At 45.8% G+C, this 127,740-nt stretch overlaps 1 protein-coding gene and 1 pseudogene across 6 annotated transcripts; one reads left to right on the forward strand and one right to left on the reverse strand.

Moving 5' to 3' along the window:
• Positions 1-36,385: 36,385 nt before the first annotated feature.
• Positions 36,386-110,610, forward strand: ZBTB40 (zinc finger and BTB domain containing 40). 6 transcript variants are annotated; one of them, XM_027609070.2, is made up of 20 exons: positions 36,386-36,519; positions 74,661-75,418; positions 76,249-76,382; positions 76,859-76,951; positions 84,068-84,260; positions 84,881-85,023; positions 88,617-88,809; positions 90,783-90,919; positions 91,322-91,523; positions 91,859-91,992; positions 93,640-93,808; positions 94,122-94,589; positions 95,372-95,578; positions 98,477-98,641; positions 101,171-101,385; positions 102,579-102,741; positions 103,453-103,539; positions 104,711-104,937; positions 106,654-106,844; positions 106,993-110,610. In XM_027609070.2, the coding sequence occupies exons 2-20, from the start codon at positions 74,737-74,739 to the stop codon at positions 107,081-107,083; spliced, it is 3,894 nt and encodes a 1,297-aa protein (XP_027464871.1). In that variant the 5' UTR covers positions 36,386-36,519; positions 74,661-74,736; the 3' UTR covers positions 107,084-110,610. The 6 variants fall into 6 exon arrangements, with proteins under 6 accessions (XP_027464871.1, XP_027464887.1, XP_027464896.1 ...); XM_027609086.2 differs by having other exon boundaries at positions 104,711-104,892; XM_027609076.2 differs by lacking the exon at positions 36,386-36,519 and adding an exon at positions 73,602-74,570.
• On the reverse strand, positions 60,599-61,881 carry LOC113931290 (annotated as a pseudogene).
• Positions 110,611-127,740: the final 17,130 nt, after the last annotated feature.

Raw genomic sequence — 127,740 nt, forward strand, 5'->3', positions numbered from 1 at the left:
CTGGGTCCTTAGCTGTGAGAAGTGCAGGTACCAGAGGCGCCAGTGACTTGAATGTGTCCCATGGGGGATTGTGGCGGTCTTTGCATTTTTGTGGCATGAGGTGGAAATTTGAAACAATAAAGAAAGGGGAGGGAAGAGACAGAAAGGAGAAAGAAAGAAAAAGCAAGGAAACAATAAAATGTTACCATCTTGCAGGCGCCAGCCCTGGCGATGAAACCGCTAATGAGCCGAAGGTTCTGCAGAGCCCAGCATCTAATTCAAACCAGACAGATAACAGCCCCAGACGCCCCTGTCCAAGTGCTGAGAATGTGCCCTCGAAGCAAGGCTTGGGTGGGTGTCCCCGCCCCTGACCATGCTGCCCATCCATCCCACGGCCCAGCTGGGGCTAGTCAAGGTAGAGGAGAGGGGACGAGAGGTAGCTGGAAACAAGGTGAGTATACACCCACCTGCCAGGAGCTGTCCTTTTGTCTCCTTGCCAGGGAACATTCTGGAGCATCACCTGAGGCCAGCTTACCCACAGCACTACCCGCTCCCCATTTCAAACAACGTTTCATGTTGGGGGATGCACATCTTGCTAAACTTTTAGGGAGATTTCCCCCCTGATAGTCTACCTTTGAACATTTTAAGGATTTTTATTTTATCTCACTTTTTCTTCTTCTTTTTTTAAGAGGGGGGGGCAGAGGGAGAGAAAGAATCTTTTTTTTTTTTAAAGATTTATTTATTTCAGAGAGCGAGAATGAGAGAGAGAGAGTACATGAGAGGGGGGAGGGTCAGAGGGAGAAGCAGGCTCCTTGCCGAGCAGGGAGCCCGATGCGGGACTCGATCCTGGGACTCCAGGATCATGACCTGAGCCGAAGGCAGTCGCTTAACCAACTGAGCCACCCAGGTGCCCGGGAGAGAAAGAACCTTAAGCAGGCTCCACGCTAGGCTTGGAGCCCGCCCGACACAGGGCTTGATCTCACGACCCTGAGATCATGACCAAAGCGGAAATCAAAAGTCAGACGATTAACCGACTGAGCCACCCAGGAGCCCCTAGGTCACTTTTTCTAAAAGCACTTGCTCATTTGAATAAGCAACTATACTTGTTTCTTGATTGCTATAATGTAAGTTTACTCTTCCAAGTCTTGTGACTACCTTTTAGGTATCTTCGAAGCACAATAGTGCAAGGACCCTGGAGTAGAGCTTCCTGGGTTTGAGTCCCAGTGTCACCAGTACTAGCTGTGTGATCTTGGGCAAAGAATTAACCTCTCTGTGCCTCAGTTTCCCATCTTTAAAATGGAGATAGGGAGAGTCTCTACCTCCCAAGGTGGTTGTCCAAACCTTAAATGAGAGCATTAAATGAAATGGTATACATGTAAAACATTTGTCACTGAGTAAACATTGAATGAACTTAGCTGTTTTGTCTACTTTGACACATTTTATTTATTTAAGACTCAGTATTGACTGAGCATTTCCTGGAGCCAGGTGCTGGTCTGGAAACTAGGGAGACAATAGTGAACATGACAAACAGGCCCCTGCCTTCACGGTGCTCCCTGTGCAGTAGGAAAAATAGACCAGCAAAGAGATGATTACAACGAAGTGTACTGGGGGGATGGGGCAGAGGTCTATGGCAGAACACAACAGAGGCATCCAGCTGGTCATAAGTAATCAGAGAGGGCTTTCTGGGGGAGGTGATATTCCAGTTAAGACTTAAAGGATAAGAAGGCATCAGGCAGCATAGAGGGACTGGGCATGCCAGGTGGTGGGAACAGGGTTTGCAAAAGCTCAGAAGCATACCACACCAGGATGCTCTCGGAGAACAGCGACAAGGCAGCTGAACAGGTCATGGACAAAGCAGGGGCCAGGCCCCAAGGGGCCTCCTAAGCTTCAAATGCTGGACTGAGGAGCTTAAACACTATTCTGAGGTTGATTTGAATTGAGCTCCTTCTTCCTTGTCTATAAAACTGGGGTGTATCGCAAGCATTTGGATGACATGACACAAGCACTATGCCCTACATGGGCCCACCATGTAGCCCCAGCTCCACACGTGCAGGCTGGAGTGAACACTACCATCCTAGTCTAGCAGAATTATCAGGAGACCAAGTGAGATAATGTAGGCAAAGTTCTCAGCACAGCATCAGAGAGCATGGTGGTGAAGAGTCCGAGTTCTGCAGCCAGGCTTCTTGGGCTCCCGTCCTAGACCCTCCACCTAAGAGGGGGCGAGTCACCTCACCTTTCTGAGCCTCGCCTGCCTGGTCCATTACATAGGGGCATTTACCCCCTCGTGATGTGAGGATGAAGAATGCGGCAAAAGCCTGAAATGTTCCTGGCAGATGACAAGGGCTCGACGAAATTAAACACTTGGCAATTATGAGCACTTACTCATCACCACCAGTATCTCTGCATCTTCTCCCAGTTACACACAACCTCTTCGACTTCCGATTACACATGAGACCCTTTGAATGAATAGTTTATTAGCCGCCAGGTATTTTGTTTTGTTTTAAGATGGTAGGCATAAATCCAACTCAAACTCCACTGCTTTTCCAATTTGGTGAGGATCATAAACCCCTTAAAGCTACTGCAGAGTTCACAGGTAACTAACTACTGGTAATTAGTAGGTAACTACAGGTTCCCTGCTAAATGCTGAGTCCTGGACTTTCGACATAAATGGTCCGCGTTAACAACGAGCACCTGCCTGGCACCATACTTTTAACAAAGGGCTTTCCTATCCGGCACACTTTGAGGCACGGCAGCATCCCCTCTTTGCATTAAGGAGATGGAGAGTCAGAGAGATCCCTTGGCAACCAGCACTTGGACCCCAAGCCTGTGCCCTGAGTCAGGCTGCGATCTCTCCTTGGATAGGAGTGGGCGGGGTCTTAACCTCCTTTACCACTGTCCATTATGAAGCTTATTCGAGGCTCAGAAGGGAGAAGACCTGTCCAAATCACACCAGGAGAAAATGGCTGTCCAGAAGTGTAGCCAGAACCTCCTGGCTCTGGAGGAGAAGGGCAGAGAACAGATGGGGGTGGAGGGTAAGGCGAGTTCTCAAACCTGGGAGGCCACGGGAAGAGGGAAGCTAGGAGAAGAAGGGATCTCTCCCCTCTGCCCAAGGCAACGCTCCTGCTCACAGATGTGTCCCCAGCACCTAGAAGGCCGGGCATATGGAAGGTATTTAATAAATACTTGTTTCAGACCCTGAGGCAAAGGAAAGCCATCTGTTGACCTTTCTGCCCTTGAGCGGAGCAGACCACTGGCTGGCCTTGGGGCTTAGGCGAGCTGGGGCTGAGTTTAGAGCTGGGAGCAGATTCAGGCCTGGTTAGTGTTGAGTTTTTGGACTGGACGGTAGCTGCAGTGCATCCAGGTTAGGCCTGGAGTTGGCTGAACTTGAGCTGAGCTTGAGATAGAGTTGATGTCACGTTGAACTATGGACAGGGCTGGGGTGAGGACAGTTACAGAGGTGCTTAGCGCTGGGGCCCTGATGAGGACCGAACAGGGATTTGAGGTGGGTGCTGATGTCCAGTCTGAATTCAAGACGGTCCGGGAATGGCCCTGAGATTTGGGCTAAGGCCGGTTCTGGAGCTGATGGAAGAATAGGGCCTAGGGCCCCCTTCCCTCCACTGCCCTGGCCCCATGCCTCTCTCCACCAAGCCTGCCCCACGGGTCCTTCCTGGAGTCCTACCTGCAGGCCACTAAGGCCCAAGCAAACACCTCATCTTGACCTATGGCCCGTGACGCAGACACATAGAAGGGCCCTGGGGGTACTAGGCTGGGCCCTAGCTTCCCGAGGACAGAGCGTCCTTACAGCTCTGCCGGACTGGTCAGAAGCAATGGGGCCTGGACATTTACAGCCTTTTCACAAATAAAATATACCAAGTGAACCTTTTTTAAGGCAACAGTAAGTATGTACCACTGTGTGGCTACCTCAGCCCCTGATTTATGGGGGACCTGGGCTGTGGGGCAGGGTTCCTAGCAGGGGCTGCCCCAACCCTGAAGCTCATGTGTTAATGGCTTGAGTCCAGTTTCTACACCTCCCTGGGCAGGGAGGTGCTGATGGGGCCAAGAGCAGCTCAGAACTCTGCCAACTGGGAAGAGGGAGACCCGCCATCTGAGTCTTAGCTCCCACCTCTGCGTATTAGCACAGGCTTTGCAGTCAAGCAAACCTCAGTTTTAATCTCAGCTCTGGGACTTATAAATCAGCTACCTCATCTCCCTGAGCCTCAGTTTTCATATCTCTAAAATAGGGATAATCTTCCTCTCATCAAGCTTTTGAAAGGATATATCCAGCTCAGTGTCTGGCTTACAAAAAAGGTTTGCTGTCCCTTCGTTCTTATAGAGGTTGAGAGATTAGGCTCGAGACTCAGACAGACCTGGGTTTAAATCTTGGCTTTGCCATTCATTATCCGGGGGACCCCGAGCAAGTCACTTCACTTTTCTGAACCTCAGTTTCCTCATCTGTAAGATGGCCAAGATAATAGTATCTATTTCATAGGGATACATTGGTCAAAGCAAATGATTGCAAGCAACAGAACCTGACTCTGTCTCTCACGAGTGCACAAGTGAATTTACTGAAAGCATATTAAGAGCCCACAGACCTCTGGCTGACAAACACCACACACAGAAAGTGAATAGAAAGCAAGGAACGATGAAGGGCAGGGCAACAGAGACCAGAGCAAGTGGGAGCAGCCCAGATGCAGGCCACAGTAGCTATATGAGAATGGCCAGGACTCCAGTGGTCCCTGGGCCGTCACATCACTTGCTCAATATTCATAACCTAACCTGTGTTTTACATCAATGCCCCATTTCTTTGGTTTCCACAGAGGACAGCGTGACCTCCTAGCAATTCCCCAGGAATTATCTGGGTGCTCATGAGAGGGGCATTTGGAGGTAACCACAAATGTTCATAACAGGGGTCTTTGACAATGAAATAAACACATATGGTCCCCCCCGTGCCCGGCACCAAGTAATGCTAAATACCACCAGTAAATGGCGGCCATCAGCTGTTGCCGCAGCCTTTTCCAGCATGGCCCCTGCCTGCAGAGACTCCTGTATTAAAGCGGCAAGTGTGGACAGAGCGGGGAGTTTGGTTCATGAGGCAACTGTCTACTCCGTCAGGCAGCATGATGTGAAGGAAAGAGCGTTTGACCAGGAGTCCCGCTCTGCTTCTCGTCATCCCTCTGCTACTAATCAGCAATGCAGTCTTGACAGGCCCTTCGGCCCTCCCTGAGCTCCCAGTTTCTCAGCTGAAAAACAGCATCCCTGCAACCTGCCCTGGCGGCTCCAGCACCAGAAGTCAGGAGGAGCATATGTGATAGCATGGGGGAATTTTGTTTTATGTTTTCTAAGAACATTTACATATTTTTAAGTTAATAAATTAACTCATATACCATAAAACTCCCCCCTGTTAAGGTATATGCTCCTTGGCATATTATTATATTCACAAGGTTGACCATCACTACTAATTCCAGAAAATTTCATCACCCCCAAAAGAAACTTTATACTCTAACAGTGCCTGGCAACGGCTAATCCACTTTCTATCTCTATGGATTGGCCTCTTCTGGAGGGTTCACGTAAATGGAATCATGTAATATGTGGTCTGTTGCATCTGGCTTCTTTCACTCAGGATGTGTTCAAGGTTCAGCTGTGTAGTATCATGTGTCAATACTTTGTTCCTTTTCATGGTGGAATACTATTCCATTTAACGGATATACCACCTTCTGTTTACCCATTCATATAGGGTTATTCTCTTTTTTTAAGATTTTATTTATTTATTTGACAGAGAGAGACACAGTGAGAGAGGGAACACAAGCAGGGGGAGTGGGAGAGGGAGAAGCAGGCTTCCCGCAGAGTAGGGAGCCCGATGTGGGGCTCGATCCCAGGACTCTGGGATCATGACCTGAGCCGAAGGCAGACGCTTAATGACTGAGCCACCCAGGCACCCGATGTAGGATTATTCTTATTCACACTGCCCCAGCGCTGGGGACTTAGGTGTTCTCAGAGGGAGGGAGGTCAGCACAGAATGAGGAAAAGGGGCTACATCCACACGGGGAGGGGTGTGCAGCCTGAGGAGCTCAGTCTCTGGCCTTATCTGTTCTCAAAATGCCTAAAGACATTACAGAAACTCCCTGGATTCCAAGCATGGAGAATTATTGCTACCTAGAATCTGGGCTTTCTATCACCTTTGCCTCAAACCCCAGGTTGCCGTGAGCACCAGCAAGGATTTCCTGGGGGAGGGGAGATAGCTGACACAGGTCCAAACAAAGCACATGGTAAGTGCTCAACAAATACGTGGATGGATAAAGGGATTGATAAAGGTATATGGATGGGTGGATGGATGGACGGACGAACAGATGGATGGATGATGGATGGGAAGATGCATGGATGGATGGATGGTTAGATGGATGATGGATCGATTGGTGGATGGAGCTGGTTCTACATCTTGCTAACACCTATTTTATGCAGAGAAGAGAGATAAACTTTCTACTTAGAAATCCTAGCCCAAGGCATTCTTGAACCAAAGGACCTATCATTTATATAGTAACTCCTATTCAGGAGTAGGAAGGATTGAATCTCAAATCTTTGGAATTTCAAATTAAAGTTATTTAGGGGATCCTGAGTGGCTCAGTCAGTTGAGCATCTGACTTTTAATCTCAGTTCAGGTCTTGATCTCAGGGTCATGGGTTCATGACCGAGGGAAAAAAAAAGATCTAACTGTGCTTGGTACACAGTAGGTGCTTCATACATTGTGAGTGAATGAATGACTTAAACAATGGAAGAAAGCTATTTCCCACCCATTTTATGAATTAGGAAGTGACACTCATTTATAAATGAGGAAAGGGGCATCTAAGGTCACCCGGAGACCAAGGGCAGAGTGTGGTGTGGAATCTAGACCAACTGGAAGCCCACCATTCTTTCCCCCAAACCAGGCAGTTTTCTGGTTCCTGTTCTCAGCTGGGGACATGTCAAAACAAAGGGGTCATTTCCAGACCTTGGATTTTGTGTTCTCCTACCTGCAACAAGGAGCTCACTGAGCTAACCACATGTCTGTTTGATGTTTGAGAGTAGAGTGTGTGTGTGTGTGTGTGCGCGCACACACAAGTGTTTGTGTGTGTGTGCATGTGCATGCGCACACTCAAAGAACAGAAACGCAAATATGTCTTGTCAGCAGCTTCCACCTTTCCATTGCCCAGCTGTGGCATGTCAGGTGTACGGGACACTTGAGATAAGCTGGTTTTGACACACTGCAGATGCCTGCCTACCTCCCAGGGAGATTGTGACAGCTGCATGTGACTGGTACAATGACATTCAACATCTGGGTAGCAGCTTATATGAGTTAATGACTGCCTGGCACGTGGTAAGTGCTCAATGGATGGTGGCTGCTTTCATTAAATAATCACAATCCCTCCGGCCCACGCATTCTTATCAGGCTGCATGCTTCTCAGTGCCACTGGACTGGGAATCAGGAGGGCTGGTTCTAATCCCAGCTCTGCCATGCACTCCCTGTGGGACCATGGATGTCTAACCTTACCAGACTCCAGTCTTCTCATCTGCAGAATGGTGGTAACCATATCCTCCTCACAGGGCTGGGGAGACAACAAGAGAGACGGGCTATGAGGGTTCTTTGCGTGCTGCCGGCTAAGCAAGGGGCAGCAGACTACCATGGGCCAAATCTGGCCCACTACTTGTTTTTGTAAATAAAGTTTTATTGGAACACAGTCATGAACATTCATGTCTAGATTGGTTGTGGCTTCTTTTACACTACAACCACAGAGTTGAATAGTTGCGACGGAGACTGTAAGACCTGCAAGGTCTTAAATATTTACTATCTATTCATTGACAGAAAAAGTTGGCGGACTCCTGTTATTGATCAATTATTCCCAGGTCTTAGCAGCATAGACCTCCTCTCCTCCCTGGGAGCTTGTTGAAAGTATCACTCCCAGGCCCACCCTAAGGTTCTAATTCAGTAGATCTGGGGTGAGGCTTGGGTATCTCCTTTTTGACAAGGGTTCCTGATGATTCTGATAAAGAGAGGTCTCTAACCCAGATCTTGAAACACATTATGGTAGACAGCCTGGGATCAAATCCCTGCTCCCCCACTCATCTCTCATCTCTCTGAGTCTTGGTATCCTCATCTACAAAATGAGGACAACAATGTCTGTCCCTTAGGCATTGCTGGGGAGATTAAGTGAGAATCCCTATAAAGTGCTCAGTAAGCCCCGGGGACTCAGTACTTGACAGCCCTCTTTTCTTCCTACATCCCGGGACATGCATTCTCCCATAAGCCCTGGGCTGGCCCCGTCTCCATCTCCCAGTTTTCTCCCAACCCTCCCAGCGGCGCACCCCCCCCACCCCCCGCCCCACCGCAGCCGGCAGGTCCTGCTGCCCCAGCACGTGGTTAGAGGCAGTGTCAGGGGCCTGGTCTGTTAGAACCTGGAGTCCTCAGCCTGTTTCTGACACCGAAACTGCCGCTAGCTCCATGTTGACACATTTACTCTCATAATATTTGCTTTCCATGGCCATTATTTGCCTGGGAGCTGACGTCAGATGAAGACAATCAACTCCCCACTAGAGCTTTCAAAGAGCAAGGTCAGCACCTCCCTGTCCCTGTGCACTGTCCCATCCTCTCTCCTTGTCTGCGTTTTCTAAATTGACCACATTCTGGCCGGCAAGTGACTTGGCAAAACGTGTTGGTGTGAGACCAGGAGAATAGGTAGATTCTGGTTCCAACCTGTCACTGACCTTGGGGCTACCTTGGGCAGGTCTGGACCTCTCCCAGGGCCTCAGCTCCCTCAGCTCAGCCCGAGAGCTCTGGCTTGTCAGCACCACGATTCCATGACTCTGGGGCTCCAAGAACTCCCCGCCTTGGAAGATTCCAGAGTTCACCTTGCTGTCACTCCCCATCCTCACCCCTCCACCCTTCTCAAGTGTGGGAAAAGTAAGGAGACAGAGAACAGAAATTGTGAAAAACTAAGCCAGACTTCCATTTATGTACAACCATGCAAATAGCACAATCTTTCTCTCATTAAGATAGAAAATAAGAGCCGAGAGAACTACAAGCCCTTCAATCGGATCATCTCCTGGAGGTGTGTTCTTCTACCACCCCAAATACCGTGCAAGCTGGGGAAGCTCGCAGGGGGAAGCTCCTCTGCAGCCTAGGGAGGACGAAGAATCAGGCCCGAGTCCCGGGGAAGAGAAGATGGCTATCTGAATTCAGAATCCCCTACCCTGTTGAAAGGTGCTACCATATCACGGACAATTGGTTTGTGAGAAGGACATTGGGGAGGGCACCCACACCTCCAAAGGACTAAATAAAGGGCATTCATCTGAAACCTCGGCCTGAGAGACTTTGGGGAGTTGTACCAAATTCCCTCCCGCCCCGGCACCAGTTGGTGTGGGGTCATGTTGTGGTTGAATGGGAAGTCTGTGGCGCTAGACCGACTAAGGCTACTGGGTGGCTGGGTGACTCTGGGCAAGCCAGGTCACGTCTCTGGGCCCCAGTGTTGCCAACTGTGAAATGGACAAGTCCTTGCAAGCACTCCCATGTGATCTGTCCTCAATAGCATTTCTTGCCCATAGACATCACTGTCCCTATTTTATAGCTGCTGAAACAGGCTCAAAGAGGTGAAGCAATTTACCCAAAGCTCACCATGCCTGAGTTAGCGGCAGACCAAAGCCCAGGGCTTCATCCCCTGGTCAACGCTCTTTGCACTTCCTTCCGCAGGGTCACATCCTACTGGCCCCCTATAGCCTGAGTGCACCCAGATGTGTCCAGAGGCCTCCCAGGTACCCGCCCCAGGCCTCCCAAATTCTCTCCTGGCTCAAGTGGACGGTCAGGGCCCGTGGAAGGAAGCTCACCCAGAACTGTGGGGACACAGCGCCCTCCAGTGGCTGCTTGCTGCAATGAGGGACACTGAAGTCAGGGGAAGCCTCCATTTCCCAAGGGCCGCAACCCAAAACAGAGAGGCACAGACCAGGTGTACACTCCAGCTCCTACCCTCACCAGTCTACTAGGGTCACTGGTGCCAGGGTCACTGGTTCCTTTACACCCCAAATAACCCCTCTGTCCAAGGCTCTTCGAATCATATCATTTTAATCTGGAAAGAAACTGCAACACCTCTTAAGCAAACACTCTCTTTGCGCAGAGATTATGGAACCCAGGGTGGAGACAGCATGTCCAAGGTCACACAGGGAGTCGGGCAGAGTAGAGACCAGAACCCGGATCTCCTGCTTCCCACTTCAGGTCCAGCAGGGAGGCCAGGGAGGCTGGATCCAATAATGCTGCTGCATCTGCCCCTGACCCTCCCCCATCTTCCCCTCTGCCCCCTCCCCCATCTTCCCCTCTGCCATCCCCATCTCCGCCCCCCCCCCCCCCCCCCGCCGCCACTGACTGCCAGACACACCAGGTAGAGTGGGACAGGCTAAGGAGTAAGAGTGACACTCAAACTGTTGATGTCTGTGTGACCTTGCACAGGTTACATAACCTCTCTGTGCCCCAATTTCCTCCTCTTTGAAATGAGAAAAATAATAGTACCTATGTCACAGGATTGCTGTGAGGACCAAATATGCTGCAAACTAAGAAAGGTCGGTAACTAGTAACCAGCCCCCAAACATGGTAACCCTTGCTACAGTGATTACTATTTGTGTGGTGTCTTTAATTCACTGGTTCACAAGCTCGCTCAAGCACAGCTCCCCTCCCCTTCTCTCACACCATTTCCTCTCACCAAACCCCAAAGTGGCAAATGGATCCCCAGCACCTGTATCCCGTGTCTCTCCTTTGAAGGAAGTGGCCTGTTCAGGGCCTGGAGGGTCGGCACCACAGGCACAGCCACCTGGTGGTTCAGCAGGGCCACTCTGGCCCAGGGTGAGCTTGGCCAAGTTTGAGTCTTGGAGAAGGGCTGAAACCCTAGAGGGTTTCTCTGGGGCCAAGAGAAGGACAGCCTCAAAGATGCTGTCAATACCTTCCTGGGCTTCTGGAATGATCCTGAGGGTCCAGCTTTAAAAGTTAGACACCACCAGGCTCAGGTTTCACGAGGGAAGCCCCTTGAAAGTCCCTCCTCGGTTTTTCCTTTCCCACCAGGTTTGGAGCCAGGCAGATGTGGGTTTAAATCCCGGCCCTGCCACTCATGAGCTATGTGATCAGATGTCTCTGAACTGTAGTTTCCTTGTCTGTGAAGTGGGGATGATGATGGGATTGTACAGAGCTGTTTTTTGGGTTTGGAATAAAGTACACAGAGCAGTTCCTGGAATGTGGCATTTTGAGCTGCTTATTCATCAGCAGCTCAAAATAAATTCACCCTCCTCCCCAAATTCTGCTCTTCCTCCTGGATTCCCTGGCCCAGTAGGTGGCAGCATCCACCATCCATGGAGGAGCAGCCCCTGTTCTCTGACCTGTGTCAGCTCAGGAAGTGAGGAGGTCAATCCTGTCACACCTAGCCCTTGCCCACCTGCTCCTCCCCACCCTCCTCCGCCCCCACTCTCATTCCAGGACTGGGTTACGGCAAATTTATGGCAGTTTCCTCCTTCCACCATCCACACGTCTGCTGTGGTGGTTACACCACACTCTCAACATTCATGCACCTCACTCTGAAACCACTCACTCCCCTACAGTGTGAAGTCCAAACTGCTCAGCGGAACCAGGATGGCAGAGGCCCTCCGGGCTCTGAGCCCCTACTCCACCTACCTCCCCAGCATCATCTACTCCCACCCCTGCCTTCTGGCTCTGACCTGTCCCTGTGCTCTGGTCCCCCAACAGCACCCTGCTACCTCATGCCTCCAAGCTTCTGCCCATGGCCACAGGCATCCAGAGCATCTCCCTCTAAGACCACATCTGTGAGCCCACTGACTGTGCTCCCTCATGGAGCTGAGCACCCCTCCTCCGCCCACCCATCCCCCACCCGCACCCCCCACTCCCCGGTCTCTCTCAGACCTCCGTGGTGGCCCCCTTCACCTGCACTTGGCACACTTACCTGACCAGTCAGTCCCGGAAGGCCTGAGAGAGCACTAGTTGAGATTAAGGCCTCTGGGGTCGTGTCCCTGGCTTGGGCTTAAGTCCTGGGTCTTCGTGCTAATTTACTAAGAGGACGTGTATAAAACCCTCGAACTGTGCCTGCAGCATAGTAGGTGCAAAATAAATGGAAACCATTCTTTTTATTACGATTCCCCCACAAGACTATAAATTCCTGGAGGGCAAGAGTCAGACCTTATTTATTTCTGCATACCCAGCAACTAGCATGCGATCTGACCCATAGCAGAAATTTAATAGATAGATGAAGGGATGTGACTCAGAGGAGGAAGAAAAATGTAAAAGCTGCCATTTGTCTGGTAATTAGGCAGTGACAGAAACACGCAGAGCACTTTACAAAGCGGTGTCACTTAATCTTCACCCCATCATGGAGATAGAATCTATTTCTGTCCCCATTTCAAGGCGGAGAAACTGGCTCAGGGAGGTGAAGACATCTGCCAGAGCCCCAGAGCGATGATGTTGGTGACAGAGCTGATAGTCAAAGTCACTTCTCTCTGGCTACAAACCGCATGCAACTTCTGTGTTTCTGCACTGCTTCCTTAAAGGGGCGGGGGGGAGTTGGCGTAATAGCCAGCATCTGAAGGAAACAATCATCAGCATTTATTGAGAGTTTGCTAAAATTGCTGGGCGTTTCATACTTATCTCATTTAATCCTCACAAGAAGGCAGGCTGCGCTCATCCCCACTATACAGATGAGAAAACTGAGGCACAGGGAGTGGGTAACTCACGGACAGACACAGGGCTCTTTGCTACTGCGTGAGCCCTTCTGCCTCCCTGATGCTGGTGGTGCCTAATGCAGCTCGGAGGGGTGAAGCTGGTGGGGCGCATCCTGGGTCAGAAAGTCAGAGACAGAGGTGAAGAGGCAGAGGTGTCTGCAGATGTTCAGGGCTTGGTATCAGGGTGCCCAGGAAATGTGGCTGTCATTACTGTTACTAATAACGTACTCTATTATTATAGATGCTAAATAAGTATAATTATTAAGTCGCTTACATTGTCAAGGCACTTTACAATTTTCAGAGCACTTTTGCATGCATCACTAATTCTTCCTCACCAAGGTCCTTTGAGATATGCAAGGCAGGAATTTTTTTTTAAGATTTTATTTATTTATTTGACAGAGGGAGACACAGCGAGAGAGGAAACACAAGCAGGGGGAGTGGGAGAGGGAGAAGCAGGCTTCCTGTGGAGCAGGGAGCCCAATGTGGGGCTCGATCCCAGGACCCCGGGATCATGACCTGAGCCGAAGGCTGACACTTAATGACTGAGCCACCCAGGCTCTCCTAAGGCAGGGAATTTTTTACCACAAACTTACAAAGCAAATGGCTTCAGAGGAGTTATGTGAATCCTCCCAAGGTCCTAAAGTTGGCAGGTGGCTCTCCCTGGGTCCAGATCTGGGCTTTTCGGATTCCTGATCTGAGCTGTTTCTCAGGCACCTGCAGCCTCTCCAAGAACCTCGACGGTACAGTACAGGCACAGTCAGCAGGTTGACGTGAGTGTTGATGGAGAGAGAGAGAGAAACAGCGGAGATGGATGAGAAGAAAGGAAGCGGGCTCATTAGGAACTAAGAAGGGAGACTCTGCTAGGACAGGGAACAAGAGGAGACAATCCAGGCCTCTCTGGGCTTCTCCCTGGGACCCAGCCTCTGCTCAGAGCCACGTGGCAGGCTGGCCACCCAGATGTGGCACAAGATGGCGCCCTTGGCTAGAGAACCAGCGGCAGTGAGCCTGCGGAGGCGCAGACTGTCAGGGCTGCTGGGGAGGCGGCTGTGGTTTCCACCCTGCCTCTGGTGACCAGGGGCATCTCAGCACATCAGCTTGTTTCAGAAGGACCCTTTCAGGCCTCCTCTACTGAAATCCTACGTCTGTACGCAAATCCACAGACAGCTGAGCCACGTGGTTAATCAAGGGTTCACAGTTTTTACCAGTCAGGTGCACCTGAACATGGGTGAATGCAGATTTTAACCACAGTCCAGACCTCCTGTGTATGTCCCTGGGAAATGCAAAGTGAGGGGTTTAGGCAGAGATCTTTCTAAAGTTTATTGAGCCCTTCTGATGGGACGGGCACCCTGCTAAGTGCTTCCTCTGCATGTAAGGTTGTCAGATAAAACACAGGACACCCAGTTAACTTTGAATTCCAGATACACAGGGAATAATATCTTAGCATAAGTATGTCCCAAATATCGCATGGGACATACCTATACTACAAAAATTATTCCTTGCTCATCTGGAATTCAAAGTTACCTGAGCGTGCTGTTTTTCTACTTGCTAAATCTGGCAATCCTACCTGTATTGTATCATCCTTAGAGTCACCGAGGAAGATTTTGAAATTCATCTCCACTTTAGCAGGCATCATAAGCGAGGCTCCAAGAGGTGAAGGAACTTGCTGGTGTTCGCAGCAGGTGAGCGGCGGGGGCTGCCCTCCTCCTGAATCCATACCCTCAACCAGCCTCCTCCCTAACCAGCACGAGGGACTAAGAAAAGAGGCTGACTACCTCTGTTCTCTCATGGAAGGACCAATTAAAACTGGACCCTGAAGGCAGCGAATGTAAATATCCTCAACATGAGAGTAATAGAGGTCCCACTCTAAAACACGAATGGGTCTTACCAGTCATCCAGCTGGGAGGCAGCTCAGCTTTGGGGTTAAGAGGTGGGCTCTGGAAACAGGTCGTTGGATAAAAGCTCCAGCTCCATTTGTTACTAGCTGTGAGACTTTGGGCAGATTATGTAACCTTTTTGTGCCTCAGTTTCCCCATTGAGAATATGAGGAAAATACTACCCATGTTTCAGGGTTGTTGTAAAGATTAAATGAGGTAATACATGCGCAGCACTCAGAACAGTGCCTGCCCCAAGTTATATATATTAGCGTCGTGTATGCAGTCCAACCACCTTACTTCACGAAGGCAACACCGAAGCCCAGAGCGGGGAACTGCCTTGCTCAAGGCCACACAGCACATGAGTGGCTGAGCAGAGTCTCACTCCCAGGTCTCTGAAGTGAAGTTTGTGATGTCAGCCTTAAAAGAAAAAGAGAAAAGAATCACCATCAGTGGCAGGCCAAAGCCCCATTCCTGATCTTCCAATCCTGACTTCTTCCACGTCAGTTGGTACAAAGGAATCTTACTGCGTTTGAGGCCATTTATAGAATTTAAATCTTCTGGTTCCTTTTCGCCAGTACAATACTGTAAATGTATTTCTTCTTTCCTTCCACAAACATTTACTGGGGGCCTGGCTCCTGCCGGGCACCGTATTCGGCACACAGGATGAAAAAACAAGTAGCTACCAAGAGACAGTGGTGTGATTGACACCAGCAGCAGAGAGCCCAGGGCCCGTGGAAGCCAGAAGAGGGACACCTGGCAAGGTGGTGGGAGTGACAGAGAGGCAAGTGATAGTTGACCTAAGCTCTTTGGGACAAGGATGGTCAGCCAGGTACAGAAGGGGCAGAAAAGTTCTTCCAGGCTGAAGGAAAAGCGTGTGCCAAACCCGAGAGGCCAAACAAGAAAATATGCCATCTACCACAGGGCCCACGACAAGGAAACCAGAGTTATACCTGGGTGAACCAAATGCTCCCCCCAATACCCCTGACCTGTGCAGAGTAGACAGCCCCCTCCAGTGGGATGGTCAAGAAGCAGCCAAGAAGCAGCCAAGCCAGAGAGGTGCTCATGTCGTAAAGAAACCACTGCTCAAGAAAACTGCCAAGCAGCACCCCCATTGATGGCATTTACGCAGAGACTGTCTTGGGCTTGGCTTTGTGCTACCGTGAACATGAATTCATCCACCACTGGGTAACTGAACCTGGAATGGAGGCCAGGTGTCGCTGCACCCCGAGAGTCCCCAGTGTAAAGGCTGACGTGCTGGCTGAAGGCAGATCTTTAGCAAATCTCCATCTGTTTCATCTTGGCGCCCTCAAGGCAGAAGACGAATTCTAATTGCTACCAGGCCAGTGAGGCGGTCAGCCATGCACTCTGGAGTCAGGTTGGCTCCAGCCCTGGATTGGAGAGTGTCCTCCAACTGGCTTTGTGCTCACTTGGATCTTCCTCTGAAGGTCATTAGCACCAAGGTCATTGGCAGCATTGCATCTCTGGGAGGCCAGAGGTATTTGCTGGTTATTGGATGATATTTCTTCCAGCGTCCTAAGGGAGCCCGAGTTGTGGGAACGCTGGGAAGTCTGAAATGCCTGCATTGCCGAAACTGTTGACATCGTCTATGCCCAGCAGCTCCCTCCACTGCAGGTGCTCTCCCCTCTTCTACTAGGAGTTATTCCCCACCCCCACCCCCACCCCCACTCCCTAGAAGAAGATGGAGGCGGATTTAAAGGGGGCATGAGTGTTGAGTCAGTGTCTTCTGGAATCATTCTCATGGGCTTGAGGTCTCGCTTCTGGCTGTAGGCAGGTTACAGCCACAAGGTATAAATGGCACCACAACCAGCCAGTGGGTGAAGTCCAAGCTACGGAGACCCTCTTTGCCTCCTGTCTGTCCTGCTGGTCCCCTGGGCTTAAAGTCCTGGAGCTTTTGCCTTCCCAAGCCTCTCCGTCCACTTTCTCCACCACCCCTCCCTCCCACCCTGGTCAAAGCCATGTCATCTCAAGCCTAGGCACTGTGTTAGCCCACCTAGCAGCCTGTCCAACAGCCTACAATCTTAGCCCATGTGCTCTGTTTGCAATTCTACAACCTAGAGCCATCATTCTAAAGTTAGAATATGATCTTCCTGCCCTAAACCCTCCTATTCATTCATTCTTCATTCATTCATTCATTCATTTAGTCAGTGAGTCATTCACTTTATGCCATTAGGAATACCTCAAAACAAAGCCCCTGCCCTCATAGCATTTACCTTCTAGGGCATGTTCATCAAGAAATACACAACTCAGGAGTGCCTGGCTGGCTCAGTTGGTTGAGCATCCGACTCTTGATTTTGGCTTAGGTCATAATCTTGGGGTCCCAGGATCGAGCCCCGCATTGGGCTCCAAGCTCGGCTTGGAGTCTGCTTGTCCGTCTCTCTCTGCTCCCACTCACTTTCTCTCTCTCTCTCTCTCTCTCTCTCTCAAATAAATAAATAAATAAATAGATAGATAAATAAATAAATAATCTTTTTAAAAAAATCATTAAGAAAAAGAATTCTACACCTCAACATGTGATAGGAACAACAATAAAGTGGAAGAGATAGAGAATGATGGAAAGGTTGGCCATTCTCTAAGAGTGGTAGGGGAAGGGCTCTTAGAGGATCATGTGAGTGGATACCTGAATGAAGTAGGGGCCCAGCCAGGCAAAGCTGTGGAATCTTGGAGAACGTGTGAAAACACTTGCTCTATGGTACATCAAAAGTTGTTATAAAACGCTAGAAACGGAGGGAGTGAAGTGCGGGCACAAAGACAGACGAAGAGAAATCTAGGCTAGAACAAGGAAGAATAAGGAAGCCAGAAACATGCCCTCACCTGTCTGGAGAGTAGATTTATGACAAAGGGGTGGATGATGGTCTTTTTGATAAATGGCTTGGGGGAAATTGAACATCTATATAGAAAAATATTTATCTCCTATGATTCCCCCTGTTCCCCCCAAAAATCCAAGTGGGTTATAGATATTAATGTGACAGACAAAATAATAAAACTTCCAGAAGATAGTATAGGAATATTTATTCTCATGACTTAATGGTAGGGAAAGATCAAATTGCACCCCCTCTGCTTAGGGACATTCCATCACCTCTCTGAGCCTTGGTTTCCTCCTCTTTAAAATGGGGGCAATATTACCCACCTCTGGTTCTTGTGAAGCTTAAAAACATAGCAAATACTGTGCTTAAGACAAAGCTTGAGGCAGAGCTGGAGAACATTACCTGCTTCTCTTCCTGTTACACCTACTCTACCTTTCATAGCCACACCCTCTCTACAAAAGGCTTCCTTGAGGAGGGAAGTCAGGTGGTGGGATTTCATGACCAGAACGTTCCAACCTCCATATACCTTCTTTTGTTAAAAAATGCACACATGCACTAGAGATCCTGGTTCAGATCAGAGGCAATCTGTAGCTTTCCAGGTGACTCCAAGGTAAGGTTTCCAGACCAAATTTTGAAAAGCATCATCCTGGAGCTGGAGGGAGAATGAACACTCAGGCAGAGATCAAGCTGGATAGCCCAGGAGAAACAAGAGCTCTGTAGGATGTGTTCTAAGCAAAGCCTAGGTAAAAAGCGCAACAATTTGAGTGCAAAATATCATACTTAGTGAAAAACAATATCCCATAGGAGACAGTAGAAAGTTTTCTAAGTATATAAAACTTAGCAAAAGAGAGTAGGCTGATCATCCCTACAAAAAGCTAGGTATTTAGAAAAACATATATTAGCTGCACAACCTTGAGCGACTGACTTAACCACTCTGTTCCTCTGTTCTCTCATCTGTAAAATGGACATTCTACCATTAGTACCTATTCATCAGGTCCTTGTAAGGACAAAATGAGTTATAGCATATAAAGTGCTCTAGCATGGTTCCTGGTACAAGTCAACTATGATTGGGATCACCACCAGCACCTTTTAATGGGGATCATGGACCCCTTTGGACTGATGAAAAATGTGCACATGTACACACACAACTCAGCACACAATTTTGGAGGTTCGTAGATTCCCTGATGCCCATCCCCAGTGGCAGGGGAGGGGCACGTGGACGGAGCTCAGAAGCCTCCAGCTCCAGATTCAACTAGAGAAGCTCTGTGTTCACCTGTTTTACGTAGCTGCACATTGTATTTCCATGTGTGATTTCATTTGAAGAAGGGCTATTTTTAAAAATATGAAAAATGCTCATCTTTCCCTCCCTTCTCACTTCGTAGATGAGGCAACTGAAGGTCAGAAAGGGGAAGATACACGGCCCAAGGTCACACAATAAATTAGACAGTCAGGACTAGGGTCCAAATCTCTTGCCTCCCGGGTTCACCACCCTGCCCTCAGAGACAAATATAAAAAGGAAACTGGTAGAGGCCTCAATGGGTGCACGTGGTCCCATTGGAGTGGGCACAGCTCAGTGGATGAGAACATGGGTCTGGGAGACAGGCCTGGGTATAAATCTTGAATCAGCCACTTACTCAAGTTTCTTAACCTCTCTGACCATCAATTTCCTTGTCTCTAAAATGATGTAAAAAATACTAAGGTGTATCAAAAGTCCTTCCTTGTAAAGGGGCAGTGTTGAGTGCCGAACGGAAAAGGCGACTGTATATAAACGGTTTGGCATCACTTTCAAATATGTCTTAAAACCCTCGTGACCCTGCATGTCTGTGTTCCTTCTGGATAAAAGCCTTGCGTGATAAGACAGTTGCTAAACAAGTCTGTGAAGTTGAAGGCAAAGGTGTGCTTGATGGGAAAAGAGCATCAGGAGCCCCTGGGGAACAGGTGGGAGGGAGAGCGGGGAAGCTCTGTAGGGGCTCTGCACCTGTTCCACGTAGTTGTGCCCTGGATGCTGCTCTCTGCAAGCCTCCATCTGGCTTTGACAAGATAATTCTGTTGGTTTATTTATTGCTCATAAACTGCATGCTTCCGGGAAAGAAATTTTGAAACACTCTAATAATATCAACTTCGTTGGATTGTTGTGGATGTAAGGAGATTCATTCCGTGCTTAGCATGGAGTAAACTTTTAATATGTGCCTACCAATTTCAGAAGGGTGAGGTCACTGTCAATTGTGAAAGCAGGAAGAAGAATTTTGAGGCATGGTCTGTGTCATTTGTCTCCGAACCCCCAGCACTGAGCACAGGACCTGGCACACCCTAGGAGCTCAATAAACCTCAGGTGAATAAAGACAGAGCTGAAAGATTAACAGCAAAAGGGAGAAATGTTTTTTGGGTTAATTATGAGAAATACACTGAACCAAACAGGAGTATAACGGAGAAGTTTTTACAAAACTTCAGAAAATTCCTCATTCATGCCATCAATGCACACTGAGCTCTTTCTCTGTTCCAGGCACTTTTCCCAGTGTGGGGGCAGAGCAATCGAAGGAAGGAGACAAGGTCTCTGTTCTCCTGGAGCTTACGTTCTTAGGGGTGGGGTGAGGACAGATAATAAATGAATAAACAAATAATATGATAGAATAAGTACCACGAAGAAAAATAAAGCAGAGTAAAAAACTAGGGAGTAAGGGAGATGCTGTTATAAACAGCGAAAACCTCTCAGAAAAAATAACATTTAAGCAGACCTTTGAGTGAAGCCAGGCGAGTAGCTGAGGGAAGAGATTGCCACACTTGGAAACAAGTTGAAAAGAGAGCAAATGCATTTCATCCAGCAGCTAGGCCTCATTTTCAAATCGACGGAAACAAAATAAAGACTCTTTGTAGTGCCTCGCCTGAAAGTTGAACAAGAAACATACTCAGCATGAAAGGCAAACCTTTAGTTAATCTGTTTTTGTTGTTATTGAAATCTTAAGTACCTCCTTTATGGCAGATGGCTCGAAACCTGCAGGGAAAGAGATACTTTCGAAACACAATTCCAAATGAAAAACAAAAAAACCCAGCAATGATAATGGCCTCACAAGAAATAACTTGAAATTGTGAGTGCGCTGCTTGATGAGATTAAACAGTTGGAGGCAAATGATGCAAGCCCCAAAGAGGAAAATATTCATATGAATCATTACACAAATCCCATGTTGTAGCACATCAGACTCAGCGATTTTATGCTTGGGGAATAGTCAGACATTCATTCAAGAAACATTGTGGAACACCCGATTATTTTTAAAACTGGGTGTTTTGCGACTTAAAAGATGAATTGAGCCCAGATCTACGCTTAAGGAGTTTTCATCTTGCTCCACATTGGCACATACTTATTATTTATTTTTATTTATTGTTTTGTTTTTCAATTTAAGTTTTTCTGTTCATCTTCCACTTCTAGTCCATTCCCCTATCCCCATAGGCACTGTTCTCAGGTTCTCTGTCCATTTTGTTTACACTTATAAATGCGTTTATGTTTTAAATGCATATATGTCTATTTATACAACATATAGTATTGTTATGTATGCATATTTCATGTACATAAGTGATGTATTGCCATATATCTCATTCTGCTTCTTTGAGATCTATTCATGATGATTAATGTATATCTAGTCTACTTCTTTTGACTGTCGCATTATATTCCATCATCTACAGGTATTATATTTCATTAGTAATCCCTTACTGAAGAACATTTAAGCTATTTCCAACTCTGTTATTATAAACTAACGCTGCAACAAAAATCCTTGAACATATCCCTTTGTGTATTTAAGCAAGAATCTCTCTGAGATTTATATATGAGACAGGATTTGCAGTATAAATTGTTGTGCATTTTGTCATTATCACTAAATACCTCCAAAATGCAAAATGCACCAATTTTCAGTCCCCCCAGCAGTACATAAAAGTTGCATTTTCCCCACATCTTTGGCAGTTTGATATTATCACATGTTTTATCTTTGGATGCAAAGAAATATCTATTTCTCACTCTATTTTGCATTTCTGTGACTATTAATAAGGTTAAACATCTCTTTATCTGTTTGTTAGCCATTTAGATTTCTGAGTTCCTCTTCTGTGAATTGCTTGCTTTTCTTTCCACATTTGTATATAGAAATCTCCTCTTTTTTTTTTTTTCCTGCTTTGCTGGTTTCAGATACTAATGACAGTCATATATATTGTGAGTCAATTCTCCCACCACCACTTATTAAATAATTCATTCTTTCCTCACTGAGTTGTGATGCCATCTCTATCATATACCAGTTCCCAGTACTCCATTGGACAGTAGTGGTATTAGAAGTATGCTTTTCTGGTTTCCATATTAACTAGAAGTCCACTTTTTTTTTCATTAAATATGATGTGTGTTGTAAGTTTTTAATAGAGAATTTTATCAGGTTAAGAATGCTACTTTAATCATAAATAGATCTTTTTCTTAGATCTATTGAAATATTGTATTTGTTTGTTTAATCTGAAACACCTTGATAGATTTATCTGATGCTAAATCATCCTTACATTTCTAAACTAAATCCCACTTGGGGTTGTTTAAATTAGGAATTTTGCATCTATAATTATAAGTAAAACCAGGTTAAAATGATCTTTCCTCATATCTGCTATAATACCAAGGTTTAACTAGATTTATAAATTGGTTGGGTGACTTTCCCTTCCCTCGTCTCTGGGAAAACTTGAATAGTACAGGAACTTGCTGTCCTCTAAAAGCTTGGTAGAACTGACCTGCAAAACGATCTTGGTCTGGTGACTTTTTTTACTGGCAGGGTGAGGGAGGTAGGGAGGGGAGGTATGGGAGAGTCAGGAGGGGTGAGAGAGGGGGAGTGGTGGTGCTTATTAATCACGTTTTTCAAGAGTGCCTAGCACTTAATAAGTACTCAATAATTATTTATTGAATGAATGGGTGAATGGATATTTTATACAAATATTTTTCTTCTTGTGCCAGTTTGGGCATCTCATATTTTTCCAAGCACTTACATATTTTGCTTAGGTTTTCCAAATTTTTTGGCATCAAGCTTTTCATAATAATAGCAGACATGTTGACAGCAGTCATCTGCCTATACCTCCATTTTTCTCCACTTGGTCACATACTTCAGGGGAGTGTAGCCCCCTGCAGCCTCAGCCATTTGGACGGTGACCCAGATCTGGCCGATGCCAAACACAGTGGTTCTCTGTTCCTTGTCAGCAATTAGCTTAGCTGTGAGTACATGATGCAGTGAGGCCGAACAGTACAGTTGACCCTTGACCAACACAGGTCTGAACTGCACGGGTCCACTGACCGGAGGATTTTTCACAATACGGTACTCTCAATGTATTTTCTCTTCCTTAGAATTTTCCTAATATTTTCTTTTTTGTAGCTTACTTTATTGTATAATACATATAACGCACAAAATATGTGTTGATCGACTATTTATGTTATCAGTAAGGCTTCCCATCAACAGTAGTGATTAATAGTTACATTTTGGGGGGAGTCAAAGTAATACACAGATTTCTGGGGGGTTCAGTCGGTTAGGTGGCCAACTCTTGATTTGGGCTCAGGTCATGATCTCAGGTGGAACCCTGCATCGAGCTCTGCCCTCAGCAGGGAGTCTGCTTGAGATTCTCTCTCTCCCTCTGCCTGTCTCCCTCACCTCACATGTTCTCTCTCTCTCTCTCTCTCTCTCTCAAATAAATAAATAAATAAATCTTTTAAAAAAGTATACACAGATATCTGACTGCACAGGGCTGGTGTCCCTAATGTCCACATTGTTCAACGGTCAACTGTATATGGTAGAGAATGAGGGGCTTGGGGGAAAGATTTTTTTTCTCTGACAAAATGGGAAGCCTAGAGCCACTAAGCTATCTTGTGTCTAGGAGGGGAGCTGCTCTGTGGCTGAGTCTGCTGCCAGGATGGAAAAGTAGAAGGATGAAAAGAAACTTGACTTTGATGTCTCGATGAAGGTACAGCTAACCAGTCCCTGAATAATCCTACCTGTGCACTTCCTGTTCTATAAGATAATTAATTTCTTATTGGGAAAATCAGGTTAGTTCGATTTCTTTTTTATTATTTGCAGCCCAAAGCATCCTGATACAGCAAAACTCTTTGATAGTTTTTCTGTATTTTTTGTTTTATTTTAATAGCATTAAAATTAAATGAAAATTTCCATTTCTGCTGTAGCTACACTTGTTTATTCATTTTTATTATGCATTTTATTTATTTGTTCCGTCTTTGCCAAGAGTGTGTCTATCTTAGTTTTAGGGTTTTTTTTTCCTCAAAAAGCAAATTTTGGTTTTGTTAATTGTCTCACCCCCCCCCCCCCATTTCATTGATACTTACCCTTATATTATCTACTACTCCCTTTCTTCTTTGGGGAGATTTATTCTGTTATTTATTTTTTATTTTTTAGCTTCTTTAAGATTAACTTCATTTTACTTGCACTTTCTTTTTTTTCTAAGAAATGCATTCAAAGCTATAATTTTCCCTGCAAGAAATGCTTTAGGAACATCTCACTGATTTTTACATACTTTTGTCTTTAATAGTATTTCTTAATCTCCCTTATTATATTATCTTTACCCCATGCATTATGTAGAAGTATAATTTGAAATTTTCAGACATATGGAGTTTTTTCGGCTCTCCTGTTTGTTAATGATTTCCACTTCTATTGGATTAAATCAGACAACTGACCAGGATGGTGCTGATTCTTAGGAATTTATTAATAATTCTTCTTGTAGCTTAGCACGTGATCCATGTTTGCCTGTTTCATGTGATTTTGAGAATAATTTGTTTTGGGGTTTGAGGATGCATTCATCTATATTAGCTTATACTTTCATTGTTCAAATATTCTATATCCTTGCTTTTTTTCCTACTTTATCAATTTCTGAGAGGGGTGTGCTAACATCTCCAACCACCACTATAAATTCAGCTAGTAGGCCTTATAAGTCTATCCATAGTTTAACATATTTATAAGTTGTATTATTAGATGCTTATATGTTTGTAATTGTTATGTCTCCTCAGTATATTGTACTTTTTATTGATATATGTGGTCTTTTTTGGTCTATATGGGGGTGTTGGTATCCTAGTTTCCTTCTGATTTGTATCTGCTTGGTATATATTTTTCATCTTTTTGTCTTTTTTTTAAAGATTTTGTTTATTTATTTGACAGAGAGAGAAACAGTGAGAGAGGAAACACAAGCAGGGCGAGTGGGAGAGGGAGAAGCAGGCCTCCCGCCGAGCAGGGAGCCCAATGTGGGGCTCGATCCCAGGACTCTGACGCCCAACAACTGAGCCACCCAGGCGCCCCATCTTTTGATCTTTTTAAAAAAAGATTTTATTTATTTATTTGAAGAAAGAGAACACACAAGTAGGGGGAGGAGCTGAGAGCGAGGCAGGGGGACAAGCAGACTCTGTGCTGAGCGCAGAGCCTGATGCAGGGCTCAATCCCAGGGCCCCAAGATCATGACTTGGCTGAAACCAAGAGGTGGATGGTTAACTAGCTGAGCCACGCAGGCGCCCCTCAGCTTCTTGTCTTGAATTTGTTGAGTAAATAATATGTTTATATGATTCAAACTCAGAATAATATTTAAAGGTACACAGTGCAAAGTTCTGGTCCTACCCAGTTTCCATCCACCCCGTGCCAGTTCTCATTTATTTGCCTCTACGCCTTAGATTCGTTCTACTTTTTGTTGCTTTGTGATACTGGAACTAGAGCCTGTAAACATTTGTCCATTGGCAGATGGCATAGTGCTGCCTTATCAGCAGAGGGTGCAGAAGGAAACTGCAAGAGCAAGAGGCTTGTTTTCCAGTTCTGGTGCTTTGCTTTCCGGCTTCTATAGTGTGGCCGCTTCCGTGTTAGCAGGTGCTTTGGTATGCAGGAAACCCAGTGGTACACACACACACCAGTATCCCATGGGCTACAGCTACACCTTCTCCGACGCGGTGCACATCTCACTTTGGGGGGCTGAGGGGCTCTTCCAAGTTTGTTCCTCCTTGACTACACTCTCTCAGCCTTTGAGCTGGCAGCTTATGCCCCATACCTCTGCCCCTGTGGTAGCCACTAGCCAAATGGGGCTGCTTGAATTTAAATATAAATTAAAGTAAAATCAAACTTAAAAATCCAGTTCCTCAGTCACAGTAGCTACATTTCAAGTGTTTAATAGCCAATGTGGCTCATGACTACTACACTGGGCAGTGAAGACACAGGACACGTCCAATGTTGCAACATTCTATTGGAATCACTGCTTCAGAGGTCTCTCTATTGCTCTTGGGAGCTTATCTCCTTTGTCAGCTAATAATTCTTTACATTCTACTAGTTAATATTATACTAGTTATATTACTAACTAATAATTCTTTTCTTTTTAAAGTAGGTTCCACGTCCAGCACGGAGCCCAATAAGGGGCTTAAGCTCACGACCCTGAAATCAAGACCTGAGCTGAGACCAAGAATCGGGCACTTAACAGACTGAGCCACCCAGGCGCCGCACTAGCTAATGATTCTTTAAAGTTTCTCTGTTCAGATTTCCCTGGTTTCCTGTCTCCTCATTGGCCCTTAATGGATACACACCCCATTTGTCATATGTATCTTTTCAATGTTTTTTTAAGCAAATATAAGCAAATACAAATATATATTCTTATCTACACACACACACACACACACACACACTCATTGACACAAAAATAACAAACTCTACGTACAGTGTAGTGGTCTGACAAACTATAATCAGCAGGCCAAATCCAGCCCAATCTGGCCACACCTGTTTGGTTATATACCGTCTGCTTTCTTTCCGGCTACAATGGCAAGTCAGCAAGTGGAGCAGATGCAAGAGATTACATGGCCTGCAAAGCTGAAAATATTTAGTGTCTGGCCCTTTACAAAAAAGCCTTGTTGATCCCTGTTTGATCTCTTGCTTTTTCAATTTAGCAATATACACTGGAGTTCTTTCCCTATCAGGATTTTAGAGCTTCCTCACCTTCTTTTTTTTTAAGCTGCGTAGTATTCCATTGAATAAATGCATCACAATAGACTTCAGCAAGTTTTTTTGGTTTAAATTCCATTTTGTTCCTATTTCATGAATTATTTCAGTAAATAACCTTGTATATGCCTCATTTTGTACACATGCAGGTACATATATAAAATAAATACCCAGAAGCAAAATTATTGGGTCAAAGGGAAAATGCATTTTTTTAAAGATTTTATTTATTTATTTGAGAGAGAGAATGAGAGATAGAGAGCACAAGAGGGAAGAGGGTCAGAGGGAGAAGCAGACGCCTCGCTGAGCAGGGAGCCCGATGTGGGACTCGATCCCGGGACTCCAGGACCATGACCTGAGCCAAAGGCAGTCGCTTAACCAACTGAGCCACCCAGGCACCCGGGAAAATGCATTTTTAAATTGTGATAAATATTGCTAATCTACATAGGAACTGTACTAATTTCTATTCCAATCTGTAGTGTATGAGAGTGTCTGTTTACCATCCCACTATCAAACTGCCAGAATTTTTCCCAATTTTATGTGTTAAAAAAAGATATTTCAGGGTGGTTTTAATTTGCACTGCTCATAGTATGAATGGATCGAGCATCTTTTTGTGTATTTATGGGCCATGTGTGTGATAGGTCTTTTCACATCTTTGCCCACTTTTCCTAAGATTTTCAAGAGAGTTGTGTTCTTGTTCTTATGAATTTCTAGAAGCTCTTCATGTATTAGGGAAATTAATCCTTTTAATATGTTGCAAATATATTCTCCCAGGATATCATTTGTATTTAGACTTTGCTCATGATTTTTCTTTTCCTTTTTTTTTTTTTAAGATTTTATTTACTTGACAGAGAACGAGCGAGCGAGCAAGAGAGCCAGAGAGCACAAGCAGGGGAAACAGAAGAGGGAGCAGGAGAAGCAGGCTCCCCCCTGAACAGGGAGCCTGATGCAGGCCTGGATTCCAGGACTCTGAGATTATGACTCAAGCCGAAGGCAGATGCTTAACCGACTGAGCCATCCAGTCACCCCTGTTCATGAGTTTTCTTGAAAATATTAAATTCGGGGCACCTGGGTGGCTCAGTTCGTTGGGAGTCCCGGGATTGAGTCCCGCATCAGACTTCCTGCTCGGTGGGGAGTCTGCTTCTCCCTTTGACCCTACCCCCTCTTGTGCTCTCTCTTTCACTCTCTCTCTCTCTCTCTCAAATAAATAAAATAAAATCTTTAAAAAAATGTTAAATTCATCAGTCTTTTCTCATTTGGTTTTTGTATTTTGCATCAATTAGAAAGAACTTCACCACCTCAAAGTTATAAAGAAATTTGCCCACTTTTCCCTAGTACTTTAATGTGTACAATTTTTTAGCTTTAAATCTTTGATCAATTTTTAGTTACTCTAGCATAAGATGTGGGATATAGATAAAACATCTTTTTCAAATGATTAACCCAATTATTCCCAAACCATTAATTATAAAATTTACCTTTTCTTTCTTACACTTTTAGCATATACTAAATTTCTATGTGTAATTTTGTTCTATGCTTGGACTTCTTATTTTGTTCCATTGGTTTGTTTGTCTTTTCGTGTGCTAATTGCCCACTATTTTAATTGCTGAGGCTTTAGAATATAGTTTAATATCTGGTAGAGCTGGTTCTCCAAATTCTTTGTTGTCTATTTTTCCATTTAAACTTTATAATCAGCTTCTTTGCAGAAAAAAAAACAAACCAAACCCTGTTGGTGTGTTTGCTGAGAACTAACATTTTTATGATGTTTAGTTTAGTCTTCTTGCTATTTAAGAAATGGTATGTCTTCCTTTGGTTGTTTTTTTTGTTTTGTTTTTTTGTTTTTTTGTTTTTAGAGAGTGGGGAGAGAGAGAGAGAGAGACAGAATCTGACAGAATCTTAAGCAGGCTCCATGCCCAGCACAGAGCCCGGCACAGGGCTCAGTCTCACGACCCTGAGATCATGGCCTGAGCCAAAATCAAAAGCCAGACACTTAACCAACTGCACCACCCAGGTGCCCTGGTATATCTTTCTATTCAGGTTTTCTGTTGTATCCCTCACTGATATTTTAAGTTGATACATCAGTATTTTTTTCTTTTGTTGCTATTGTAAATGCAGTCTTTTCTTCCATTAACTCTTCTGAGTTCTGTGTAAAGTTTACACATTGATGCATCAGTCATGGTTCTCCAGAGAAAAGGAACCAATAGCATAGAGATCGAGATTGAGATAGAAATATCTAGGAGGAGATGTATTTTGGGAATTGGCTCTCACAATTACAGAGGCTAAGATATGCACTGATATATCATCTGCAAGCTGAAGAACCAGGAAAGCTGGTGGTATAACTCAGTCCAAGGCCAAATGCCTGAGAACAGGGGGAGTTGATGGTGGGATTCCCAGTCCAAGGCATGGGCCTTTGTCTTCTAGTTGGTTTCTGTATGTTTGTCTAATACATCACCACCTTATTTTACCACCTTCTCCTTCCTCTCCCTTCCCACATTCCCTCTAGCTTTCTCTCCCTTTTCTCTCTCTTTTTTTTTAAAGATTTTATGTATTTATTTGAGAGAGAGAGAGAGAGTGTGTGTGTGTGTGTGTGTGTGTGTGTGTGTGTGCAAGCAGGGGGAAGGGCAAAGGGAGAGAAAGAATCTCAATCCAACTGCGCACTGAGCGTGATGCGAGACACACAGGGCTGGACTCACAACCCTGAACTCATGACCTGAGCCAAAGTCAGGAGTCGGCCGCTTGACCGACTGAGCCACCCAGGCACCCCTCTCGTTCTTTTTCTTATAATTGGTTATTCAGGAGATTCTCTAGGGTTTTCCAGGTATATAATCCTATTATCTCTCTTTTCTCTTATCTGATGGTGTTGAGTAATACATCCAACATAACGTTAAAAAAATAGGGGTGATGGTGGCCATACTTATGTTGTTCCTAACTTTTACAGAGGAACGCACCAGGGTTTCCCCATTAAGCAGATGCATTGTGCTAATAGTTTTTCTCTTAAAAGGAAAAATCGATAAATTGGATTTCATGAAAATTCAAAGCTTCTGGTCTTTGAATGACACCATCCAAAAAAAAAAAAAAAATGAAAAGGCAAGCCAAGACTGAACTATTCATAATGCATAGATCTGATAAAGGACTTGTATCCTTGTATCCAAAACATACAAAGAATTTCTATAACTCAATAATGGGAAAAATAACAACATGCAAAAGGAAATGAAAATGAAAACCAAAAGCAGATACCCACTTCACACCCATTACAATGACTACATTTAAAATAACTGACAGTACCAAATGTTGACAAGGAGGTGGAACTCTCAGCATTGATGTTGGGAATATAAACGTTACAACTGCTTTGGAGAACTCTTTGGTTGTTTCTTATAAAGGTAAATAAACAGCTACTATATAACCTAGCCATTCCATTCCTAGGTGTGTTACCCAGGAGAAATGAAAAACACACATCTACACAAAGACTTGCACACAAATATTCATAGCAGCATTATTCATAATACCCTAAAGCTGGAAACACCCAAGTTAACAGATGAATGAATACACAAATGGTGGTCTATCAATACCAAAGGGCCCAGCAATTAGAAAGAATGAAGTATTGATAAACTTAGCAACGTGGATGAAGCTCAACTAAGTTATACTGAGTGAAAGAAGCCAGGCACAAAATACTACATACTATATAATTTCAATATATGAAATTCTAGGACAGACAAGAGTCATCTATACTGACAGCAAGTAAATCAGTTGTTGCAGGGGAAGGGGGGTGGTTGCAGAAGGGCAGTTGAACAGGGAAGGGGCACAGGGCAACAGTGTACTTTTTCAGGTGATGGAAGTGTCTTAGGACTCTGGTTTCTAGTCTAGCATGAAAGAAACTTGGAAATAGCCATTCTGTCCTAACAAGTAAAAATCTGAATAAACAGAAAAATCAATTCCTCTTAGATCCATCAGAGAAGTGAGGTCACAGGGCAAACTGCTACCCCCCCCCCAAAACTGAGAGACAGACACGTGGACACAGAGAATCACAACTTATCTGAGCAGAAACCCATGAGCAGAAACCTTGGTGGGAACCATTGTAGGGACAGGGAAACCTGAACTGTAGTTGATAAAATGCTGGAGGCTCAGTGTGGACAAATCTGAGAGTTAAAAACTCCAGAGGGACGGGTCATGGGGGAGGTTAGTCTTGTGAGTTTGTGTTAGTTTTACCTCGAGGAGCTCCACTAATGAATATCAGAGAAAAATCCCTTGGTGCTTTTGTCAGGGGGAGTGGAAAGGAGCAATTTGGAAATACACCAGAGCATTCTATTCTTCTTAAGAATAAGGTCTGCCCTTGTTAGGAAATGACTTAACCAGAGTCTAATCTGTTGAGGTTTTATCTGAGCCTAACTGACCTGGGGGAAGGGAAATACCCAATTCTAACCCACTCTAGATATCCTGTACCACTTAAGGGGCCAAAGTGATCCCAGAGTTTATATGGAAAGGCAAAAGACCCAGATTGGCCAACTCAATATTGAAGGAGGAAACTTGGAGGACTGACAGGACTCAACTTCAGGACTTACCATAAAGCTACAGTAATCAAGACTGTGGTATTGGCAAAAGAATAGATCAATAGAACAGAATAGCCCAGAAAAAAAAAAAAAAAAAAACCTCTATGGAGTTAGCTCATATTTGAAAAAAGTAGCAGAAGTGATACAATAGGGCAAAAATAGCTTCAACAAATGGTGCTGGGAAAACTGGACATCCTTGTGCAAAAAAGAAAAGAAAAGAAATCTAGACACAGACCTTACTCTTCATAAAATTATCTTAAAGTGGATCACAGATCTAAATGTAAAATGCAGAACTATAAAACTCCTAGAAAATAACAGAGGAGAAAAATCTAGGTGACCTTCGGTATGGGAATGACTTTTTAGATACAACCCCGAAGTCATGATCCATGAAAGAAAGAATCAACAAGGTGGGCACACGAAAATTAAACTTTCTGCTCTGCAAAGGCGCTATCAAGAGAATGAGAAGATAAGATACAGACTGGGAGACACTATTTGCAAAAGACGTACCTGCAGAAGGACATTTATCCGAAATATGCAAAGAACTCTTAAATCTCAACAATAAGAAAACAAACAACCTGATTAAGAAAGGGGTCAAAGGCCTTAACAGACACCTCACCAAAGGAGATATACAAATAGCAAGTAAGTGTATGAAAAGATGCTCCACATCATATGTCACCAGAGAAACACAAATTAAAGCAACAATGAGATATTACCATACACCTATTAAAATGGCCCAAATCCAGAACAATGACAACACCAAATGCTAATGAGGGTGTGGAGCAACAGGAACTCTCGTTCATTGCTGGTGGGAATACAAAATGGTATAGCCACTTTGGAAGACAATTTGTTGGTTTCTTACAAAACTACACATACTGTACACTCCAGCAACTATGCTCCTTGGTATTTACTCAAATTCAGAACTTAGGTCCACACAAAAGTCTGCACACAGATGTTTATAGCAGCTCTAGTCATAATATCCCAAACTTGGAAGCAACCAAGATATCCTTCAATAGGTGAATGGATAAATATACTATGGTCCATACTGATGATAGAATATTATTCAGTGCTAAAAAGAAAGGAGCTGTCAAGCCATGAAAAGACATGGTGGAAACTTCAATGCATATTACTAAGTGAAAGAAGCCAATCTGAAAAAGCCACATACTGTATGATTCCCATTATATGACATCTTGGAAAAGACAAAACTATAGAGACAGTCAAAAAGTCACTGGTTACCAGGAGTTGGAAGGAGGAGGAAAAATAGGTGGAGCACAGAGGATCTTTAGAGCAGTGAAACTCTTCTGTATACTATAATGGTGGATATACGCCGTTCTACATTTGGCCAAACCTATAGAATGCACGACAAGAAGAGCAAGCCCTCACATGAACTGTGGACCTTGAGCGATAATAATGTGTCAATGTAGATACATCAACTGCAAGAAATGTATCACTCTGGTGATGGTAGGGGAGGCTATGCATATGTATAGGCAGGGGGAATATTGGCAATCTATGTACCTGCTGCTCAATTCTGCTGTGAATCTAAAACTGTTCTAAAAAATAAAAATGTTCTGTATCTTGATATAGAGATGGTTACACAGGTGTATGTGTTTGCCAAAACTCCGCTTTAAATGAGTACATTTTCTTGTTTGTAAATTATGCTTAATAAAGTTGATTCTAAGTGACATGAAAAATTATGCTGGCTTGCATCTGCAGAACAAAGTAAAGGATATCAAAAGAGCTGGAGAATGAGGACATTACAGTAGGTGAGAGATAAAGGTCAATTGGACTTTGGCCATGGAAACGGAGAGTATATATTTAGAGGTAAAATCAGTCAGACTAGGTGACTGATTGAGGGTGAGCAACAGAAATGTCAAAGGCAACTTCCAGGTGTCTGGCCTGAGCAATCAGACAGAGAATGGTAATGGGTGTGTTGTCCTTTCTGAGCTAAGTTGCTGAAGAGGAGAAGCAGGTTTGGCTGGAAAATCATAGCTTCTGTGGATGCTCCATCTCCATGGAGATGTCAATTTCATTTCATCATTCTAAATAAATGAACAATGAAATAAAGCGTCTTTTGTTTCAGGGGGGGAAACCAAGGCAAGGGATTCATTCACAATAAATGATATTGGTAGGACCAGACCCACAGAAGGGCTCCAGATTCCATTTGGGCAGCCCCTTTGCAGCGAGGCAGTCTCCCTCCTCCGAGTCTTTTGTCATGCCGGATGGATGAGCAGGCGGCTGACCTTTCTGAGTCATTCAGCAAATTCCAACAGCTTTCTCATCTGAGACTCGCTGGTCTCCACTGGGCGAGATCTGAAGACCAAGCTTCACTTGGATTTGAGAAAAGGGTAGTGAAATTTGAACACTTAAAAAGCCAGGAAAAAAGAATGCCAAGGCCCAGATACCTACTCTAACAAATAAAAAGCGTATGTCAAGCATCTAGCAAACTTCACTTCTACAAATACTGCGACCGCCTGAGGGAACGGCAGAGACATTTGACCGGGCAGCAGCTGTGGAGAGGGTGCTATTTAAAGACAGCTTTTGCAGCCCAAGGACTCTGGGCTTAGGATTTGATTAGAAGGCAGAGAGCAGACAGCAAAGACTGAGAAAGAACGAGATGTGGGGAAAAACATCAGCGGGTTGGTGGTTGGCTGCTGATGTGAACCCCGAGTATGTGAAATGAGTTCGTTTTAATAAAATTATGTCTCTCCATCTCTCTCTGAGTAAATTAAATATGTTAATTCATGGAAAGCACTTGGAACAGTGTCCAGCACATAGCGCAATACCAGAGGGAAACTCATTATTATCATTATTATCCCTCCATCTACCCACCTATATATATATGCCCAGGGATGGAGAAATGCTTCAGCTAAAATGATACGTTACTGCTAAGTGCTAGGATTTATAGTGATTCTGTTTCTAAATCTCTTGTTCATTTTTTTTCCTGTAATCCTTGAACTCTTTATAATGGACACATCTATTTTGTAAAACCCTCAAGTCATTATTCTGAGGGGGAAAAGTGAAGACTCTGGAGTCAGACTTCCTGGGTTTAAACCCCACCTCTCCTTCTTGGGAGCTGTGTCACCTTCTCTGAATCTGTTTTCTCTTGCATAAAAGAGGGCAATAATGTCACCTATTTCTTTGGGGGGTGATGAGAATTCAATGAGATAATCTAGGTAAAGCTTGGCATGGTACCTGGCAGAGCATAGGGGAGAGGTAAATGATGCCTGGCTGTTATTAGCAGTAGAAGTGGGGTCAGCTGTGCTATGACCTATGCCAGGGACCATGTCTATTCACCTCAGTGTCCTTGGCACGTAGTAGTCACTCCAGAAATAACTGGTAGTTTAGCTGGAGCCCCCTCAGGCATCAGCCTAGGAACATTCTCTGTCAAGGTACAAGAAAGTGTGAAAAGTTCTCAAGTACCTTCCTCCTTTAGGTCAAGGATTGGGTCCTTTTGGCGATTGGGAAGCACAAGTTATTTCTTCAAAAATCCTTGAGGCTCTCTGGAGAGATGAAGTGCTTAGAGGTTCCCGTCTTTGTTTTCTCATTCTCCCATGTGATGGCCAGATAGAAGCCGGTACCATTGTTTCCATGACCCTATGCTGTTCTTCATGAACTATAGGCAAGGCAGTCCCCTGGGAACTTCTAATAATGCAAAACCTCACGTAAACAGTCATGGAGAAACTGCAGCCATTGACCCATGACTCTGTATGAGTGTGTGTTGAGGGATGATATTCTTTGTCTGTTTGTTATAGCTAAAACAGTCCTTCAGAAAGAAAGAGTCCTTCCTATATTTTATAAACATATATTCCTTTTAAAATAAGAAATTCAAAATTAAGAAATCCTATTCTTTGTAACTGTGGTCCCAGGAATTCATGTATGTGGTAGCCACATTTCTCGTGTTTTCTCCTAGTCCCTGTAGGATGCAGAACCTTGTTAAATGGAACAGGGAGGACAGATCATGGCTGCAAACTTATTCCTACTGTTTGAGATGTTTGAACCACAAGCCATTCACATTTATATACAGTACATCAGCAATAATCCTGTTTTGCAAAAAAAAAAAATCCATTAATTCGAGAACTATTTTTTGAGCAGCTACGATGTGCCACGGACCATTCTAGGTATTTGTTGCTTGTTTGCCAAATCTGGCAACCCTGTATATTGGGGGCTTCTATTAAAGGAGAATGCAGAGATGGTGGAAATGCAGGATCGGGGGGATAACAGCTGTGGTGTGGCTCTAGTGACTACAAAAGTGACTGGATGTCAGCTATAGTAAATCTGACCCTGAATGTGAGAGGGACATGTGTGTAAAATAGTGAAAGTGACTAATTGGGCAGTAACGAGGACAGCTGTGTACCCAGTAGGGGCCTGCTAAATATTGGCTTGACTATGGGGCAGTGAAAGTAGCTGAATAACAATGACGGTGAAAACAACTGAAAGGGTGACAGCTGGGCACAGGGTCCAATTGCTACACTGTACGGAACTGTTTGAAGTTGTGGTCATTGACAGTGGTCGCCTACAGGACAATGACAGTAAACAATAATGAACCCAATGACAGCAACAATGCAAGTGACAGTTCTGCCCAGCAGATTGAATTTGTGACTAAAAATGGTGATGGAGTGGGAGTCAGTCTGACAATGACAGCTCTCAGAACGACCGAATATTGACGTTGTGGATGTAACAGCTGTAACCACAGAGGGAACTCGGCATTGTACTGAGACTGCTGGATTTGGGCGGCATGACTGGCAGTGACAGAAAAATTGGCTGCGCGTCAGTGACAGAGTGACAGTGTGAGGTTCAGTGGGCCAGCACTGATGTGACTTAATTTGTCTGATACTGTGGGAATCTGACTTAATCTGTTGGGCTGTATGAGGGTGGCAACAGGAGCTCCAACGTGGAACGCTCACTGTGCAACAAAGCGTGTGAAAGAGAAACTGAGCAAAAAAGCTATGATCACCCCCCTACACACACCCCCTAAATTCCTGAGAGGGACGAGGGAGAGGCGGGATCAAGATATCTTCAAGACACCACGATTGGTTGACACGAGCCTGTTAGCCTATGACGGCCGAGCCGCGCCAAGCCTCTCCACCAATGAGGATGCATCTGGGGACGCGGCTCTGGTTACGTCTCCGCCTCGCACGTGAACGTGTTTTGGAAAAATGTAGAGAAACCTTTTGTGTCTACTTCTGTGCCATTCTTGAAATAAGATCCTAAGCCTAGCACTGCCCCAGCAAGAGTCCATGGAACCCCACTAAAACCTTCGAAAGAGAGTGTGGGGAGAGGAGGGAGTGGCCAAGGGTCAGAGGTCAGAAAACAAGCCCGCAACCCGCTAGCCCCAGCACCCTAGCATTGGTGGAGGGCGCGCGCGACGCAGGCCCCGCCCCGTGAGGCCCGCCCCCGGCACGTGACTGTGGCGCGCGGGGCAGGCCGGGCCGCCCCCTCCCGGCTTATACTCCTTACGCGCCGGCCTCAAAATGGCCGCCTTCTGGCGTCTCTGGCGCTGTTGAATGGAGAAAGCTTTATTGTTCCCTTCGGGCAGGAGTGTTCGTGTCCTCTATGGCGCTGTCAATAAAGAACGGCAGTTTGAATCGGTGCTGAACAGGTAACCATAGAAACGGGGCTGGGACTCAGCTTGGAGACCCCTTTAGCAGCTGAGGCCCGAGAGGCGCCCCAAATGAGGGGCGCGCTGAGACCCTTCGGCGTGCGAACTCCGCGGGGCTCTGCCAAGTCCCAGCCGCCTCCTCTCGCCCGGGACGCGGACCCCCTGGGGCGGCTCCCACCCCGAGCGCAGGCTCGGCTGTAAGTCTGCGGTGGGGAGAGGCCGCGGGGCTGCGTCGGGGCGCACCCGGCTTGGCCCCAGCCTGGGGCCTGCCCGCCGCTTGGGGCCTGCCCTCGCCCCTCACCGTCTACTGTTTGGCGCGATTTGAGGCCTCCTCGCTGCTGCTTCTCGAGTCTCTGCCCCCGCTCTTCTGCCAAGTGCACCAGGCGTCGGGAAACTCCGGCCTTGGGCCAATCCCCACCCCACCCCGTTTTTGTCTGTCGGGAACTAATAGTGGTTTTTACATTTTTAAATGGCTGCGGGGTGGGGGGACGGGGAGAAGACTTTCGTGTAATTTGTGAAATGTATATGAACTCAAATATCAGTGTCCTCAAGTGAAGTTTTATTGGAGCACAGCCATGTTCATTGTTCTGTATCATCTATGGCTCCTTTCTTGCTACAAAGGCTAAGTTGAGTAGTTGAGATAGATATGGCATAGCCCACAAAGCCGAAAATACTTAGGCCTGGTCCTAAGCAGAAGTGTGCCAACTTCTGCCCTAGACACAAGTAGACTTGTCAGTGTTGTCCAGCGGTTCTTCTGATCACTTCTCACGGAATGGGAAACTTCAGTTAAAGCTACCCCGTACATCTAAAGCTCTGGCCTTATTGATCTGTTATTCAACGTGAGAATTGTTTCCCCTATTTTTGATAACAGTACCATCCATCTAGCGCCTACAAGAAGCCAGGATTTTATTTATGTTCATACCCGGGGTTTTTTTTGTTTGTTAACACTTCATAAGTAAGTGTCCATGTTTCCACCTAAGAGAGGAAGCCCAGATTCTGAGGTTAAGCTTCCTAAGTGTGCAGTAGATTATAGGTCTGGCAAATTGAGCTCACCCTAGGGAGCCCTCTGCTTGGTAACCCACCTCACACAGCTTCAACTTCTTTCAAGTCTCAACCTGGGGCTCCTTGGTTCTGGCTTGAAATTGTATCCAAATCTGTGTATGGTTTATGGAGATATAATTACAACCTCAAAATGAAGTTTTTCTTTCCTTAGCTAAATCGTCAAACTTCTGCCACACCTTCCTTTCTAATTTAGATGCCTTTCTTATATGGCAGTCGTTCCCAAACGGGCTATTCATCACTAGTTTAACTTACAAATGATTTCAGAACACCCCATGCCTGCATGCATGCCTTCATCAGTCATTCAGTATTAGTTGAGCACCTACTTGTACTAGGGATGATTCAGATCCCTGGAAATACAGTGGTGAACAAGATCAACATGATCTTTAGCCTTTCACAGAATTTAAATTCAGTAGGGTCTTGGACAGATAGTATACAGGTAAATAAAGGTAATTTAAAATACAGCTGTCATAGCATCATAATAAAATTAGTAGTTATTTACTAAGTGATTTCTGCATGCTAATGCACTATGTGCTTTATTTATGTGGATTATCATTCAGTCTTCTCGCTAACACTATGACAAAGGTAGTATTAGTATTTCCATTTTAAAGATGAGGACACCGAGACTCAGAGAGGAGAGATGTCCAAGGTTACATAGCTAATATTCAAGGGAGCTAATATATGAACCTTAGCTGATCACACCACCCTGTATTATCCCATGTGTTTATTATCTTTTCTACCAATTGGGATGCCCTCAAGGACAGGACCACACTTTACCTGTTTTTGTATCAGCTGCTAGCCAGTGTTCACAGCCTGTAGTCTGGTAAGTATTTAAACAAATTCAGGCCATTGGTTGAGCAAATATTTGACTGCCTGCTATGTACCAGACACCACTGTGCTAGGCCTTACGATTACCATGAGCAAGATGGACCTAACACCTCTTGTCTAAGGCAAATAGTAGCATCTGTGATGAAGGTAGTCAAATAGTGCTAACCTGGAAGATGCCCTTTTACCGGAATGGCCCAGTAAGCTGCTGGAGAAAGATAGCTTAAGCTGAAACTCTCTGAGTGACAAGGATCCAGTCCAGCAAGAAGGGAAAGGGGAGACAACTGGGAAGGAAGAACTTTTTAATAGGATCAGAGACTGTGAGGTGGCAAGATCTGGGGTGTTGGAGGACTGGAAGAAGTGAGTAGTGGTGCTGTGATTCAGTCCTGTGCTCCGAGTCTCTGGCCCCTGAAGCCAGCTTTACTGCTGAGAGAGTGGTCCGCCCATGGGCCAGTTACAGATTAATATGTGAAAGGCGCATGATGGTACCTCTTCCAAGGGTTGTTGTGTGGATTAAATAAGAGAAAATGTAATAGCAGGTTGGGTGTTTTCTTTTTGTTGTTACACATGTTGCTGAGTTCCAGTTAGAGAAAACTAACCAAATTTGGCCCCAAATGGAAATTTATTTGAAGTGCTAAATAATAACAAAAATCCAGGATTATGTTATCGACAGAACTGAGGGTGTGTATGTATGTTTCTGTCTTTGATGGGGTGGGGGGACAGGAACAGATCTTATTCTTTCTTAATGTGTCTGTTGAGAGAGGAACTCTTCCAAATGGCTTTTAATTTTTTTTTTCAACCAAATTATACAACTGTCTATTCAGAGCACTTTTCATTATTTTAGTGTGTTCCTCCATTGAAGGCATGTGCATTTCCTTAAGGCAGTCTAAGAAAATGATAGGTTTCTTCTAGTTGGTGGTCATTTCAAAGTTTGTTTGCAAATGATTTTGGGTTTCCTCTGAAAATTTTTCAAAATAATGTTGCATGCTTTATGCAAGGCATTGAATGCTTTAAAACAAGTAGCAGACTTTTTGAATTGGTAAAAATGAGAAGGTATTTGGGTTCATGAATGTGAAAAATTGCGGAGGCAGTAAGGAATCAAACTGTATAAGAAGATCGGCCATGTCAAGTTTTGCTTTAAACTGTGTCTAGTAACTGGATCGCACATGTCCTTAGAAGATGTAATCCATCCCAGCAAATGGAGCAAGGAACTGGACAGGGAGTGGCATGTTAATGCAATGTTAACAATAAGCCCTGCATTAAATTGCTGTTTTAGTTTTGGGTGGGACCTTCACATTTCAAGTATTCCAGTTTTACTCTGTGATTTGAGTCTGTTGGGTTCCAGTAAAGAGAAGGTGGTAACACTAGTTCCGAAGGATAATATAAAGCTGCAGTAGGAGCGAGGGCATACCAATTTGTTTTTCAATCTATTTTATTTCAGTTCAAAGCATCATTGCAGACAGGCACTGCAGGAAAACGAGCCACACTTTGGCAATACTCAACTGCTTTTGGAGATTGAAGAAGACTGGGTATAACCAAAGTGTGGCTTGTTTTCATGGGCTGTGTGTCTGCAAAGAAGCTTTGAACTGAAATAAAATAGATTGAAAAACAAATTCGTATGCCCTGTTGCTTCATACTGAGTGTTTACGTCACCCTTCTGGAGTACTGCCTATACCAGCACCCCGGAGGAAGACAGTGACCCCTCAGCCGCTTTCAAGTCTTTAAGAGAGTGAGCTCTTTGATTTTCACAAGGAAATTGAATTGGAATTTATGGTTTTCCGGATCTCCAATAAGCTGCCTTCTAAAGCCATCATCTCGATAATTCGAAGAAAGCAAGTTGTAACCATGTAGAGGAAAGAATTAAATGTTAAGGGCATTTAAATTCAGAGATGAGATTGTCACTTTCTCTAAGTCTCAGAAGGGATACGGTATGCCATTTGCAGAGACTGTTGCAGTTTTGAGGCTTCTGTAGCCCTCAAGGGAAAGAAGGGTAAGGAAAGAACTCTAGCTTTCCTTATATTTCCCTAATGTTGTTATTTAACCCCAAATGCTCAAACTCATAACACCAAGTATTTAATTTCCTTAGATGAAGTAAATACATTATAGCTGATCCCAGGTTGTTAATCTGGGGTAAATGGTTGAGTTGCAGGGGACCCACAAATCCTTTAAATTTGCCTGCAAATGTGTCTGAATGTCATTTTTCTGGGGAGTGAGTCCATTTCTCTAATCAGGTCTCAGAGGGATCCATGACCCTCAAGGTGCAGAGCCAACAATGAAATGTCACATGTAATACCACTGGCCCAAAGTAGTGTTGAGAATCCCCCTGAAACCAGTTACTTCTTACTGCTGTATGGTCTTGACTACAGTTTTGAAAGTATCTTTTCGGGCCATGTTTCCTGTCAAAAGTGGCCAAGCATAGTTGAGTGATCATGTCTGGTAGAGGTATTTACCCAATGAGGCACTTCAGAAATGCCTCAGAGGTCGTTGTCATGATTTTACAGGAGACTGCCACACTGATGATGTGTTGTCTTGGCAACCTTGGTAGCAATTGCCATATTTGTTTCTTCTGACAGGTGAAAGGAAGAGCGGTAGCAGCCTAATACTTTGGCTCTAGGCATCAACTTCGTGCAGATGGACTCGGTTTCTCACGACCTTAGGAGCGAGAGAGGAGGAGGAGAGGGATGGATTCAAGGAGGCAGAGACGGAGGGGTGAAAGGAGAGATGCTGTCCCTGCTTTGTCCTGGCGTCCCTCTGTTGTCTGTGAAGGGAGAGAGAGCTCTTTCTGAAACCAGACTCACCTTACTTCACTAATATTAGGACCTCTGAAAAAGTCAACTCCAAGATGCAATTTCTGGTTTATTAGAAAAATGGAAAGAAAAGGAAGGAAATGTCTTTAAGTCTTTACCTTGGGATGTTTTGCAAACGGGACCTCAGTAGAAAACTGCTGTGGGCCACAGTTTGTTTGGCCCATACAGTGTTTGTCAGTGAGTTGCTTATATTTACAGAGAGAGATTTTACATCTGTCTGACCCCTGGAGGTATTTGCAGGAGTGACCTCTGCTCTTAGCAGAGAGTCTAATTCTGGGACTCTCAATGTTTGATGAAGTAAATTTTTATGAAGGAAAGGGCCCAAGAAGGATGAGGGAGATTAGAAACGAAGGATTACTAGCTTTTGGGGCTCTAAATGTTGGTTACTTGAAATTTATTAAAATAAACAAAGTGAACAGTATGTGGTTCTATTTCTGATTTTGAGAAAATATTGCAAGAGGTCAGCTAACCTGTTAGTTTCATCTGTTTCTCAGCTTTCTAAGACTGCAGCCTGACTGTTGGATCTTCATCCTTGACTCCTTTAGCTCCTTGTCCCCACTAGCTCTGAAGGATGATGTCAGGGGCTCTGGCAGCAGTGAACTTGCCATTTTTCTTCCATCTGGTACTTATCTTCGGTTCCTAATCTCAGTGGTTGGCACCATAGAGTTGCAAAAGGCAGAAAGTCCCCCCATATTCTTCCCCTTCTGTCAACCCCCTACCTTCCTTCCATCCCATACCCACAAATAGCACACATTTATTTAGGCTACAAGCCTATTGATGTCCCCTTTCTCTTTTGGTTAAAGCTACTATAATCTCTTGCTCTGAATTACTACAACAGCTTCAGAACTGGCCAGCTGGCTTCTTCCTTTGTTCCTTTCTAATCTATTTTGTACACTGTTGCCAGTGATCTTTATAAAGCACAGATCACATGTGACTGTTTCCGCCTTGCTTAAAACTCTGGGCTGGCTTGCCTGCCCTCAGGACAGTGCAATTCCTTGGCTCTGACTGTGCTGCCCTCAAGCTCTGGCTAGGCCTGTCTCAAGCCTCATCTTACTCTCTCCCCGCCTTCACCCTTTCTACTTGAGTACCAGTCCGTCATGCTCAGTGGGCCACAGAGCTTCATCCTTCCCAGGGCAAGTGGGCCGCACTCTGGGGCTTTGGATTTTCCTGGCCATGTTACTAACCAGGCCGGTAGCAGTGCCACTATCTGCACTGATCGTTAGATCACCGAATGTTGTTTTTTTTATGTGGTTCCTTTGTCCCGAGACTACGTGCTGTTTCAGATGTGTAGTCAAATACTGTCCTGAGGTCAGTTGATATATTTATATTTATTATGCCACCAACTTGATAAGCTTTATCAACAGGCTAATTTGTTTTAAACTTTAAGAATTGCTTTTAGGGCACCTGGGTGGCTCATTCGGTTAAGCGTCTGCCTTCCGCTCAGGTCATGGTCTCAGGGTCCTGGGATGGAGTCCCGCATTGGGCTCGTTGCTCGAGCCAAAAAAATTTTGTTTTTTAACTGTGTAAACCATCTATGTGGTTCAAAAATCAAAACTACATAACAAGGTGTGTTCATAGAAGTTTTTATTTTATACCTGATCCTCCTCCTCTGTTTCTCTTGAGTCTTCCTATCAAAGTTTTGGGGGGTTTGCCCATCTGTTAGGTAAGAAATCATTTCAGTACAGTTTAAATTTGTTTTCTCCTTAATGAGATACAGGATACCTGCTCAATGTCTGTGGTATGAATTGCAAAAATATTTTTTCCAGTATGTCATATGCCTAACTTTGCATATGTTGTTTTATTGCTGTACAAAAGTTTTACATCTTTATATATTATGTTTATGGGTCTTGCAGTGTATTGCTTTAGATTTTGAGTCAGTTAGGAAGTCTGCCCTGTTCTTAATTTATGGGGAATTCATTAATGTTTTCTTCCAGTATATGTATGGTTTCACTTTTTATTTTTTAAACATCTAAGGTTCTTATCCTTTTGGAATTTATCTTATCTTATTTATTTATTTGACAGAGAGAGAGAGACAGGGAGAGAGGGAACACAGCGGGGGAATGGGAGAGGGAGAAGCAGGCCTCCTGCCGAGCAGGGAGCCTGATGCGGGGCTTGATCCCAGGACCCCGGGATCACGACCCGAGCCAAAGGCAGACGCCCAATGACTGAGCCACCCAGGCCCCCCTGGAATTTATCTTGACATTTGGTTTGAGGAAGGATCCAATTTTATCTTTTCCCACGTATGGAAAGTTCTTACTAGGGGGCCTTGGTGGCTCAGTCAGTTAAGCGTCCAGCTCTTGATTTCAACTCAGGTCATGATCTTGGGGTCATGAGGCCAGGCTCCATGCTGGGCATGAAGCCTGCTTAAGACTCTCCCTCTCCCCGCCCTTCTCCCCACCCCCGCCCCGTTCTCTCTCTCTCTTAAAAAAAAAAAAAAAAAAAAAAAAACTTTTTGTCTATTGATTTCAGATGCTGTTTTAATTGGATACTAAACTGTTGTATACATTTGGGTTTCTTACTGGATTTTCTATTTTGTTCCATTGGTTTGATTGTCAATTCATATGCCATTACAAAACCATCTTTTAGACGCTTTGTAATTTTTTAACATCTGGAAGGGCCAGTTTTTTCATATTGCTCTTTTTTAGTGTTTTCCTGGCTGCTTTTGCTTGTTTATTCTGCCATATAAACTTTATAATCAATTTGTCTAGTTTTAGGCAGCAACAAATGGATGGTATTTCTATTGAGATTATGTTAAATTTATTAATTAGCTTAGAGAGAACTGACATCTTTATGATGTTGAGTCTTCTTGTCCAAGATCGTGTCCCATCTTTCCTTTTGCTCTAGGCTACTTTTGTGATTTTTCAGGAGTGTTTTATGTTTTTTCCTATAAATTTTGTATGCTTCTTGTTGATTTTCAGTCTTAAAAAAAAAAAAAAAAGGTAATTCCTTTTAGAATCCCTCCAGAACTTCTCAGAGGGATGTATATACCCACATAGTCAAAACTTTTTATATATCATTTCAGATAGTTCATAGATGTCCCCCGCCAGCCCATCCTGTTATATTGTCCCCTCAAAACCCCTTCTCCTGTCTGTTCTCCATTCTCAGTACGTAGCTCTGTGTCCTACATACAGTAGGCAGTCTGTGCATATTTGTTGAATGGATGAATAAAGCAGGAAGGGGAAGATGAAAGTAGATGAAAGAGCGAGGCTATAAGACCCATATATGGAAAGATTGTCCTTGTACAGGGTGCCTGGGTGGCTCAGTCATTGGGCGTCTGCCTTCGGCTCTGGTCGTAATCCCAGGGTTCTGGGATCGAGCCCTGAATCGGGCTCCCTGCTTGGCGGGAAGCCTGCTTCTCCCTCTCCCACTCCCCCTGTTTGTGTTCCCTCTCTCGCTGTGTTTCTCTCTCTGTCAAATAAATAAATAAAAACAATCTTAAAAAAAAATAAACAAAACAGTGACCTTGTACAGACATCCAGATATTCCTAATTGTACAGTCGGCAGCTATTAATTCACTGCTTTGTAGTATGTTGTTCTCTTTGCCCTCGTCCCAGAACTTTAATAAATAGCATGTTGATAATGATAGTTATCATTTATTGAATACTACAAAGACCAGGCGCTGGCTAGGTATTTTCCATAATTATTTCTTGTAATCCTTATAGCAATTAAGCAATAGGTTTTAGTATCTCCATGAAAATATGGAAGTTTCAAACACACAAAAGTGTGAATGGCATTATGAGCTCCCATATACACGTTACCTCCCTTTTACAGTTGAGGAAACAGGTTTTGAAAAATTAAGTACTCAAGGTTACAAAGTTAAAGTCAGGTTTAGAACCCAACTCTTTTTAGCTCCTTATTAAGATTATTTTTCAGGGGTGCCTGGGTGGCTCAGTTGGTTAAGCGACTGCCTTCGGCTCAGGTCATGATCCTGGAGTTGGGATCAAGTTCCACATCAGGCTTCCTGCTTGGCGGGGAGTCTGCCTCTCCCTCTGACCCTCCCCCCTCTTGTGCGTTCTCTCTCTCATTTTCTCTCTCTCAAATAAATAAAATCTTTTAAAAAAATTATTTTTCAAATTTTAAACTCCCAACTGGCCAGGGAAAAGAGAAAGCAAGGGAGACAGTCAAGAGCCACTCCATTCTAAACTCCAGCTCATAGTATTACATTAGTCTTCCCTTCTAATTCGTATTACAAAGATTTCCCTCACTTCTGTTTGCAAACAGTAAGCCCTCCTATTACCCCTTCCTCCTTGTTCCCTAATGCTCTGCTCTCACTTGCCTTCTCTTGGCACGCACTGTCCCCTGACTAAGGAAATGGGGCTGTAGAGCCCCGCTAGGGCTGCATGGGCTCCACCTCCCCCAGCAGCACCGTCACCTTCTTCGTGGCCTTGGACAAGTCAGGGCCTTGACAAGTGTGTGTGGCGCCTCATATAATACAGTCCAGTACTAGTTGATTTTTAAAGGCCTGCCAGTGTTTTGAGTACCTGGCTCCCAGCATGATATTGGGAACATAGTAGGAACTTGTGAATTTAAATAAAAGTAAAATTTGCTGCTCTTATTCATTTAGCCTATAGGTTTAGTGTGGTATTGTAACTTGTGAATGATGCTCTGAAGCCCTGGCAGTCATTAGATCTGACCACCCTAGATATTGGCTGCTCATATAGCTGGTACTCTGCTGTCAGCTGCCTCAGTTCCAGTAAGGTTCAAACCTTTCTAAGGTCAGAGTCCAAGACAGCAGAATAATTGGCCCCTAGAGTTCTGGATCTTTTTCTCAGGCAGTGAAGTGTTGAGGATGAAATTTTCATGTCTTCCTTTGAACATTTTTCAGCAAATACTGTGGGATCCCATAGCTCTTTCCCAAAGTTAGAGGCAATAGAGAAGTTATCCTCTTTTGCATTTTTTGTTGTTGTTAGCTCCTCAAGTTGACCCTTTTGTCATACTCCCTGGTGATAGACAAGAGAAAGCTAGAGATGAAAATAATTCCTGCTTCTCCAAAGACAAAAACTTCCAGCACTTGGAGGAGAGGAGAATGGAGTTCATCTGTGAAGTATGCACAGAGGTCTAGCAAAGGTTGGGTGATCTGCATGGTGTCCTAGGGCAGTAATGTGGGCAGTAGGAGCTCCATAGTCTTCAATGCTTCTGATACTCAGCTACTGAGGTGTAAGAAGAGTAGGATTCCAAGCTGAAAGTGATCTGTTCTTACCTGTGCCCATTCTTTGAGAGCAGGATTATGCTGAATTTCTTCTCTGTAAGGACAGCTTTAGATAAGGGTGTTTGGCTGGGCTCAGTAAAGATCTGCTGGATGGACAGGCACACACTGTCCCCTGACTAAGGAAATGGGGCTGTAGAGCCCCGCTAGGGCTGCATGGCCTCCACCTCCCGCAGCAGCACCGTCACCTTCTTCGTGGCCTTGGACAAGTCAGGGCCTTGACAAGTGTGTGTGGCGCCTCATATAATACAGGATAAGTAGCCTCTAAATTAATGGCATCTCTTCTTTAAAAACACTTTATTTATCTACACTATCAATGATGAGCACTGGGTAATATATAGAATTGTTGAATCTCTATATTGTACACCTGAAACTAATATAACACTGTATGTTAACTATACTGGAATTAAAAACAAACAGCAGCAACAACAAAACCCCACTTTCTTTACTATGTATCTCTGCACTGCCTCTGAACAGAGAAGTTACCAAAAAAGTAGGAGAAAGACTGAGGGATCAAGAGCTTCACAGCTTTTTCAGTCCCACGCTTGGGCAGTATCCAGCGGTGAAGGTTCCGGCTCTGGAGTCAGACAGCGTGGGTTCATTTACGGACTCTGGCACTCACTGGCTTTGTGATTTGGGGCAAGCCGTTTACTTTTGGTAGGATTCTACTTTCTCAGTTGAAAGTGGAATTAATAATGGTAACTACCTCACAGGTTTTGCAAAAATTATATAAGGCTACTATGCAAAGTACTTGGCATAGTGCCTGGAATATAATAAACCTTTGCAAGTGGAAGCTCCTGTTGTTAGATTCCTACCTTAACCCTTCCAAACTGTGTCCTTTTCCCTTTCCAGAGCGTGTTCTTCATTGCTTTCCACTTATAGAGTGTGTACCAAAAACATAGGTAACAGGAAGAGTCTCATTTCTGTCATTACTGACCTGGTAGATCTTAAGACACTTGTCAGCACCTCCGTTTCCTCATCTACAAAATGTCTGAATTGGACCAGGTGATTTCAAACATTCCCATATCTCTGGCTAATTTTCAATGAGTTTAAGGCTTTGAATTCTCTCATACTGTAGCCCAGCACTCTCTGTTATGAGAGGCCTAACCCAGCCCATTTTCTCTCCCTTTCCTAGCTGACTCCCATCTCAGACCAGCTGTTTGAAACTAGCAGTGTGGTTGTCTATAAAGTTTATTCTTTTTTTAAAAAAAATTTTGCAGTATTTGACATAGAGAGAAGATACATACGTAACTTAGATAAGTGATGAGGCAGAGTGATTTTTTAGAAGTACATCTGTGAACGGATTATCCAACCTAAGAACTATAAAATAAAATATTTTGGCAGGTGGATTTTATGCTTCCTTTTGACATTTAATGAATGTTTACAATGTTAATAGGAAATGTCCTTCACACATATTGACTCATATACATGCAGTGGCTTATTAGTGCTTATAGCTACACCACTAATAAGCACTAATATCCCTATTTTACATATGAGGAAAGTGAGGCCTAGAGAGTTAGGCCACTTGTGTAAAGCCACACAGCCGTTGAGAGGGACAGCGCTGTGATTCGGCCCCTGGGCAGCGGGCGGGCTGGCTCTAGAGCCTCTGACCGTTACTGTTAGGCACCTAGTCTCTTGAATCACCAGGCCTGGTTTGGTATTGTATAGTTGCCTGAGCTCTCTAATTTGTACATTAAATGGGTATCTTTGAATTTGAAATTTGGTACGGTGTTACCATGTGTCCAGTTTGATTATTCCCTGCTGAGGAAAAGTGTATTCTCATAATCAAGTTGGTGAAATCTCAGAACTTACCGACATCTTCAGGTCACTGCAAAATGCCTATAAGGACCAGTGACAAAGCCAAGAGTTTTTTGTTTTGTTTTTTTAACATCTAAGAAGTTGGATATAAAAGCATTGGAGTGATGATTGCTTATTGAGACTCTCGACTATAGGATGGAAGAGTCCCAGTAGGTGGAATGCAGTCACTCGTTAGATGACTGTGTTGCTCCAGAGATTTTGCAGTTTGGCCTGTGAAGAGTCATCTTGGGTGAACTATTCAATCAGAGCAGCGGGGCCGGAAAGGCAGGCAAAAGACAGATAAGCCTCTCAAAGCCTCCTTCCAAGGCTAGCCTTGAAAAATTGCTTGTTTCTAGGAGTTAGAAGATAAGAGGACACAAGCAGTTTGTTACGGTGACTGTTTTGATGTTTTGTCTCATTGTGTTTTATAGAATGCCTCAAAAGAAGAGTTTCATTAGAAATTGAGAGACTCTGGAAAAAGAAATTAGTTTAATATAATGGTTATTATAGGCTTATCAAGAATCAGATGCTGCCAGTTTTGAGATGTGGAAAACAACCTTTCTAGTGGTCCTTAGTCCGTTCTGTCTCTGCCTCCTTGAGAATTTAGTGGTGGGGTGGTGGCAGTGGTAGTGATGATAGTGGCTAGCAGCTGATGCATTTATTGAGCACTTACTGTGTCCTCAGTGCATACTGCCGATGCTTTAGGTATATTAACTCCTTTAATCTTTTAACCACCCAGTGAGAGAAGTACTATTATTTCCCCTATTTTGTAGATGAGAAACCTACGCCCCTCAGATCACACACTTTGTGATTGGATGTTCAAGCTTCACACCAGGTAGTCTGGCTCCAGCTCCATCCTTAACCATTAAGCTACACTGCTGCTCAGGACAGCTGTGGGCCCTCTGCCCCAGAAAGTGTGCAGATGGACAACATTGCCTGTAATTTAGAGAACACATGGACTCTTCTTTCCTTTCCTAGTCCATGGACTCAGGTTTAAACCCCATGCTAGACTTGTGTAAATTCCCTGCAGGCAGAGATTATATCTTATTTAATTTTGCTTGGCACATAGTAGGAACTAAATAAATGTTTATGAATGAGTAGAGTGTTGGAAATGACACTGGCTTTGAAGCCAGCCAGACCTACCTGGGTTTCTATTTTTAAATTCCCTTGTTATAAAAATAATACATGTTTATTATAAAAAATTCTGAAATATATGAGGAAGAAAATAAATCCCCCATCATGACACTACCTAGGAACCTACTGTTAGCATTTTGATATATTTTCTGTTTTTTAAATGCAAATGTGTACATGCATGTACATATATTTTTAAACCAAATTGGAATTTTATATACAATTGCATGCTGTTTTTTTTTTTCTTTTGGTAGATTGAGAGCATTTCCTCATGTTATTAAAAATCTTCAAGAGCCTAATTAAAAAAATTTATTTAGCTATAATTCACATACCATACAATTTACTGTTTTAAAGTGTACAACTTAAAAGTCTATGTAACCATCACCACTTTCTAATTCTAGAACATTTTCATCACTCCCACAAAAAAACCCATACCCATTAGCATTCACTCCCCAACTCCCCCTCCTCCTAGCCCCTGGCAACCACTGATCCACTTCCTAGCTCTGTGGATTTGCCTGTTCTGGACAGTTCATATAAATGAATCCTCCAGCATGTGGCCTTTCATGACTGGCTTCTTTCACAGAGCATAGTGTTTCTAAGTTTCACCCCTGTTGTATGTTTTCTGTATTCCATTCCTTTGTATGGCTGAATAATATTCCATTTAATGGATATACAACATTTTGTTTGTTCATTTATCAGTTGGTGGACATTTGGGTTGTTTCCAGATTTTGGCTGTTACATATAATGCTCCATGTGTGGATATATGTTTTCATTTTATTTGGGTTAGACCTAGGATTGGAATTGCTGGCTCATATAGTATCTCTGTTTAACTTTCTGAGGAACTTGTAAACTGTTTTCCACGGTGGCTACACATTTTACATTCCCATCAGCTATGTGTGAGGGTTCCAATTTCTCTACATCCTCAGCAACACTTGTACTTTCCGTGTGTGTTTGTTTTATTACAGCATCCTAGTGGGTGTGGGGTGGTAGCTCTTGGCAGTTTTGATCTCCATTTCCCTAATGACAACTGATATTGAGCATCTTTTCATGTGTTTATTGGCCATTTTGTATATCCTCTTTGGAGAGAGATTTATTCCAATCCTTTGCCTGATTTTAATGGGCTTATTTGTCATTTTGTTGGTGAGTTGTAAGAGTTCTGGATACTGTATTCTGATATGCTAATATTTATATATTCTGGATACTAGACCCTTATCAGATAAATGATTTGAGAGTATTTGTTCCCATTCTGGGGTTCTCTTTTTACTTTCATAAAAGTATCCTTTAATACACAAAAGTTTTTAAATTTGATAAAGTCCAATTTATTTATATATTTATTTATTTTTGGTTGCTTGTGCTATAGGTATCCTATAGAGAGCTTAATTTTTACCGGCTGCATATTTCATAATATGTCTGTAATATCATATTTACTTAAAAACCTCATATTGTACATCTAAATTTCCAGTTTTTTTACCAGTGATGCTATTCTTCTGAATTCAGTATACATAAATATTTCATTATATCTCTAATTAATTATTTCCACATAGATGGATTCCTAGAAGTGGGTCTAAAGGCATAAATATTAAAAAAAATTTTTATTCTGTTATGGGCTTCTCATTCTTTTTTATTTATCTATAATTATACAACTGATATATAAACATTCTGGTAAAACATTCAGACAGCGCACATAGAGAATATCCTCCCAACCCCCACAAATTCTCATGTCTTCCTCCAAAGACACTTTTTATAGCTCTAGATGAGCAGATTACTTACCGTATTACTTTCCTAAAGGATTTTTACCAGTTTATACTTTCATCAGCACTGTGTGGGCACCTGTCTCAATGCTCCCTCCCTTGCGTTATTAATACAAGTAATATTTTTATAATAATAGCAGCTAACACTGAGCATTTACTGTTGACAGGAACTTTTCTAAAACAATTCAGATGCATTATCCCATTTCATCTTCACACACCCACACAAGAACTGTAAAGACGTTAAGGTCACAGTGATTAAGGTGACTTGCCCAAGGTCATTGAGTAAGTGTTTGAGGCTTTAAACTGAAGTCTGCCAAATCAGAGTGCGTGGTCTAGAACTACTGCTTCTCAAATATTATCACTGCAAAATTTTTCCAATTTGATCACCCCAAAATAGCGTTAATGTTTTAATTTGCATTTCTTTAATTATTCATAAGGGTGAACTTTTTAAATCAGTTGGATTTTTTAATTTCTTTTGTGAATTTTCTTTGTCCATTTAAAAAAAATTGAGATGTTAATTGGTTTATTGATTTGTATGATCTTTCTATTCTAATATTAACCACTTATTTTTCACTTCATATGGCACGTTTATCATTTATCTTTTAGTATTGTTGATACTGTTCTTTGGAAGTTTATGTTTTTATGTAATCACATCTATTGATTATTTGTGAATTTCTTCTGTTTCCTTTATGTGTAAAAAGGCCTTTTCCATTATGACCTCAGTTACATATTCATTAAATATGTTACCTTTTAAGTATCTTAAATAGTCACCTTAAAAATGTGTTTTTTCTTTCTATTGTTCTTGTTAAGTCACAAATCTACCTTACAGTTCTACTAATGACAGTGGATTGGGGAATTTGCAATCATATATTCCCTGAGACACTTTTGGGCAGTTTTCTGGCTTGAGGATAATTATTTTCTCATTGAAAGAGCTATCAGTGGTTGGTATTTAATCAACATTCAAAGAAAAAAATAGCAAATGTGCTGTGTAACACACCTAGTGCTAGTGGCCGCCAGTCTATTAGATACCTAGGAAGCCCTCCCCACTGCGCCCCTCCCCTGTTTTATATACTTAGGAGTTTGGTATTTTGGTTCAAGTGCTGTCTTGAAAACGTACATGACTTGGCAGGTCACTTAATTTCTATCAGTTTTTTCATCTGTAAAATGACAGGTCTGAATTACATAGTCTCTAAGGATAATTTTAGTTGCAGAATTCCCTGATTTTTATTATCCTTCTGATCAAGAATCATTTCATGTATGTTTGGTATCGATAAAAACTTTTAAAAAGTTGTCATTAGTGATGTGTGGCAGAGTGGCTGAAGGGAGGCAGAGTGACAGGTGACAGAAGTGCATGGGAGGGGGAGGAGGTGAGGAATGGGAAAGACAGGGAGTGAGGACTGAATCTGGTAATAGCCAGGGAGAAGTTAGAGGGTGGCTAAGTTTGAAGTGAGCTGGGAGCTTCAGTGGGTGAAGCTCCTTGCAGGAGGGGTAGTTCTGATCTGATAGATGCTCAGAGCACTGAGTGGAAAGCCTGTGGGCAGGGACAACAGGAGGGCACTGCTTGCATTTGAGAGAGACTGAAAAGTCAGCACATGGTCAGTGCTACCAAATACCTGCACAGGGTTACCTCAGAGACAAAGCTGAGTCCAGCTTTTTCAAAAGAGAGACTGGAGCCATAGAAGAGTCCAGGTGACAGAAGGGACACAACAGAACGCCTTGTGGTGCCTCTGTAGTGTACATTGATGCTCAGACTCTACCTGCCCGGGTGAAGACAGATGCACCAAGTTTCCACTGAATGTTGGTAGCATACAATCTCTTCTGATGATACTTGACCTTGCTGCTTGAATTTTTTCACACGTAATTGTAAAGAGTAGGCCTCTTTCACTAATAAATGAACTAATAAATTCACTTTCTAATTTATACTTCTTCTCTTATGAGTTTAGGCTGTGTTATCAAACCTCCAAAGTCCAATTAACTGTGGGACTTTTATAGGATGGAGTGTTTGTATCTGGAAGGTTGACAACCAAACTAGACCTTTTGGTAAATTAAGTTCAAGCTATCAAGGGAAGTCTCTTGGCAGCCAGCCAGCCAGCCTGTTCCAACGGCACTCTTTCCAGATACACATCTCCATCCATCTTTCAGCAGAGACCAGCAAAAGAAATAAGGCGTCTCAAATGCAGGTGCTCCTGTCAGGCCAGCCAGCAGCACATCTCTGTCTGTGGAGAGGGGTTGAGGAATGCTAACACTGAGCCCAGAAATTCTGTCAAGACTAAAGTAGTAATTAAGAACAGGGATCCAACAGATCTTCATTTGAACTGTGCTCAGACTTATTAACTGTATGGTCTTGGGCATAACCTGTTAGACATTAGTTTCCTCATATGTACATTAGGGGTAATAATGGTATCTACCTCATAGGGATGTTAGGGAAATTAAATGGAAAAGTATGTGGACAGTGCTTAGCACAATGCTGGACATTATTACCGTCATGGAGCAGTTGATGACTTTGTCAAAGGCATTCAAGAGATTCAAGCATTTGAAAAAGAGCAGAGACCAGTGGATTGGGCAAAAAGGATGTTTTAATCACCTCTTATTCACCCTGTTGCTGAGGGAAGAATTCCTACCCTAGGATTATGGGGATGAACACACAACAGTGGACACTGGCAGGTGGGACTGACCGCAGCTTTTATTAGTCACATATACTCAGAGCCCCAGAAGAGGACACAGTCTGCTACTCAGGGCCACTCGGGGTTGCCCTCAGGAGCAGAGTGAACAATCAGGGGCTGTGGGAGGCAGGCTTTGTAGTATCAAAAGGGTGAGGCACCTCCTGGTTTCTGCCAGGGGATGTGATTGGCTTGCTAGAATAATCTTGGGGGCTGATAAGGAACTGAAACCCACTAGTCAGGGGTAAACAGGAACTGGACCTTAGTCCCTTTGATAAGGAGGATTGTTTGGCTCAGGGACCTTGTCTACTAGAGCAGAGTGGGTAATAGAATTTGAAGTTAGGTCATTTGAGGCCTTCCTGATTTTATCAGATGGCAAGGCAGCACATAATATTGAGCCTTGAATTTAGACTGTGCCACAAAAGAGAATGCAGGCCTTGAAATGCTGTTCAATACAGCTGTCGGGGAAACTGGGTAGAAGGCTATGGAAGATAAGTAGAGGTGTCTGATTCTGGGCAAGACAAATGGCATAGTGGCTGGAAAGGAAATATCACGGTAGTTCATATATAGTGTCATAAGCAGAGATCTCTTCATTGTTTTCAGTTCAGCATACATTCATTCATTGGCTGTACCATCCTAGGCCCTTCCAAGGCTTAACCAGGTTCAGTTGACCATGTTAGATCAGGAGCAGTTTGACCTCTAGTTACTTTGGCAGCAGCCAGGGAAGCCAGACTAGCCCTGGAAGACCAGATTGCTGAAATGCATTCTACAGGAGTTGGGGTTGGTGCTAGGCCGTAGAGCTACTTGCCTCAGGCATGGTTATTGGAGTCCTCCATATTTTGTAGGTTTTATTCCCAGAGCTATTATGGAGTTTATTTTTCTGACTGGAGCCAAAGGCAGGTGCAGAAGGGAAGGATCTGAAGATGACTTGAGATTTTTTAGAGGTGAAGAGTTGCTTAAGACATATTATGAAAAAAATGATTGGAGTGGCGCCCGGATGGCTCAGTCATTAAGCGTCTGCCTTCCGCTCAGGTCATGATCCCAGAGTCCTGGGATCGAGCCCCACATCAGGCTCCCTGCTTGGCAGGAAGCCTGCTTATCCTTCTCCCACTCCCCCTGCTTATATTCCTTCTCTCTCTGTCAAATAAATAAATAAAATCTTAGAAAAAGAAAAAAGAAAAAAGTGATTGGAGAACAGGCAGTGTTGTATAGTGCTTTGTTCCTCAGAGAGGGTTCCTGCACTGACAGTATCCATATCACCTGGAGCTTATTAGAATTGCAGAATTCAGGCCCCACCCCAGAACTTCTGGATCAGATTCTTTGACAGGATCCCAGGTAAGAAACCTTTTAGTGGATAGAAGGGCAAGAGCTTTAGGTCAGGCAAACTGGATTAAGATCTCAGTTCCTCTACTAATTTGCTGTATGATCTTGGGCCTCTTCCTTAACCTTTCCACTATTAGGATTTATTGTAAATTGGGTTTACCTATCTTGCTGGATTGTTAGTATTAAAGGAGTTAACATAAAAAGTGCTTAGAAACATAGTAAGCTACTTAATTATTAGTAGCTCTTATTAGTAGTTATTTGACAAATAATATCTTTATATAATTTGACAGAATATGAAAAGAAAGAGCAGGATATCATTAGGGCTAACTCTGTCATGAGACATGAGTTGATAATTGAGAAAAATATCCTAAGCTGATGGGGCAGTGGATGTGATTGGTTCACTAACCATTTCCCTCAGGGTGAGACCATAAGTGTACTTGTCAAATAACCAAGAGTTGACAGCTATACTTCTTAATGGCTACTGAACTCTTGGAAGGGAAAATTATCTGTGGAAGTGGTAGCTAAGTCTTGGCATCCAGCAAGGCCTTCACATTATAGAGGACAGAACCATGGCTTGAGAATTGAGACCTGGGCTCATTCTGCCCCTTGGTAACTCATGACCCTTAACCACGCATTTAACATTTCTGAGCCTTGGTCTTCATCTATAAAATGAAGATTAATGGGATGTGGTGTAAATTCCGGTACACAAGCAAGGGATTATCGTCTCTATATCATCCTTACTTGGTGTCTACCATATTGCTCACTAGACAGCATCCAAAGCCCCAGAGGTGAATTTTATACTTGATGCCACCAGCCACTTGAGAATCTTCACTCCTGGGGTTCTTCGGAGTTGTTCAGGTTGCCTGGATTTCCCAGTGACCAGAATGTACCTTAGGAAAGCACATAGGCCATTCAGGTATTGCTATAAATCTCAAGGACTGGAACTGTAGGAGACTAGACTTTGGAATGGAATGAGAATGATAGTGGTAATACCGTCAGAAGCAACAATGACAATACATATGACAGGATACTACCACGAATCCAGGAGTGCCAAATACGGAAACCTCCATCCCTTACACTACATGTTACTGCCTTTCAGGCCCTGCATGTAAGAGACAAGACCAAATGACAACTGCTTTTAAACTTGAGAAATCTGGGCCCACTAAAAGCTGCAGTCACCCTTTTCTGACCTCACCCATTCACCTTGTATTCTCAGAAATAATTGCTAGTGGTTCTCTTTTAACTTAGCTGATTCCTTAGATACCTTACATTTTAAATCATTTTGTGTGTAGCAAATGCCCCATTTCTTGTCTCTGAATGTGTGATCTTTGCTCTAATTATGTTGAGAGTGCCTGTTATTTCACCTGACTCCAGTTGTTTGTGAGATACTAAATAGCCATGGGGTTAAAGCCGACTTGCATCAAAGAGCAACTCAGCCTCTCAGGACCTCAGTTTCCTCGCTTAGAAAGGGAAGAGATTGGACTAAGGTCATTTGGTCATGCGACAAGAGTATGTGATAGATAAAGTAATGAACTTCTGTTTGCTGAAAGCAATGAATAGGGCTCTCCAAGGTCTCTTCCAGCTCTCTGGTTCCAGCAGAGCCCAGGCATCAAGGTGGAAGTAAAGATTTTATTCAGGAGAAAGGGATTATCAGCAGCAACAGGAAAAAAAAGAAAAAAAAACTTTAAGCAGATAAGGTTGCATTGAGCCAGACCGTAAAAGAGATGTCTCAGAACATGAGATAGATGTGAGCAAAGGACAATGCAGAATTGTTAGGGCAACCAGAATCGAGGACCCTTGATTATGTAATAAAATGGCTTTTCTCTCTTGGATGTTGGAACACACAAATCTAGGAAGAGGTGGGCCCAACTTCTCCATGGAACTCCATAATATAGGATGTCGAAGGCAACAACCTGTATAGACAACATAATAGAAGGCGACCTATTCTTCCTTTCCATTGCTAGTCACTTTTGTTATTAGTCTAGCCCTCATGTCACTGGGAAAGCTCTGCTTTAATTGTGCTATTCCTATTTCAGAAGCTCCTCCCTCAAGACAGGTGGAAGTTCCTCTGCTTATTTTCTGGCCTCCCTAACCTAGGTAGCCTTGTGCTCCACCCTAGCCAGCCCAGTGTCCCTAATAATGATGGCAGCTAGTTACGGATGTCCTTCCAGAGCCGGGTGCAGTGCCAGTGTCCTGGACACGTACAGCACCCAGGCCAGGTGTGCCGCTTCTGGAATGGAGTTCACGGCTCTTCCTCTGTCTGGAGTTCTTTACCTTTCACCCTGGCCTGTTGGAGTTGTACCTCACTTGCGTTCACCAGCTGTAGTTCTTGCCTTTTCCTTGTCACTCACAGGGATCAGTCTGTTTGTTTGTTGTTGTTTTTCTCTTCTTCCTTTCCTTCTTGTCTCTTACGGATTGAGTCCTTTTAAGAGATCTGATTTCAATCATTCTAGCATTGGATCAACTTTATTACCAATTCCCTGTGGACAAAGATCTTGTTTTATATTCATTTGAATCCCTCACAGCACTTAGCAATGTGCTGAGTAAATAATAGGCAAATGACCCATAATTAGGAATAGGATGACATGTGTATATATAGTATAGTAATTGGGGAATGGGAGGTCCAGTTCCTGAGGTATAGAAAAGAGCCTCCTACTCTCCAGTAGTGACAACAAAGGCCTTTGAGTGCTTTGCTGAGGACATCACCAGCACTTGTAGATTTCAGAACATCTATTTTATTTAATTAAGCAGTGCATATCGAGAGTAAGTCTTCAGTGTTGTATTCCTCCTTGTTCATCAAAGGGATTGCCTGTTTCCTACGAACTATGACTTAGTTCTCACTTCTGCTTTTTCTGGTTTTTGTCTTGTTTCTTTTTAACTTAAAAAATTCTTAAATTTTCAACTCCTTTTTGGAAGTAGACAATAAAAATTTAAATAAATAATAAACAACAAATAAATAAATATTCTTTGTGCTCCTTTTAGAAAGCTGGCCTAGTTTCCACTTTGTGTTGAATTCCCATTTGTGTTTTGGGTCATTATGCAGCACTTGGTTCAGCCAATTAAGTTTTTTCTTTCTGAGTATCTTTATTCTATACAGTATAGTCTTTTCTTGAGGCTTTAATATTGTTCCTTTGAGGAATCCATCTTTGTGGTGCTATTTTGTTGCTTAAATGTTCTTCCCTTGGGACCTTTGACAATTTTCCCAAGACTAGCAATTTCAGTAAGTGCTTAATAACATAATTTAGGTTGCCTCTATACAAGAACCTACAGGACTTAGAGATTCCAACATGAAGTGTTCTAACTCTGAAAGGTACACTTTCACAACATTATATCTAATGCTGTATTCTCTCTCCTCAGTTTAACTTCCCTACAAAGGGAATTAGGGGAAACAGTAAAATATGTTAGAGGCTCTTATATTTTAGTTGTGAGATCAGCAAAGTATAGTTTAGCCTCTATAGTACATCTCAGTAGCTCCCAAATCACCAGTGTATTCCTCATGATTATATATTAGATTTATTTAATAACAGTATTCTGTACCTGAAAGTGGTCTACAAAGACTATATAGTTTAATTGTTTATTTACAGATAGATACTTGAGCTGTCAAGTCAGATGGCTAGTTTCAAAACAATTTAATGAGGATGATTCACAGTCTAGTAATAACAACTACCACATGTAGTAGTTTCTATGTGCTAGGCGGGGCTTTAAGTGTAAACACGCCCACTCATTAATTCTCTTATAAGTAACATATAGCTGAGTTTTTAAAAACCCAATCAGAGAACCTCTCTGCCTTTTAAAGATTTATTTATTTGAGAGAGAGAGAGAGAGAAAGAACGCACGCATGCGTGCAACCTGAACACAAAACCTAATGCTGGACTCGATCATGATCATGACTCTGAGATCATGTGACCTGAGCTGAAACCAAGAGTCAGACACTTAACTGACTGTGCCACCCAGAGGCCCCATCTCTCTGCCTTTTAATAAAAAAGTTCAATTTGTTTATTGTGATTAATAATACATTTGGACTTATTTCTGCCATCTTCAATTGTTTTCTGTTTAATGCGATTTTCTTTTGCCTTTCTTTTTTCTTTTCTCACTTGCTTTTGGATTAATCACATTTTCTTTATTTTCTTTTGTATGCCCTGTTTGCAAATATTTATCTTGCTTCTATTCTCCTACATCCTTACCTGTTAATATACATACTTCATTTAGGCTAAAGGCTAAAGTCAATCATTGTTTTTGTCATCCTCTTGACTCTTGGAACACCCTGACTCTGGTCTCTCATCTTCCATGTTGTTGTTGATTGTTAATTTGAGAGAGGCATTGGATTTCTACGAATACAGACTTTAGAGTCTGGCTGCCTGAGTTTGGACCCCAGCTCTGCCACACATTAGTGTAAACCCTAGGTAAGTTATGTAACCTCTTTGTGCGACAGTTTTTTTAATCTGTAAAATGTGGATAATAAGAGTACCTACTCCATAGAGTTGTTGAAAGGATTAAATGAATTAATATATGCAAAGCATTTAGAACAGTGCTTGGCACATAGTAAGCTTTCAGTAAGTGCTATATGGTTGTCATTATTCTGTTTTGTTTTTAACCTTTCCTTCCAGTACCCATTTTTAAAGTCAGTGCATTTTAAGTATACCAACACATTTCTTAATTTTTTATTGAGATATAATTAACAACTGAGCTTAGATGTTATGTTTGAAGAGCTTTGACAAATATCTACTCTTTAAACACCACCCAAAATAAGATGTAGAACATTTCCAATCCCCAGAAAGTTGTTTTGTGTCTCGTTCCATTCAGTTCCCTTCCCTACACCATCCCAACAACCTCCACATTACTATCTGATATTTATCACCGTTAATTAGTTTTACCTGTATTTCTGTTTCCTGTAAATTGAGTCATATGTGTGTACTTTTTTATGCCTGGCTTCTTTGACTTAACATAATAGTTTAATGGTTTATCCATGTTGTTGCATTTATTAGCAGTTTATTCCATGCTATAAGAAACCTCCACGTAGTTCTCCTTCATAGTTGTACCATTTTACACTTCTGCTAGCAGTGTATGAGAGTTCTAGTCATTCCACATCCTCACTAGCGTTGATGTTATCAGTCTTTTTTTTTTTTAAAGATCTTATTTATTTATTTGAGACAGAGAGAATGAGAGAGAGAGAGCGAGCGAGCACATGACGGGGGGAGGGTCAGAGGGAGAAGCAGACTCCCTGCCGAGCAGGGAGCCCGATGCGGGACTGGATCCAGGGACTCCAGGATCATGACCTGAGCCGAAGGCAGTCGCCCAACCAACTGAGCCACCCAGGCGCCCCTGTTATCAGTCTTTCTGATTTTAACTTTTCCAGTGGATTTGTTTAGCAGTTTCTTTGCTTGCCACTTGCTATTTCTTCTTATGTTCTATCCTTTTTCTTTTTTCCTGGTTCAGTTTCCTTCTTAAAGTAATTCTTCCAGTGATGGTCTGTGTCTGTTTGAAGATAATTTTATTTCAGTCTGGATAGTGATACTTGATTGTTATTTTCCTTAATATTCAAAAACTGTTATTGCATTTTCCTCTGGCATCTATTGTTATTTATTTATTTATTTATTTTTCACATTAACATTCTTAGTTTATTAATCCTCTCATGAAAAATCTGCCCAACCACCACAGATAAAGCCACTGCAACATCTTTACTCCTTCTTTTTGCCAGCACCAACATTGGCTTTTGTAGTCCCCCTGAGTTTCTTCATTCTGTTCTTGCGTTCCTTTCGCTGTTTTCTTGATGTCTTTTTCTTCTCATACCGGCCATGTCTTGCAAGTCTGTGTTTGGGTTCATTTTTCTTTGCATAATCCAAGGAATCATAAATCATGCCAAAGCCAGTTGTCTTGCCACCACCAAAATGGGTTCTGAATCCAAACACAAATATGACATCTGGTGTGGTCTTGTACATTTTGGCTAGTTTTTCCTGAATTTCTGTCTTAGGTACTGTTGCCTTTCTGGGGTGAAGAACATCACTGACCATCTGTTTGCACTGAAGTAGTCAGTTAATCATGAACTTCCTGGTCCAGATAGTTACTGTGTCATTTATGATGGCGGCCAAGCCTGTTGTTATTTAAATAGAAAGTCTGTATCAGCCTAGTTGTCATTCTTTTGTAAGTAATGTCTTTTCTCTTGGTTTCCTTACAAATTCTTTTTCTCTGTGTTGTTAGTATTTTGAAGTTTTCTTCTGAAGACTCATGTTTGTCTTTAATTCTGGAATATTCTCAGAAATTATCTTCAGATTGTTTCTCCTGTACTTTTTCCATTATTCCCTCTGGAACACCCTCTCATTCTGTCTTCTGTGTCCTTTAACTTCCCTTTCATATTTCTGTTTTTATAAACTCTGCTACCTTCTGAATAATCTTCCCAGACTTCTTAGTCATTAACTTTTTCTTTAGCTGTGTCTAGTTTATTTAATTTATCAATGTGTGAATGTCAGTGACTTAATTTTTTATAACTATAAGTTCTTTTTTACATCTGACTATCCTTTTTCCATATGATCTTGTTCTTTGATTTTGACTTCCTTCATGGACATCTAAATTGCCTCTGGTCTTCCTGCTACCAAAAACAATGCCCCAGTGATCTTTCTGGCCTTGCTTCCTTATGGACCCATGTAAGAATTTTTCTAGGATATGTATGGAGGAATATGATTACTGGGTCTCAAGGCATATATATACAGAAAATTTCACTAAATATTAGCAGAATGTTTTTCAGAACAGCTATATCAATTTATATACCCACCAAGTGCCCTAGATTCAAACTCAAGTTCTACCATGTGTTAACTGTGAGATCTTGGAGAAATTACTCAACCTCTCTGGGCCTTAGTCTCTTCATCATAAAAGGGGATAATTACAGCATTTGCCCCATCAGGTTGTTGAGAGGGCAAAATGAATAAATATATGTAAAGCATATTCCTGAATATAGTAAAAACTTCCTGAATACAATAATCATTAGATAAATGCTAGCTGCTATTACTACTGTTATTTTTTTTAAGATTTTATGTATTTGAGAGAGAGAGAGAGCACAAGCAGAGTAGAGGGAAATGGGAAGAAGCAGATTCCCCACTGAACAGGGAGCCCGATACGGGCTCGATCCCAGGACCCTGGGATCATGACCTGAGCCAAAGGCAGACACTTAACTGACTGAGCCACCCAGGCGCCCCTATTACTGCTATTTTAACAACTACTATTACTACTTGTTGATTAATTAAAAGTAAGCTTTTCCTTCTCTGAATTGCCTGGTTATATCATTTGTTCCTTTTCCCCCCTTGGATTTTAATTTTTTTCTCTAGATTTGCAGGAATTTCTTATATCTTCTAGGTATTAATTCCGTGTTGCCTTTAACTTTGTGCAATATTATCTCCTGAATTTACCCTTTGTCCATTGTCTGTTAATCATGTCTTTGATAGAAACCTTTACTATCACTGCAGATTTACCATCCCCTCCCCTTTTTTTTGGCATTTGGGGCATTGTTTAAGAAGTTTCCCTACCCTTGCTTCAAAGATACCTTCTGGCATTTTCTACTGTTAGCCTTTATAGATTTACCTTTCACGTTTGTGTCTTCCTCATATGGTCTGTAATAGTGAGCTCTGTTCTGTGTTTTTCTTCTTCACTGTGTGAGTCTCTGTGCCTTGGGTTGTGAAAGTACTCTGGTTTTTTTCTGTTGCAGGTCAAAGACCAGTTTTTATGTTAATTTCTCAGCTCAGGATTCCTGTATGATACAAATTTGCATTCCTGCACTTGCCTCTGTCTAGCATAGGCCTGCATTTTAGATTTCTTATGGGTGCTTTTTCCTCTTCTTAAGGCCTATATAATTAACAACTTTTATTGCTGCTTCCGAGCCAGTGAGCAGAGATTTTTTAAGACTGCATATCAAGGAAGGATAGGTATTTGAGCCTCTGGGCTTTGTGCAAGGGTCTCAGCTTCAACTTGCCCACCTTCTACCTGCCTGAAGCTGTATTTCTAGTCTCCATGTGAGGATTAATGCTTTCTCCTCCAAGCCCAGGGCCTGTATTGGTGTTTGAAACCCCTGTGGGCCACCATGGTCTCAACACCCACTTAATGTACCAGTTTTGATTTTGATGTCTCTTTCATTTTAGGTGCCTGAGGATTTCTTTCTTTCTTTTTTTTTTTTAAATCTTGACTATATATTTTAAAAGCATGTTTTAAGATGTTTTATCCAGCATTTCTGTATAAAGTGGGAGAAAAGGTCCATTTACATCAGCTTGGCGTGCATTTTGCCAAAAGTTTGCTCTTCAATTAGTTATTCCTATTAATCTTAGTAAAATTTCACCTTTTAACATTGCCAACTTACATTCATTAAGTAGCCCTTGATCACCCTTGAAAGTTTTCTGCCTTGCCTATCTCCGTTCTCCCTTTATTGCAAGTTTATAACCATGTTTTTAATATCTGTGTATTGATAAGCCACATAATTCAGTTCACTTTTTTTGAACCTTGCTCAGTTGCTTATTCTGCTACAGTTATTCTATTATTTTCCCATCTAATTTATTTTTCTTAAAGATTTTATTTATTTCAGAGAGAGAGAGGGAGTACACGAAAGCATGAGCCAGGGGAGGGACAGAGGGAGAAGCAGACTCCCTCTGAGCAGGGAGCTCAGCTCGATGTGGGGCTCGATGCAGGGCTTGCTGTGGGGCTGGATCCCAGGACCCTGGGATCATGACCTGAGACAAAGCCAGCCACTTAACTGAGTGAGCCACTCAGGCGCCCCCCCATCTAATTTATTTATTAACAAAAATATGAAATAGTTCTGACTACAAGGTTCTGTAGTGAATGCTCAAAATACCTACCTCTGGATCATTGCTAGTTCTTTTTTTTTTTTTTAATCTGATGAAAGCTGTAGATGACTTCCCCAGAAAAATGATCAAAAAACATCTTAAGTAAGTTCGTCCTGAAAATATAATCCCAATCACTTGTTTCGTATTAATAAGAATATTTTAAAAGATCTAATAATATGTCCAGTAAGTGTTTTGATTTATTGAATTCATAAGACCTGTGGTTTCTCTTAGGGGGGAAAAAATCACATTCTACTGATATAATTCATTCTTTAGAAAAACCTTAGTGTCTAATAGTTTATACTTTTTGTTATTTGCAAGTTGAATTCTTGTTCTGAAATTTTCCTCAGTTATTAAAATAAGTTAATTTACAAATTTTAAGAATTATCTTCTTTTTAAAAAAGATAGTCCGTACTTTTGCCTGTTTTAAATCTTACAGAATCTGTTTTGTTTTCCACCAGTACCAGGAGATAGGAATTCCAGTCCTGCCCCTGCTGCTGCTACTAGTATAGCAAGTTGGGTGCTCCTAGGCTGCAGTTGATTTGTTTTTAAAAAACATGCATTTTTATAATGCAGGTATTAAGACAAATTGTACTCAAACAGTAGGGCTAGATGTTTTTAAATATATTCTGAGTAAACTAAAAATATTATAGAAATTCATAAATGTTCCATAATATCAAATATCATGGTATAGATAGGGCTTGGGGTGATTAGAACTGAAAACTTTACATTCATTTTATGAAGTCTTATAAATAAGTGAACTTTATTTTTTAGAGCAGTTTTAGGTTTACAGCAAAATTGGAAGTACAGAGTACAGTGGAGGGTTCCCCACACCCACATAGCCTCCCCCACTATCCCACAACGCAGTTTGTTACAATCAGTGAACCTACATTGATGTATCATTATCACTCAAAGTCCATTGTTTTCATTAGGGTACACTTTTGGCATTGTACATTCTATGAATTTTGACAAATATATAATACATGAATCCACCATTGTGATGTCATAAAGAATTATTGCACTGCCCTAAAAATCCTCTGTTCCTCACCTATTTATCCCTGCCTGCCTTCAGCCAGTGACAACCACTGATCTTTTGACTGTCTCCATCGTTTTGCCTTTTCTAGAATGTCATATAGTTGGATTCATTCAGTATTTAGCCTTTTCAGATTGGCTTCTTTCACTGAGCAATATGCATTTACCTTTCTTCCATGTCATTCTATGGCTTATTAGCTCGTTTCCTTTTAGTGTAGAATAATATTCTATTATCTGGATGTACCACAGTTTATCCATTTACCTACTAAAAGACATTTGGATTGCTTCCAAGTTTTGGCAATTATTAGTAGAGCTGCTATAAATATCTGTGTGCATGTTTTTGTGTAGACCGTTCATTTGGGTAAATATCAAGAGCACAATTGTTGGAGCATATGGTAAGGATATGTTTAGTTTTATAAGCTGCTAATCTGTCTTCCAAAGCAGCTGTACCATTTTGCATTCTCATTAGCAATAAATAGGGGTTCCTGTTACTATAAATCCTCACTGCATTTGGTATTGTCAGTGTTGTGGATTTTGGCCATTGTAATAGTTTGCTTTAATTTGCAATTCTCTTATGACATATGTTGAACATTTTTTATACTTGTTTTTTATACTTGCTATCTGTATCTCTTGGTGAGATGTTTGTTAAGGTTTGGTACATTTTTTAATCAGGTTGTTTGTTTTCTTATTGTTGAGTTTTAAGGGTTCTTTGTATATTTTGGATAGTAGTCCTTTAATAGAGGTGTCTTTTGCAAATATTTTATCCCAGTCTGTGGCTTGTTTTCTCCTTTTGTTGACATTACCTTTCATAGAACAAACGTTTTTTAAAATTTTAATGAAATCTAGCTTATCGGTTATTTTGTTTAGGGATCATGCCTTTGGTGTAGTATCTAAAAAGTCATCACTGTACTCAAGTTCATTTCCGTTTTCTCCTATGTTATTTTCTAGGAGTTTTATAATTTTACATTTCACATTTAGGTCTGTGATCCATTTTGAGTTAAATTTGTGAAGGTTTTGAGGTCTGTGTCTAGATTCGTTTTTTTACATGTGGATGTCCAGTTGTTCCAGCACCATTTGTTGAAATATTATCTTTGCTGCATTGTATTGTCTTTGCTTCTTTGTCAAAGATTAGTTGACTATTTTTGTGAGCTAATTTATCTATTCTTTCACCAATACCACATTGTCTTGGTTACTATAGCTTTGTAGTAAAGCTCATCTTAAAGTTGAATGGTGTCAGTCCTCCAACTTTGTTACTCTCCTTCAATAGTGAGTTGGCTAATCTGCCTCTCCATATACACTTTAGAAACAGTTTGTCAATATCCACAAAATAACTTGCTGGGATTTTGATTAGGATTGTGTTGAATCTATAAGTCAAGTTGGGAAAAGTTGAAATTTTGACAGTACTGAGTCTTCCTGTCCATGAACATGGAACATCTCACCATTTACTTAGCTTTTCTTTGATATCTCTCATCAGAGTTTTGTAGTTTTTCTCATATAACTCTTGTACATATTTTGTTAGACTTATCCATAATTATTTTTTATATTTCATTTTTAGGTGCTAATTAAATACTAATTTTTAAAAGATTTATTTATTTATTAGAGAGAGTGTGCACGCAAGCGTGAGCATGTGATGGGGACGGGCAGAGGGAGAGAAAAATCTTAAGCAGACTTCACACTCAGCACAGAGCCCAGTGCGGGGCTCAGTCTTATGACCCTGAGATCATGACCTGAGCTGAAGCCAAGAGTTGGATGCTTAACTGTGCCACCCAGGCGCCCCTTAAATGGTAATGTTTTAATTTCAAGTTCCAGTTCATTGCTGATATATAGGAAAGTGATTAATCTTTGTATATTTACCTTGTACCCTGCAATCTCGCTATAATTGCTTATTAGGGTTTTTTTGTTGTTGATTCTTTTGGATTTTCTACATAGACAAACGTATCATCTGTGAACAAAGACTGTCTTATTCCTTTCTTCCTAACCTATATTCCTTTTATTTCCTTTTCTTGTGTCATTAATTAGCTAGAACTTCCAGTATAATGTTGCAAAGCAGTGATGAGAGGGAACATCCTTACCTTATTACTGATTTTAGCAAGAAAGCTTCAGGTTTCTCTCTATTAACTATAACATTAACTTGGTTTTTTTGTAGATGTTCTTCATCAAATGGAAGAAGTTTCTCTCTATTCCTAGTTTGCTGAGAGTTTTTTTTTTTTTTAGTATAAATGCCTTTTGGATTTTGTCAAGTACTTTTTCTGCATCTGTTGATAATATAATGTGATTTTTCTTTTTCTTTAGCCTGTTGATGTGATGGATTACATTTATTGATTTTCAGATGTTGAACCAGCCTCGGGTACCTGGGGTAAATCCCACTTGGTCATGGTTTATCATTCTTTGTATACATTGTTGGATTTGATTTGCTGATATTTTGTTGAGGATGTCTGTATCTTGGTTCATGAGAGATGTTGGTCTGTAGGTTTTTTTTTTTTTCTTATAATGTCTCTGGTTTTGGTGGTAGTATAATTTGGCTTCATAGAGTGAGTTAGAAGTATTCTCTTTGCTTCTGTCTTCTGGAAGAGACCGTAGATACTTGGTGTAATTTCTTAAATGTTTGGTAGAATTCACTAGTGAACCATCTGGGCCTGGTGCTTCCAGTATTGGAAAGTTATTAATTGTTGATTCAATATCTTTGATAGATTTAGGTCTTTTCAGATTGTCTATTCTTGTGTGAGTTTTGGTGGATTATGTCTTTCAGAGAATTGATCCCTTTCATCAGAGTTCTCAAACTGTGGGCATAAAGTTGCTCATAATATTTCTTTATTATCCTTTTATTGTGTGTGAAATCTATAGTAATGTCCCATTTTTCATTTCTGTTATGAATAGTTTGTGCTCTCTCTCTCTTTTTTTTTTTCGTAGTTAGCCTAGCTAGAAGCATATTGATTTTATTGATCTTTTCAAAGAACCAGTTTTTGGTTTTATTGATTTTTCTTTATTCATTTACTCTTTTCAATTTCATTTATTTTTTGGCTAATTATTTTTTTCCTACTGTTTAATTGGATTTATTTTGTTCTTCTTGTTCTTATATCCCATGATGGAAGCTTAGATTATTGGTTTTAGATCTTTCTTCTTTTCTAATATATGCATTCAATGCTATAGATATTCCTCTAAGCACTGCTTTTGCTGCATCCCACAAATTTTGATAAGTTTTATTTACATTTTCATTTAGTTTAGAACATATATATTTTTAAATTTCTACATCTAACATGGGGCTCAAACTCCTAACCCCGAAATTAAGAGTCTCATACTCCACTGACTGAGCCAGCCAGGCATCCCCTAGTTTCGAATATTTTTAAATTCCTCTTGAGATTTCTTCCTTGACCCATGTGTTATGTAGAAGAATATGTGTTTAATCTCCACACATTTGGGATTTTCCAGCTATCTTTTTGTCATTTTTTTTTTTTAAGATTTTATTTACTTGAGAGCGAGAGCATGAGCAGGGGTAGGAGCAGAGGGAGAGGGATAAGCAGATTCCTTGCTGAGTGGGGAGCGTGACACAGGGCTCAGTGCCAGGATCCTGAGATTATGACCTGAGCCGAAGTCAGACGCTTAACCAACTGAGCCACCCAGGCACCCTGTCATTGATTTTGAGTTTAATTCCATTGTTGTCTGAGAGCAGAGATTGTATGGTTTCTTTTTTTTTTTTTTTAATTTGTTAAGGGTATTTTTTGGCCCAGAATTGGTCTATCTTGGTACTGTTCCATGTGATCTTGAGAAGAATGTGTAATCTGCTGCTGTTAGATGAAGTAGTCTATAGATGCCCATTATATCCAGTTGACTTCCACTATGTTCTTATTGATGTTCTGCCTGCTAGGTCTGTCCATTTCTGATAAAGGGATGTTTAAAGTCTCCAATTATAATAGTAGATTCACCTAATTCTTTTTGCAGCTCTTTCAGTTTGCCTTCCTTGTTTTGATACTCTGTTGTTAGGCAAATGCACATGAGAGATTATGTTTTCTTGAAGTATTGACCCCTTTTTGATTATATAATGCCCCTCTTTATCCCTGATAGCTTTGCTTATTTTGAAGTCTGTTCTGTCTGAAATTAATATAGCTACCCGTTTTCTTTTTTTTTTTAAAGATTTTATTTATTTATTTGAGAGAGAGAGAATGAGAGATAGAGAGCACGAGAGGGAAGAGGGTCAGAGGGAGAAGCAGACTCCCCGCTGAGCAGGGAGCCCGATGTGGGACTCGATCCCGGGACTCCAGGATCATGACTTGAGCCAAAGGCAGTTGCTTAACCAACTGAGCCACCCAGGCGCCCTACCCATTTTCTTTTGATTAGTATTATCATGATATATCTTTCTCTATTCATTTGCTTTATTTATTTTTATTTTTTTTAAAGATTTATTCATTTATTTTAGAGGTGGGGGGAGGGGCAGAGGGAGAGAGAGTTCCAAACAGACTCCGTGCTGAGCACAGAGCGCAAGGCAGGACTTGATCCCATGATCCCAAGACCACAACCTGAGCTGAAACCATGAGTTGGATGCTCAACTGACTCGCCACCCAAGCACCCCTGCATTTACTTTAAATCTATATGTGTCTTTATATTTGAAATGGGTTTCTTGTAGACAACATAGAGTTGGGTCCTGTTTTTTGTTTTTGTCTATTCTGACATTTGCTTTTTAAAAGGTGTATTTAGACCATTGATGTTTAAAGTGATTATTGGTAATGTTGGATTTATATCTGCCATATTTGTTAATGTTGTTTATATGTTGCCCTTGTTCTTTGTTCCTATTTTTGTCTTCCACATTTTTTCATTCTTTTGTGGTTTTAGTTGAGCCTTTGACATGATTCCATTTTCACTTCTTTCTTAACATATCATTTGTATTTCTTTTCAAACTTTTTTAGTGGTTGCCCTGTAGTTTGCAGTATACATTTATAACTAATCCAAGTCCACTTTCAAATGACACTGTCCTACTTCACTGGTAGTACAAATACCTTATACTAATAAAATAATCCTAATTCTTCCTCCCATTCCTTGTATCATTGCTGTTATTCATTTCACTTATGTATACATAAGTATATCTAAACATAAGCAAGCATAATCAAATAAATTGTTGCTGTTATTTTGAACAGTTACATGTTATATCAATTAAGAATTAAAAAATAAATTTTTATTTTACCTTTACCTATTCATTCTCCAGTGCTTTTCATTTTTTAATGCAGATTCAAATTTCTATACTTTATGATTTTCCTTCTCTCTGAAAAACTTCTTTAGTGTTTCTTGCAAGGCGGGTCTAATGGCAACCAAGTCACTCAGTTTTGCTTGTCTGAGAAAGTCTTCCCTTTCACTTTTGAAGGATAATTTTGCAAGGTACAGAATTCTAGGTTGGTTGGGCTTTTTTTTTTTTTTTTTCCCTTCTCAACACTTCAATTATTTTATTCTACTCTCTTCCTACTTGCATGGTTTCTGAGGAGAAATCAGACGTGATTCTTATCTTTGCTCCTCTCGAGGTAAAGTGGGTTTTTTTTTCCTCTGACTTTTTCTGAGTTTTTTTTTTTTAAAGCTTTCATTTTTTTTGCAGTTTGAATATGATACGCCTAAGTGTAAGATTTTGGCATTTATTGTGCTTGGTGTTCTCTGAGCATCCAAGACATGCGGTTTGGTGTCTAACATTAATGGGGAAATGCTCAGTCATTATTGCTTCAAATATTGCTTCTGTTCCTTTCTCTTTCATCTCCATCAGATATCCCCATTTGCACAGATGTTTTACCTTTTGTAGTTGTCCCACAGTTCTTGGATATTCTGTTCTGATTATATCCTCAAATTCAGAGATTCTTTCCTAAGCTTTTCTCAGTCTACTAATGAGCACATCAAAGGCATTCTTAATTTATGTTTTTGACTTACAGCATTTTTTTCATTTTTTTCATTTCCATCTCTCTTCCATTGTTCATCTGTTCTTGCATGTTGTCTGCTTTTTTCCATTAATGCCCTTAGCATTACAGTTTTTAAAAATTCCTGGTCTGATAATTCCTGATGTATCTGACTGTGGTTCTGATACTTGTTCAGTCTCTTCAGACTGTGTTTTTGCCTTTTAGTATGTCTCATATTTTTTTCTTGAAAGGTAGACATAAAGTACTGGGTAAAAGGAATTGTGGTAAATAAGCGTATAGTGATGGGATGGTAAGATGTAGGGGAGGAAGTGTTTTATAGACCGATGATTGGGTCTCAGTCTCTTGGTGAGCCTGTGCCACAGGACTATGAACTTCACTGAAGTTTTTCAGTTCATCCCCTCCCACCCCTAGTGCAGGATGGCTAGAAGTGGGCTGAAAAGTATTTCTCTTCCCCCAGTTAGGTTGGAATCTGGTAAAATAGTTTCTCCTGAAGCTAGGCCTTGTTAAGAACAGAGTGCTCTGGCATATTTCAAAATGGTTAGTTCTCCCCTCCTCCTTCCAGAAGCAGGAGGGAATTTTTCGCCTGTATTCACCCCTTAGAGCTCCCAGAGGTAAAACTCACAAAATTATGACTTGGTCCCTCTGGAGTTTTTAACTCAGACTTGTCCACCCTGAGCCTCCAGCAATTTGTCAATTTCAGTTTTTGTTTTCCTTTCCTGGTACGAGTTCCCATGGATGTATCTGTTGGTGGGTTTCTGCTCTGAGAAGTTATGATTCTATCTGCCTTTTTCTCCAGTTTGGGGGGGAGCAGTTTTGCCCTGTGACCTCAGTTCTCTGACAGATCTAAAAAGAGTTGTTGATCTTTCCATTTGTTTAGCTTTTTACTGTTGTCAGGATGGAATGATGACTTCCTAAGCTTCTTACGGGCCAGACCAGAAACCAGAACTTGGAAATAGTTTTATTTTTATTTTTTTTAAAAGATTTTATTTATTTATTTGAAAGAGAGAAAGAGAGCACACAAGCATGAGTGGGGGAAGGAGCAGAGGGAGAGGGACAAGCAGATTCAGTGCTGAGCACGGAGCCAGACATCGGCTCCATCCTATGACCCTGAGATCATGACCCAAGCCAAAATCAAGAGTTGGACGCTGAACCAACTGAGCTGCCCAGGCACCCCTATTTTTATTTTGATCTTTCAGCTTCAAATGTGGGAAAATGAAATAGTGGTGGAAGGGAAAGGGGATCACCCACAATCTTGCTAACAAAGAAGGCAGCCAGTGTTATTTTGACGTTTGGCTTTCTACCCTTTTGTCAGTGTATTTTCTTTTCTTTATACAAGTGAGATTATAGGATTTGGCTATCATCATAAGATCCTCAAACCCAAAACTGAACCACATGTCTTCTTCCCAAGACTATTTTCTTGTGTTATCTGGATCATCTCAGCATCCAGTCCCACTCAACCAGACCAGGACCTGGGAGCGGTCTCTCTCTTCCCTCACATCCACTCAGACTTTAAATCATGACAGTTACATGTTCTAAATATTTTTGGCTGTCTCTTTCTCTCTCTTCTCTTGCCCCTTCTGTGGGTCAAAGTCCTCATTGATTTTTCTCTGAACTCCTGCAATAATAGAGCCTGTCTCTAGCATTATCCCCCTCAATTCTGTGCAGATGTCACTTAGATGATCCATTTAAGATGCATCTTTGACCATGTGACTTCCCTGCTTAAAGCCTTTCAAACCCTTCAGTGGCTCCTCGTTGCCTTTCGGATAAATCCAAGCTCCTAAGCATGGCCCATGTATCTCTCTGTGGCCACAAGCCCTGCCTGCCAGCTTTAGCTCCTGATACCCCCTGTCCCCTGCTTATGTTGCAGGATCACTGAATTCCTTCCAGTCCCCCCTGCACCCCTTCCTTCCCTCCACTGGAGATGTTTTCTTGTCTGCACGCCTCATGCAGGCTCCTTGCCCGGAGCGCCTATTGTCTCACTCCCTTCACCTCACCAGGGCCTACTCATTTATTCCGGCAGCTCAGCTCCTCCTCCAGACCTTACTCTGACTGCTCCACACGCCTTTTCCCTAAGCTGGGTTTCTGGGTGCAAATCTCTGCCATTACATCTCCTTCCATTCATTTATTCATTACACCAGCTAATCAACAACATTTGTGTGAGGCAGAATTTTAAGCACTGGGATATAGCAGATGATTTTTAAAAAAGTTCCTTCCCTAATGGAGTTTACATTCCAGTGAAGGGAGATACATGATAATAAGTAAAATATAATATATGTCAGTAGGTGATAATGCTGTGATGATAAATAGAGTAAGAGGGATGGAATGTTCTAAGGTTGGAGAGGAGGCTGCTATTTAAAGGACCTGGTCAGGGGAGCCCTCAGTAGTGATGTGGCCTTAGAGCAGAGACCTGCTGGAAGGGAGAGTGAGCCATGCACACGTGTGGAGACACCTATAGATGAACACGTACAGACTGTTCCATGATCGGTAAGGAAGGCAGTGGGCTTAGGGCCGAATGGGTAAGGGGGAGGGCGGTAGAAGGTGGCATAGAGAGTAAATGCCAGCCAGCTTATGAGGGGGGTGTAGGCCATTAGAAGAACTTTGGCTTTTTGCGTTTACTCTGAGACCAGAAGCCAGGGAGGCTTCTGTGCAAAGAAGGGACAAGCTCTGGCTGCATGCCAAAAAGAGCCCTATGACTCCTGGATTGAGGTAGGGTGGCGTAGGGGTGGGGCTAGAAAGGGGCAGGGGTGTGGAGACCAGTTAGAGGAGATTGCTGCAATAGGCCAGATCCAAGGTGATGGAGGCTTAGACTGAAGGAAGAGCCCAGAGCCAGGGGAGGCAGCAGGAAGTGATTGGATTTGGGGTGTATTTTGAAGGTAGAGCCAACAGGACTTATAAAGCATTGGATAAGGAGTATAAGAAAAACTCTGGAGTCAAGGATGACTTCTGGGTTTTGGTCTGAACAACTAGAAAGACAAAATTGCTGTGGAGTAGGAAGATTGCAGGAGAGTTTTGGATGTAAGTTTAAGCCACCCATCAGGCCTCTGATCGGAGATGCTGAACAGGTAGCTGGAGGTGTGCATCTGGACTCCAGAGGAGAGGCCCGAGCTCAGGATGTCAGCCTGCAAGCTGTCAGCATTCGGTGACATTTCAAAGGTGTGGAATCAGATGAGACAGAAGACGAAAGGAGAGATGACTGAGTCCTGGAGCATTCCAAACTGTAAAGGCCAACATGACGCAGAGGACCCAGCAAAGGGTGCTGGGAAGGCGTGGTTCGGGAGGTCATGGGAGAAGCAGAGAGAGCAGGAGCAAGCGAAACATGTGTTTGAAGCGGGAGGGAGTGATGACCTGCGTGCGTGTTGCAGATAAGTCCAATGAGATGAGGACATTGTGTTGCAGATCTGTTTATATAGTTGCCTCCTTCCGTTGGCTGAGAATTCACTGGAGGCAGGAACGCATCCAGCAATGTATTACCTACAGCCCTGAGGTGAGTGATACACAAATGCCATTTAACGGCTCCTTTGCCTTAGGCTGGTTGTCTCAGTACCTCTAAGCTTCAGTCTCATCTGTAAAATGGGGAAGGTACGGTATCTTTCCCATTGAGTCATCATGAGGATCCAGTGAGACTGTCCAGATGAAGCACAAAGCATAATCCCTTTCACAGCATTACGCCCGTGACTGCTCTCGTCAGCATTATTAATCTAGCGTCCCTGGCGCAGCGCCCCTCCTGTTGAGCAACATTGGGCGAATGCATGTGTGAGTTGACTGTTTGTTTGAATATTTCATTCAAGGTCTTTCCCTGTGTGCTTGTGATGTATTAACATAGCACTTTTGGGGTTTCTCTAGGAGACAGCACTGATCCTCACAGAGTGGGTTCTGGAAGAAGAGAGGGCGAGAAGTCTTCAGGGGCAGAGCGGAGGCGATGGAGCTCCCCAACTATAGCCGGCAGCTGCTGCAGCAGCTCTACACTCTGTGCAAGGAGCAGCAGTTCTGTGACTGCACCATTTCCATCGGTGCCATTTACTTCAGGGCCCACAAGCTCGTCCTGGCTGCGGCCAGCCTCCTGTTCAAAACCCTGCTGGACAACACAGACACCATCTCCATCGATGCGTCTGTCGTGAGCCCCGAGGAGTTTGCCCTCTTGTTAGAAATGATGTACACTGGCAAACTACCCGTGGGCAAGCACAACTTCTCCAAAATCATCTCTCTGGCCGACAGCCTCCAGATGTTTGATGTGGCCGTTAGTTGTAAAAATCTTCTCACCAGCCTTGTGAACTGCTCTGTTCAGGGTCAGGTGGTGAGGGATGTCTCCGTACCATCCTCAGAGGCATTCAGGAAGGAACCGGAGAAGCCTGAAGTAGAAATCCTTGCCTCTGAGGGCGCTGCAGAGTCTCGTCCTTCCCTGGAGGCTTCTGCCCCTCTAGCGGGCCCTGTGAAAGCCGAGACTGAGGACGCACGAGAGATGAGTATGGGGCCTTCCAGTGCCCAGGAGATGCAGGGGAACACAGACACCTCGGTGGAGACTCCTCGTCCATCTGAAGTTTGTTCCTCCTCTCCTGCTGTACAAGCCTTTAGAGAGGCAAAGGGGGCAAGCACACAGCCAGGTAATCTTCGTTTAATAGTTCTTTTATAATCTGTCCTTCTATTGTCAATTACTACATCCAGTGATCTTTATGAATTTTTTTTGTTTCAATGATAAATTTACCAAAAACCACTGCTAGATAGGAAACCAAAATCCAGTCCAATCCAACACAGAATCCAAAGCAAAACTCCCACTGGGGCATTCTTCTTCTTTTTTTTTAAGATTTTATTTTTTTTCAGTCATCTCTGTACCCAACATGGAGCTCGAACCCATAACCCTGAGATCATGCGTCGCATGCTCTCCCAGCTGAGCCAGCCTGCCCCCCAAGGGGGCATTCTTCTTTTTTTAAAGTGTCTGTGTTTTTGAGTGATGGAACGCTGAGGATGAGCTACAGAGCAGAAAAGCAATGCTAAAATAACAATGTACCAGGGGTGTTTTTGTTTTGAGACAGAGAGAAAGAAAAAGAGAGCGAGTGGGGAGGGGCAGAGTGAGATGGGGAGAGAGAATCCCAGGCAGGCTCTGTGTCCAGTGCGGAGCCTGACTCAGGGCTTGGTCTCATGATCCTGAGATCACAACCTGAGCTGAAATCAAGAGTCGAATGCTTAACCTACTGAGTCACCTTAAGTGCCCCCGATATACCGGTTTTGTTGCTTACCCATTATTCTAACCAGGATGAGGGCGGCACAGAGGAGGAAGCTGGTAGGGACACTGTTTTCTGTTACCCACGACTGATGTGCTAGGTGTCAGTTATAAATGCAGCATACGACCTAAAGGTTGTCAGCTTAAACTTTTAAAAATCATCTCAAATAATGAATCACTGATATATTTTTTTTTATTCTGTTTTGTACTCAGAGTATGAGAGGAAACACCATCAGCTGAATTTTCTTCTGGAGAATGAAAGTGTCTTCTCTGATGCACTCTTGGTAACCCAGGATGTTTTAAAAAGACTAGAAGAGTGTTCGGAAATTAAAGGTGCAGAGGAGGAGGTAAGTACCGTTTTATTTGTTTGCGGATGTAGTGTTCTCTCGATACCAGACCAGCTTCCCATACGGGGCAGAACTCTGAAAATGCAAAATACTCCAGGGTCTTTGTTTTTTCAAACTTTAATTTTTTTTAAAGATTTTATTTATTTATTTGTCAGAGAGAGAAAGAGAGCACAAGCAGGGGGAGCGGCAGGCAGAGGGAGAAGCAGGCTCCCCGCCGAGCAAGGAGCCCCATGCAGGACTCGATCCCAGGACGCTGGGATCATGACCTGAGCCAAAGGCAGACACTTAACTGACTGAGCCACCCAGGCATCCCTCAAACTTTAATTTTTTTTGACATTTGTTTTCTAAAGGGCAGTCTTGCAAAAGTACTAGGCAAGATGCTTTCAAAACTAAGTTATATTCTGATCACCAGGCTTACAACCAGTTTTGATCCAGGATACGTAACTGATCATACCGTTTCCTCCTGATTAATCAAGGATAAAATGAGGCAGAAAGTAGTCATGGATAACCCCAAATCAAGACTGAATGATAAAAACCAGAGCAGAACAATAAGAAATACTCAAAACAAGGTACGAAATGGACTTAATGTAAACCTTATATAGTAAATTGCATCCAATGTTTAAGAATACAGTGGCCATTTTATGACATAAAACCACTAGTGGTGAACATTTATTGAATACTTACCTTGCTATGCTTGGCACACATGTTATCACATTTAGTTCTCACAAAAAATCACCCGGGTGGGTACTATTTTACTGTTTTTTAAATGGTTTCAGGTATATAACCTGGCCAAGGCCGCAGAGCTTGTAGGACTGAGCAAGAATTCAAACTCAAGCATTCTGACTTTAGAGCGGTTCCCTTGCACACTGGGTTTTACTGCCAGTAGGGGAAAATGATACATGTATGTCATGTATGTAGAAGTGTTTAGGAACGGCCCAACAACTGCCCAGTGGTTATCAAGCTCTTATTTCTTAAATAACTGGCCTTTTCTTTCTTTCAGTCTCTCAGTGAGACGCATCCCCACCAGTGGGCTTCCTCACTACCTGACTCCCCATCCCTTGAACGTCCACAGCCACTTTAGGACTCCTCTTGCTTTGCCTTTCCCCCAGCCATGCGTCCCGTGCTGAGCGGGGCTTGGCAGAGCTGGTGGGCACTGTCCCTGCAGGCTTGCTCATCTGCGTGGCGGGAGGCTTCCCATGTCGCTGTAGGCAATTGCATGTCTGTTAGTTACCTTCATCCAAGCAGTGAATGCCTTTCTGCTATATAAGTATTTCCCAGATTCATAGCAAGTTACTTTAAAACAACAACAATTCAAGGTCAGGTATTTCTTTTAACCATGGTTAATTGACAGCTGACTGTAAATTACTTTCTTGAAAGAACAGCTTTTCATAACACTGTGTTAACCCCAGTGACTCTGTTAGGGAGGTGATAAGTTGTAAAACCTTGATATTCTTTGTACCGATAATACTGAAGGACATTATGGTTTTATATTTTTGCACGTGGATGTTCTCTGTTCAAGCTATCGTTTTTGTTACAAGTTTGTTACCTGGATGGCTTAGAGACACACCTCTTCATTTTCCCTCTTGGGACTTCCTCTCTACTTAATTCCGGTGCCTGAGGAGCAGCAGCATAGATCAGCAGTACTCAGATTATTAGGGTTGCCTGGATACTCACTTGAACTGTGTGTTAAGCATTTTTTTTTCTAATGCTGATACCTAAAAGTGTCTGGCTAATAACAAGTGCTCAAGAAAGTTTTGCTGTACATGGTTTCATCCAACATTTTTTTTCCCCTCCCAATTCTTGTCCTAATCTTTTGGTGACAATAACATTAGTAGTACTTAGAAAGAACACTGATTCACTGTTGGGGTCATTATAGGCTTATTTTATTTCTTCCTCGGTTTTAGAGGTCAGAGTAAGAGCTCTACAAATCACTTGGTGGTAGTATTTAAAACTGATTCTGTTATATTCCATAATAAGCCTTTCAGCTGCAGAAAGAAAAAGAGAAAAAAATATTTGAAGAGCATAAGATTCCATTAAATAAAATACATAGAGTTGGTAAAGTACTGCTTTGTACTTAGGCCCTGTGCTTCTCTTTCTCTTTTTAACTTTCTTTTAGATCAGTTTATTAAGGTAGGTTACTTACAGTGAGCTGTATGTATTTAAAGTGTGCAGTTTGATAAGCTTTAAAATCTGACGCCATTGCCACAAGCAAGATACTGAACATATCCATCACCCCTGAGTTTCCTTATGCCCTTAGTAATCCCTCCTCCTACCCCTTTCGACCTGCCCATCTCCAGGTGACACTGACCTGCGCTCTGTCTGTGGATGAATTTGCATTTTCTAGAGTATTATATATAAAGGGAGTCATACAGTCTATATTCTTTTTGGTCCGGCTTCTTGCATTCAGCATAATTCTTCTGAGGTTTATCTATGTTGTTGCATATTTATTCCTTTTTATGCCTGAGCAGAGTTCCATTGTGTGGATATACAGTTAGTTATTCAGCTCTACCATTTGCTAGTGTTGTGACCTCGAACAACTTAATCCCTGTAAGCCTTAATTTCCTAATTTGTAAAATGGGAATGTTGTCACCTATATCACAGGATCATTGTGAAATTAATAAAGATTATTGATGGAAAACTCACATTAAAATGCCAGGCCCAGAGAAGGAGCTCAATTGGTGCTGACTGCTATTGTTTGTTTATACGTTAACTTTGTATTTTTAGACTTAGCTGACCTTGAAAACCCCCTTTTTACTTAATGCCTTATAATATCCTAGTGCCATGGTCATTTGCTCTGACACATGAGATGGATTGCTGTTACTTTAAGCTTAATTTGTAAGTCATGCTTTCAAACAGGGACCATTACCCATTTGGAAGTACCTTCCTGAACTGCAGGTATAGTGTCTGGTACAAAGCCATCAGTCTCTAGAACAGTGGTTCAGTGTATATAAAAATCATCTGGTGCACTTGTTAAAATGTACATCTCATTTCCAGAGAGTCTGATTCTTAGGTTGTGGTAGAGCTTGGGGATCTACATCTTTAACAAGCTCCCCGTGTTTCTGTTTTGGTATCAATAGACCACATTTCTGAGAAGCACTGCTAGAGAAGTTCATGGCTTGCACAGTTCTTAGTGTATGATGGCAGATGTCACAGTGTCTGTGCTGACACCTCAGTGTTTTGAGGGGCCACCGAGTACACATTTTTCCCAAGTGTTATTCTTTGCTTACCCCTTGATTCAGCAAATATTTACTGAGCAGCTGGTGTGTGCCAGGCATTGAGCTGGTTGCTAGGAAAATACATATAAATAAAACTGGATCCCTATCCCTATAGAGTGTCTTGACAGCAGAGAAATCCTGCCACATATGTAATTATTTTTTTGGAGTCACCAAACTATGGGAATCCCCAAAAGGCCTCAGTACTGAAAGCATTTGCAAACTGTTCACTTGAAATATCAGTCTGCGTTTCAGCTCCAATTGTAAAGGCTGGGGGTTTGTTGTTTTTCTGTTTAAAGAGTTTTAGCTCCCAAGGAGCTTTGAATGCTTTTTGTTGTTGTTATTTGGTTAATCGGCATAACATTAAAAAGACAGCTTAACGTTAAAAATGATCTGTGCTTAGATGTGAAATTTGGAGGCTTGTGAAGGCCTCTGAGTGTTCTGGTTGAGATGGACCAGCCTGTTCCTTTTCTGAAACACAGACACAAGGTGTGCACCTGGCCTGGACTGCCCCAGGTTTCAGGAGGATGCCACGAACTAATTAGTGTCCTGCTTATTTTATTTCCTGAGATAAATGATGAAAGGTGGCAAAGCCATTCCCTGAACAGTGATTGCAGCAACATGGGACGAGGCTGGGCTGCTTGGATTGTGTGAAACCAAAGCCAGAACTGATTAAGGAGAAATCTCTTGGGTGCTGGGATGGGAAAGTGGCTTCTGCCCATCTTTATCTCGGTGTACTAGCCCTACCCATTAGAGAAAGCAGATACTGACCTAACAGGCTTTCTGGCTGAGCTGAGCAAATCCTGTGTTTAAAGGCAAGCTCATAATTTTTTTTAGCTTTTATGCAGGAACTTTTAATTGTCTTCTTTCTTTATTCCTAGCCATGTTCCTGCTTTTAATTAATTGTGTATATAGCAAAGCGAATCTTTGACTAGAATAAGAAGATAACTTCTACTATTGATTTCCTTGCTGTTTGATCCACTTTTCACCTAAAGTTCTAGAACGACTCCCAAAGCTTAAGGCCTAGTAGCTTTTTTTTCTCTTTCAGCTTTGTTTCAAAGGCAAACAAGTCTCCTCTCCTATGTGAATCTGATGTTTTCAACCGTGTCACTACTTTGGAGATTTGTCACGAAGTGCATGTCTGTGTTTTTTGGACTGTGTTCACTGAGAGTGTAGGGTTCATTTTACGGGTCAATGAGAAATGGAAGTAAGTTGTTGTTTTGCCATATCTTCTCTCTAATTATGAAGTCTAAGATAATGTAGCCATTGATAGAAAGGCTATTGGTTTTATGGCAAGGGAATATGGCAAGGTATTCATTCGGTTAAACAAATATTTATGAAGCATCTACTGTGTACCAGTCTGTATACAAGTCACTGGGACCAGGAGGAATGGTACAGATTGTCTAGATATGACCCATTGGGTTCAACGTGATGTTGACTCTATAAGTCCAGGAGAATGCAGTGTAAATGGATTTGGTTACACTCAAAATCTAGGGGTGGGAACTGGTGAAAGGGGTGCTGAGTCACTGGAATAAGCTCGGGGTTTCTTCCCTGGTACTCTGCTTACTGGCCACGCAACCTCAGGCAAATTACTTCACCTCTCTCTCATTTAAGTAGTTGTGGTAATAATGCCTCCGAGGACTGATGTGAGGAGTTAAGTATATGACATACGCACAGTGTCTGGGATTATGTTGAGCTCTTGTGGGTCTATGTCATGAGTGCCATCATCTGGCCCTTGGCATTCAGGGGAGACATGGGTGAGTAAGAACACAGCATAACTCAAACAAATCCAAAGGCAGTAGGCAGACAGTTGGGAAAATAAGTAAATTCAATTAAAAGACCTTAGTGTAAGGCAAAGCTTAAATTTTAAAAGGAAAAGAAACTGTCCCATCTTTAAGTATATTGGCCTATAGTTCATTCATAAATCAAAGTATGTTGATTACATGTGTGACCATAATTTGGTATGAATTTATTGAAGTACCTTTAAGAATCAAAGGAATTCCAAATGTTTGCTTAAAGAGCAAAACTCTGTTTTGGGCTCATGTCTTAAGAGTTCTGTTACATGGTAGCAGTCGGTGAACCTCAGTCTGCCACAATATGGGACGCCCTCTGTTTAGGCAGATATGCTACTTCAGAAAAGGGCTCACTGCACGGAGGAGCCCCAGGCAGTTTAGGGAGCTGATGGAGTAACAGTTAAAACGCTGGCTCTGGTGCCAGGCCTCCAGTAGGTTCTGGAAGAAAGAGCAAAGAGCAGGGCTGTCCAGGCAGCTGACTGCTCCCTCTGGCCCTTTCATCGTCTCACCCCTGCTCCTCTTCCCAGATGGTCACACCCTAGCGTCACTGCTGAGCAATGAAGTTAACAAATGTTTTAATTTCACTGCTGAGCAGTTCTGCAGAGGAGGATACAGCAGAGAGGATAATGAGAAGTGCATCAGATGCCACCATTGATGAGAGCGCCTCTTCCCCACCGGCTCAAATGATAATGCCAGACAAATTGGATACTGAGATTCAGAGAGCTTCAGGTGAAAGCACACTGGCCTAGGAGAGACGACGACTAAATGCTCTATCAGTTAAGATGCATTGAAGAAAAGGAGGAAGGAAAGGAGAAATAAAGAGAGAAAAACATGTTTACTGAGGGCATAGGCATTGAGAGGGTATGTATTAGGTATCTATTGCCGAATAACAAATTACTCTTTAACATTTAGCAGTTTAAAAGAACACACACTTATTACCTCACCATTTCTGTGGGTCAGGTATCTAGGCATCCTTCGCTGAGTCCCTGGCTCAAGGTCCAAGACAAGGCTGCAGACAGCTCAGGGCTCAGTGGAGCAGGGTAGGGGTGGGGTGGGGATGGGGAGTGTCTCCTTCTAAGTGCACTCATGTGACTGTTGGCAGGGTTCTGAAGATTCACTTCCAAGCTCACTCACTGACTGTTGGCCAGAGACATCCGTTCCCTGCCACGTGGGCCTCTCTGTAGGGCAGCTCACAACATGGCAGCTTGCCTCCAGAGCGAAGGCAGAGAGTGCCCACATGGACGAGAGGGAAGTCATGGTGACTGAGCCTCAGAAGTGCCCTCCATTACTTATGCCATATGCTTTTCCTTGGAAGCACACATCAGGTTCAGCCCAAGGGCATGAATACCTGGTGGCAGGGATGTTAGGAACCATCTCGAGGCTGCCTACCACAGGTCCCTACTGCTGTCAGGGAAAAGGCATTCCTTAAAGAGATTTTAGGGTGACTAAAAAGAGCATGGAAGGTTGAGTAAATGTGACTGAAAGCGAGTAAGCATTCAGCTGAGTTGGTATTTCATTTGTTTATTATTTTCAAAATGGAGACAAGATGAGTTACTCAGGTTCATGGAAGTTACTTAATTTAGTTAATGTGTATTCCAAAACTGGGCTTTATCTGAATTTACTTTTGTATATGACTAAAAATCACAGGAGCCTTTTTTTTTTTTTTTTAAGTTTAACTTGGCTTTATATGTTCATTCTGTGATCAGGAAGCAAGCTTAAGCAAAAGCCAAGAAACACAGTCTAACTTTAACTTGTTCATAATTTCTGTTTATTTGGGGGGAGGAGAGAAAGATAAAAATCTCTCTAAACAAAAATTTTAAACCTATAATTACTACCAGAATTTATAATAACTGTCTAGCTGAACTTTGCAAGTATAGATATTCATGAGATCCTTTCATGGTGTGTGTGTGTGTGTGTGTGTGTGTGTGGTGTATGTGCAGAAAACCATAACTTTTTGCTTTCTTGTGAGGAAACTCTTCTTTTATGGTATTGACACTAAAAAACATCAAAGGTTGTAGTTTTGCCAAGTAGAAATATAAAGGCTATGCACATAAAATTAACTTTTGGTTCCAGATTTTTTAAAAATAAATTTATTATTGCTAAAATAGAAATATTAACCCTTCCTTCCAGTTGGCCTTCCTCCTGCTAATTTTGTTTATTTCACCACTGGAGTTGCTGATATTTTAGTACTCCAGGGTTAGAAGAGTCCAGATGGTGGCATGTGGTGCCAAGACCTCTGGAGGATAAGGCATTTCTAGTAGAAACTGTGTGGCTCCAGATTTAAACAGAAAGCTTAGCATTAGGGAGCTAGTTTTCAGGGTTATCGGCCTAGAGGTGTTATGAAAGCTGTATATGTAAGAGCTTTTCCAAAGGGAGATCATACAGGAGAAAAAATAGAGTTGGGATCAATTTTCGGTACTGCTTATGGTTAGGGATTTGGAAGGAGAATCAGTGAGGAAGGCCGAGTAGGAGGGATCAGAAAGGTGGGTGCTTATCCATCCTGAATGCTTCAGTGTTCTGAAGTCAGAAGAGCTGTGACGCAGAAGCCATCGTAATGCCAAATACCATGAAAGGCCAAAGAGGCGGGGATCAAATTGTTGAGGGCCTCACTCGCCAAATCCAAGGAGCGTGGGGTTCTCATGGCTGGCTGATCTCTCTTTCCGGTTACTTGTGTCCACAGACTATAATGGGATGTCTTGAGGGTGAAGAAGGACACTCGGCATTCCAGAGAATCCTGGATAAAGTAAGAGACGAGAGCCTGGATGTTCAGACTGTCGTGTCGCTCTTGAAGCTGTACCAAGATTCCGATCCCGCAGTAAAGGCAGCACTGTTAGACAGAAAGCCGGAAGATGTCGATGTGGTGCGGCCAAAAGGTAGGAGAAGACCCCATCCACCTGGGTGGCTTGAGTTTTATTCTGGGAAGGTGCTGTCAAGTTTGCTCTGGTGATGACATTTCCTCGGCGGCTTAGTTATCATTAAGTGATTTTCACATCAGTTCTACACAGAATTCCAGAAGCTGCCTGTTAAATATATACAAGCTAAATTTGAGTCTCCGTTCCTGTCCCCTAGTTAACTAGTCTGACACCTTGAAGTTGGAGAAGATCATCAGTGTTCTCCTGCCCTTCACAAGCCACACATCCCAGGCGATGTTTTGAGTGCCCAGGGTGAACTGGTTTGCCGGCAGCACTGATGGCTAAAGTTTCTCTCATTTGGGTTAGGTACAAAGCGGTGGCCTTGCCAACCGGAAGTTAACCTCTGCCTGGCTCTGCAGCTTTGTGTTTCGACAGATAAATGAAACATTTTTCCTTTCATAGAGTTTAAACAGAATAATAAAGTATTTTCCTCTCCAGAAAGAGATTCTGCATTTGGGTGCTCAAAATAGGCTGAGAATCACTTTACTATTCTGTTAGATCTCTCTTGACAAACCGTGCTGTCATTTTCTTCAAATTGACTAGCTTCTCCTGTGCGTCTCTCACACTCTCTCTTCCCCCAGGGAGCACAGAGGAGGGAAAGACCTTGTCTGCTCTGTTACTAGAACACAAAGAGGACCTGATCCAGTGTGTCACACAGCTGAGACCTATCCTGGAGTTTCTGGAAACAGCCAAGGAGGAATTCCTGACTGGCACTGAAAAAAGGGTAACTGTGGTGTTGAGCATCCCTTCCTCCCTCCTGAGTTTATGTAGCACTTTTTTTAACCTCTTTTGTGGCCCATAGCACTTTTTCCCTTGCAGTGTTTTTGTACCTACTGCATAGTAAGCACCTAGAAGTTCACATTCTTGAACCGTGTCTCTTTGTACCCTTGGCAGCAGCTGGCTGAGGGGCTTGCACGTCATGTCGTATGATGAAATGTTTAGATACGTGGATGGGGTGGGGATAGTCCTGCTCTGACTCGATGAGTTGTTAATGTAAAACAGTTGCCCCAGGAGTGAAAACGTTTAGGCACATTTGTAATTATAATTTTGACACTTTTCTTCTTTACAGAAATGATACACTGTTCACCTGTAGGAAAAATTGGGGAAACAAGCAAAAAGAAAAAAAATTAAAATCCCTCACCATCTCAGCACTCCAAGATGATCACTGCTGACGTTTTAGAGCATGTGCTCCCACTTTTTCTCATTTGAGTCATCCTGGGATAGGCTTATACAGAATGACTTTGGGTTTTTTATTTAATGTATTGTGAATATATTTCCATACTATAATATGGACTTTGGTAACTGCATTGTATTTTGTTTAATGAACATACCATAATTCGTTAGTTGTTTGTTGTTGCACATTTGTTTCCAACTTTCTGCCATAATAAATGATGTAGAGAACATCCTTGCACACAAATCTTTGCATACTTCTCAAACTGTTTCCTTCAAGTAATTTCTAAGAAGTGGAATTTTGGAATAGAGAGTATAAAATTTTTCAAGTGTTTGCTATATATTGCCAAATTGCCCTTCAGAAAGGTTGTACCAGTTTACTCTCCCACCAGCAGCTACTAAAATCCTCATGAAACTGCTGTCATGACTTCTCAAGTCAACTAGATAACTGTGTTTGTTGGTGTTACTGATTTCAACTTTGTGCTAAAAATATTTTATATCTGGAAGGAAGGAATAGGGACAGAGAACTTCTGTGGCATCAGTTCTTAAAGCTGGGAAGTGGCTTACATGTTTGGGAGAGAAAATGTTTAGAAAGCAGTGGTAGAATGGATCAGTAGTAAAGACTTTTTCTCAGTGGTCATAAATTGTAGTTTTTTCACATAAAATGGGAACAATCCTTAATCTCAAAATTAGACTTCATAAATTATGTGTTCCCAAAATTATAACTCCTTTGAATTTCTTAGAGAAAGATATTATACAAAATAAGATTAAGCCCCTGGTTTCTCCTTAGGCTTAAGACGAATGTAATTTCAGGCACTCAGTTTAAGTAAGTTGCTTATAGCTCTAGAAGTACCTGATTCCCTATTTAGGGATTTCATTCGATTACTCATTCAAACCTTTTCCTTATTAGCTAAATTGAATGTGTCCTTTGAACTGTTTCATTATCTCGGTAAAACAGCATTTATAGGAAGAGCCCAGACTCAGCCTCATTCTCTGCACCAAGACAGACCACACTGTCATTTTCCTCTGTCACTTTCAGTTTACTTGACAGAAAGGACTGAAGCAGAAGAACTTAAATTAGTTATAAATCACAAAAACACCTCTTAGAATTGGGGTTCTACTAGAGCTTCATTAAGCTACTTCTTCTCGTGAAAATTGAAGCGAAACAATAAAGCAGGACCGTAGAGGTGAATGTTGATCGAATGGCCACAGTGTGTGGGCATCACATGGAACATGCACTCGGGCCTTTTAGAACTCTCTTCTGTTGCGCAATGATGCTAATCAAGGCACCACGGCCCCTATGTATACATACCCTGGGTTCTATAAGAAATGGTAAATAGAAATGTCTTTACTTCAGGATTGGAAACAGATACAAAAACAGTAATTACGACAGTTGTTAACTTACTGCTTACCGTGTGCTGAGCGGTGTGCTGAGGACCTTTTAAACATTACTAAATTCTACCCTCACATCAACTTTATGAAGTCACGGATATTACCCTCATTTTAAAGATGAGGAAACAGACACTTAGGAAGGTGAAGCAGCTCACCCAAAGATACAGCTGCTGGGCATCCATACTGGAGCTCAGACTTGGAAACACGGCATGTTCTCTTAACCACTGTGCCTACAGCTGCCTAAGGGTATCAATACCAACTGTCATTTAAAGATCACGTATGTCTTAGACGTTATGTCAGGCTCTGCAAATAGCAACTTCAGAAACTCCTAATAACAAGTGTGCAAGAGTTGGTATTATTCTCTTCTTTCACAGATGAGGAAGATAAGGTTCAAAGAATGAAAGCACTCACTGAAGGTCACACTGGCTGTACATTTTAGGACTGGGGTTCCTACTAGGCTTGTCTGGCTTTTTAAAGGCCCTACCCACTCTGGACAGTATCTGGCTGCCTCATTATATATCAGGTCATTGCTTAGGAACTAAGAGCACCGAAATCAGCATGGTTTTTAGATACAGGTGCTCTAATTTTAAGTTATGATTCATTTAGTAGGAATCTAGTTATATTAGACATTAAACAAAGAGAATGACTATGTTCTGTACTGATGAATATGACAGCTTAATATATAATGTATGCATTCCTTCCATATATATAATACAGATACTCCTTTCATATACATAAAACTAATTTGGTTTTATAGCTAAATTTATTTTTAAATGGGAGTTAATTTGATAATGGCATCCTCTAGCATGCTACTGTGACTGATCTGCTTGACTGTTTCTCCTGAAAGCTGGTATTTTCCCAAAGGAAAGCTCAAAATTTGGTTACTTAAGGAATCTGTAGATTACATATGTTGAAATAATCCCCCACATTATCAGTGTTATAAGAGCCAAGTTATACATAGTGAGTTGTAGTCCATTAGGAAATAGTTATCTTGTAATAGGAAAATAACGATAAAATAACAGTCGTGTGTTTTATTGTTCAGCCTCTTGCTGGAGCCCTGTGCCCTCCTGACTCCAGCACACCAAGGAAGAACAAAGGGGGTGGAGGTGGGGGATGATGACTGGAGCCGTGTGTGTGTGGAGCTGATAAGAGAGATCGAGAATCTACAAGAAAAATTATCCAGAAATGCACTTTAAATGAGACCACAGACTAATGTGTAAATTATCTGGACATTCAAATTGCTATGAAAATTAAGTAAAAGGAAGTAAAATAATAGGATTGCCCTGAAATTGCAACCTCTTCCCACGATCATGTAGTTATTGAACGGAGGCTGAAAACCGCTGTAGCTGGATTCATTAATTGCCAGTCTGTTTCTCAGTCCCTGTGTCTGAATGAACCCAGTCTGAAGAACCAGGGGAGAGGTAGGCTGCCTGCGCTGCCATGTGGGCTTCGGGTAGGAATCGCACAAAATGCAAACTGGAGGGGAGGGGTGGTGGGGAACCACAAAGCATCTACACAGACCTGCAGTTGAGGAGGAAGGATTTTCACAGAGCTGTTCGTTCGGAGAAAACTTGGGCTTTTTACTGACATAGCACAAGGAGGAGACTCTGGGAACAGCGGTGCCGGAGGCCGCGGAGGGGGACCCGGGGACAGGCGCCCGGTCCTGCTGAGAGTCTCACTGGGTTCCCCTGCGGCGCCTCAGATGCATCTGGAAGTGCCGGTAACCGCTGTCTGCCCGATTGCTTGCCGCTGCAGGTGATCCTGGATTGCTGCGAGGGCGGGACACCCAAGGAGACAATGGAGAAGCTACTGCACAGAGTGTCTGAAGATAAGACTCTGACTGCAGAGAGTTTGGTAAAACTCCTTCAGGCTGTGAAACCGACGTCCCCACACTTGGGCCTTCTGCTGGAGAATTTGCAGCGATTAGCCACCTCGTCAGGCACCCCAGGTATCCGTTAATTGTAGGCTCTCTGGACTGGAACCTCTCCCACAGAAAATTAGAGCTTCAACACCCTTTGGGCTCCATGCTGGGGAGATGAGGTAATGGTGAGAGATGCCCTGGTACAACAGAAAGCAGTGATTCTCAGTAGTTCTGGAGTTAAGATCTGAAATCTGAGAACACCTCTTGTCCGTCAAGCGTCCCCGTGATGTTCCCGTGGTTCGGGGTTTGTGAAGGTGTGGCTTTCCCAGGGCTGGCACCTGGCATCTGGGAATGCCGAAGGAGCCAGCCGGCTCACAGAGCTCATAATTTTGACAAGCTGTTTTGATAAATCTGAGCAGCCAAGACTCCGATCTTGATTTTCCCACTCCCGTGTGAGTGCTCTTTGGTTCTGGCGGTCCCCAGAATTACCCACCCCTCATGTACATTCAGTCTGGGGGGATAGGAGTCCCTGTCCCAGTCCTTAGAAAAATGTGCCAAGTCTAGCCAGTTCTCCCCAGTCCCAGAGCACTTGAGACCAAGGTGGTTTTCAGAAAAAGGGTAGTTGCAAAAGGAGAGGACTTTCTTCTAGCTTATAAAAATAATTAATACCAATACAAACTTGAACAATTTACAAAATAAAGAAGAAAACAACCTCAAACCCTCCCACTTGATTATGTCAGTACTAGCACATTGACGTATTTGTCACATTATTTTTACAATGGTGAGATATTCTACTGTATTTTATAATTTTATAATTTCCTCTGCTTAACAGTATAATATACTTTCTCCCCCACATCGCAGAAAACGCTCTATAACCCTATTTTTGAAGGCTGTGTAGTTTTCCATTATAGGGATGCGTATCATGCATTACTTATGTCCTGTTTCGGGGTACATGTGGCGTAACGGTTAGGGCTATCAAGACTACCTGAGGGCGCCTGGGTGGCTCAGTTGGTTAAGCGACTGCCTTCGGCTCGGGTCATGATCCTGGAGTCCCGGGATCGAGTCCCGCATCGGGCTCCCTACTCAGCAGGGAGTCTGCTTCTCCCTCTGACCCTCTTCCCTCTCATGCTCTCTATCTCTCATTCTCTCTCTCTCAAATAAATAAATAAAATCTTAAAAAAAAAAAAAACTTTAAAAAAAAAAAAAAAAGACTACCTGATTATTTTGTAGCTGTGTGACCCTGAGCCAATGACTTAACCCTTCTGAACCTCACTTTTTCCTCTCTGAGATGGGGGTGAGAATGGCACCCATCACATTCATTTTTGTGGCTACTGTGAGACAATATATATGCAGCATGTAGCAAATCATAGGTCCTTACTAAATGCTAGGTGTTCTCTTCCCCCTCCTCATCACAGGTTACACAGTGACAAATATCTTTGTACACAGACTTTTTGCTTCCAGAGCATTTCTTAAGGCATGATTCCCAGAAGCAAAGTTAACTGGGCCAAAGAGGAGAATACATTTTTAAATATCTGTAAAACTAAAGGAAATTCCTGATAGTGTTTATTTTTCTGACTTTGAAATTAAATATGACCTTTTAAAAGAGAGTAACAGATTGGCTCAAAGGGCATGAAGAACGATGGGTCAGCTTCACTACCGGAGTCTTGACTCATGCCTGCTAGTATTTTGGATTGCCACATGGATCCTTAACCTCAGGCTCGAGGAATAACACCCCTTGAATCTGTATGTCTGAATCTCTTACAAGCACACCTTCTAATTACCTCCCTGTTGAGCAATCACTGACTTTGCAAACCGCTGACTTTGAAAGTGTTAGTGGTTTTGTAACCCGAAGCACCAAGTGATTAAGGGTAGACCAAAGGAGATCTGAACACACATACATGAGGCCCCAAGCCAGGAGCCGAACTTGCCTTCCAGAGGAGACAGAGCACTTGTGTGATAATGCTCTTCCTCTGTCGTTTGTAACCTCCCTAATCCTCTGTAGCAGAAGCCCGTAAGGACATTTTGTTGTAGCAAACATTGTTTTGCTAATATCCTTGCAGTCCGAGCAAGCCCTGATGATTATGGGACCGAGCTGTTGAGGCGGTATCATGAAAACCTCTCGGAGATTTTCACAGACAACCAGATATTACTAAAAGTGATCCCACATGTGAAGGGTTTAGCCCGTGGAGAAAGAGAGGTAAGAGAAAAAGCGGGGGAGAGGGAGGGAGGGTGGGTAAAAGGAGAGAAGGAAAAAAGATGACAAATATACATACTTTAAAAATATATTTATATTTTACATAAATGTACACACACAGCCGTGATGAGAAATGCTAAGGGGTCCGTAGAGAAGGAGAAAAAGTGATTTGATTTCTAGGGCAGAGTGATAAGTCAGAGATTGTAATTTCTGCAGTAATAAGAAAGGCATTCAAAAGGAAGTGTGAAGAGCTTTGGCAGTTCTAAAAGTTTCTCCGGTTGAGAAGTGATGTTGCGAAAGCCCCAGAAATACGTCCACTGTAGCCCAGGACTCAGACTCGCAGCTCTGCAGCTGGGCTGGCGCCTAGAGGATCCCTTACATGTATTTTTGTGCCACATCTTGAAGGTCATGGAGAAGCTCGTGAAACGTGACTCTGACTCGGGTGGTTTCAGTTCTCTGATGTCAGCAGTTCTAGAAAAGCAGACTCTCTCTGCAACAGCCATTTGGCAATTGTTGCTGGTGGCTCAGGAGACCAAGACCTGCCCCCTGAACCTGCTCATGGAGGAAATACGAAGGGAACCTGGTGCCGATGCCTTCTTCCGGGCAGGTAGGCCTACCTGATCTCTGTCAGAGCCTTGTCCCCGGTGGAGAATAGCGTCAGTCTTGCCAGAAGAGAGCAGCAGCTCTCATGGCCATCTTCCACATCCCCACCATTGGAAGTAAGGACTGGCAGTTTTGTTGAAGGACATGGGAGTTTGTGTACCTCGTAAAATAAAATACGCTGGAAATAGTCTAAGCTTATATTAATTTGCCATTTTCCCCACTCCCAGCCCCAGGAAGGAGATCGGTGAAGTGTATCCTCCCTGTGAAGAGTTGAGAAAGGTGAAGGAAAAATGGTGCTCATAGTTTCACTCATGAGTTTTCAATCCCCCTTTCTTTCAGTGGCCAGCCCAGAAAGTGCAGCCTTGGAAGCCGTCCTGAGGCATCGCAGACTGATCTTAGAGGCCATCCAACAGGGGGTGGGACTCAAGTGCTTTACTGCAGAGGAGGAACAGCTGGTAGACGCTGTGAAGGAGGTGCGGTGGGGGAAAACCCATTGTTCCAGAGAGTTCTACCAGGCTAATGCCTGGGACGGTCTCGTTCCTGAGGGGGGCACCAGATTATGCGGGGTGCCTGTTGCAAGCCGAGCTCCGTGCTGAGCCAACACTTCTTTGTTTTTTAATTCTCCCAACTCTGTGTGGCAGGGTGGTGTCATCCACACTTTACAGATGAGGGAACTCAGGCTCCAAGGGGTTCGTTAACATGTCTAGGATGCTCCAGCTGGTCGAAGTTGAAGTCAGGATTTGAACCCAGGCTCATGTGACTCAAACCTAGATGTATTTCATTTGCCTAAACGTAGGTAAACTCAAGGGGAACCATGATACTGTTCCCTAACATGTTCTCAGAAGCAACTGCTTTCAGAGGAAGGAAAGTAAAGTCGGTCATATTACATACTCTGTTCCGGCGTCTAGGAAGAGCCAAGATAAACATAGACAGAACAAAGCTTTTGCCCATATGCGGTAGCAAATAGTGCCAGCTCATTTTCTGTAATACTTCTCAGTGTGGCCAGCATCCCAGAAAAACCAGGTGGGGACGGCAGGGGGATTCATGGGTGTCCAGCCCAGGATCATGGGCATCTCAAGTGAGGAAGAATTATAAAGGGACTAAAATTAGGTTCACCTGTACATGCTTTTTAATCCAGGTAGGGGTGGAAGGTGTGCAGAAGGGCAGGTTTCTAGCACTGTCCACACAGGTGACAGCCCCACCTTGGTCTGACTCTCAGATGGGAAGAAGGTGGAACATACTTCTTTGGGGCTTCACAGGAAGGATGCATCTGCTAGACTCTCTCTAGCATGCTTCCCGCTTCAGAAACGGAGCTCCCACAGTTGATGAGTTTGAGCCTTGCTAATGAATCTCAGGCCTGCCTCCAGGGACATCAGGTTTATTTAGATAGACTTGAAAAGAGCAGAAATAAAATGTCTTCCCAAACGAAAATTCCATTTGGCCATCTGTGGATGGTTTTGCTTTATTTTCTCAGTGTACGGACTCTTTCTGCTGATAGCTCTAACATTCTGAAAGAGGATGGCTTTGAAATAAAATTCTTGGCCTCTTTAAAGCCCCTATTTGAACCTTCTTTAAAAAGCTGAGGTTTTTTTTTTTTTTCATGAAAGAAAATGTTTAAAAGGGTACATCTAAGGGTCTAAAAATGTGAAGCCACTGATCATGCAGAATTACTTCCAGACACTGAGACAATTATATATTATGAAAAATTATCTTGATCTTCAAGACAGAGCCACCAACTACCAAATCCTACAGCTTTCCAAGCTTTTAATATTAAGATCTAGAAAAGTTCTTACGGATACTCCTGGCTTCTGAAAAGTTACTTCTTGTAGAAAATGCGCAGTGCTTCCTTGCTGGTACCTTCTTTGTATTTGCATGTGTGTCTTGACATGGGCCTCCCTTTTCTTTTCTTTCTTTCTTTCTTTCTTTTTTTTTTTTAATTTTGCCAATTTCCCTGTTCTCTGGAAAAGAGGGTTCTCCACTACCTTTATCCAAGAAATGTAAACTTCTTATAGATGGAGCAGTGCCTTCCTGAAATTAGCTTTTTTTCCCCCCTAAGTTGAAAACCATGGAGAAAACTGCTGGTATTAACCACAAACCTTTGTCTCATGGTGTTCATTTAGATTCTGAGCATTTCCTCTGAGACAGCCAGCCCTGAAGCTTCCCTGAAAGTAGTGCTGAGCAGAGCCATGGAAAAATCTGTCCCGGCCATTGAGATATGTCACCTCCTGTGCAGCGTCCACAGATCTTTCCCAGGCCTGCAGCCTGTCATGCATGAGTTAGCATACACTGGTAAGGAACAGAGTGGGGTGGGGGTCCCGTCAGGCCTGCGGGTTGTGTCCCTATTGGAGAGAAGAGGCGGCAGTTCTTAGCAGGGTTCATCTGTTGCCGCCTTATTACTTCGGTATGCTCTCAGTACCTAGATAGGTCACAAGCAGAGATGTAAACTGATGCTATGGTCATGTATCGGAAAGTAAAGGTGACAGTGGTATTACTCCAGAGTTTTAGAGGGTCCCACATAGTCTGCAGCCTTCTCTAAGAAAAGTTAGGAAGCAAAGTAGAAATGTAGAATTTCCAGAGCCATGCAATTTCTCTCTGTCTGCAGGCTTCCTTACTCAGGAAAGTGGAGGGAGGGAAAGATGGAAGGTGAATGCTAAATTTCACCGTGAAGCCAACGACAGAGCAGATGAGAAGGTAGCCGAGCCAGCAGAGGAAGGCTGCCAGTCTGGGAAACAGAGCGGTCAAGGCGAGACCAGTTCCTTGCCAGAGCAACAAGAGAAAGACGCGTCTGCCTCCCCCGACTCTGCCAAGAAGAGCTTCGTCTGTAAGGCCTGTGACAAAAGCTTCCATTTCTACTGCCGCCTGAAGGTGCACATGAAGCGCTGCCGGGTGGCCAAGAGCAAACAGGTGCAGTGTAAGGAGTGCAACGAGACCAAGGATTCTAAGAAGGAGCTGGAAAAACATCAGCTGGAGGCCCATGGTGCAGGAGGAGAGCCCGATGTCCCGAAGAAGAAGAAGAAGAGGCTGCCGGTGACATGTGACCTCTGTGGAAGAGAATTTGCCCATGCCTCAGGTACTTTAAAGAAGGCGAAGTAATTTCAGAGGGTGAGAATTCTGGAAATTGTAGTGTGGATTCTAGGCCTTGCCTCTAGTTGTGTGCAGGAAGGCCTATGAATGGGCCTGGGAAACAGAGCAGACTCCTACAGGGGCAGGGTAATGTTTTGAGAAAAGCATGAGCTGTGGAATCAGCCCTCCGAGCTTTAATTTTCCCATCTGTTAAATAGGCACCCTGACACCACCCACTTTTTTGAATTGTTACAAAGATTTAAGATAATATAGTTAAACACCTACGTACAGTGCCTGCAGTAGAGTTAGTAAATTGTAGCTACTATTATTTATAGTAATAACCAGCTATTTAACACCTGACTCTTAGCTTTCCACGTATCACTTGTTTCTTGATAATAAACGAGTCACAGAAACCCTGGGGTGTGTAGTCAAAATTGTTTACCCTTGTCCCAGATGTTGGATAAACCCAGTGAAACATAAAAGTGAGTTTTGTTTCACCGTTTCTGGGTGGTGGGTCCTATTTAAGAGAGAGAGGGGAGGGGATAAACCCAGAGCACTTGATGCCTGCCCCAAACAGGAGTGGGACCAAGGTGACCTCTGGAGTGCTGGGCGGTAGGCAGCTGAGCAGCATGGCTGAGTAAGGTCTGAGTGAGCATGGCCTACTGTCCTGTGGTTCATGCTGTGCTTCCTCTTGGGGCCTGGCCTCAGATAGTGCTGTTATGTGTCCTCATGCTGGAGTTCTCACATTGATGACTGGTGTCCCTCTGGTCCCTGGCATGGCTTTCCTAGGCATGCAGTACCACAAACTGACAGAGCACTTTGACGAGAAGCCTTTCTCCTGTGAAGAGTGTGGGGCCAAGTTTGCAGCCAATTCTACCCTAAAGAACCACCTTCGCCTTCACACGGGGGACCGCCCGTTCATGTGCAAGCACTGCCTCATGACCTTCACCCAGGCCTCTGCCCTGGCCTACCACACCAAGAAGAAGCACTCAGAAGGTAAGGCGTGGAGAGTTTCTTCATTTTTCCTGCCAACTTTAACTGGGTGAACTGCCCAAAAACCCATTTGGAACTAGGCATGACATACATCTCAAGTAGATTAAAAACAAAAAAACAATGCAAAGTCTCTGTCTGGAGTGATGACTGGGAGTACATAGATACACAGGCGTGTAAAATGCTTATGGTGAGAGTTTGCGAAGAGAGGCTAGCTAATGTAGGATTGTCACCTTATAGTTACAGAATTGGCAGAAAGCCAGGAGTTACTTGGGCTTGGAGGTGGAGTTCAAGCATGAGAAAAACCCTGGCTGAGCACCTGCTGTGGGTCAGGCAGCGGCCGCGGCCAAGTGACGAAGCTGGAACTGCTTGTGCTCCCAGAGCTGATGGGCCAGGGGTTCCCTGATGTAGAGACCGATGCAGTGCAGACTTCATTAATTTCTTGTGTTTCTAGTCAGTCTCCCCCTGTTAGAATGCAGGCTCCATGAGGGTGGAGCTGTTAGTCTCCCCCGCTCACTGCTGTATCACTGGAATAGTACCTAGCAAGAGTAGACCCTCAGGAAGCATTTACTGAGTGAATGGATTTCTACAGCACTATTCCAGGCCCCGGGGAGAGTGTAAGTATCCACACCGTGGTCCCGTGGAGTTTGCATTCCAGTGGGTAAGAGAGACCATAAGCAGATGTGTAACGCAAGTTCAGACGGTAGTCATTGCATAAAGCAGGGGAAGCAGCAGGGGAGCGGCCGGGTTCGCTCTCATCAGAGGCAGCCTCGGAGACGTGAGGCTTGTGTAGGAAACTGAGTGACGTGAGAGCTGGAACCTACAGAAGATCTAGAAGAGCCTCCCAAGTGCAGAGCCCGCTCCCCAAGTGGGAATAAGCCTGACCTGTTCGACATTAAGGAAACCAGAAGGAGCCCAAGCAGAGTAGACAAGGGAAGAGCGGTAAGGGAGAAGGCCAGAGAGGTTGCCAGGGGCCAGGTCTACAGGGCCTTAGAAACCAGGGTCAGGATTTTGTTTTTTGTTGTTGTTGTTTTGTTTTGTTCTGTTTTTAGGACGTGGGTTTTTATGCAGTGTGTGCTGGTCTGTGTTGCTGCTGTAACGGATTACCACGCACAGTGGCTGAAATCGACGCAAATGTATTAGCTCGCCCCTTCGGAGGTTAAAAGGCTAAAAGGGGTTTTAGGAAGAGTCAGAGTTTTGGCGAGTGGGTTTCTTCTGGAAGGTCGGGGGGAGAACTTGTTCCCTGTTTTCCCAGCTTCTGGAGGTCGTGTGCCTTCCCCGGCTCATGGCCGCGCCCCTGCAACCTCTGGGTCCCCTCTCGTGCCGCCTCCTCTGACCCTCCTTGCTCCCTCTTCCAAAGACCCTGTGATTATGTTGGGCCCGCTGGTATAATCCAGGATAGTCTTCCCATCTCAGGATCCTTAACTTAATCATATCTGCAAAGCCCCTTTTGCCACGTGAGGGGATGTATTCCCAAGTTTCGAGGGGTTAGGACATGGGCACCCCTGGGGGCCGTTATTCCACAGCAGGAAGCCGTAGGACAGTTGGGAGCAGAAGAGTAGTAGGATGTGACTTAGGTTTTTTGGAGTTAATTCTGGCCACTCTCAACAGTCTGCTGTAGTAAGGCAAGAGTCGTGTTCACAGGGAGGCAGGTGGGCCATTTGTCCAATGTGGAGGTGACGGGGCTCTCAGCCAGAGTGTGCTAGGGGCAGTTGTCAGACGTTCACGTTTGGGGGTGTGGTGTTGAAGCGGGAGTAACAGGACCCGTGGTGGGCTGCGTGTGGCTGTGCGGGGAGGCGTTAAGGATGGCTGTGGGGTTTCTGGCATGAACGGCTGAGGACATGGCCCTGCTAGTCACTGCAGTGGAGGAAACCGGAGTGCATGGGGGCTGGTGGCAGGTCGCGGGGGTGCCAGGGATGGAGCCTCAGGAGCTCTTGTCTGGGGGACCAGTGACACCTCCAGGCGGAGAAGGATAGTAGTAAGAGGCTGGATGTGTAAGTCCGCAGTTCTAGGGGAAGCTGGGAGCCAGGGATAGAACTGTGGGCGCTATCAGGGTACAGGTGGTATATCTGAGCTCTGAGATAAGGTCATCTACAAAGGGAGGATAAAGAAGAAGGCCAAGGGCTGAGTCCTGGGCTTCTCAATAATTTCAACTCTTGATTAAAGAAACCCTTTTTTTCCTAACAAAATCTTATTTCAAAGCCCAACATGTGAAAAATGCAAATGACGTTGATTGCTCTAGTTGAAGTAGGCCCTAGGATTTGGGGGATCTGGACCCTCACCTCACTGATTTCTCCACTTCTCTGCTGGCCCAGAAGGGAGCCTGGGGGCATAGCTGGTCTGCCAGTTTTCCAGCCTTGCTCTTTACCTCTATTTCCCAACAGTCTTTGGCAGTCTGGCCATTGTATCCTCATTATGTGTGTGAGAGAATAGAGAAGCCAAATGATTTATAATAACTTTATAGCAAGTCAGCAGGGGGAGGCTTCCCTTCTCTGAGTCCCGTCTGTCACCTCTGTGTGCAGGCACAATTCTGCACAGCGCGTGTGGTGAGGGATCCAGACCCGGGAGTTTCTGGGCATGAGGATATATGTTCTGCTTCCTGAGAGTGGAATGAGCTCTTCCATACTTGGGGTGGCCTGGTTAACAGATGGGTGGCCTTGTGTGATGAGAACTCTGTCCTTATTCCTCGGGGAGGGGGGCCACACGGTGCCATCAGCTGTGTGTGAGATGCCATCCGATAGAAGGGCCCAGACCTCTCACCCAATGTGTTACAAATTGCGTGTGGTTTTAACGCCATCTCCCAGATTATGTTCCCCAACACGTGCCTTACAGTGTGATCTTGTGTTAGGGAGGCCATACATGTTTGGTGCTGTTTCTAATAAGGAAACTCATGCGTGTTTCCAGGGAAAATGTATGCCTGCCAGTACTGTGACGCTGTGTTCGCCCAGTCCATTGAACTGTCCCGCCACGTGAGGACCCACACCGGGGACAAGCCGTATGTCTGCAGGGACTGTGGCAAGGGCTTCCGGCAAGCCAACGGCCTGTCCATCCACCTGCACACCTTTCACAGTACGTACTGAGATGGCGGCTGTCAGGCACTCAGCACCAGGCCTGGCTCTGAGAAGGCGTGTAACCATCATGACAGAAGTTGTCACTCCACCAGAGCCAGGCCCCATTTGGTGCCTTCCCCTCCTGATTCTCCTGCAAAACTGAGTCCCTCGTTCCTATTTCTAGAAAAATCCTCTTTTAACATGTCATTGTGTAATGTCCGGGCTGTTTCCTTGTCTACTTTTTAGTCCACCTGGCACTGCTTGGCTGACAAAGGCAAATTATGCTTGAAGGAGAGCCTCAGTAGTAGACAGGCCATAGAGCAACAGAATATTCCCATTAGGTCCACTGAGCAGCTCTTTACATGCCCCCTCCCTCCCCCATTCATCTTGGAGTCCTACCTGCCTTCCCCATAGGAGCAACCGGACGCTGTCTGAGGTAATGTCTCCCGCCGTGAGTGGTCCCTGCTCAGGCCACCCACCTCCCACCCCGGGAAGCCTACTGCACGGCATTCTGTCCCCTGTGCCCCTGGAGCCACGCAGGGAGTGGGGTCTGCCCCTGCCTGTCTCCCCTTCTACTGGAACTGATACAGACAAAACACACTTCTGTTCAACACACGCACAGGAAGCCAAGGAGAACTCTGTGCGCCCTCATCCTGGCCTCAGGAAATGGCCCGTGTGGCGTCTGGCGGCCACGTCCTGCCTCCCCCAGCAGACTGGTTACAGCGGGAGTGAGCAGCACGGTGCAGCAGGGGGGTTAGGAGCTTGGGCTCTGACAGCACACAGGCCTGCAACTGGACCTTGACCCCACCGTTTACTTTCTTGAGACCTTAAACAGATTTCTTTACCTTTCCAAGCCCCGTCTGCCCCTTCTGTAAATGAGGAACAGTAATAATGCCACCACCTTGGATTGCTGTGAGAACTAGTAAGGTATCCCATATAAAGCATGAAGCTCCCTGCCTGACACACAGAAAATGCTCAATAAATGCTAGATAGTATTATTGGTGGCGAAAGCAACCCTCTCAGGTGCCGTTTGTCACCATCAAAGCCTGTCTTTCTGGCGTCCCACGCACCCTGCGTGTCTTCTCCCCTTCCTCCCTCCCCACCCATTTCCCACACACCGGTTGCTAGCTGTCAGCAAAAACAGTGCTTCACAAACACGGGCTTTATTATCAGCCAGCCAGCAAAGGACACTGTCAGGGCTCCTATGTGCCCGACATGGGGCTAGACACTGGGCAATGCAGGAGGTATATACAGTGCTGCCCCTTTCCCCCGGAGAGTTCACAGGTCCCCGTATCCAGCTGCAGTAGATTCCCAGATGAGTGATATCTGGCTTAGATCTAGTGCCATAATTTCAGTGTCGTTTCGAACTTTTTAAAGGACATTCTGCTCTAGTCTCCTTTTCCTGGTAGCACTACCTGGGAGCCAGGAGAGGGTGGGACTTAACCAACTGTCAGGATGAAGAGGAGCCCAGAGACTTCCGTGTCTTAGGAAGGGTCATTGGCAGCAGGCCTGGACCGCTCCTTGCCTGTGTCACAGGACCGCGTCATCACTTCACCGTGCCTTCAGAGACCGTGTGGACTGAGATTTCAAGAGCTCATGTCCACAGGGACAGTGGTTAATGACACCGAGTGCTGCCGTGTGTCCATATTCCAGAATTAATTGGACTCCGTGCACACGTAAGATTGGCTAGTAGGCAAAGGATTGTATTATTAAAACGTTCTGCTTTCTGTTGCTCTCAGAAAAAATAAATTGAAGTCTCTTGCCATAGTGATGGCAAATGTATCCTTCATCAGTGCTAGTTCTTATTTTTGAGGCCTCCCTGAAAAGTTGGCATGTCTAGTTAAGTAGGTGGCTCAGAGCACGGCCTTGGGAGTGAGAGCTGGGACTGTCACCCACCTCAGCCATTTCCTGCTTGTGTCCCTGGGTGCTCTCTAAGGCTTGCTTTTCCTAATCTCTAAAATAGGGTGATAATAGATCCCACTCATAGGGTTATTGGAAAGATAGAGTGAGTTTATGTTTGTAAGGCACTTAAAACATGCCTGTCATACAGCACTCATTAAACATCGAAAATGTTTTTATTGTTGAATCTAAGGTGAGGAGGAAGGAAGCATTTTTCCTGTCAGTCATATGCTGACAACAAAGGAAATAGTGAGGCTCTGGGGAGTGTGTTGGAAATCTCTGCAGAAAATGAGAACACTCAGAAATGCCCAGTGCAGGCGGGGGAAGAGCAAGGGCAGTACTCCCTGCCAAGTAGTTAAGTGGAATTGAACTTGTAGGATGTGACGTGAGGAATGGCGATGAACTACTTGGTGCCACAGAGGGGGTTTAGTACAGAAGCCTCAGAGGCATCCCCCGTCCTGGGACAAGACGAAGGTAGGGGGTGGTCACGTGATCGCTGTACGCTTGCGGCTGGTCCTTGGAGTGCGTGGCCGTGCCTGACCTCTGAACAGTCTCGCACCTGGAGCCGTGCAGAGCAGCCGCGTCTCCCTCACAGCTGCCTGTGGTGTTTTTCCCCTCCCTCTCTCCTCACGGATGTCGGTGAAACCAGACATAGAAGATCCGTACGACTGCAAGAAATGCAGGATGAGCTTCCCCACTCTGCAGGACCACCGCAAGCACATCCACGAGGTGCACTCCAAGGAGTACCACCCCTGCCCCACGTGTGGCAAGATCTTCAGTGCCCCTTCCATGCTGGAGCGGCACATGGTGACCCACGTCGGAGGGAAGCCCTTCAGCTGCGGGATCTGCAACAAGGCCTACCAGGTGACCGCGTGCTCCGCCGGGAGCACCGCCTACCCCCCCGCCCCGTCCCCGACCCCCGTTCCCGTCCCTACCCCCAGTCCCCAGCCTGTCCTCCCTTACATCTGCCAGGAGTCCAGAGAGGACGAGGTGGCTGCTGCCATGAAAGATGCAGCTTGTAATTACCCAGATTCGCTAAGGTGATCTGGTCAGAGTAATGCACTTGGGAGCTTTAATTGGAGCCGAGGATTCCTAGACCTCTTCTCTTGGATTTCAGCCCTGTCATGAGCTGAATGCTGCTTTTTCCCTTGGACACTCACACTCCGTGGAGCCTATTGACCCCATGTGTCAAGGGATGTGAGAGTGACAATGGGCTGTGTTAAGATTGCCTGGAGTTACCTTGTTTAGCACAATGACTGGGTTGTTGTTGCTGTTTTTAAACTCATAGGGAAGGGGTCTGCTTTTTCACTGTAGAATTTGGTATGTACTTAAAGGGAAACCCCATATGGAACTAAAAAGAAGCCACATATGAGAAACTCAACTCTAAAACTACAGAGAGAAAATGGTTCTTGTGACGTCTGTAGGATTTGGATGTAGGGAGAGAAGCCCAGCAGCTAATTTCAGCTCCACAGACATGGAGAGCTAACTCCACACGTGGTGCTGTGACCACAGAGCTGTGTAAGGCCTCGGCTTGGTCTCTGGGAAAGCCTGGAACTGTAGGGAGAGTGTCCCCGGGCTGCTCTGGAGCCTGGGAAGGAGCAGGGACAGCACATGCTTCTGCTCCAGCGGGCTTCTCTACTGCTTCCCAGGGCCTCTGGGAGGCAGTGAGATACAGCTCAGATGCTCCAGTTGGAAGGCCAGGGTTTGAATCCTGGGCCTGCTGTTTACTAATGATCTGACCTTGGGCAAGTCATTTAACCCCTGTGTGCCTCAGCTTCCACCTCATTAGAAAGATTCTGATGCCTTGCTCATAGGCTTGTTGTGAGGGGTGAGAGTTTCTGAAGGACCAGGCTGTGCCCTGCCCTGTAGTGGCCTCTCAGTAAATACACAGGTGCCTGGTTCCCCCAAACACCAGCCTTTCCCCTCACGTGAGCACTCAGTGTGACGGGTAAGAGTGTGATTCTAGATCCATAAGCTCATTTGTCTCACGAGGGCCTTGGGACCTCTCCAGCTTGCTGGAACCTTCTAAGACTTAACGTTTGCCATATTCCTTGCAGCAATTGTCTGGTTTGTGGTACCACAATCGGACCCACCACCCTGATGTGTTTGCTGCTCAGAACCATCGATCTTCCAAATTCTCGTCACTCCAGTGCAGCTCCTGTGACAAAACCTTTTCCAACACCATTGAACACAAGAAGCACATCAAGGCAGAGCATGCAGGTGAAGTTTGGGTGCCTGGAGACCGCGAGTGGGAGCTGATGAGTGGGAGCGGCTCGATGACAGTGTCCTGGGCTCCAACCCCAAATCCCAGCTTCCAGTGCTGTAGTGTGGTGTGTGTGGCGGTGGCCTTTGTTCTGTCCCGGCACACCTGAAGGAGGCCTCGCCGGCCCATCAGTAACGAAACAGTAGCTTGAGTGGCAGTGGTTCTCAAACCCGGGGGTCTGGAGCACTGTAAGCTCCTACCAGCCCTGAGGGACACTGGTACATTGTGGGGCCTGGGACGGGCAGTGGCTGTAGTGGCAGACAGGCTTGGGCGGAAATCCTGACTCCCGCACGGAGCAGCTGCATGACCTTGGCAAGTGACCTCTCTTTCCTGAGCCGGTTTCCTTCTCTTCAGAAAGTTAATACTGACCGTGCCGGTCAGTCTGAGGATAATCACCACGGTCATGAAGCATCTCCTATGCGCCAGGCACCTGCTAAGCATTGGTGGGCGCTTTCTTATTCCATTCTTGTAGCAGCCCTACTTCCATCCAGGCGGCCTGGCTCCGATCTGGCATTTTGTTTACACTAGACCGCGCTGCTAGCTCATAGCTGTGAGGTTCCTGGCACTTGGTAGACACTTGCTAAGTGTTGGCCATCACCGCCCTCCCAAGCCTGAGAGAGCTATCCTCTGGTTGGTTCCCACCACTTCTTTCCTTGTGTGCTCTGCAGATATGAAGTTCCATGAATGTGACCAGTGTAAGGAGCTCTTCCCCACGCCAGCATTGCTACAAGTTCACATCAAGTGCCAGCATTCAGGTCAGTGCCCCTCGCGAGATGCTCCTGGCCTGGACTGCCTTGGTGCATCTCGTCTCCACCATCCACAGCTGTGCAGTCCTAGGCCAAGTAACCGACCTGACTTGTGCATCAGTCTCCTCATCTATAAAACGGGGACGATTATAGTGCTTCCTTCCTTATAGGGTAACTGCAAATTGAATACGTTAGTACATAGAAAACACATAAGGCCTGGCACCCGTGAGCATCCCTCTAGCATGACCTGTGATTATTGTTACTGCCATGTCTCCTCAAATCTAAAATGCTAGTCTTTCATGAACCGTTAAGAAAGAAAAACTGCTGCCAATTAAACTATACTTTATCGTCACTTAGAATTTGCAGGTGATTCTAAGTGCTGTTTTGGACTTAATTTGGCATAGATTGCACACACTCTTGTATGGGTACATCAGAAGGAGAATCACCAGATAAATCATGGTGAGCATCCCGCTTCTCAGAGCAGCTTTCACCTCCGACTGTCGAGGTGCGTGTCATCACACGTGGCGCGGTGACAGGGCACAGGCAGGCCGTGGGTTTGGGTCCCTCAAGCATGACGTGAAACTGGTCTACTTTTGCTGCACTGGGGATGTAGCCGGACATCCACCCCTTACTCATTCCTCCTAAACCATTTGGTTCCTGGGAGTTAAAAACGTGTACCACTCCCGTCTCAGGGATGTTCTTCGAAGCCGTGGGCACGCCCCACAGGTCTTGGTGCTGCCCCTGTCGCCGCCCGTGTGTGTGGTCACTGCTAATTTTACATCCAACTGCTGCCTGGCCCGTAGTGGTCCTAAGAGGCCATTGAACCCAGGTCAGAGATGTTAAAGCGTGCCTCTTGGACTTGATGAAGTATGGTGTCGTCAGCATCCTGACCTACAGTTGAGTGAAAGAATGGCCTTCAGCCGAGGCCAAGTCAGTCTGAAGCTAATGCTGACGAAGCTGTGGTTGCCAAGCCCCTTCTTGCATGGGACCTGTTCCTGTATTTGTAATGTTGCCTTATCTTTCCCGAAAAGGATCCCCCAGACTGTAGAAGCTTCAGGTCCCACAGAACCCGAATCTGCCTCTGCACCTCGATCCCGGTTGCTCCTTCCTCTCCCCTGTCCCTGCTCTTGTTTGTCTCAGGGATTCCGTCCAGCTATCCTTTCTGGCCCCCCTCTTCCAGGATCCCAGCCGTTCAAGTGCTTGTACTGTACAGCCACCTTCCGCTTCCCGGGAGCCCTACAGCACCACGTCACCACGGAGCACTTCAAGCAGTCAGAGAGCACCTTCCCCTGTGAGCTCTGTGGGGAGCTCTTCACCTCCCAGGCCCAGCTGGATGGTCACTTGGAATCTGAACACCCAAAGGTGATGGGCTCTGAACCCCAAGCAGCAGCCTCACAGGTGGTACAGGTGATTGTGGGGCCATCAGATACAAGGGTGCTAACACGGGGTACCTGAGGCTTCTGTGGTGTGGACGCAGCTCTGTCACACCACCCAGCCTTTCTCTTGGGGGCTCCCAGAAGATCCCATTAAGTAATAACATGACCAAGAGGGCCTTGTAGAGGAGTCTCTCTGGTGGACCTCTTACCGAACAGAACAGAACATTCTAGTCTCCTGGCAAGCACCTGCAAATGGCCCCTGGGTAGAGGGAGCCTGGAATGAGAATTTCCAAAAGCAGAACACCTTTGGTTTGTCCTGATTCACATACTTCCCCACCTTCTGCAGAACACTGTAGGTGGGACAGGAACGGCAGGAAGTCTCGGAGAAGGGCTGAGCGCTCTGTTGGGACCCCCTGCCCCTGAAACACTTTGATAGCTCCTCTAGGCTGGGCGCAGGACACTGGGTACATCAGGGCTCCTCACCTTTACCTGGGGGAGAAGCTCGCCTCTTCCTGTCTTCTCCAGAGAGGCTGGGCAGAAAAGGAAAAGAAACACAGTTCTGTGGGTTGTCTGTGGATGGACGGGAGCAGTGCTGTTAACTGATTGGACCACGCCGTTGTCCAGCCCCACAGAGGAGTCCTTGATGAACCATGTTCTCACGGGCCTCTGTGAGAGCAGAGAGCAGGTCAGGTGGGCAGGCTGCAGCGAAGTTCCTGCTGCCATGTCACCCAGAATGGCTGTGCTTTGGTCTTTTTTTATATATAAGGATTCTTGGTAAGATGTCCTTTGAGGAAAAAGGGGAAAAAAAAGGCTTCCATTCCTAAAGAAAAAGAAAACCAGTTTGAAAACTACTATCCTAGATGATTTTTGATTAAACATCATAATCCGTCTTCTCACCCCCCACAGCACCATGGGGCTGGACTTGGCTTTCCCCTTCTGCCACTCAGGCCTAGCGCTCTGCTCCCCACCCCTGGCTAGTTCTCAAGGGCCACGGGGGCTGTGCCCTCTGTGGGCTCCCTGGTTTGAAAATACCAGGGGGCACCAAGCTGCCCTGAGTCCCCACAGGTCACAAGCATCAACTTGGAGGTTGTGACGGGAACTGGGTGTGCTTCACCATAGACTGGTTCTCCCTGAGCCATCTTGAGCAGGTGACACAGATTTGGAAGGGGTCTGTGTGGCCTTTGGAGAAGGGCTGCCCACTGGGGAGGCCAAATGAGGGAGTTGATAGAAGTCACATTTCCTCCACTCGTTCCTGCTCCTAAGTTCTGTAATGATATAGCCTCCAAGGAAGGCTCTTCTTCACCTGAGGGCCAGAGACACCACCTTTGGCCAGCCAAGGCTGCTGATAAATCCTTCCATTTCTGTGGTCAGGCCTGAAACTAACCACTTTCAGTAGTCTTCCTTTCACATGTCGCTTAACTCTGCAGTGTGATCCTCAAGACAGGAAAACCCAGTGTAAGAAACTGAGCCGGTATTCACTGGTAGGTAATCATAGAGTCCAGGCACCCTGAGATGGCGTACTGAGCTAAATTATAGCAATTTAGCACACCAGAGTTATTTAAATTGCTTGCCTTCTCTTTTGCATTGCCGGTGTGTTAGACTTGCCTCTTCCCATTAGGTGCGTGTAATTGCTCTCCTCAGGTTAAAACATAAATATCATCATTACAGCATGAGACAAAAACCATGTAAATTCTGGGGAGCTCCCTGTGGACACTGCCTAGACAGCCTCACGGTCTTTCCCTTTCAGGTGATCCAAACCCCAGAGCCGGCAGCCCCGACAGAGCAGGTGATCACTTTGGAGGAGACCCAGCTTGCTGGGTCACAGGTGTTTGTGACGTTGCCAGATTCGCAGACATCTCAGACCAGCTCTGAGCTTGTGGCAGTGACCGTGGAGGATTTGCTAGATGGTACTGTGACCCTGATCTGTGGCGAGGCCAAGTGAGTGGCCGATCATCCCATGGAGGGTCCTGCATTTGCAGCAGAGCGAACATTCCGCGGCTTGCCGTTGGCCCTCCATCCCTGGCTGTCCTGAGTAGCGAACATCTCAGCCTGCACCAACCAGAGCACTCTCACTTTGTTCTCACAGAACCGACAGTGTTGGGGTCCTGGGCACGGAGACCACTGCCCTCCCCAGGAGACGGACCTACTTTCCACAGGCCTGCTGCCGTGGCCTCTGATGAGCAGTGGGCTGGGAGCTGGTGACCGGGGCACTGGAGAGGTGCTGCAGGCCGGCGGCCTTCAGTGTGCAGCACGGTGGGTAGAGGTGGGCCTGCAGCCCACAGACTGGGCCTTCCAATGGTGCTTGTGCCTCCTGGCCATTTAGAAATGAGAAAAAAGCACCAACACACCATCCAGAGACCCCCCCCCCCGGCTGGAGCACACTTGGCTCCTTCCTCACTGTCATCCTCCCATCCGCTTGGGTGGCCCGGCCCTCTCCTGGTGGCAGGAGGACAGGGAGCAGCGTGTTCACACAGGCTGAGTCCCAGCTCATCAGCACAGTTAGCCCTTGCCCAAACCAAGCCTTGCAGGGTTTCTGCGGGATGCGCTCTGTGTGGGGCCATCCAGCTGCAGACAATCCCTGCCCTTCCAGGGTCTTCTCCACAGTGTTCTGTACCCGAGGGCTGTCCCCGCAGCCTTCCGTGTTCTCCTCAGAGCCGAGACTGTCTTCCCCTTGCTCCAGGGCCTGTGGAGGGCTCACAAACCAGCGCCGGTTGCCAGGGCACCCCGGCTCCTCCCCCCGCCACGGTCTCCCTGTCTTGTGAGCAGCCTGCTGTCCAGTTCCTCCAGGCAGCGCCTGTTACTGCGGGCTAGTGATCCTTTGGTGTCTGAATTTCACAAAGCTTTTTTATCTTCAGTTCCTAAAATCTGGTAATTAATGGTTTGTGGAATCCGTTATGAAGTGCAATTAGATGGATGTAGGTTCCTGCCGTTCGGAGGGAATGACTAGCATTTATCTTCCTTTCCTCGATGCCAGAAGGTCGAAGTCTGCTAGTGCAGTGTTTACACACCGGGCAGGGCTGCCGGCCGCCTGGTGCAGCGTCACCCCTGGCAGTGCGCAACTTCATCACTCACCCTCCAGCTACGGGCCGGCAGAGGACAAGCCCACGCCTTCTTTCCAAGCGCATTTCATGTCACCAGGTACAAGCAGGGGCAAGGGGTCAATTTGGGACACGGTCGGGACTTCCACTGCCTCCGCACACTGCGGCCCGTAGGACAGAAGGCAGGGCCCCGCCACTGCCTGCCGTGGCTGCTGTGGCTGCCGTGGCCGCCGTGGCCGTCTGGCTATGCGCCAGCAGCGAGTTCCAGTGCAGGCCTGCGCACCCAGGCAGCTAACTCCTCCCACCTCCAGTCGCGTCCTCATTTTGATCTGCAAGTCACTTGAGCTTGTCGGCTCAGGGATCTTCCCATTCTGGAGTAAATGAAGTTTTCAAAGGCAAGTCCTCAGAAGCCGAAACCTGACCAGAAGATGGTGCTCAAACCTTGAAGACGTGGCCTCCACACAAAGCCCTCCCTGCTCCTGCCATGGCTGGCTCTTCTTCAGGTGGTGCGGTCCCGGGAGCCGTCAGAGCAGGAGAGCTCTTGATCTGCAAGTGGCAGAATGGCACCAAATCTCCTGTTGGCACCAGCTGAAGCCCTCTGAAAGGGACCAGAGTGGTTCAGCCCAGCGGACAAGGATGCTGGTCGGCTGCGGTGGTTGGGGGTTGCGGGGTCATCAGAATTTCTGCTCGCCGAAAAACAAATAAGAACTGAATTGCTGAGGGCCTGTGGGGGAAAGTGGTTTTTCTTTTTCAGAAGTCTTGTGATGAAAGAAAGCTGTAAGTTTTTAAACCAAGTTTCACATCCTTTCAAGTACCGAGAACTTGCTCGGGTTTCCGACAGAGCCCCCGATGGTGGCAGGGCATGCGTTTCCTTCAGAATCGCGGGCCCCACAGCTCGCTTGCTGTGTGGGGCGCACACAGAGAGGTGGGCGCTGTCGTGGATGCGCACTCACCTACCCCGTGGCACAGCTGGCAGGAGGCACGGACACTGTGCTGCCTCCATTCAGGAATGAGGAAAGGTGCGTTCTGAACGTAGCCTTTGCTCTGAGTGGACCTCTGCAAGGGGCTGCCTTGGCAGCGATTTTATAGTGTCACTCCCTAGAGATGCCCAAGTGTGGACTTTATTGTAGGAAGACTTTTCCTAGCTCTGCTTGGCCATTTTGTTCTTTCTTCCCACTGCTGAATGTCTGCCACAGAGGACATTGTCATCGTGCTCTCCTCGGTCCCCCTCACTTGCTTTCTCACAGCAGAGGTGTCTCTGCCTCGTTGCCATGGGTGCATCCTGGTGGCCTCCAGGCTGAACCCTGGGGGCATTTGTGGTGGTGTGGAGGATGTGGGCTCCTTGGAACCCCTGCCTGAATATGTCCATTGGGACCCCAGACTTTCTCTGCTCCCAGAGCTCATGAAGCAGCTGGTGAGGAGAGACAGGCCGTCAGATTCCAAGCTGGATTCTAAATCTGTGGGAGTAACGGGGATCGCTTAGGGAACGGGATTTGCCATTCCAGGTAAGTGAGGCAACAGGTAGGAGATTCAAGAGCAGGGGTTGCCAGAGGAACATGGGACTGTCCCAAGGACATGCCAGCACCTGGCCACAGGGGCAGCAGAGGGGCAGAGGCAAAGGCAAAGCTGTTTAAAGCCTGTCTCTTCTGTCTCAGAAGCTTTGTGTTTAGAAAACATGGAGCCCAGCGAGTACCAAGGACTGTGCTGTGAATCCTGGGTTCCCCTGGTGATCCAAGGCTTCTCTGTGGAAGCGCTCTGACTCTCCTCTCTCCCCGACCACCGGCATTGGCCCCGTTCCTCAGGGAAGAGCTCTGATGGCCAGGTGCTGAGGGACAAAACGGGGTCCAGTCTGACAGGTGAATGGGGGGAAAGGTCCCCTTCTCTTCTGGTTTAAATAAGTCAGGGATACTCTCAGAATCAAGAAGAAAGATGAGATGGGCCCTAAGAGTTTCTCACCCCAGGTGATGTCACGGTCACCACAGGCTGATGACATATTAATGAAATGGGAGGGCTGTGCCTTTAAATCTCATGTGCCCGGGATCTGTGAATTGCCTAAGGGATGGAAGAAACTGCTAACCTCACATAGACGGTTCTAGGGCATAAGGAGTGTTTGTATTAAATTGGGGCTAGAAAGCAGGACAATGACGGAGTAACGGCTGAGATGCTTTAATTATTTCTCCCAAAGAAAGAATAGCAGCCTTAGCCCTCTCCACTTGGTCCAGTATGTCCCAGGGACCCTTGGGAGGTAGGGGAAATGGGAGTAACAGTAAGATTTGGGGTTGAAGAAGGTATCAGAGGCAAGCTGATGACTGTTTCGTGGCCGTGGAACACCTTGGGGTTGTAGGACTTGGGCTAGAAGCTCAAAACACAGCCAGAGCTCGGAAACTTCCTGCATGTACAGCTGTGCCTATAAGGACGAGAGAAGCTGCCTGTGCTCTGGGATTACGCTGTTGAGAAAAATTTGAGGAAAACTATCGCCTGGGCTAATTCACATTGTGTCCAAATCATGGAAATGTTCATCGTTTCTCTTCCCAAGGCCAGCCACACCTCCCACCACGGTCGGGACAGCCAGCCAGCACCTGATGCTGTGTAAATTAGATTACGAACCATTATTTTCATTTAACTTTTGCACTATTCTATATAAATAAAATATGTACTTTGAAAAAGTCGTGCTGCATGAGTTTCAAACAGACTGTAATGAGACCTGTTTCCTCTTTGGTTCTGGCCAGGGGCGCAGCCTTGACCAGGGATTCCTCGGGGCTCTTGTACCTTCAGGCCAGGCCAGCATGGTGGGTGGAGAGGATGCTGTCCTGTCAGGGGGAGGCTCTTCCTGAGAGCCCGCTTGCCCCAGGGAGCAAGTGTGGTGCGGTGTCTCGGAGGCGGGCATGGGTGTGCAGCCTGGGTATATCCGTGCTGGGCCACTTGCTGACCACGTGGCCTTGGGGGAGACACCCTCTCAGCCCCCTCCTCGCAGCTCCCATCTGTAATGGGGAACAGCGCCACACAGAACGGTACGGGGAATTCCAAGGCTGGCTTTAATGAACTTAGTGTTGAGACTGTAATTGTTGGCTAAGTCTTTCATGTGACGGTCAGCCATTCCCTGCAATTGCTGGTGCTGAGTGGTGTCCATTTCTGCACCTTTGCACTTCTCTTCTCCCTCCCTCCCTCTCCCTCCCCCCTCCCTCCCTCTCTCACTCTGCTTCTGTCTTTGAACCCTCGGGGGACCTTATAACACCCACCACTTTTCATTTATCTCTGGCATCTCAACTGCCCCAAAGCACAAAGTGCTGAGCAGATGAGTATAACATAAGCAGAAACCTTTTGTGGTAAATAGCTGAAAACGTCACGTTGCTGGCAGCCAATGAGGCAACAGAGAGGCAGCACATGGGCAGGATGCACATCATTTCTGCAGGAAGAATCCGCATGAAAGACAAGGGGAAGCACGTCCCAGCTATTCTGTCTGCCAATCCTCTAAGGTTGGGTCAGCCCCGAAGCCGGGGAAAGCAGGGGTGAGGCGGCTCTGTGCTCGAGTCTCCCAGGACCGCCCTGGAGTGGCACGAGTGGACCCTTGTCCAGAGCCCACAGGGCAGAGTACCCCTGCCTACACGGTGTCGGAGACAGGCTGGAGCACTCCGTTGTATTGGGAGCAATAATCCTTACAGTGTCCTAGGCAGCCCTGGATAATTGTAACACACCGTGGGGCTCCAGCCATGAAGGTGAAAGTGTGAAGAGGTAGGAAATGGGCTGAGTGATCCCTTGGCAGTCCCATTATCCCTGGGCCTGGGGGCTGCTGTAGGAGGCTAGATGGCGCAGTGGGAAGGGCATGGACTAACTAGATGGATGACCTTGGGCAAGGCCTTCCTGAACTCCTCATGGCATGTAGATGCTTTGGGAATGATGTCTGTTACTGTTCCCAGCACTTCTAAAGAGCCTGAGGGGAGAGGGCAGAGACGGGCGAGGAGTAGGCCCATCATATCCCAAAGTTGGAGGGCCTGGAATAGAGTGCCGGGGTGCCCAAGACCGAGGTAAGACTCACGTCTCTGAGCCGTACTGTAGTAGTCCCGGGGCCCCTGTCCCAGCCCCAAGTGAACAGGGCATGGGGGGGTGGGACAAGAGGGGGACCGGGCGTCCTGGCTTGGAGCAGCACAGCTGAGGGGTCTATTCTGAGTACAGTGGCAGCCTCTGAAGGTCAGGTGGGAGCACACGCAGTAAGAACTAGGGAGTGGAAACACGGAGTACGTAATGGTGTCTGGCCTTCCCACCCTGCCTCTGGAATGTTCTCTTCAGTGTTCATCTTACCTTCCATGTGTGCTCAGGGATGTGTCTGGGTGAAAAGAGAAAGGTAGCTTCTGGCTGCCTCCATGTGAACTTGTCCTAGACTAAGGGGCTTCACCCTTCATTGGGAAATAGCCCAGAAGTCAGGGCTTCACTAGAAGAGAGGGTCTAGGTTCATTGCTTCTTGTGAATGTTCTTGAGGGTTTATTCTTGTGCATCTGTCCCATCTTCTGCCCTGTCACCCGGCGCTACCAGAGCATAGGTCCCATGCCCACTAAGGCACTTGTATCTGCTCTGCACACTTGGTGCACCAGACAGCACGCTCAGGTGCTTAGTAGATGTTGCTGCTCATCTCACCTGCCCTCACAGCCTTCAGGGAGAAACCAACCTCCACATCTCACCCCTGCCAGCGAGGCTGTTCCCCAGGCTACCTGTGGGCTGCTCTATCAGAACATCCCCCTTTCTTTGCCCTCCGAGGAGAGACTAGCAGAAGGTGAAGAGCAGCTAGCCAGGCCCAGAGCTCCCCAGCTGCTGATCAAACAACACTCCTGCCAGCCCTTCCTGCATGGGTTCCCCCAGCGTAGCCAGAAACAGCTGATCAAACACACCAGGACAAGGTCAGTCCAGGGACCCGCAGTCCCCTCCAGGGGAGATTTCATAGACTTGCCATCAGGACGGTCTGATAAAAATGGGCAGGGGTTGGGGAAGGGGGCCCACGGGGCTGGCACAGGACCAAATGGCTTTTCAATCCTTTTAAGGTTGAAACATCTACACTCCACACAGGGTCCAGAGCAAAGCCAGCACACGCAGAGAGGCCAGGGCTAGCCCTGCCTGTGAGCCTGGGGACCTGAGGTAAAATAAGGAACAGGGTAGCTGTGCGCACACGCATGACGGGGTGAGAGATGTCAGGCAGGAGCCAGTGTGGGTTTGGGAGCATAGGATTCTTAGATTGTCACAGGGTGACTTAAGATCCTCCTTCACTAAACTGTGACCCCTTCAAGGGCAAGTGCTGTGCGTCATCCTGTTAACACACACACACACACACACACAGTGAGCCAGGCACATCAGGTTCTGATTGCCCAGGTCTGTTGTCCCCGAAGTTCTGGAGTCTCTGAGGTCCTGTTGTGTGCCTAGTCCCGTGCTAGATGCTGTAGAGGTTGGGTTGTGCTGGGCTGAGATGGGGTGTGGTTCCTGCTTCCAGGGACTGATCATCTTGTTGGCCAGGCAAAGATTATTTAGGAGAAATAAGAACCAAAAACATCCATGCAGGTCCAGACCAACACCTGAAGTACCTATAAGTGCTGTGTTTCTTGCTCGCTTGCTCTCTCTCTCTTTTTTTTTTTGGTTGTCTTTTTCATCGTGATGATTAATATTTTTTAGAAAGTCTCATAATAAGTAATGTCTGTTAGGTGCTTAGTGTATGTAGCACATGGGGCAGAGATCCTTGTGTAGTTCTTCCTTCACCGGCACCGTGACGCAGCTGTTGTTCTCCTGGGTTACAGACGAGGAGACCCACAGCAGGGAAGTCACGTGATGAGTGACAGAGCCAGGGAGCTGCGATTTGAACACGAGCAGTCTGACTCCAGAGCTTGCTCTTAAACACCATGCTGCATCCCAGCAGTTCTTGCTTAATACCTAGTCAGCTAGAAAAGATCTAGTCAACGGTGGTTCCCAGTCCTTAGCAGCCTGGTCTGTCATGCCTGGACTGTTGTCACAGGACCTAGCAAGGCTCCTGGCCTGCTCTGTCCTTGCCCTTCTCCATCCTGCCTGAGACAGCCAGTCAGACCTAAACCTCTGCTTCTATCTGCTAGAGATGTGGTGTCCTGGAGCAACAAGTCATGTCCTTTTGCCTTGGCTTCAGGCCTAGATGGTTTGTTCACCAGTCCTCAGTCCCGACTCTTCCCTGGAGAGCAGAAGGAGAGCCACTGGAGCTGCCTGAGCCCCCGCAGGACCAGCGGAGGCCCACACAGCCTGGTGCGAGTGTGCAAGGGTGGTTCCTCCATGCACACAGCTCTGGAGAGTATCTTAGCCTCTCTGACTTCCCCACCTCTCCCCCAATCCTGGCCTCCTAAAAGGAAAATGTTTTCTAGACAGCAGCCACATTATTGGAGAGGATCTGATTAGAAGCCAAGATGAAATGCAGTGGTTCAGAGCCACCCTTTCGAGGGATTCAGATCCGAATTCAAATCCCTGCCCTGTCCCTTGTTAGATGTGTGACTTTGGGTACATTAAGCTTCTCTTTACCTTGATTCTTTTTTTGTCTGTAAATGGAGGTAATAAAAACTCTCACAGTAATTGTGGAGATTAAAGGTAATGCATATGGAAAAAAAATAAAGGTAATGCATATGAGACCTTGGTGTAGGTCATGGCATGTAGCAAGTGCTCAATAGAAAATACCACTCATGCCAAAAGGGGGCCCAGAGCTCTGGGGTGGTCCCTGCCCCAGTGCAGAGACCCCATGGGTACCTCTGAAGCTCAGATAAGGGAGGTTTCTGGGTGGGGGAGGCAGATGAAAAACAGACCAAGCTGGACAGAGTCCCAGGAGAGCAGGACCTCCTCAGCCGCCTCTTTGTGTCCCATTTCCCTGGCAAAACCGGGGGCAGCGCTGGGGTCGGAGGATGCCGAGGAGTTGTGCTCCTTAGGCTGCATCCTACTGTACCGCAGCACCACCTAGAGCAAGGTCCTGCAGCCCAAGGCGCGTGCCACAGATGCAGGCTGCCTTCTTGGATCCGACCACACCCTGAGGTCCTGGCCGTGTGGCCCCAGTGGAGTTGGCGTCTTGTTGTGGCATCAGCAGAACGGATTGTCTTGGTCCATCTGGTGCCTCCATTTCTGCTCCAACCTGGTGTGCTGGCTCGGAGCAGGAGGGCTCTCAGGCAGGCAAGAGACAGAGGAGACAAGGTGACAAAACGCTTGGCCCAGCTTGGCCTCCCTCTTTTTAGTACGGGCAACGGTAGTCCCATAATGCCTACTTACTCTTGGGCTATTTTCAAGTCATTACTGAGCCTCACAGCAACATGAAAGTTTAGGTATCTTCATTATTACCCCTTTTACAGTGAAGGAATTCAGAGGCCGCCGCCTCTGTGGACGTAAGCGTCCTCAGCTAGTGAGAGGAAGTATTGCAGTCGAGTTGTCTGACACCAGCTGTAGGCTCTTCCCACTCTACCGTGCTATCCTTTTGTCACCATGGTCCTCATATTTCAGAGCACTTTGAATCATTTACTCACTTGACTCTGGCAGCAATGCTCTGAGGCTAAAAGAACATGAATTATTATTTTGCTAATGAAGAAATTGAGGTTCCAGGAGGCGACATCACTTGGTCACCCAGTCAGTCGGTAGCAGAACTGCAATCAGAGCAGCTGGACCCAGCATTACATCCACTTTGCAAGAAAAAGCACTACTTAGGCCCGGTGAGTAAGGGGACGCTGGGCTCAGCCAGAGTCCTCGTGGCAGGGGTGGGCTGAGCCCTCCCTTTTGTTGGCCTCAGCCTCGGGCCAGGCTGTGTGCATCATCCCCAATGCGGGCATCACATCTCCATCCGGGTCATCAGACGAGTGCTGCCCAGTCCCGGTAGGATTCTCTGTGGTGAGAGAAATGGTCTGTTCTGCACTGTCTGATGTAGGAATCACTAGTCAGATGTGGCTTTGAGCACCTGAAATGTGGCTACTGTACCTGAGAAACTGAATTTTAAATTTTAATTTAAATAGTCACCTGTGGCTGATGGCTATCCTGCTGGGTGAGAGTCCTACGGGGAGTGGCCGAACCCAGATTCAGGCCCAACCCTGTCAGTCCCCAAAGCCTGTGACATTTCCACGGGTGCCTGGTGCCAGGGGCGACAGGCACTTGAGCAGTAAACGGCGGCTGCAAGGTCAAGAGTGCCTGCTCTCGTTCACTAAGGCTAGCTCTGGCGTGATGCTCCTGTGGCGAGCACCAGCCCCGTCCTGTGCCTCCTCTGTCTTCATCTTCATCGTCGTCCACACCAGGGGCTCCAACTCCACAATGGACGCTGGAACTCTACAGTGACATTCCTTTTAGCCCATTTTACGGGTGAGTACATCAGAGTTCAACAGGGTTGAGGAACTTGTCCAAGATGACCCAGCATTTGCTAGAAGGGTCTCACTGGTAAAATACCTAGTTCTTGCTCCCGTTTGTCACCAGCTCCAGACCAGAGCTAACCTGAAACAGAAGGTGCCACAGGGCAGCCAGGAAACCCTCTCCCTTCCCCATCTTTGAAGAGGACACCATTACACCGAGCATGCTGCCCCGGGGGCCAACCTTGTCCACATAGAGTGAGCGGCTGGGGCCCATCGTGCGCCCAGGGCAGGCTCACGTTCTGTGTCTGTGGCATTCTGATGACTAGTGTACTAGGAGGTACTTGCCTCAAGCACTTTTTTTTAAAGCATACCATAAATTTACACGTGACTTTTGTTTATCTTGGAACTAACAAGATTTGTGGCAACGCATCAGCACATTTGTAACGGAAGCCCTGGGAAAGCTAAATGCGTTGTCACCCACGAGCCGCGCATGACATTGCACGAGTCTTTCCAGCAGCCCCTGCCCAGTGACTGGATTGGACAACCTCTAAGGGCCCCTCTCCAGCGGTCTGTGATCCCCTACATAGCCCTGGTCGTGGAGAAGTCGGGGTTCTGGGCTCAGCTCTGCCACTGTCACGCGGTGTGACTTGTCGCTGAGCCTCGGTTTCCTCGTCAGCGGTGGCGGTGGCCCTGCAGAGAGCCGCGCGCACTGAGCCTGGGCTGGGGCTGCCACCCGGTAAGCATGCAGTAAGGGCCCTCGGCAGCGCAGCACCCCAGCTGTACCTCAAGTGGGAGCGGAAACACGTCCTCTTTGGGCCAAAATGCTGGCCCCGGTGCGGAGAAGGGCACCAAAGAGCCTCCCGCGGCAGCTTCTGTGCAGTACAGGCCTGCCTGCCGTCACTTAGTGAGGCTGAGGGGACTGTGCCCGCCCCTGGCACAGCTGGGAGGAGGGACAGGGACCGGTGACAGAAGCATCTGGGCTGGAAGAGGGAAGCTCTCCAGAGCTGGGGGGAGGGGCTGGCCCCGGAGGACAGGGGGACACAGGGACAGTGGCTCTGCCCTCCCCGCGAGCCCCTGTCTGAAGCAAGCCTAGAGCTCACGGTAGCCCCACGGCCCGGGAGTCGGAGGGTCAGGTGCCAACCTGAGTGTTCTGGCTTCGGGCAGGCCACTTGGCCTCGCTGAGCTCTTTTCCTTCCCTGTGAAATGGGGAGGGGGACAGTCCTTGCCTATCCCTCGGAATTGTAAAATAACATGTGGTGCCGGGCACAGAGGGGGCTCAGTGAGTGGTTATTCCTCGCTTCCCTGGGCCTGAACCTAGAAAGAGCAGCCGTTGCAGGGGGAGGCTCTGCTTTGTAGTCTGGACTGTGGCGGCCTCAGGGCAACAACGAGGAGGGAGTTCCGGCTTGCTCTACCCTGACTGCTGACGCTGTGGCCTCAGCACTAACAGGGAGAGTCAAGGCCTGAGGCCCAGGGTTTCTGTGCCCCGAGTCATCCCGGTCAGGCCTACCTGGCCGGTGAACAATCCCGGAACCCTGGCTTTGTGGGGGTGCCCTCACCCTCCACTTGGCAGGCCTGAGGAGAAAGGATCCCCTGGATACCATGAGCTGCCCCCTATTTCCTGGTCAGAAGCTCCCCCACAAGCCTTCCTGGGGGCTCAGACCCAGGCTGGCAGGGGGACGTGACAGGGCTTCAAGGTTCCCGGCATGGGGCCACATGTACCCCAGCCAAGCACACGTACACAGGGCCAAACTTAGCTCCTGGCCTTCCTCTTCCCCCAACCTAGCCACGTCCTCTGCCAGACTTCTCCTGCCCACCTTCTCTGTGTCCTTCAAGGCCCACCCCAAATATCACCCGCCTACTCCAGAAAGTTGCCCCCAGTCACGCCAGCCAAAGTGTCTTCTGGACTTCTCTTGTGTTACCTTGTGTGACCTACAATACTGAGCATGTGGTAATCTCTGTTCTTTTTCTTTTCTTTTTTTTTTTTGCCTTTTTTTTGTGGTAAAATATACATAACGAAACAATTTTCCATTGTAGCCATTCTTAAGTGTAAATTTCCATGGCATTGAGTACGTTCACACTGTTGTGCAACCATCACCACCATCTCCAGAACTTTCTCATCATTTCATACCGAAACTCTACCCACTAAGCATGTTCATCACCCCTGAAAGAAGCCCCAAATCTGTTAGTATCACTCCCATCCCCCCTTCTCCCAGGCCCTGGAAACCACTCTACTCCCGCTCTCTATGCATCCATCAGGGTTCCTCACAGAGGTGGGACTCTACGGTATTTGTCTGTGTTCATGTCTTAACTAACCCTCCACAGAGCCCTGGGCCTCTGCTGAGTGACTGAGTACAAAGGGCACATGAAAAGGCCAAAGAACAAAGATCATGCCATGACTAAGGCTTCCTGGGCCAGGCATGGCCCCTGCCATACCCCCCCCCACATCCCCAGACCAGAATTCATTCATTCATTCATTCATTCACTCGACAGGTATCGATCCAGCACTTACTAAGGGCTAGACCGTGTTCTGGGCTCTAGAGACACCACAATGAATGGAACAGAATAAGATCCCTGCTCTCATATTTTAGTATGGGAGACAGACCATAAGTAAAGTATGTAGAACGCTAGATAATGCTGAGTGTCAAGGAGAACATTGGCCATGTCACAATGATGTAGTTTCAGGTGAAGTGGCCAGGAAAGCCCTCGCTTAGCAAATGACTTCAGCAAAGACCTGATGGCTTGAGGGATTGACTGTCTGAGTGTCCAGGGGAGCGACCCCCACCCCCTCAGCAGAGAGAACAGCCAGTGCAAGGGCCCTGAGGCAGGAGTTCACATGGCCTGTTTGAGGAATACTGAAGAGGCCATGTGGCCAGAGCAGAGTAGGCAAGGGAGAGAGTAGTGGGAGAGAAAGCTAGGGGAAAAAATCAGGGTCCAGAGGATGTAGGACCTTTGAGGTCACATTAAGGATCCAGCCACTGGCAGATTTTAGGTATGGTGCTGCAGCTACAGGTAGAGAATAAATATGGGGTGAAGGGTGAATGCTAGGGGATTACTTAAGGGCTATTGTCATATCTCATCACAGCAGAATTGCTGTGAAAATTTTAAAATGAAAATGAGACTGTGACCAAAGTCAGTTTCTGAGTGGCTCATTTGTTAGCCAAACAAGGGAAAGGGATGATGGCTTGTACTGGGGTGGTGGTGAGGAGTGGTCAGATGCTGAAAGCAGAGCCAATAGAATCTGCTGATGGACCGGATGTGGGATCTGAGGGGAAGACAGAGGAGCCAAGGGTGATTCCCAAGAGTTTTGGTCTGAAATTAGCTATGTGCTTTGATGGGGAGAGACACAGGAAGGCGAGTCTTGGAGGGAAGACAAGGAGTTGACTTTGGGGCTTGCTAGGTTTGAGATGTCTATTAAATGCCCAAGTAGAGGTGTAGGGTAGGCAGTGGAAGTGTGAGTCTGCAGTCAAGGGCATTAGAAACCACTGTGTCCAGCATTCCTATTTTGTTTTCTGAGGCTCACCTGGCACCTGGCATCACCAGAGCTTTCTAGAGACCTGAGCTGAAGGTTGGACTCCACTTCCTTAGTGTGGGGAAAAGACTGGGCATCAGTCTGCTCTTCCTTTGTCCATCCATCCATCCATCCATCCATCCATTTATCCACCACGCCCTGCATATCTAACTCTGGTCAGACACAATGTCAGGTGCCGGGTTGGGGGAGGGGTGGGTGGGATTCAGGAACGAGTAAGACAGGCCTCCCCTCAACAGACTCACAATCTGGTTACAAATTCTCTAACCCCCACGCCTCCACATGCATTCTTTGGCCTCAATCTCTCCATCAGTAAAATTAATTTGGACCAGACAATCTTTAAGAGCCTCACCAACTGAGACCTCCTATAAGCCCAGTGAGGCCAGCTTGCCCTTGCCCCCCTCTGAGCTGGGCCCCCACAGTTTGGGCAGAGCTTCCTGTTCCCAGGACACCCATCTGAACAGCACATGTGCCCTGACATCACTGTTGCTCTCTTCATGTTCCATCAAGAAGTGATTAACTGTGGTGAAGCAATTAAGTCAACCTAGCAAGGGTGACTTGTGGTCCACAGGACGCACAAGTGACTTGGGTTAAGGCTTGCATTCTCCGGGGGATGATAATCGGCTGTTGGAGGGTGACAGTCATACTCTCTACGTGTATAGTACATACACTGATAGACAGTATATCTGTACTAGAATTTCATAGGGTTGGAGATGAGGGGAGAAAATGTCTTACAAGACTCCAGGGGGAGCAATCCTGAAATAAAAGCATAAGAAGCACTAGGTTAAGGGAAGGAGAGGAGGATGAGGGCTTAGAGCACACACTCATTTGACCACACATTAATAGAGGGCTCAGTTCTGGTGCTGGGGACAGAGGGGACCAAGCTAAGTAAGGGACACTGCCCTCAAGCCCACAGTCTAGTGAAGGGCAGACAGGAAAATAGGCAATCATTATACCAACGACAAGAGCCATGCCAGGGGCAGGGGGTGGAGGTGGGGCCCTAGCATCAGGAAGGTTCCAGAGACTAGGCCAAGCAGGACTTCGGCAATTTGCATAGACAGTTCTGGGCAAGGCTGCTGCGTTGGATCCCAGCTCCCTATCTAGGGGCAGAGAATGCAGATGCCTATGTAGAATGATTCCTTTGGGTAGATGGGGGTACAGAATGGGTTTGGGGGAGACTGAGAATATCCTTCTGTCGTGTCCTCAGCTCAGAGTAGCATTGTGCTACTGGGAATTGCTTGGAATCCCCAAATAAGAGCTTCATCCCTCAACCTGAGATACTGCTTTTGATGATACCTGATAGAGTGGAAAGAGTTCTAGACCAGTTGCCAAAATAGGACCTGAGTCCTGGTCCCAGGTGTGCCCCCAGTGTGCTGAGTGACTGTCCTTGGACAGACTGCCTCCCTTCAGTCTCGGCTTCCCTGTCTCTCAAATGGGAGATAAGCACAGTCTCTTCCCCTACCTACTTCACACGGGTGCTGGACAGAGGGAGGCACACAGAAGCCATCGGTCATGGCTTCTAGATATGTGAGCTTACAAACACACACACACAATGAGAAGGTTCCTCCCCATTTTATAGGTGAGGGACTGAGGCACAAAGTTAGTCATTTGCCCAAGACCATGCAGGGAGTAAGGGGGGGAGCTGGGGTTTGAACCCACTGGCTGAAAGCAGACATGGGTGGGGTGAGAAGACACAGGTAGGGGTGGGTTTAGGGAGGCAGATGCCCGGCCCCAACAGGTGCTCTGTGCTCAGCTTTCCCGTGGGCGGCTCTGGCTGTCCATCTGAGAGCCACAATCTCTCATTTCCGAGTGCAGGGCGTACTGAAGAGGTGGGAGGGCGACAGCCGGGGGCCCTGGGGGCCCTGGAGACCCGGAGCCGGAAACGGGAAGGCCGAAGGGGCCCGAAAGCTGTCTTCACAGTCCTTTCGACTGTCAGAGGGATCTGACTTGGTCGTGCCCTGGCTCCACCCGCCACAGCACCCAAGATGAAGTCAGCCAGGCAGGGCCCTCGCAGAGCCGACCGCGGCCGGCCTCTCCTCTCTGCCATCCCCCTCATCGCTCCCCACTCCCTCATACTTCACTCCGGTTCTCAAACTGCCCGAAGCCCCTGCCGCACACCGTGTGCCCAGCCCCACTTCTGGGGCGGGAAGGAGGAGCGGCTCCCTGCTCCCCAGACTGAGGCCGGAGTGCCGCCACCTGTCGTCCTCTGTGCTCTGCCGCCCCTTCTCCTTTCCCCGATCCTGGGACTGTTGCCGCGGCTGCCCTGCTCGCCCGCGCAGGCCTGGCCAGAGGGGGCCTCAGTGGGTGGACTGCCCGAGGGGCCCTCACCAGGAGCAGGTGCAGCCTCGGTGGTGTTCCTATCCCCAATATACAGGTGAAGAAATGGGGTCTTGGGGAAGGAAAGGAACTTGCCCAAAGTCACACAGCTGCTGGCCGATGGAACTGGGACGGAACCCTGGAAGTCCCGTGTTAGAGCCTCTCAGCTGTGCTGGGAGAGCCCCCCTGGAGTTGGGGGGACAGGGAGGTGGGGGTCCCTGTCCACACTGCCGAGAGCCGTTCCGAGCCACTGTCTGCCTTCCGCCCTCCTTCGGTTTTCTGATAGCACTTATCACGACCTAAGCTTTCATAATACCCCTGGGTCTCTCTCCTCACCTACAGCAGATGCGCTGCCGGTGGGGGGACCTGGCCTGCCTTGCTCACTGCTGGATTCCCAGCGCAGGTGCCCCGCCGCTGTTCACCGAGCCAACGGGTACTTGCCATGTGCCGGCGGGGGCTGAGCGCTGCCTGGCTGTCATCTGCCCATCTTCCCAGCGATCCTTTGAGCTAGGAGTTAGGCACACTTTCAGATGAAGAATGGGCCCCCAGAGAGCTGAAGTGACCGGCTCAGGGTCATTGGTAAGTGGCAGAGCCGGTGGCCGGGTTCGTTGGGTTCCAAAGCCTGCACTTACAGATGCCAGGTGGCAAACGAGGAAGCTGGCACCCAGAGAGGCTCACGGCCTGGCCCGGGGTCACCCAGCCAGCTTTGGCTGAGGACGCTGGCTTTGTTCTTCACACAGCCCTCTGCCGGGTCCCCTGGGGGTCTTCGTCCAGGAACAGGTCATGTTCTCAGGGCTCCCATTCTGCCTTTTATGAAGCCTTCATAACTGCCCACCGTTCAGCTACGCCTTCTCCCCCCGCCGCCTTTGTAAACGAGCACACTCCTCCCCAGAGGCAGTGGCTCTCTGGCCTCTGTCCTTGGGGAGGAGCCTGTGTGGGGATCCTGCGCCACCCCAGGTAGGAGCCTGTCCAAGCTCCTCAACCTCCTTGCAGCTGTTGGAACCGTCGAGACCTATGCCTTCTCGCTCCCTGCTGATGAGCTGGTAGCCCGCTAACACCAGAGACCAGTGTTTGTCTCCCCAGCTCTGCTCCCAATTGCTAAGTATGCATCTTCCAGATGCCCCTTCCCAGCTGTGTGACCTGGAGCAAGACCCCTTCCTTCTGGGCCTCAGTCTCCTCCTCCTCCTGGAGGCTCGGAGTCTTGGAGGTCTAGATGTTCTAGAACAGTGCAGTCCCACAGACAGGTAAGAGGAGCCACATGGAATTTTAAATTTTCCAATAGCCACATTAAAAGAGTAAAGAGGAACAGGTGAGATTAAGGTCATATATTTTATTTAACCAATGCATCCAAATTATTTTCATTTTAACACGTGATTAATATAAAAATACTCATGAGATATTTTAGATTTTTTTCACACAGAGTCATTTTAGTTCAGGGTCCCCACATTTCAAGGGCTTGATGGCCAGTGGCTGCCAGCGCAGTGGGACTGGGCGGTGCTGGGCAGGAACTTACATCTTGTCCTGCCTGCCACCTTCACTCCCATACACCCAGGAGCACTGTGGGGGACTGGGGGCTGCCTGTCCCTCCTGGTCCCTCCCCACCCGGCCGAGTGCCCTCCTGGACTGCAGTCACAGGGGCTCTGAAGCTGGACACCTGCGTGGCCTTGAAAGTATGAGCTGCCCGTAAGGCTCCCCTCCCCTCCTCCCTGCCTCCTCGCCTCCTCACCTCCCTGCTCACCTTGGAGAAGAAGGAAGGGTGATGGGCACTGCCTTCCTCTTCCCCCAGGAAGACCGCACGTTGGGAAAAGAGACCTCGGAAGCCAGGGCCCATATGTTTGGTTGGGTGTCCCTTCAGCTGAGAGTCACCTGAGCCAGCGTGGGACTGAACCCTGTGCATGAGTGATCTCATCTCGCCCTCCCCAGGCCCCCTGGGGTGTGAGCAATTCTCTCCCGAGTTTCTGCAGAGGAGGAAACTGCATGCAGCTCAGAGACGGAGTGACCTTTCCTTTGCTCCTGGATCCCTCTTTCCTTCTGTATCTCCCTTTCCTCTCTCCTTCCCAGTGCTCCGTGTGTGTGTGTGGGGAGGGGGGGGGGGTTCAAGTGTGTGTGCCCGCATGTGTATGTGCCTGTGTGTGCATGCACATGCGTGGGGCTGGCTCCATGGAAATGAGGCCCATTCTGCACACAGCCCTGGGGTTGGGCCCCAAAGGTCCCCGTTGCAGGGCCCAGGCTGGGATGGAAGGCGGTTCCGAGAAGCCCCTGTGGGAGACACAGGGCTTAACCCCTCACCCCTGGAACAGCAGCGTCAGCTGAGCGGGGAGAGGCTGCGGGAGGGGAGGGGCTGGGAGACAGGACTCTCCTCTTCTGCCTCCCGGTGCCCCCAACCCTGTCTGTCTAGTTCCCCCTGGAGCCCCGGCCCTGCCCGCGGGCCTGGCGCGGAGCTCGCTTAGCAAATTCGAGTTGGCCACGGCGTCCTTCCCGGGGTCTCCTCACGCCTCGCCCACCCTCCCCTCCCCCTTTTCCTGCCCCCCCCACCCCCGTCGTCCTGGGTCTCCATCCCCACCTCTGCTGGGGCTCCACTATGGGTCAAGGTCTCTCTTGCTCACTCCTTCAGTCTGGACTTTGGCCGTCAGTCTGTCTCTCTCTCCCCCTTCTCTCGCCTCTTCCCCTCTGGGTTCTATCTCCCCACCTCCTGCCTCTGTTGTTCTCTGTGGCTCTCCTCCTCCCAGCCCCCAGCCTTACCCCTGTCCAGACTCCCTTTCCCTCCTCTCCAGCCCTCTGCTTCTCTCGGCTCCTGTCTCTGCTCCCCGGTCCCCTCCCTCGCCGGCCCTCTCCCTGTCACTGGCGTGTGCCTCTCCTCCCTGAGCTTCAGCAGGGCCCCGGCTCCTCTCAGCCTGCCGTCTCTCCTCCTCGGGGAGGCAGGCGGCGGCAGCCAGCGGAGGCCCCACTGGATGGCAGCCGAGCCGAGCATCCCTCGGAGCTGTCACCAAGGAAATCACACACCAGCGCCTGAAATTCAAATTAGAGTTTTGCTGAAGCTGCTAAAACTCATCAAACACTATCTTTGAAGTCCCCTAGCAGGCTGGTCATTGCTCTTTAAAGAGTCCCTGTTGGAAATGAGAGGGTGGCCAGAGGGTTTGGGCAGGGCCACCATGCCAGGGACTGGGAGTAGGTTCCCCACACGGCCAGCCTCCAGGGGTCACCCTCGGGGGGCCTCCTCAGAGCATGGTACTGGGTCAGCCACCAGCCTCACCGGTCCCCCCATCTCTCCCCGGGGCACCACCGAACCGTGGGAATCTGGAAACCAGGGGCCAAGGATCAGGAAGGAGCCCTGGGCAGAGAGCCCGAGGCCCTAGGGAGAGGGCTGAGTGTGGGCTCTCCACAGACGGCTTTGGGTCTCTCCTTGGCTCTCCTTGGCTCTCCGCCGCTGCCTAGCTTTGTGACCGGGGCAAGGGACCATGGCTCTGGGCCTCCTCTGCAAGCCGGGATGAGAGTTTTTGCACACACAGCGTGCCGGGAGCGAAGCGAGCTATGACATGAGTGGCGCCTGCAGCCGTTGCTGTGCAGGAAATGACCACCATTCTCCTAACATAACAGCAGCCCCGAGGGGGATCGGCAACCGCCATCACGGACCCGCAGCTGCTCACGCACCAGGCGTTGCTCTAAGCTGTGTCTAGGAAAGCCCATTTCATCCTCACGACTACCCGTGGGGTAGCTACTAGTATCCCCATTTTACAGATGAGGAAATGGGGCCAGAGAGGTTAAGTAGCTTGCTCACACCTCCTCCCTACCGACTGCCCCCCCCCACCGCATCCCCCCCCACCCCGGCACCCTTCAGTGTGCCCAACCCCAGGGTCTGGACTTCTGTCCTGAGCCTGCCCCTTGCCACCTGCCTGCTCTTAAATTTCCCCTGGCAACCCTCTGCCTGCCCTTCTGTCGGACACGGCCTGCCGATCGAGAGCCCATCACCATTCCCTCGGCCTGCCTAGAGTCATCGAACCTTCCAGAAGGGCCTCCCTGCTTTCCCCCCATGACCTGTCCCTCACCAGCCTGACTTTTTCCACCGCAGATAATCCCTTGCAATTTGGTCTTATTACAAGCTACCACCAGGCAAGGATAGGGAGTTTTCTGTTCAAATAAATGTTCTTGGCACCTTGCTTCCTGTATCTATGACAGGCGACCCCTGGAAAGGTGGAAAGTAACTGAGTCAGATGGAAGATTGGGCCCTGAGGCCCTCGTGGGTGGGAGAGAGGGGCCTGCCCAGGAAGGGAACGGTTCCCCGGGAGAGAGCGGCCTGCTTTTTTGCACTGGCACATAAGAAGGACGGTGCCCCAGCTGAGCCTGCCTGAAGCCCTGGGCTTTCCAGAACAGGCAGCCCACGGAAGGCGTCTTGGCAGAACTGGCCCCGTGTGGCAGGCCCACAGGTGCCTGCAGAGCCAGGTGGGTGCCACTGTCCTGAGGTGGGAGCCAGTGGGGGCCACAGGAGTATACGCCAGGGTCTGCCACCCTGAGCTGCTCTTGGGTCATTCATTCCTCCAGCAAGTCCATGTCCATGCCCACATGCGCTGGGCCAGTCTTGGGGGAGACACCACCCTGGCTCCTTCACGCCCCCAGGTGCCCGGAGAGAAGTGGGGCCCAGCAAGGACTTGTCACTGTGATACATTCTGTGATGGCAGAAGTTTAGAAGGCTGAGCGGCATGAAGACACGCCTCACCCAGATGTGGGGAGCCAGAGGAGGCTTTCTGGAGACCAGAAGTTTGAGTAGGCCGAGGCTGAGTTCCCCGGGCAAAGGGACAGGGCAAGGGAAGAGGAGCGTCCCAGCCGAGGGAGCACAGCGGGTGGCGGGGCAGGGCAACTGGAGGTTCAGAGTAACTGTTGCTCCAAGTGGGGATGTGGGGGTGGTGAGACCCTCACCTGGAGAGGAAAGTAATAACCAGGACACAGGACCCTTGGTGGGGAATTGACTCAGAAGAGATTGCCCAGTGCTCCCTGAAAATTCACTCTCACGGGACTTGGTGGCTACATTCAGCCCAACCAACCCACCCTGAGTATATTCCACATGCCTTTGCTAAGTGCCGTGGGAAGACACATGCTTGCCCATGGAGGAAGCCCCCCTCACGGAGCCTCCTCAGCCCCGACTGCCCAGCGGGCTCTGAGCTGCCCCCGCACCCAGGCCGCCATCACGGGCCAGGCTGCCCGAGCCACAGGCCCGGATGACAGATGACCAGGGCAGGCCAGGGACTTTTCAGATAAGGAACTAAGGTCCAACAGGGGGAGGCCTTGGTCACACAGGAGTGAGTGGTGAGGCCAGAACTCAGGGCCCAGACTCCCCAGGCAGGGCCTTTCGACTCAGCCGCGTGGGCCTCAAAGCGCCAGGTCCTCAGGAATCCTCCTCGAGGGTTGATGCAACTAACTGCCTGTCTCCCATCGGCGCCTCTGTCCCGAGCCCGCTGCGGGCCGGGCACCGCGCTGCGTGTTCGGAGCCCGCGCCGTGGGGCAGGAAAGGGCATGGCTATCAAACAGCGTCTGACCCGCAGCAAGGCCTCCGGGCAGGATGCAGGGGATGCGCGAGCACTGTGCAAACACAAAGCGCCATCCGAAAGAGGAGGTGGCCATGAGGGACGCAGGCTAGGGCCTCCATCCTG

Source organism: Zalophus californianus, chromosome 4 (assembly GCF_009762305.2).
Source record: "Zalophus californianus isolate mZalCal1 chromosome 4, mZalCal1.pri.v2, whole genome shotgun sequence".
Classification (NCBI taxonomy): domain Eukaryota; kingdom Metazoa; phylum Chordata; class Mammalia; order Carnivora; family Otariidae; genus Zalophus; species Zalophus californianus.

Excerpts from the sequence above, each read along its gene's own strand:
- ZBTB40 (XM_027609070.2), top strand. The coding sequence starts at position 74,737 with ATGGAGCTCCCCAACTATAGCCGGCAGCTGCTGCAGCAGCTCTACACT. Across the intron at positions 76,952-84,067 it reads TAAGAAATACTCAAAACAAG|ACTATAATGGGATGTCTTGA; the intron begins GTACGAAATGGA and ends TTGTGTCCACAG. Across the intron at positions 106,845-106,992 it reads CTGATCTGTGGCGAGGCCAA|AACCGACAGTGTTGGGGTCC; the intron begins GTGAGTGGCCGA and ends TTGTTCTCACAG.